The sequence below is a fragment of the Cervus elaphus genome, chromosome 4 (assembly GCF_910594005.1).
Source record: "Cervus elaphus chromosome 4, mCerEla1.1, whole genome shotgun sequence".
Lineage (NCBI taxonomy): Eukaryota > Metazoa > Chordata > Mammalia > Artiodactyla > Cervidae > Cervus > Cervus elaphus.
Window position 1 is genome coordinate 52337369 of NC_057818.1, and position 140043 is coordinate 52477411.

General features: G+C 49.8%; 7 protein-coding genes and 1 long non-coding RNA gene across 12 annotated transcripts in view; 3 read left to right on the forward strand and 5 right to left on the reverse strand.

Moving 5' to 3' along the window:
- The window catches only part of PLAUR (plasminogen activator, urokinase receptor), a 13975-nt gene extending 7699 nt beyond the window's left edge, over nucleotides 1–6276 (reverse strand). Inside the window, exons 1-4 of one of the 4 annotated variants that reach the window (XM_043899364.1) lie at nucleotides 6151–6169; nucleotides 5884–6017; nucleotides 4098–4208; nucleotides 2603–2746 (exon numbers count right to left, since the gene is read on the reverse strand). In XM_043899364.1, coding sequence (XP_043755299.1) covers nucleotides 2603–2746; nucleotides 4098–4208; nucleotides 5884–5932 — 304 coding nt within the window. In that variant the 5' untranslated portion in view covers nucleotides 5933–6017; nucleotides 6151–6169. Of the gene's footprint in view, nucleotides 1–2602; nucleotides 2747–4097; nucleotides 4209–4655; nucleotides 4679–5883; nucleotides 6018–6150 lie in introns of those variants that run through there. The other 3 variants (XM_043899367.1, XM_043899366.1, XM_043899365.1) reach the window with 3 other exon arrangements.
- A 10934-nt stretch (nucleotides 6277–17210) lies between these two features.
- LOC122690917 lies at nucleotides 17211–31502 on the forward strand. Its single transcript, XM_043897882.1, has 9 exons — nucleotides 17211–17303; nucleotides 19202–19303; nucleotides 19612–19758; nucleotides 22174–22317; nucleotides 24958–25098; nucleotides 26928–27053; nucleotides 27698–27862; nucleotides 28104–28250; nucleotides 30892–31502. The coding sequence occupies exons 1-9, from the start codon at nucleotides 17249–17251 to the stop codon at nucleotides 31107–31109; spliced, it is 1245 nt and encodes a 414-aa protein (XP_043753817.1). The 5' UTR covers nucleotides 17211–17248; the 3' UTR covers nucleotides 31110–31502.
- A 20003-nt stretch (nucleotides 31503–51505) lies between these two features.
- Nucleotides 51506–53059, forward strand: IRGC (immunity related GTPase cinema). Its single transcript, XM_043899371.1, has one exon. The coding sequence runs from the start codon at nucleotides 51574–51576 to the stop codon at nucleotides 52969–52971; it is 1398 nt and encodes a 465-aa protein (XP_043755306.1). The 5' UTR covers nucleotides 51506–51573; the 3' UTR covers nucleotides 52972–53059.
- A 2699-nt stretch (nucleotides 53060–55758) lies between these two features.
- Nucleotides 55759–58428, forward strand: LOC122692774 (interferon-inducible GTPase 5-like). Its single transcript, XM_043900603.1, has 3 exons — nucleotides 55759–55787; nucleotides 56135–56781; nucleotides 57767–58428. The coding sequence occupies exons 1-3, from the start codon at nucleotides 55759–55761 to the stop codon at nucleotides 58426–58428; spliced, it is 1338 nt and encodes a 445-aa protein (XP_043756538.1).
- A 2001-nt stretch (nucleotides 58429–60429) lies between these two features.
- Nucleotides 60430–82093, reverse strand: SMG9 (SMG9 nonsense mediated mRNA decay factor). 2 transcript variants are annotated; one of them, XM_043899370.1, is made up of 15 exons: nucleotides 81770–82003; nucleotides 78532–78883; nucleotides 78296–78451; nucleotides 75870–75944; nucleotides 75512–75776; nucleotides 75318–75415; nucleotides 72372–72484; nucleotides 69033–69144; nucleotides 66814–66909; nucleotides 66317–66402; nucleotides 63709–63815; nucleotides 62907–63014; nucleotides 62586–62714; nucleotides 62163–62307; nucleotides 60430–60939 (listed from the first exon to the last, which is right to left on the reverse strand). In XM_043899370.1, the coding sequence occupies exons 3-15, from the start codon at nucleotides 78443–78445 to the stop codon at nucleotides 60861–60863; spliced, it is 1563 nt and encodes a 520-aa protein (XP_043755305.1). In that variant the 5' UTR covers nucleotides 78446–78451; nucleotides 78532–78883; nucleotides 81770–82003; the 3' UTR covers nucleotides 60430–60860. The 2 variants fall into 2 exon arrangements, with proteins under 2 accessions (XP_043755305.1, XP_043755303.1); XM_043899368.1 differs by lacking the exon at nucleotides 78532–78883 and having other exon boundaries at nucleotides 81770–82093.
- Nucleotides 82094–86731: 4638 nt separating this feature from the next.
- Nucleotides 86732–91727, reverse strand: LOC122690933. Its single transcript, XR_006340192.1, has 3 exons — nucleotides 91662–91727; nucleotides 90981–91201; nucleotides 86732–86846 (listed from the first exon to the last, which is right to left on the reverse strand). It is a non-coding gene; the product is annotated as an uncharacterized LOC122690933 (long non-coding RNA).
- A 280-nt stretch (nucleotides 91728–92007) lies between these two features.
- Nucleotides 92008–107629, reverse strand: KCNN4 (potassium calcium-activated channel subfamily N member 4). Its single transcript, XM_043899372.1, has 9 exons — nucleotides 105278–107629; nucleotides 102106–102201; nucleotides 100433–100863; nucleotides 98128–98263; nucleotides 95025–95135; nucleotides 94740–94858; nucleotides 94270–94339; nucleotides 92877–93044; nucleotides 92008–92620 (listed from the first exon to the last, which is right to left on the reverse strand). Exons 1-8 carry the CDS (start codon nucleotides 105434–105436, stop codon nucleotides 92880–92882), a joined length of 1287 nt encoding a protein of 428 aa, XP_043755307.1. The 5' UTR covers nucleotides 105437–107629; the 3' UTR covers nucleotides 92008–92620; nucleotides 92877–92879.
- Nucleotides 107630–118229: 10600 nt separating this feature from the next.
- On the reverse strand, nucleotides 118230–122569 carry LYPD5 (LY6/PLAUR domain containing 5). Its single transcript, XM_043897884.1, has 5 exons — nucleotides 122415–122569; nucleotides 120517–120645; nucleotides 119789–119965; nucleotides 119439–119585; nucleotides 118230–119079 (listed from the first exon to the last, which is right to left on the reverse strand). Exons 1-5 carry the CDS (start codon nucleotides 122500–122502, stop codon nucleotides 118820–118822), a joined length of 801 nt encoding a protein of 266 aa, XP_043753819.1. The 5' UTR covers nucleotides 122503–122569; the 3' UTR covers nucleotides 118230–118819.
- Between the last annotated feature and the right edge of the window lie 17474 nt (nucleotides 122570–140043).

The window sequence follows — 140043 nt, forward strand, 5'->3', positions numbered from 1 at the left end:
CTATGTTCCCCACCACAGTCCAGAAGGCCTTGTATAATGTGACCTTGCCAATTTCATCAGTTCCTCTTGCCCCATCTTGTCCTTCCTCCAGCCATGCTAGTTTCACTCTCTCCTGTTGCTTTTGTATCTGCTGCTCCTTCTGTCTGGAAAAACCCTTTCCACTGTCTTTTTAACAGCCTGACTCCTCCTCCCTCAAGATCCAGCTTCGCTGTTGCTTCCTGTAGGAAACCTCCTTTGGCCTGAGTCATTTATCTCCTCTAGGGTCCTATAGCCCCTACTCATAGTTATCCCAGCTCTGATCACTCTCTGGTCCCCGCGTCCCCCATCTCAGCCCGGATGATTCTGGACTGTGCTTCCCTATTACAGCTCTGACTTCTCTGGTCTCAGTTTCCTGTGTCAGGGTCCTGACACTTTTCTCTGTGCTTCTCTGATCCCAGCTCTGACTGGGGGCAGGGCAGTCACTGTCTGGTGATGGTCTGTCCTGCCCCCTCCCCCACCTCCCCCCCTGCCATATATACAAACACTACTGGACTATGAGCCCCAGAGGGGCAGGGCTCAAGGCTGTCTTGGCCATTGCTACGTCCCCAGCATCACAGAAGAACGGTTGTGTCTGACTCTTCCTGACCCCGTGGGCTGTAACCCACCAGGCTCCTCTGTCCATGGGCTTCTCCAGGCAAGAATACTGGTGTGGGTGGCCATTTCCTTTTCCAGGGGATCTTCCTGACCCAGGGATTGAACCTGGGTCTCCCACATTGCAGGCAGACTCTATCTACTGAGCCACCAGGGAAGATCTCCCAGAAGAACAGGATTTGGTTTAACCAACCATTCTAGTCACCAGAAGCAAGGTAAAATGGCTTTAGAAATTGGGCTGACATAGGTATATCAGTTATTTTTTAGAGGTTTTTTGTTTTTTTTTCCAGCACCTTGAGGCAGGTGGGATCTTAGTTCCCCAACCTTTACTGACTGGGATTGAACCTGCACCATCTGCAGAGGAAACGTGGATTCTTAACCACTGGACCATCAGGGAATTCCCTCAGTTATTAAGTCACTGGATTGACAGCTGCTGCCTAAGCTCCCTGGTGGACCCCTGACCATTCCCAACCTTGTCTTTAGACCCCTTGCCTGCATGCTAAGTTGCTGAGTCAAGTCCAACTCTTTGTGACCTCATGGATTGTAGCCCACCAGGCTCCTGTGTCCATGGGATTCTCCAGGCAAGAAAAATGGGTTGCCATTTCCTCCTCCGGGGAATCTTCCTGATCCAGGGATTGAACCCACGTCCGTTACATCTCTTGCATTGACAGGTGGGTTCTTTACCACTATCGCCACCTGGGAAGCCCATTAAAATCCCTATGTCCCCAAGATCCACTAAAGGGGAAACACCAGGCCCAGTAGGAGGCCTTGAGGGAAATAGGTCCCAACTGGTCAATGTCCTCTGCACTGACCAGTACTGTTAAATATTTTGGTTGTTATCTCTGATTACAAGTGTTCCTGAGACTCAACTGTTAGTGTTTTCCTTTGGCAGATCTAACAGAAAGAGGAAGCCGACATCCTCTCTCTTGTCACTTCCTTGAAAATAAACATCTGATTCAACTCCCACCAACAGATGAAAGTTTGAGGTCAGGATCAGTGAAAATCTAGCAGAATCAGGGCGGATGAAAAACAAGGGAAGAACTCAGTGCAGACACAGGTGCTCTGTTTACTGATGTCATTGTGACTGGACTGGTCTTAACACATTTCCTTTCTCACCAGGGCCAGAAAGAGGAATCTCTGCTTGACCCTGCACCATGGTCTACTCCTTCCTATCCTTCCTCTCCTGTGAGAACTCGGAGGAATTTGAGCCTTTCTAAGTCTTTTTCTTACACTGACAGACCAGAGCCTAAAGTCATGAAACTCTACAAAAAGCCTTGCAAAAGTTTCTTCACATTCTTTTTTTATTGCCCTGCTCAAGGATTGATTCTAGGGAACTTTACCAGCCCATGGCAGCCTGTCTGGCTCCCTCCTCTTTTGACTTCTTTTAAGGACTTTGAGTCACTGGCATCTCTGATCTTTGTATCTTGGTCCCTTGCTAAGATACGAAGCATCTGTCGCCTGAACCATCTCCTGTCCCATGAGAACAATGAGATAGCAAAATGTCAGTGAGGTAACTCACCTACCACCCAAGTGGGTGTATGTATATACAGCTTCTTAAAGGCCGGTGATGCATCTTACAAATGACAACCACACATACACAGACATAGAAGCAGTACGGGATAGGATAGGATGGGATGAGTTTGTACTTGGGAGTGAGGCTGGTGACAGTTTGAGATGAGTTGGGGTTGATTGGAGGATGGGATTAGAGTTAAGTTCAGGAGGAGGATGGGTTTGAGTTGGAGAGTGTTGGGGATAAAATGAAGCTGGGGAAGGGATTGGGGTTGGGGATGGAAATGGAGTCAGGCTGGAGATGTGTTTAGGATAAGGAAAGATTTGAGCTGGGGGATTGGTCCTGGGGTAAGGCATGGAGCTGAGGTTGGGGTGGCCCCAGACTGGGGATAAGACCAGGGTGATGTTGAGGTTGGGATGGGGATGTTTTGGGGTTGGGGATGGCAAGGACTGTCCTACTCACCAGGGTTGGGCTTGTTGCACAAGTCTGACCTGCACACGGCCTCTGAAAGGGTGATGATCTGATTGCCAGTCCGATAGCTCATGGACCTGTTGGTCTTCTCTGGATGGGTACAGCCTTTTTCCACCACATTCACCTCGTTGATGCCTATGAGGAATGTCTCTTTGTCACCCCCAGAGGCTCCCTGGACCCCACCAGCCTCTGACTCTCCTGGTTATAAAGTCACCTGCTCCCAGGACCGAACCCTGCCAGGCCTCTCCTCTTACTTGAGTCCAACTCTGTCTTTTCTAGACTTACCCATCCTCCCCATCAACCTCTTATACCAGAAGCCTACTCTCTCTTAGTGACAACACTATACCTGGGACATTCTGGATCCATCAACTCCTCCTTCCCAGCTTGGAGATCTTAACAGAGAGAGGCTTCTAATAGGAATCTTTAAAGGAAAATGCTTACCAAAAAGTATAAGAGAATGATATAATAAATAATGTGCATTAGTCACAAAACTTTATAGAATATTAGTATTTTGTAATATTTGTTTCAGATTTTTAAAAAGAGAGAAACCAAGTTTAAAAGATAGTTAAAGCCTCCTGCTTACTGCCCTCCTCCAAATCCCATTTCTCTTATTCCCTGTCTGAAGGCAACCACTGATATAGGTAATTCTCACACCTGTGTATGCAGAATATGTTATTGCTTATTTTGATTGTTAAATACTATTTCTAGTAAAAGGTGTCCAACTCTGCAACATACTTTTTTTTTTTCTCTTTTAATCTTACATTTTTGAGATGTATCCAGGTTAATACTTAGAGCCCTGTGTGTGTGTGTGTGTGTGTGTATGAGTCACTCAGTCCTGTCGGACTCTTTGTGACCCCCGTGGACTGTAGCTCGCCAGGCTCCTCTGTCCATGGAATTCTCCAGGTAAGAATACTGGAGTGGGTTGCCATTCCCTTCTCCAGGGGATCTTCCCAACCCAGGGACTGAACTTGGGTCTTCCACATTTCAGGCAGGTTCTTTATCATCTGAGCCACCAGGGAAGTCCCCGACAGCCCTAGTTCCTTCATTTCAGCTGCTGTGGGGTATAATGTGTGATTATACTTTAAGGTTTCTCCTCTGCTGACCCTAACTTCAGTCTTTCCAGTTTTCCGTGTCACAAATATGAGGACTAGGAACATCCTTTTACATGTGTCTCTAGGCAAGTGTGGCCAAGGTTCTTTGGGGTCTCTACATTCCTTGAAGTTTAACTGCTGCTTGTAGGGTATGTTAATCTTTATTTGTATCAGATATTGCCACGTGGCTCTGTTCCATGGATGAACCAAGTTACCTCCCTAAAAGCAGAGCCCGCAGTTCCACAACCTCATCGATCTCAGTACTGTCAGATTCTTAAATGCTTGTCCATCTGATGGGCGTGTTAGGGGCCTCAGTGTCTTTTTTTCATGCGTATTGCCCTGATGACTCGTGAGATAAGGTTTCTAGGTCCCTCCCTTTCCCTGCCCCAGCTCACCTTCCCACACACGCAGGACGGTGGTCCTGCAGAGGTCCTGACCAGGAGCACACTCTTCAACACTGCAGCTCTTCATGTTCTTACACTGTAAGCACCGTAGGCCCCATGAGGCTGGGGGCAGAGGGAGGCGACGGAAAAGAGGTGTTATTGCTCTGAGCCAGGATCCCGCCCCACTCACCCCCTCTACCGCCCCCTACCCCGGCCCCCTTTAAGCCCCAACACCTGGACCGAATCTCCAGGCCTTGTGCACTCAGGTTCAGGCTCCACTTTTGCCCTGCCTGGGTTCCAACCCGCTATGCTATCTTTAGGCCAACGTTTTACTTTTGTCCTTTACCCTATTCCCAGCCCACCCCCCCACCCCCCGCCCACAGGTCCTTCCTAAGTCCAGTCCTCGCTCGCTTTCCCTTTAATTCTAATCGAGGGCCCGGGCCATCCAGAAAGTGAGATTCCCACCCTCTCTGCGGGTGCAGACGTCTAGCCTAGTCCTTTACCCTCCCCTCCCGCCGCCGCGCGCCTGGGCCTATTCCACCTCGCGAGCTCTCCTAGGGGTGTTCTAACCTCACCGACTTCCGCCGATCTTTACGTTCTACCTTCGTCCCTGCAGCTCTCCCCACTAACGCCCACTGGTTCTCCTCGCTGTCCTAACCTCTCCCCAGCTTTCTCCCGCCACGCAGCCGTCCGAGAACTTCCAACTCCTCCCATCAGCCCTGCGGAGATTCTAACCCCACCTACCGGGGCCTCCCCCGAAGCTTTCCCCCGCCCCGCAGCGGCTCTCGAGCTGCTTAAACCCCGCCCACTAGGGGCTCGGGACCTGTCAGCCCCACCCACTGGTTCCGCCCCGAAGTTCTGACCCCGCCCACCACCTCCTCCCGGTTGCTATAGTCCCGCCCTCTGGCTCCCCTGCCGAGGCTCAACCTTGCCCCTCAGACCTCGCTTGTGGTCCCTTGCCCGCTCCAAATTCGGAGTCCCTTAAATTACTCATTCTAGGCCTCCCGCGGTCCAGAAAACCTTCTGGATGTCATTCAACTCCTACCCCCCCGGCCCGCCCTCACAGTTCCAACTCAACTTCCTTTCATTTTTCGACCCGTTTTCCATTTTCCAAAGAAAGGATTTAAGGGGTCCCGTCGGCTAGACTATAGTGAAAGGGAAGGAGCCTCGAAGTACAAGCCCTGTTTCCCTGGCCCCTGTCTCTGCCAGACTCAGCCTGACTCTCTTTAGACCGTGTGTAAAATGAGGCGCTGTCCTCCCGGTCTTACGAAAGTGTGTGTGGCGGGGCGGAGGTGGGAGGGGGAGGGATCTGATACAATGGAGGGGGCTGTAGGATCCGTTTCGGGTCAGAATCCCACTTACAAAGGCTGGCTGTGTGGCCTCGGACAAGTTAGTTAACCTGTCTGTGCTTGTTTCTCTGTAAAAAGGGGTCAAAATAGTTCTGCCCCCCCCCCGCCCCCCGCCAGTCGGAAATTGCCAAGAAGAAACTTAGAAGAGTGACTGGAATAAAGAGCGTATTCACTAGATGATGTCTGTCGTTAAGCTCTTTTGCTCAACAAATATTTCCTGAGCCGCTACTGTGTGCCCGGTTCTGTACCGTTGGCGGTGGGGGTGGGGCCGGGGAGCCGAGAACAGGAGAATTATTTGATTGTGGGGTGGGGACGGGGGACTGAGCCCTCCTCCTCCGAGTCGTCAGATTCTGAGCTCTCTTCCCCTCTCTTCCCCTCTCTTCCCCTCTCCCTTCCCCGCCGTCAGACCCCAGTCCCCAGCCTAGAGGTCCGGGCACCTTTGCCCCTACCTGGAATGTAGGCGTGAACCAACAGCAGTAGCAGCAGCGGCTGGCCCATCTCCGACGGTGGCTCCGGCTCGCGATCTCCCTGCACCTCTCAGTCTGGCCCCCGGAAGGAGACAGTTTTGTGGCCCTGGGGGCTCCTCCCAGAAGTTTGCGAAAGAGCGAGTCAGCCCCAGACGCGTAGGTCATTCCTTCTCCCCGCACCCCCACGTCCCCCGCCTCCCCTACCCACCTTCCCACCCCTCCCGCACCTTCCTCAAAAACTTCCCTTACCAGGGTGTGGCCAGCCGGGGGTACGGGAGCTGACCCTGCTCTGACTCACGTTGGCGGTAGTCACACTGTCCCCGGACTGCCTGGGTGTGAATTCCAATTTTCTCTCAATGCCACATCATCTAGGGGAAGGGACCACACTCTTTAAACTAAAACTCATCCCTTCGGGAAATTTGACTATTAGATATTATAGGGCTTTCCTTAGTCTTGTTAGGAAGGATCGTGGTTATATGGGAAAGCGTCTTTCTCATTTAGAGCTGCAGGCTGAAATATTTGGGGGCGAAATAATACAGTGTCTCCAATTTACTTTAAAACACTTCAACCAAGAAGCAGATATTGCTGTTATGACAATGGTTTTGTGGTTATGCGGGAAACTTGTTCTTGTACTCTACAGATGCTGAAATATTTAGAAACTGAATGTCATTGTTGGATTTGCATTTGCCTTAAAATACTTTAGGAAAAAAAAGAAAGGCAAAACATCATTGTTTAGTTGCTAAGTCGTGTCTGACTCGTTGCAACCCCACAGACTGTAGCCCACCAGGCTCCTCTGTCCATGGGATTTCCCAGGCAAGAATACTGGAGTGGGTTGCCATTTCCTCCTCCAGGGGATCTTCCCAACCCAGGGATTGAACCCGAATCTCTGCACTGGAAGGCAGATTCTTTACCACTGAGTCACAGTTATTTATTTATTTTAATATTTATTTGGCTGCACTGGGTCTTAGTTCTGGCACGCAGCATCTCCGATCGTCTCTGTGGCATGAGAACAGACCGTGGGGGTTCCAGTTTCAGCTAGTCATTAGCTGTGCAACCTTGGGTATTTTACTAAACCTCTGAGATTTTGATGTAGCATGTGGGATCTAATTCCCTGACCAAGGATTGAACCCAGTCTCCCTGAATTGGGAGCATGGAGTTTTAGCTGCTGAAACACCAGGGAAGTCCCCATAATAAGTTTTTAAAAGAGAAAAATAAAATACAAAACATGAAATAGCCTCTCCCTCCCAGTCAGAGCAATTTAATGCAGTAGAATTAAATGCCTGAAATGGTCACTGGCCCACATGGAGTGCCTCAACAACCTCTGTCAACATTTACCAAGGACCTGCTCTCTGCCAGGCACTTTAGAAGCAGTCAGCAGAAAAGTCCCTGCCCTTGTGACAGTAGGGAGTAAATATGTATTACCTGGTCTATCGCCGTCAGACTGTGGTAAGTAAAATGCAGAAAAACAAATCCGGTTGAAGGAGGCGCAAGGGTAAAGTGAGGTGAGGTTGGTTTTAGGCCAGGTAGTCCTGGAGGGCTTTCCTGAGGAGGTGACATTTGAACAGAGGCTGAATGTAGTGAGAATAGCTGTTCAGACAGATGGTCCAGGAAGAGTTCCAGGGAAAGAAAACAGTTAGTACAAAGGCCCTGAGGTGGAAGCGGACCTCATGAGACCTAGAAACAGCAGAGAGGCCAGTGTAATTGGAACAGAATGAAGAAGGACACAGTAGTAGGCTGTGAGTAAGCAGTAACCTCTACCACTGCAATAATGATTAAACTATTGTTATTCTTACTAATGCATCAAAGCCTTAAGGTACTCATTTTAAGATAAGATAAGAAAAGGACTTCCCTTGTGGTCCAGTGGTTAAGAATCTGACTGCTAATGGAGGGGACATGATTTCATTCCCTGGTCCAGGAAGATTCTACATGTTTTGGGGCAACTAAGCCCATGCCCTAGAGATAGAAAAGTGTATATTCTTGCACAGTGCCTGGCACTGTGGTAGAGCTCAATAATAATAATAATAGCAAGTGCTCAATAAAAACCGTCACTGCCATTGTTATCCCTGTTGGGTCCAGATTCTAGACTCTGGTCCTGCGTTTCCTCTCTGTGGGTAGGATAGGACAGGAGGTAGAACTGTCATGTTGACTCATGAAGACAGCAATTGTTGTGCTGACGACAGCAGGATAGTACCAGCTCAACCGATATCCTCATTGCCAAGCTTCAGTCTCCTCACGTGGAAAATTCAGCCCCTCTTGGGGTTGGTGTGAAGACTGAATGAGATATTGATGCAGATGAGGTGGGGAGATAGAAAGTTGGGGTGTTAGCCCAGGTGGCCTTGAGACCCAGTTCAGCTCCCTTGCTCCTGGGGGACCCTGGGCATGTGGCTTCACTCCATGGATCCTTGCTTTTCCCTGCTGTGAAATGGGTCTGGGGTAGGTGGAAGCATCTCTTGGTGAAAAGTAGCTTCAGGTTTGTAGGTTCATGGAGCTGTGTGGTCTGGCGCTGCCACTTCCTGGCCAGATGACCTCATCGCTATGGACTATTTGAAGACAGAGAAATAACTCAGAGCCCTCCCATCCTCCTACCCCAGACTGCTCTAGTTTCCTGAAATCTGTCCATCTGTCTCTCCCTTTCTGTGTCTTTGTCTTTTTTTATTTGGCAGCATATGGGACCATAGTTCCTGGACCTCACCCCTGCAGTGGAAGCACAGAGTCTTAACCACTGGGTGGCCTGGGGGAAGTCCTTCTTTGTCTTTTTCAATATGTCTGTTTTGCTCCTTTCTTTCTTTCCTTTTTTTTTTTTTTAATATTTATTTATTTGGCTACACCAGGTCTTAGCTGCAGCAGGAGAACTCTTAATTGTAGCATGTGGGATCCAGTTCCCTGATCAGGGATTCAACCCGGGCCCCTTGTGTTAGGAGCACGGAGTCTTAGCCACTGGATCACCAGGGAAGTCCCACTCCTTTTCTTCATCTCTCCCTGTCTCTCTGACTCTGTCCTCCATCTCTGTGTCTCTGGCTGTTTCTGCCTCGCTGTCTCTGTCTCTGACTTGTTCTCTCTAAGTGACACACTGCGAGGTCCAGTGACGTGTTATGGGAGGAGGCAGGCAGGAGGCTGGGCCGTGGACAGTTCCAGAAAAAAAAACTGCAGGAATGTCAGCTCCTTCTTCCTCTGAGTCACCTGGGTCTCACCCAGCTCCTACCTGCCTGTAGGGTCCGGGGTGAGGCCCACAGGTTTCGGGGGTTTCCCGGGGCTGGGGAGAGGAAAATCTCCTGCAGGGATATAGAGGGAGAGGGATTGAGAGAGATAGAGATGGACAGAAAAGGAGAGAGAGAGAGCTAGGGGCCAAACACAGCCAGAGTCAGGGGAAATCAGAGAGGGACCCAGAGACTTGACATACACATACTCCTATATTTAAAATATGGCTTCTCGGGTGGCTCAGGGGTAAAGAATCCTCCCGCTGATGCAGGAGACGCCGGTTCAGTCCCTGGGTCGGGAAGATCCCCTGGAGAAGGAAATAGCAACCCACTCCAGTATTCTTGCTTGGGAGATTCCATGGACAGAGGTGCCTGGTGGACTATACAGTCCATGGCCTTTCAAAGGAGTCAGACATGACTTGGTGACTAAACAACAACAATATTTAAAATAGATAACCAACAAGGACTTACTGATAGCACAGGGAACTCTGTTCAGTACTCTGAACATCCCATTCAGATTCCTGAGTGGGAAAAGAAACTGAAAAAGAATAGATATGTGTATCAGCTCAGTTCAGTTCAGTTGCTCAGTCATGTCCGACCCTTTGTGACCCCATGGACTGCAGCAAACCAGGCCTCCCTGTCCATCACCAACTCCAGAAGTTTACTCAAACTCATGTCCATTGAGTGGGTGATGCCATCCAACCATCTCATCCTCTGTCGTCCCCTTCTCCGCCTGCCTTCTATCTTTCCCAGCATCAGGGTCTTTTCAAATGAGTCAGTTCTTTGCATCAGGTGGCCAGAGTAATGAAGCTTCAGCTTCAACATCAGTCCTTCCAAAGAATTTTCAGGACTGATTTCCTTTAGGATGTTCTGGTTGGATCTCCTTGCAGTCCAAGGGACTCTCAAGAGTCTTCTCCAACACCACAGTTCAAAAGCATCAATTCTTTGGCGGTCAGCTTTCTTTATAGTCCAACTCTCATATCCATACATGGCTACTGGAAAAACCATAGCCTTGACCAGACAGACCTCTGTTGGCAAAATAATGTCTCTGCTTTTTAATATGCTATCTAGGTTGGTCATAACTTTTCCTCCAAGGAGTAAGTGTCTTTTAATTTCATGGCTGCAGTCACCATCTGCAGTGATTTTGGAGCCCCCCAAAATAAAGTCTGTCACTGTTTCCCCATCTATTTGCCATGACATGATGGGACCAGATGTGTGTATAGGTATAAGTGAATCACGTTGCTATATCACTAAACATTATATATATATACAACATTATAAATCAACTATAGCCCAATGTAAAATAAACATTTTTTTTAAAGCCAAGATTCCAAAGATTGGCTGCACGACAATGTGAATGTATTTAAGGCTACTGAACAGTACTCTTAACATGATAAATTTTATGTTATATGCATTTTATCAAAATTAAATATTTTTTCCTTGCAAAAGAAGACCGGAGCTGAGAGCCAAGGACAGAGGCAGAGAGAGATTAATGAACAGAGTTAGCTAGAAGGACCCTCTGCTGCCTTCGAAGAGAGAAAAGTAGAGACAGATTGACAGACACTGCCTCTGTGTGTGTGTGTATGTGTGTGTGTGTGTGTGTGTAACCCCCTCAGCCTCTTGTCACTTGACTGAGGACGTGACCCCCTCTGGCCTGGGCTGCTGGTGGAGGTGGGGCTGTAGCTATTATCTCCGCAACTCCAGGAGGCCTGACAGGCAATACTCACGGGCTTTCCCATCCTGGCCTGGCTACCTCCCAGATGGGGGACATCTCCTCTCAGGACATTTCCCTCTACAAAAATGAGGGACCAAAGAGGACCTACCCTTGGCAGCGGCAGAGCGGGGAGACCCTGAAGTCCACACCCCTTTCCCCCCATTTTCCAGATAGAGAAACTGAGGCCCAAAGCAGGAGACTGTAAATGAGGACCACCCCCTCTCGGTTTGACGGGGCGCCGGAGCCACGCCGGGTCTGTTCTGAGTGCTTTATCTATATAACCTGGCGAATCCTCACAATCCTCTGTTTTACAGTTGAGGAAACTGAGGTTGAGAGAGGTGTAGCAGGCTTGATCAGGTGGCCTCAGCCTGAGACGGCCTGGAGCGGGGCTTGGGTTCCCAGCCAGAGCTTGAGGCCAGGTCGCGGCGGTGAGAGCACCAGATCCTAGCCGCTAGACCGGTGGTCAGTGACAAGGGTCCTGGCCCTTTGGCTCTGCAGAAAATAATTTCCACCAAGACGGAAAGTTGTGACTCAAGTCAAGTAATTATTAAGGGGAAAAAGAGTACAGTATGTATGGATAGACATGCAGGTGGACTCAGGGAGAGAGTTCTTGAGTTGCACCTTCGTGCAGTTTGAATTACTTTCATGGGGTATTTCTTCTGGGTTTCCTTTGGCCAATCGTTTTGACTGGCCTGGTTCACAGTCCATATGTGGTGTATCTCAGGATCTTCCCATGTGTGCACACGCATCTCTTAGCCAAGATGAATTCTACCAAAAATGTGTATGGGTAGAGAGCATCTCTTGATGTAACTCCCCTTTGGCCTCCAAGGAGCATTTCTGCGTATGTATGGTCGATCTCCTGACTTTGAGGATGAGAAATATGTGGTCTAGGCAGGGCCTGACCTCCTCTCTTAATTGTCCTGCTATTCTCCTCTTGGAGTTTCAGCCCACAGGGAATGAATCTCCAATCACTTTACCCTGGGCGGGAGGGAGGCACACATCTATCTCTTGCCTTAGGCTGAGCAATGACCTCCCAAGAAAGTCCTAAACTCTGTAATCTGTGATGTTACCTCATGTGAACAAAGGGTCTCTGCAGATGCAATTAAGTCAAGGAGCTTAAGATGGGGACATCCCTTATCCTGAAGATCTGAGTGGGCCCTACGTGTAACCACAAGTGTCAATATAGAGGGGAGGCAGGTGGACATGCGACTACAGACAGAGTGAAGGAAACGGGTCAGAGAAAGATGTTTTGCTGCTGGCTTTGAAGATGGAGGAAGGGGCCACGAGCCAAGGAATGGAAGAGGAGCAGCTCTAGCTACTGAAAAAAGGCAAAGAGATCACTGCATGCCTACAGTTTCTGGAGGGAGTGCCGCCCTGCTAACCCCTGGGTTTGGACCCCTTACGGCTCATTTCAAGGATTTCCCATGTGGTCCAGTGGCTAAGCCTGCGCTCCCAATGCAGGGAGCCCTGTTTCGAACCCTGGTCAGGGAACTAGATCCCGTATGCTGCAACTAAAGATCCTGCATGCCACAACTAAGACCCAGTGCAGTCCATAAATCAAATATATAATATATACATACATATAAATGAATATATAAATGTATAAATACATGTAAAAAAACCTCATTTTAGATTTCCAACCTCCTGTGCTATAAGAGAATACATTCTTTTTGCTTTAAAGCAGTAAGTTGGTGGCAATTTATTATGGCAACAATAGCAAAAGAATACCAGAGGTTATTGGACTTCCCAGGTGGCTCAGTGGGAAAAAATCTGCCTGCAATGCAGGAGACAGAGACGTGGGTTATATCCCCTGGAGGTCGAGAAGATCCCTTGGAGGAGGAAATAGCAACCCACTCTAGTATTCTTGCCTGGAGAATTCCATGGACAAAAGTGACTGGTGGGCTACAGTCTGTGGGGTCCCAAGGAGTGGGGCGTGACTTCGGGACTGGGCAGGCACATATAAGAGGTTAAGTCACCTGCCTGTGATGACTTGTAAGTACAGAGTCAGGATTTGGACCCAAGCGGTCTGGCTCTACGGCTCACGCTCATAACTACCATACTGGGTTTGGGCAACTACCATGCTGTCAAGGGGAGACAAGAACCAGGAGCAGGAAGCCCCCAGCCTATTTCCAGCCCATCCTCCATCAGTCCTCTTTGCCATGCTGCCCTCTGGTTTTATGACATTGGGGTGGCCTGGAGAGAGGATGGCAGCCAGAGGAAAAACATTTGCTGAGTTTGTGCAACAAAAGGTTTTCCTACTTCTAGCTTTTAGCAGCTTACGTTTCCCCACTTAGGTGTAGTAGCAGAAATAATCATTGTGATCTGAGGGTTAATATGGCTAAATAGATTAAAAGCGCCAATCAGGGGTTGAAGGGTGTGCCTATTAAAAAAAAAGAAGAAGAAGCAAACAAAGAAAAAGATATGCTGAAATTCTAACTCCCTGTACTCAGAGTGTGACCTTATTTGGAAACAAGGATGTTGTTGCTGATGTAATGAGTTAAGATGAGGTCAGGGTGGAGCAGAAAAGTAGAAGTGTCAGTTGCTCAGTCGTGTCTGACTCCTTGCCACCTCATGGACTGTTGCCCACCAGGCTCTTCTGTCCATGCGTGGAATTCTCCAGGCAAGAGATACTGGAGTGGGTAGCCATCCCCTTCTCCAGGGGATCTTCTGGACCCAGGGATTGAACCCGGGTCTCCGACATTGCAGGCAGATTCTTTACTGTCTGAGCCACCAGAGAGGACCAGTAGTAGAGGAGGGTGGACCCCTAATCCAATGTGATTGCTGTCTTTATAAGAAGGTGGCCATGTGACAACAGGCACACAGGGAGAAGGCCATGTGATGCTAAAAGCAGAGATTGGAGTTGTAAACTGCCAGCCAAAGACCTCTAGCAAATCACTAGAAGCTGCCAAGAGGCAAAAAAGGATCCCCTGACTGATTGCAGAGAGAGCACAGTCCTGTCAACACCTCAGTTTGGGATTTCCAGACTCTAGATTGCAAGATAATACATTTCTGTCGTTTTAAGTCACACAGTTTGCGGTACTTTGCTGTGGCAGCCACAGGACACGGATATAGCTCCTGTGAATTGACAAAAAATTAGGAAAGGATGGAAGAAGACACACAATGGTGAAACTTCCCTGGTGATCCAATGGTTAAGAATCTGCCTGCCAATGCAGGAGATGCGGGTTCAGTCCCCGGGTTGGGAAGGTCCCCTGGAGGAGGAAATGACAAGCACTCCAGTATTCTTGCCTGGAGAATCCCATGGACAGAGGAGCCTGGCGAGCTACATACAGTCCGTGGGGCTTCAAAAGAGTTGGATGCGACTGAGCACACACAGCATGGTGTCCTTCCACACCACTTTCTCCTACAGATTGGCAAATATAAAACACCTGGATGATACACACAGTTAGGGAGTCTATGGGGCAATGGGCACTCCCCACACCACTGATGGGAGTGTAAATGGGTGGTCATTTTGCAATTACTCTCAAAATTACAAATGTAGAAAATGTTCATGATGTTGCAAAAACTTCACCACTTCCGGGAACGTGGAACTGTGTACGTACATTTTTCACTGCAGCAGTTTGCAATTATTCAGCAAAATGTACAAGAGGTTTGTACCAAACTGTACAAGAGGTATACTTATCTAACAGGAAAAAGAAAGAAGAAACTATGTAATTCAGGTTACCTAATTGTCAGGTGGAAAAATCTAGGGGCAGAAGTGTGTGTGTTATCTACCGTTGTTTGTCTATAAAAGGGGAGTGTGGGTGCCTGCTCAGTTGTGTCCAATTCTTTACACTCCCTGGACTATAGCCCGCCAGGCTCCTTTGTTCGTGGTGCTTTCCAGGCAAGAATACTGGAGTGGGTTGCCATGTCCTCCTCCAAGGCATCTTCCCAACCCAGGGGTTGAACCTGCATCTCCTGCATCGGCAGGAGGATTCTTTACCACTCAGCTATCCAGGAATATTTGCTTGGACATGCATTAGAGAATTGCCCTGAGGTCCCCCCCCTCCAGGTTTTAAATTAAGGGCAGGGAGGCATGGGAAGGACATTTCCCTGCCCTTCACAGTCTTTACTCAGAAAACCTCGTGTCTGTGCAGTCAGCAGCCTGTTTACTCAGCCCCAGTTATCAGCTAACCGTTGAGGAGGCTGGCTGCTAGTTATGAAGCACAGAAGCTGCTCCTTCCTCCACGAACCCCAGGCTCCCTGGGGACTGTTCTCCTTTCTTCCCACTGCTCCTGAACCAAGAGGCTGGGGATCCACCCGGGAAGGAGGTGGCCTCCTCCCCAAACTCGTCTCTGCCACAGCATCCCATTGGGAAGAGACACCGCCCCAGCCCAGCCCCCTGCCTTTCTCTTTAGGACTGGTACCTTTCCAAGGGGGCTCCTTGACTCTACACCCTGACTGAGGGCCCCACCCTGGAGTCTGGAAAGCCTGGCAAGGCCTGTGGAGTGACCTTGGACTGGTCCTTTCTCTCTGCTGGGATCTCTCCTCTGAGCCAAGAGGGGAGGCCAATCCCAACCTTGCCAGACCCACTGCCGATGATGACGATTTTAATGGGGAGATGACGATGAAATGATGATGAGATGATAATGCCACAGAGCATCTATTGTCCTCAGCGTTCTTCTCTGATGCATCAGCTCACGGCAGCCCTGTGACATAAGTCCTCCTAGGTGCGCTCTTTGACAAATAAGAATACTGAGACTCAGGGGGGTGAAGTGTCCAAGATCATCCAGCTTGAGGAGGCAGAACCGGAACTTGAATCCTGGCCTTCTTTTTCCTCAGTGCTCACCCCACCTCGGCATGGGCGCGTGGTTTCCTTGAAGCTTGAGCATCACTAGTATACATCACCCCCATGGGAATGTAGAAAACATAACCTTTCTTGAGGGCCCTGGGTTGATCCCAAGTTAGTGTCACCAGGGCAGTGATTTATCTCTCTTCTTATTGGCTTAGGGACTGGTGGAGCCCTGAGGGTCTAACTTATTTCCTTCCTGGGAAGTGTCAGCCAAGCTGTGGTCTCCTAAGACCTGATATAGATCCTGGGGGGAGGGCACGGGTCCTTGATAGAGGCCCCCGAGGTCAGAACCTGAGCTTGCAGGAGGATGGAGCTGCCCGTTGATCAGTTCTGATTTCAAATCATAAGGATTTCAGAGTTGAAAGAAATGGACCTCAGTGTTCAACACACCGAGGCCCCAAACAAGGGAAGGGGCAGCCCCAGAGTTACTTCTCAAAGGAGAGGCAGGTGGAGACTCAAGGCTGGTGAAGAGACATTCCAAGCATTGGGACTGAAAGGCCCTTTGTGGGTGGTTGAGATGGACCTGATTCCCATTGAGCAGATGTGCAAATCAAGCCTTTCTGCAGAAGTGAGGGCAAGAGAGCAATGTGGGCCTCATCAGGAAGGGGTGGGGCGCCGTCTTCCCTCTCCCCTCTTGGTGGAGCCCAACAGTCAAGTCAGTGGGGCCTGGGTTCAAATCCTGGTTGTGCCAGCATCCTCATTGTGGCCTCGGACAAGGGCCTGGACTGTTCCGAGCTTTAGTTTCCTTCTTTGTAAAATGGGGAAACTCAGGGCTGATTGTAACCATATCAACTGTTAAAATATTGAGATACTTCCAGATTTGGTTGGTAGAAATCTGCTCTTCCAAGACCCTGCTCCCCAACTCGGGGCATGTCTGGGTCCTCCCAGATACCCCCAAGTTCTACTAACTAAAACGGAATCACCAGGTATGTGAAGGGGACCAGAATAGTGCTCTAGTAATGGGGCTGAATTGTTACTGTTGCAGGGCCTGCTCTGTACTGACTGATGGTCAAATATTTTAAAAAGATATTTATTTACTTTTTATTTGGCTGTGTTGGGTCTTAGCTGAGGCATGCGGGCTCAGTTGCTCCTCAGCTTGTGGGATCTTAGTTCCCTGACCAGGGATTGAACCTGTGTCCCCTACACTGAAAGGTAAATTCTTAACCACTGGACCACCAGGGAAATCCCTGATCAAATATTTTGGAATATGCCTCCTAGGGTTAACGATAATGGCTTGTAGGATTATTAGAAGGATCCAGTGAGTTAACATCTCCCATAAAATGACCAGCAAACCTATTAGTAATAATATTAATAACAGCAACATGCCCCCCCCCCCAAAAAAAAGGGGTGGGGAAAAAAAGGACAATAAAGGAAAGAAGAAAACAAAAAACAACAAAAACAGGCCCATTGTCCTTCTTTGGCTTCACTGAATAGCCTCTGGCTTGTCCCCCAGGCCCCTCAGGACTCAGTTTCCCCATCTCCATGCTCTTTAGGCCCCTCCCCCGCTCCCAGGGGCCACCTTGGCAGGTGGGGCTCTATCTGCCCAGCCTATTTGCTCTCCCTCTCCCGGGGCTGACACCCTAGACAAGGCCGTTGAATAAAAGGCCAGGGCACCTTGGTCCTTCTTCCTCTTCTCCAGCCTGGATCATGTTCTGGCTCCTCCCTCCTCTAGTGCTCCTGGGAGCACTGGCAGTCCCAGAAGGTGGGTGCATTGTGTGTGGTTCCTCGGACAGGGAGAGGGTGATGGGAGTCTGAATGCCAGCTTCTTGTATCTTGGCTTTTTGTTCGGCAGAGGTAGCTGGAGGGGGGTGTTTGAGAGCGTAGTTCTGGAGCCAGGCTGCCTGGGCTCAAACCCTGGCACGGCCACTTCTTAGCTCTGTGACCTTGAGCAAGCCACTTAACCTCTCTGTGCCTTGGTTTCCCTATCTGTGAAATGAGGGTGACAACGACTCTGCCTCGAGGGGTTCTTGGGGGCAGGGCATTCACTGAACTAGTGTGTTAGAGGGGAGAGAAAAGTGCAAAATTAAATAACTTGAGACTTCTAGGTTTTCTTTAATTAACAGTAACCTTTTGGTGTTCAACTGTTTTTTTTTTTTTTTTTTTGCAAAAACTCCTTTACTGTACTATATTCCAGAAAACTCCTCCCTTATGTTTTTGGAACAGTCCCTCAGAGCTATCTAAGAGGCTGTATCTTGGGCTTAAGCCCTCAGGAATGCCCCAAATAAAACATAATTCTCAACTTACAAAAATTTTTGTTTGAAGAGATTTTTAAGCACTTAGAACAATATTAGGCCATAAGTGGCCTTGCCTGAAGGTGAGTTATTATTATTATTAATAACTTATTATTTCTTTACCTCACCTGCCTATCTTCCCTCTGGTTATGATTCTGCTACCTTTGGCTCGGGATAGATCTTCCCTTGTGGTTCAGAGGGTAAAGAATCTGCCTGCAACGTGGGAGACCAGGGTTTGATCCCTGAGTCGGAAAGATCCCCTGAAGAAGGAAATGACAACCCAGTTCAGTATTCTTGCCTGGAGAATGGGGTCACAAAGAGTCAGACACAGCTGAGTAACCAACACTTTCACTTTGGCTCAGGGTAGGAATTAAATGGCCAAGACCCAGCCCGGGACCTCACAGTGTGATCTTGGGTTAAGACTCTTAAATCCATCTGGTTTCAGTTTCCTCATCTATAAGTAGACGGTGTGAGTCAAGGTCAGCCATACACCTTTTCAGGGTGTGTGTCTCAGAGCCTTGAGATTTCTTGGAAGAGCCTCAGAGAGACGTCTTGGGGGTTAAGACCTGCTGGACATCCAGGGTGGTCCTCAGCCCAGCCGATGAAGGGAAATGACACTGTTTTTTTAAAAAAGAAAAATGATTTGTTTATTTTTGGCTGGGTCTTTGGTTGCTGCAGGAGACTGGCGGGGGCTACTCTCATAGTGCGGTGTGCGGGCTTCTCATTGCGGTGGCTTCTCTTGGGTGTCACTAGCAGTGTTACCCCACAAGGTCTTGGCGGCATGGGCTCTGGGGTGTGAGGACTTCAGTCGTTGTGGCTCCCCAGCCCTAGAGCACAGGCTCAATAGCTGTGGTACACGGGCTTAGTCGCTCCACGGCATGTGGGATCTTCCCAGACCAGGGATAGAACCCATGTCCCCTGCATTGACAGGTGGATTCTTAACCACTGGACCACAAGGGAAGTCCAGGAAATGACTCTCTTTATCTCTTCAGTTCTGGACTTGGTGGGGGGGTGCGGGGTGGGAAATGTTTGGAGAAAGAGGTCCATGGTGAGAATTGGTAGATTACATGCAGACTGTCCTAAGCTCCACCTTGGAGATGCTGATTTCAGCTCCCAATCTTTGCCCGCAATGTTTCACCCACCTGGAAGGCCATTCACCCACCACCAGGAAGATGTTCCTTGATCTTCTCCCAGGAGCCCTCCCACCACTGTTAGTTCTATTGGAATCACAGAGTGTTAGTCACTGGACCTCCAGGGAAGTCCCTCTTAGCTCTTTTCTTGACCTGTGTGTCTGTGTGTGAGGGTGTGCATTTGTTCTCCTTTCTTCCTTTTCAAATCTCAGGGTATAATCACCCCTCTCTCCCCACAGGGACCGCCAAGATGTGTCCAGTCTGCCCTTTGCTGGGAAAGTGCATGGAGAAAACCTGTCCTCCGGCCCAGGACTCCTGCTTGCTTAGCCAGTTGCAGCTGGGTGGGAAATTGGCTGGCCGGGGTGGGGGGTGGGTAGGGAGGATGGACAAAGTGGGTGGGCAGGGGTTGAAGGAGAGTGGCCTGGACCAGCTCCCCTGGGACTGAAGGTTTCAAACTTCACCTCATAGCTCAGCTAGCTCCGGGCTACTGGGATGGGAGTGGGGAGGTGGGGGTGGGGGTGGTGGTCTCAGCACCATCTGAAGCCCCAGACTAATCTGTGGGGATTGCTGCAGAGGGGGCAGAGGTCCCGGAGGGCTTTGGGGCGGGGGGGGGGTCCTCTAACTTCCCGTCCTCAATTTCTGTCACCAGCAAATGGGACTGTCATCAAGAATGGGTCCTGCGTGGCCCCTGGGGACTGCCAAAAAGATGTCTACTCCTTGACCTATGGTCCCGGCTTGAGTCTCTGGATCCGCACAGCCTGTTGTGAAGACAACTGTAGCAGTGTTACCCCACAAGGTCTGTTGGCCGGGCCCTGGGGGTCACACACCCTGGTGGGGTGTCGTGGGAACTTGGCCTCTGTCTCTGGTGCTGCCTGGCTGATTGGGGCAAGAAGAACCTCGGTTTCCTCATCCAGAAAATGGGTGTGCAATAATTTGTGCAAGAATTGCAGACAGAGCAAAGCTGATACAGATAGGCACTCTATAAATTGTAGCTATACTTATGGAGTTATTGTGTGTGTGTGGGGGGGGGGCTGGTGCTTAACAGAAGCCCCAGACTCTTCTTTCTCCTTAGGAGAGGGGTTGCCCAAAGGCTAGTCAAACAGAACAAGATATGTCATAGTTGGTGATGGGCTCCTGTCTAGGGTCAGGGGAAATGCTCAGTTTGCTGATGCTGACTCTGCACTTGCTCGACCTTGACAGGGAGCATCTCCTCGCTGGCTCCTTCCAAACTTGGCTCTGAACGGTGATAAAGATCACTTTTTGTTGCTTGGCTGTTTTTTCCCAGAGAAGGAGTTTTGAATTTGGCAGGTGTATCAGTGGGGAGACTCCAGACAGCTCCACACTTGGGGCTAGTAGCCATCCTTCTGGACCCCTGGGACTTCCCTCCTCTAAACTGTGCACATCAACCAAATACAACACCCAGGTCTGAGCTGAAATGGGGGTATGCTAGTCAACATATAAATTGCCCGTTAAGAGTATAACTGCATCAAACAAAACTCCTATGTGTAAAGAAAGGTTGTAGAGAGTACTTTAGAATACTTGGAGCAATTGTCTCATTTTTTTCATTCTTTTAAAATTTTTCTTTTAAATTTCAAAATAAGCACATACACATATCCATTCTTTTTCAGATTCTTCTACTGGTAATTTTTATTTTTTTGTTCCTTTAAAAATTTTTAAGTTTCACGTTGGATTTACAATGTTGTGTTAATCTCAGATGAACAGCAAAGTGATTCAGTCATGCACACACATATATCTGTTCTTTTTCAGATTCTTCTACTGGTAATCTTAATTGTAATTTAATTTTTATCTTTTGGTCATGCTACATGGCATATGGAATCTTAATTCCCTGACCAGGGATTGAACCCATGCCCTCTGCATTGGTAGCATGGAGTCTTAACCACTGGACCACCAGAGAAGTCAATATTTTTACTTTATTGCTCTTTAAGATTTTGTTATATTTTTATATTTCATTTTATATTGCAGTATAGTTAATTTACAATGTTGTGTTAGTTTCAGGTGTACTAAAGTAATTGTCTCTTGGTAGGGCTTCCCTGGTGGTTCAGATGGTAAAGAATTCGCCTGCAATGCGGGTGATCTGAGTTCCATCCCTGGGTTGGGAAGACCCCCTGGAGGAGGACATGGCTACCCACTCCAGTATTCTTGCCTGGAGAATCCCCATGGACAGAGCAGCCTGGCGGGCTACAGTCCATGGGGTCTCAAAGGGCCAGATACAACTGGCCTTTGAAGTGACTTAGCATACACACATGCAAGATGCTCATAGCTGTCTGTAGAAATAAACTGTGAGCCATACATGAGGGAATGAAAGCTTTTCTAGTAGCCACATTCAAAAGTAGGAAGAAGCAGGTGAAATTAATTTTAAGAATAGATCTTTGGGTACCATATCCAAGCTATTATTTCAATATGGTGATAATCACTATAAAATTATTAATGAGATACTTTTACTTTCTTTTCCCAAACTAAACCTCTGAAATCTAGGGTGTGTTTTATACTCAGAGCACATCCCAAAGGGAACCACCCACAGTTTAAGTATTTAATAACCACGTGTAGAGAGAAGCCATCTATTAATCAGCACAGTTCTCTACTTTTCTGTATCTGCCAATGTTTCGGTATAAACCCATGTTAAAACAATCTGTGGCTGTTTTTGACTAAGGAAAAAAAAATATGCTTAAATAGCTTCCTCTTGAATGTTCCATATCTCTAAGAAAGCTCTGAACACTAATCAGATGGTGGAGAACCTGGAATTAACCAGATGGTGGTGAACTACTCTTTTGTAAAACACCACAACATTTTAAAACCTAAAATAACAGGATCACCTTTTCATCACATTTGGAATTTGGGGTCTTAGAGGGAGGGCTTTTGTCTGTGTGGCCAATATCTTGAAAACAGGGCCTGGCACACAGTAGGTGCCCAAGACATGTTTGTGGAATGAATGAAAGAACCCTTTGACTTCAGCCTGAAGGTTTGCTTAGGACAAATGAACAGCACGGGGCCAACTCCACCTTTGATTCCGTTCACTGCTCCTTGGAATAAATCTTCAAGGACCAGAAGGTGGTGTCTCAGACCAGACTGGTCTCACTTTGGAGGAAGATTGTGGTGGGTGGAAGCAGCAAGAACAGAGGGTGGGAAAAGAGGGATAAAAGGGGGGTCTCCCTCAGCCCCATCTCACTCTCATTACAACCACTCCCACCAGAAGCAAGACCCAAAGCCCAGCCCAACGGGGTGCAGTGTCACTACTGTTCCAGGAATGAGTCGGCCCCGTGTGACTCCCTTTCGGTCATGAACTGCACTGGAAACCAGACTGTGTGTTTCACCCTCAATGGGACATGGCATGGAGGTAAGGGTTCCCTTCAGGAGGTCAGTTGCATGGCCGGCCTTCACACTATCTGCACAAATCAGGGTTGAGGTTCATTTGCATGTGTGTTCTGGTTATTTATTGCTACTTAAATGTCTCTCACCTGTAGTGCCTTAAAAACCACAACAATCATTTTATTAACTCTTACGGTTTCTGTAGGTTGGGAATTCAGGAAAAGCTCATCTGGAAAGTTCTGGTCTCTCATACAGATGCAGTTAGAGGGTTGCTGGAGCTGACACTGAAGGGCAACTAGGGGCTTAATGAGCATCTCATACGTGTAGAATCTGGGCCTTTCCATGTGTTCTCTCCACATTGGTTACATTGGCTTTCTTACAGCATGGCTGCCTTTATATAGTGGCTGGAGCTCCAATACATTGATTCATGCAGCAAACAAGGCAGTAGTTGGAGGACTTGGCCCACCTCTCTCTCTGTGTAATCGCAAAGCTTCTCTGTGTGGCTTCTCTTCATTGGGCTTCCTCACATCATGGCTGCCGCATCTTTACACGGCAGCTGAAGAGTTCAAGAGCAAGTATTCTGGCAAACAGGGGGGCAGCTGCATGGCCTTTTATCACCTAGCCTTGGAATTCACACCCTGTCATGTCTTCTATGTTTTATTGATCGAAATCATCACAAAAGACCATCTGGTTTCATTGGAGGGAAGGTATAGACCCTCACCTGTTGGTCTTAAAGAATTTGCACATGTAGTTTTATTTTATTTTTTAAGTTTTAAAAAAATAAGTTTATTATTATTAAGCCTTAGATATGCATGCTAAGTCGCTTTAGTCGTGTTTGACTCTTTGCGACCCTATGGACTGTGTAGCCCACCAAGCTCCTCTGTCCATGGGATTCTCCAAGCAAGAATACTGGAGTGGGTTGCCATTTCCTACCCCAGGGAAGATTTTTTTTTTTAATGTGGACCATTTTTTTTAAGTCTTTATTGACTTTGTTACAATATTTCTTCTGTTTTATGTTTTGATCTTTTGGCTATGAGGCATGTGGAATCTTAGCTCCTGGACTGGAGATTGAAACGGCATCCTCTGAGTTGGAAGGTGGAGTCTTAACCAACGGACTGCCAGGGAAGTCCCTGCAGATATATTTTTAAATCATCATGTGTTTGCAAATGGTTGGAGCAGAGGGTTTTTGAACAAAAGGCTTGGAACACAACCACACTGATCACAGACTTGATTACCTGTGAAGAGTCAAAGAGAGAACTGGTCTGGGCTTCTGCTCCTAGCAGTCTGGTGGACTAGATTCTCTGCAGGGTCTTTCTGTCACAAGCAGTGGCATGCTCGGAGGGTGGGCGTGAGAGGAACAAGAATGGTAGGAGTGGTCTACTCTGGTGGAGAGAGGTATTTATCACCACCACCATTTAGAAATGCTGGTGTATGATGACAATAAAAAGCAGACTGACTTTCAGTTGATTTTATTGTTTTTAACTGCTCCGCAGGCAATACACTCTAATTTTTTAGCCTGCTTCCAGGATGAATTGCTCCCACCACCCACCCCCCTTGGTATGCCACTGTTTACAGATGAACTAGACGCTGTACAAAAGTTTCCCCATGATTCTGGGAGCTTGAGGGAAATTTCCAAGGGTCCCCAAAGGAAACTAAAATGTGAGCAGAAATCAGAAGGAGATCAGTGAGTGAACATGTAAGGCAAAGTGGCCCTGAGAGCAAATACTTATAACAGCCTGCTTTAAGGGACTTCCTTGGTGGTCCTATGTTTAAGACCTCACCTTCCAGTGCAGGAGGTGTGGGTTCGATCCCTGGTTGGGGAACTAAGATCCCACATGCTTCTCAGTGTGGGCAAAAAAAAGAAAAAAGCCTGCTCTAAGTGACTAGATCTTGGGTCCACAGCATGGTTGGAGAGCTGACTCTTTAACCCCTATGTAAGTCAGGGATCTTGGAAGGAAGCTGAAATGATCCCAGGTTGGTAAAACCCCCGGCTCTCAATATTTTGTTGTTCAGTCACTAAAGTCCTGTCTGACTCGTTGCGGCCCCATGGACTGCAGCACGCCAGGCTTCCCTGTCCTTCACTATCTCCCAGAGTTTGCTCAAACTCATGTCCATTGAGTTGATGATGCCATCCAACCATCTCATCCCCTGTCTCCCTCTTCTCCTCCTGCCCTCAATCTTTCCCAGCGTCAAGGTCTTTTCCAGTGAGTTAGCTGATCTGACTTATCTGACAAAGTATAGGCCATGTGATCTCAGTATAAGCAAAGGCAAATCCTCTCCAGGGAAAAGCTCCCAGGACTCCCACAGATTGACATCAACCCCATGTGAGCTCCCAATCCAGAGCCCATGAAACACACAAGGAAAGAAGCCACCATGAGTGATAGCAGCGACAACAAACAACGGATATAGGTCCACAAGGAACTCAGCTATTACAATTAGCAGCCACAGAACATAGTGTAGTTATATATGACATATATGAAGGAATAAAGTTAGAATCCTGCAAATGAGTGGGCATCAAGAGGTTGTAAGAAATTACGAGATAGATTTGAAAATGAATCATACAGAACAATCAAGAGAGCTGGAAACTTTCACACAGAGGAAGACAGACATCAAGTTGGGAAGGCTCAAGCTCTGAGTCTCCCCCGCCAGTTTTACCTTGTTTCTACAGGGACCCCCGAAATCTGGAAAGGCTGTGCTACACCAGAGATCTGCCACCTGCAAGCGAACACCACCCTGGGCCCGGAAGCGTCTGGATTTCATCTCATCACCAAGCCCGAATGCAGCAGTGTGACTCCTACCACCCAGCCAGGTGCTTTGAACCCTGACTTCCTGAGACCCTACCCTCTTCGCCCTCTCTAGGTCCCTAATGCCCTTCCTGATCTTACGTGTTCCCAAGTATCCCCTCTCCCTACCATCAAGCTCCCAGAGAATGCAATTACTCATATGTGCGCGGGTGTGCGCTCACACACACCACCACACAGATGCACACAGACGCACTCACACTTCCTGACACCTGGATGCAGCAGATCTCATTGGCACACACAGACCATCTACACTTACATCCCAGCACCCAAAACACGCCTGCAGAGGAGCACGGACTTCAAAACGAGAACATCCTGTTGTGTAAATGAAATTCGAGATCTAAACTCAGTTTAGAAGAAATCTGGTGGTCTTTTCATTTTCTTCACTTCCTGGCTTGTGAAAGAAGACAGATTTGCCAACAGTCTTCTTTTGGCTTACCAAAGAACATTGACAATACTTTCTGTCTTCTAGAAAAGAGAGATGCTAATTTAAATAGTATTTACCAGGCCAACAGTTTGTGTTTTGTTTTTGTTTTTTTGTAAAATATTTATTTAATTTATTTGGCTGTGCCAGGTCTTAGTTGCAGCATGCAGGATCTTTAGTTGCAGCATGTAGGGTCTACATGCTGAACAGGGATGAAATCCTGGGCCCCCGGGATTGGGGGAGTGGAGTCTAAAAGCTACTGGACCACCAGCGAAGTCCCAGCAACAGGTTTTTAAGTGACAACTGAACAGAATTATAGACATTTCAGAGGAGCAAAGGTAATTTGCAAATCTGGATTCAGTGTCCCCTCAGTCCTGGCGGCATAGAAAATGCTCTTGTTAGAATCTGCACAGCGGATAGTCCTGTGATAAAGAAGACAGGTTTGCCGTATTTACAGGCAAAGCAGGAACAGTCTTACCTTTACTGTCTCCGATTACCAGCTGTTAGGCAGTTTACTTTTCAAAACTAAGCAGAGGATTAAATGAATGATGACAATGAAGGAAAAAAACGGTAGACTTGAGAGCTAAAATTTACAACTGCGGAAAGGGGAAGAGGGCAAACTAGGATTACTGACCACCGGAAGATGGGACATGGAATTTTTGTGGCTACAGTCCTTGTGGGTATATGACACATCTGTGCAGGGACACGGTTGTCAGATCCAAACACATGGACTGGGAAAGAGACCGGCACAAACACAAATATTAACACACAAAAGTACAAAATGTACACACACACTGAAACACTAAGCCAACATACACATCTGTGTACCAACATGTATATCCAAGCACCCTAAACCTTGCTGGAAACACAGACTCCCTAGACCAGCCTCCTACCCAGACACATGGGCTTCCCAGGAGGCTCAGTGGTAAAGAATCCGCCCGACAATGCAGGAGACACGGGTCCGATTCCTCAGTGGGGAAGATCCCCTGGAGAAGGAAATGGCAACCCACTCCTGTATTCTTGACTGGGAAATCCCATGGACAGAGGAGCCTGGTGGGCTACAGTCAGGCATGACTTAGCAACTAAACAAAAACAGCAACCTAGACACGTAAACACAGATATGCACATAGACACCCACACACAGAGGGGCTCACGAAAGCAGACACACAACCATTCCTACCCTTCTTCAGACAATTCGAGAACACATAGAGTGCAGCATATGCATGTATAGCCACATGACCACATGTGCACAGAGAAACAGGCCTGGATGCTCATACACACAAACTGCATCATCACAGAAGTGCATCCACACAGCACCGTCACAAGCATATAGCTATGTGCCCAGAAACTAACACACACACACACACACACACACACACATCCTCCAGCCAGCTCATCTTCCTCTCTCCTCAGGTCCCTACCCGGCCCACACCAAGGCTAAGGTCACCATGTGTTTCACCTGCTCAGACCTCCACCATTGCAACCCTCTCCCTTGCACTGAAGACAGGAACCACTGCCTTCAGACGGTGGGCATCACAGGTGAGCGCCCCTGGGACGGGATGGGGGAGGACAGGCAGAAGTGGGACATAAGACATCCGAGACCTCTCCTCGCCCTCCTGTGTTTGCTGCTTCAACTCCAGCCATGGTAACCCTTTCCTGGCTGTGAAGGACGGAGGTTGGTTGCAACAGAGGATGGGAGTTTAAAACCTGATGCTGCAAGTGTCATAGTTATTCTTGAATAGCAAAGCAGCTAAAAATATAGAAGCTTCACCGGGCACAAGAAGACAAATACTGTATAATTCCATTTACATGAGGTATCTAGAGTGGTCAAAATCATGGAAAAAGAAAGCAGAATGGTGACAGACTAAATTCTGCAAAATGAAAAATTCTAGAGGTGTATTACCCGACAATGTAATATAATGAACACTATTGAACTGCATGCTTAAAACTGGCCAAGAAGGTTAATTTTGTATTATGTATATATTTTTTACCACTATGATAAAAAAAAAAAAACGAACTTCATGACTTAACAGTGATTTGGGGGATTCCCTGGCGGCCCAGTGATCTGGACTCAGCACGTTCACAGCAGAGGGTGCCAGTGAAGTTGTAGGTTCAGTCCCTGGTGGGGGAATGAAGACGGCTCGTATTTGCTTCTCATGAACCTACCCTCCATATCCTTCCAGTCCTAGGGGCAACTAACTCTGTCGCTTGGAGAAACGGCTCCTGCGTGGCCTCCAGGGATTGCACGCCTGACAACTCCATCTCTGCCTTGACCTACAGCATCGGTTTTGGCTTCTGGGTCAACACCACCTGTTGCCAAGGCAACTGCCAAGAGCCCAGTCCTCTTGGTGCGCTGCCACCAGAACGTGGTCAGACGGGAGGCCAAGGAGGTGGTGGGGCGACTTTGGAGACTGAGGAGGGTGGGCACTCAATCCCCATTACCAGTCAGCGTGCCCTAAGCCACCTTGACTGCAGCTCCCTGGGAGAGCCCATTGAGGTCATCCCCCTGTAGTAGAGCCTATGAGCACACGAAGGACCCTGGGAGGTCCTGAGAGTCCTCGCGGCTGACCATCGCTCTCCCCTCTACAGCTGCCCTGCCAGCCTCAGGCACCCGGAGTAAGTTCCTGTGTCCTACATGTCCTGGGGGCCACTCGGGGCCCTGCAGACCTGCCTTCTACATGCAGTGTCCCAGCAGGGAGACCGAGTGTATCCACATTACCCTGGTGTCCGAAGTAGGTAAGATGTGTGTATGTGTGCGTGCACGTGTGAACGAGTGAGTCTGACACCCTGGTTTTGGATACAGGCATGCCTGGGTTTGGGGGACCCAGTTCCATCATTGACCCTGTGTGGCCCAAGCCCCTTCACCTCTTTTAGCCTCATTTTTCTCTTCTGATAAATGGGGATGCTAGAAGCATACCTCACAGGGTTTGATGAGGGTGAAATGAGTTCATGAGAGAGGTGATGGAGTAGAAGGCGGAAAGCAGGACTCTTGGGCCAGGCAGCTTGAGTTCAAATCCTAGCCCTTATGAACTGGGTGACCCTGGGCAGGGGACTTTCTTTGTCTGTGCCTTAATTTCCCCATCTGAGAAAGAGGCTAGTCAAGGTCTCTTATCTGTTATGAATATTAAATAAGATAATCCATGAAGCTTCTAGATGTGTGCTGTCCAAAAGAAATACAATATCCACATATGCAAATTAAAATTTTTTACTAGTCTTCTGAAAAAGGTAAAAGGTGAAGTTCATTGACTAATATCTTTTCCTCTGGCTTCTTTTTTTAACTTTAAGTTGATTTATTTTTTAATTGAAGGGTAATTGCTTTACAGAATTGTGTTGGTTTCCACCAAACAAATAATATATTTTTAACCCAATTTACCCAACAGTTATCATTTCAACATGCAAATGACATAAGAAATGATGAATGAGATATCTTTTATTCATTTTTTTCCTACTAAGTCTTTGAAATCTCATGTGGGTTTTACATTCATAGCCCATCCCAGTTCAAACCAACCACATGGCAGGAGCTCAACAGCCACGTACAGCTAGTGGCTACTGTACTGAATAGCATAATTCTAGAACGCAGTAAGGGCTATGTATGGCATGTCAGCAAATCTAAGGTGATGGGAAGACAGGAAGACAGTTGTCTTCCAAAGTGTTAAAAACTATATGTATGTATGTGTATGTACTCAGAGGTAAGGAATCTGCCGGCTAAGGCAGGAGACTCGGGTTCCATCCCTGGGTTGGGAAGATTCCCTGGAGATGGAAATGGCAACCTGCTCGAGTGTTCTTGCCCGGGAAATCCTATGGACAGAGGAGCCTGGTGGGCTCCAGTCCATGGGGTCGCAAAGAGTAGAACACAACTGAGTGACTAAACAATGTGTGTGTGTGTGTGTGTTGGGGAATAGGGATTTGCATTTTGGAATTGATGACATTCAGTGTTAGTGGTTATCATTGTTATACGTGAATAAGGCTCAGGTGGACTAAATAGCTCTTTAATCAATCACTGTCCAGGGAAGGGATGAACTGGGGAAGTTGATTTTTTGTGCACAATGGGGTAAGTGTGTGGGTGTTTCCGGAGGAGGGGTGATACCGTCAGTGGGCAGGAAGGCTGGGTATGTTTGTGTGGATTGTGCTCTGGTCTCTTGGGCTTCATATGGGCTGTGATTGAGATGTGTGTGTGTGTGTGTATGTGTACATGTGTGGGTGGGTGTGCATGATGGTGGGTGTGGGACCATGACTCACAAACATGGCTCATTGAGGAAGTGTACTCCAGTTCAGGGCAAGATGACATAAACTCAGACTGTGCTGTGAGGCTTACATTTCTTTTTAACTTTTGCATTATGGAGAAATTCAAAGGCAAATATGAGTAAACAGTTTAATAAGCCCCGTGGACCTTTCACCCAACTGTGATCATTACGCACTTGTGGCCGATCCTGTTTCGTCTCTACCCAGGCCCCATATTATTCTGAATACACGCAGATATCCTATTACTCAACCATAAGCATTTCCATATATGGCTAAAAGATAAGGACCTAAAAATAACACCAACAGTTGTTAAGTATTTTTCTGTTGGTGTGTACCTGCTGCTCAGTCAAGTCCAACTCTGTGCAACCCTATGGACTACAGTCTGCCAGGCTCCTCTGTCCATGGGATTCTCCAGGCAAGAATACTGGAGTGCGTTGCCATTTCCTCCTCCAGGGGATCCTCCCCACCCAGGTATCCAATCCACGTCTCTTACCTCTACCTGCCTTGACACGGGGTTTGTTTACCACTAGCGCTACCTGGGAAGCCAGACTATTTCACTTTCGAATTTCTCACCAAGTCCTTAATAAACTGGTTACTCTGGTATATTTGCATTTTTATATAAATATATCACATTCTGTCATATTATATCATATAGGGCTGTGAGGAGCACAGGAAATAATTGGGAAACTGGTTGGAGGGATGTGTGAAGCCAAGTGGCCTCCAGGTGTCATAATATTTATTAATATTGAATACAAGTGAAAGAACACCTGTAACATATGAGTAAGATACAAAGAATAAGGAAAGGAAAACCCGTGACCAGTTCCAAATCAAGAATCAGAACACTGCTGGTAAGTTTTCCAGGAGGACACGGATGGACTTGAGGGCGGGCCATTCCGCCAACTTGAGGTTGGCGCGCTCTGGGTTCCCCTTTCCACGTGACAAAGTCTTTTAGGAAGGCGACCCCGCGGGGCTGGAGGGAGTTTCCGGGCAATCTGTTGGATTGGAGGAACTCCGGGGGGGGCGGGGGCGGGGGAGGACAGCGATGCGCTGCTGGTACCAGAGGTGACGTGCGTGCGCCAGGCGCGCGCTCGGTGGGAGCATCCTCACGTCCCCGTCCCCACCCTCGTCTCCGCAGGCGGCCGGAACCTGAGCGTGCGCGGCTGCGGCACCCGCGACCTGTGCCAGGCAGAGGGTTTCCCGGCGCTCCCCGGCCACCGGCTGGCCGGCCCGCCCGTCTGCAACGCCCTCCAACGCGCCATCCTGGACCCCAAGTGCCACTCGGGCGCGGCGCTTGGCCTCCGCCTCGCCCTGCCGGTGCTGACCGTCGCGCTGGGCGCCGCGACCCTCTCCTGAGCCACCCCACCTGCACCCCGGGCCCCCTCCCCGGAGCCTCCTTGCTTGTTCCGCCAGATGGTGCCCTGGCGCCCCTCTACTAGGGCGTTTCTAGGGGTTTCGAAGCTTCTGGTGAGAAAGTAAAAAAAAAGCGGGGGTGAGCCTCCTCCCTCAGACTAAGAGATTCCCCAAAGCTAGTCCTCTTTCTTCACGCTGGGACCCCAAAAGCTGTGCTTCTTCCCTCGGACTAGGGCTTCCTCAAATCTGGTCCTCTTTCCTCACCAAGGGCCTCAAAGGCTATGCCTCCTTCCTCAGACTAGGCTGTTTTCCTCCTCAGATGAGAGATGCTTCCATGGTTACACATTCTCCTTCGGATTGGGGGGTCCAAAGAGTAAATAAACATCCTTCCTCAAACTAGGAGGTTCCCAATACCAGGCTACTCCCTCAGACTGTATCTCTTCTCAAGAACATTAGGAAACAGCTCCTCCTTCTCTCTCCCTCTTCAGGGTCTAGCAAAGTCCTGGCAGCGAACCTGGGGCTTGAGGACAAAATACAAGCCCTCCTCAGGCTTTCAGAGCAGCCCATTCCACCCCCACCACGGGCCCTCTTCAGTGCCGGCACAGTCTCTCCTCTGTGTTGTTTGCTGTTTAGTTGCTAAGTTGTGTCCAGTTCTTTCCGACCCCATGGACTTCAGCATACCAGGCTCCCCTGTCTTGTTTGTTGTTTAGTTGCTAAGTTGTGTCCAGTTCTTTGCGACCCCATGGACTTCAGCACACCAGGCTCCCCTGTCCTCCATCATCTCCCAGAGTTTGCTCAAATTCCTTCCAATAAACATTCAGAGTTGATTTCCTTTAGGATTGACTGGTTTGATCCTAGCTGTCACCAAATCTGAATGAATCGCATTGCACAATGCCTAGTGGTTTGGATCTGGTTTTGCTGACATTGCAGCCTCAAGCGGGGCCCCTGATGTGGTCTGTCTCTGCTGGGGATTCAGATGGCAAGGTCTGGGAGCCAGGGTGAGCCTGAGATCAAAGGCTCAATGTGGAGTGAGCATCATTTCAGAGCAAGCTTTGGATCCAAAGGATGTAGCAGAGAGGTATAATAAAATCGAGGAGCTCACCAGAGGCAGAATGCCAGGAACATTTGCTTGCAGCTGAAAGTAATAGAAAATCCAACGAGAAGAACTGAAACGATTCATTTAACAAAAATGTATTGATCACAATACTATACATCAAGCACAGCTGTAGACACGGGGGACACTGAGTAAACAAAATCTCCTGCTCTCAGGAAGTTTATGTTTTTATGGGAGAGGAAGATAATGAACCTCTTATTTGGGTTTCCCTGGTGGCTCAGATGGTAAAGAATCCGCCTGCAATACAGGAGACCTGGGTTCAATCCCTGGGTTGGGAAGATCCCCTGGAGAAGAAAATCTCAACCCACTCCAGTATTCTTGCCTGAAAAATCCCATGGACACAGGATCCTGGTGGTCTACAGTCCATGGGGTTGCAAAGAGTCGGATATGACTGAGTGGCTAACACTTCGCTTCATGATATTCCAGATTGTAATGAGTACTCTGGAGAACACAGTTTGGGAAGAGAAGTGGGGATGCTGCCAAAGGGGTGCACTTTCTAAAAAATTGCATTTATATTTTATATTTATTATTTGTTTGGCCGTGCAGGGTCTTAGTGGTGCATACAGGATCTTCAGTCTTCTTTGGGACACGCAGGTTCTTTTTGTTGCGGCATATGAACTCATAGTTGCAGTATGCGGAATCTAGTTCCCCGACTAGGGAACCCAGGCCCCCTGCATTGGGAGCTCGGAGTCTTAGCCACTGAACCACCAGGGAAGTTCTGGGGTACACTTTTATGCAGGGAGGATTTAGAGTGTCATCTGAATAGACCTGAAAGGGGCTGACAGAGAGGGCCATGCAGATGTCTGGAGAGCAAGTGGGAGGCATTCCAGATAGAAGGAACGGCAAAAACAAAGGCATTGGAGTAGGAACAGTTGTGGTTCAGTTGCCAAGTTGTGTCCGACTCTGCAACCCCATGGACTGCAGCACGCCAGGCCCCCCTGTCCCTCACCATCTCCCAGAGTTTGCCCAAGTTCATGTCCATTAAATCTGTGATGCCATCCAACCATCTCATCCTCTGTCACCCTCTTCTTCTCCTGCCCCCAGTCTTTCTCAGCATCAGGGTGTTTTTCCAGTGAGTCAGCTGTTTACATCAGGTAGCCAAAGTAATGGAGCTTCAGCTTCAGCATCAGTCCTTCCAATGAGTTCAGGGTTGATTTCCTTTAGGACTGACCAGTTTGATCTCCTTGATGTCCAGGGGATTCTCAAGAGCAGTAAGGAATACCTAATATAATACAGCATAACAGAAAGAATGGAGATGGAGATACCCAAGGGTCATTAATTCAGCAGTTCCTAGAAGTCACTGAGAACCTACCTTGCTGCCCTGCTGTCCTCAGCATGTTGGCGTTTCCACAATGGTGGCCAGAGCTCCATCATCATGCCCTCTATAACCACATCCAAAGCTGGAAGAGGGGGCTTCCCATCTCTGTCTTGTCAGAAACCCCATCATCAAGCAGACTCTGTCATGTTCTATCAGCCGATTGTGGCAAGGTGATGGATTATCTCGACTGACTTTGCCTAATCAAGATTCAAGGGCTTCCCAGGTGGTTCAGTGATAAAAGAATCCTCCTGCCAACACAGGAGACCTGGGTTCGATCCCTGGGTTGGGAAGATCCCCTAAAGAAGGAAATGGCAACCCACTCCAGTATTCTTGCCTGGGAAATGCCACGGACAGAGGAATCTGGCGGGCTATAGTCCATGGGGTCACAAAGCTGGACATGACTTAGTGCTTGAATGACAACAATCTCTAAATTGACAGAGGCAAATAAATGATTGAAAGAATATAAAAAGTCATCTGAAGGCTCTTCACCCCCTTCACCCCACTGCACTCATTTCCTCTTTCCCTCTGGCTCCTACCCCGTCTCCTTCATACCCTCCTCTTCCTTATTCTAACCCTCTCACTGAATTTCCCCTTTTCTCTGGCTCTCTAGCTGCCACTTCCTGTCTTGACACATAGTTTCTCCTAGAGTTGACAAGGCTCTGGGATTTCCTGGTAAATGCTACATTATACCCTTAAACAGCTAAGGGGAAACAAAAATTAAAAATTACTAAGAAAACCTTGCCAAATTCGGGTAAATATTGGAGCTACACTATCCACTTTAAATCCCACATAGAACCTGTAGACAGGATCCTTAAAAAATCTGGCAGGAGCCAACAAAAGGTGAAAATTCTTACCCAAATCAGCTCTCCCTCATCTCCATCTGTAGTGGCCAGTTGAGAGAAGAATATAAAATTTCACGTAGTCTCTTCCAGACCCAGACTTCTTCCTCTCCCAGAGATAACCACTGTCTTTCTTTCTTTCCTTTTTTTTTTTTTGCCATAGAACACGTGGGAATCTGCCTGCAATGCAGGAGAGCCCAGTTGGATTCCTGGAGAATCCCCTGGAGAAGGAAATGGCAACCCACTCTAGTATTCTTGCCTGGAGAATTCCAAGGACAGAGGAGCCTGGCGGGCTACAGTCTGCGGGGTTGAAAGAGTCAGACACGACTTAGTGACTAAACCACCACCACCAGGTGGGATTCAGGGCTCCCCTGGTGGCTCAGACCGTAAAGAATCTGCCTCCATGCAGGAGACTTGGTTTCAATCCCTGGATCGGGAAGGTCCCCTGGAGGAGAAAATGGCAACCCACTCCGGTATTTGTGCCTGGGAAAGCCCATGGCCAGAGGAGCCTGGTGGGCTACAGTCCATGGGGTCACAAAGAGTCGGACACGACTGAGCGACTGAACTGAACTTAACTGAACCAGGGATTGAACCCACACCCTCTTGCGGTGAAAGCACAGATTCTTTTATTATTGTTATTATTAATTGGTTTATTTTTGGCTGTGCGCAATCTTTATTGCTGCTCACGGGCTTTCTCTAGTTGCGGTGCTCGGGCTTCTCATTGCAGTGGCTTCTCTTGTTGCAGAGCACAGACTCCAGAGCACCAGGGCTTCAGTAGTGGTGGTGCACAGGCTTAGCTGCTCTGTGGCATGTGGAATCTTCCCGTACCAGAGATCGAACCTGGGTCCCCTGCATTGGCAGGTGGATTCTTATCCACCGCACCACCTGGGAAGTCCTTGATATAAATTTTCTTTAAGGCCCTTTCTTTTAAGCTAAAATCTACCTGGGTGGTAGAGGAGAGCAATAGCCATCTGAGAAGATAAGCTGAACTTGTTCCAACTGTCCTTTTATAACTCGTGTGTTTTGTATTATTGTACCTGATTCATGGCAGAAATTTTAAAATGAAACTATTAAGGTCTCTGTATCTGTCTCTGCTTATGTGTGTCAATAAATGTGTTATAGATGTGTGGTATTTTTTACCTTTGGATGGCATTACAAAAATTAATGTGTAAAAGAATTCTATTGAATTGGCTTAAAGAAAATAAAGTGCTTGCATAAATTAACTAGTCATAAAACTTTAAGAAATACAGTAGAACATCACCAAAATGCTTTTCAGATTCATGTGATATGGGAAAATATTCAGTATTAGAACTACTTTGTTTGTTGGTTCGATTAAAACAGACATCTCTTAGAATTACAAACATGGAGTGTAATGCAAACATACAACTTTTATTCTACTTGGGTTTGTTAGTCAAATAAGTTCAGGCTACAAAATTTGTAAGAAAAGTAAGTTGGTTTGAAGAAATTTTCACAAATAATCTAAATAGTTGTTGTTGCTGTTTAGTCGCTAGGTCATGTCCAACTCTCTTGCCACCCCATGGACTGTAGCCTGCCGGGCTTCTCTGTCCATGGGATTTCCCAAGCAAGAATACTGGTGGGTTGCCATTCCCTCCTCCAAAATTAAATAGATGCAAGTAGAATAAAAAGTTTTAAGGGGAATTTTACAAATAGTTCCCCCATATCTTTTGGTAACATGGAAACCTTAGTTTTGCTAAGTTCAGTTAAATAATGAGATAAGCTGAAATCATTGAATATCCAGATCATTTCCAAATAAGATAAAACACTGAAACACTAAATATTGAGCATAGGTTTATCATATGGGGCTTCCTTTAGACATTTGGGCTTATTGGTAAATATGGTTGATGCCACATTGAGAAAATGTTCCATGAGAAAAGATGTTTCTGGAAGTTATAAAAAGTATATCTAAATTTGCCAAGCCACAGAATGCTAATTAGAAAAGAAAGTTCATAATTCTTTACTCTTTTTATAGTCACTAAAAGTTGAGGTTTCTAAGGGTTTTTTGAAAGTCGCTCAGTTGTGTCCAACTCTTTGCAACCCCATGGACTATACAGTCCATGGAATTCACCAGGCCAGAATACTGGAGTGGGTAGCCTTTCCTTTCTCCAGGGGATCTTCCCAAGCCAGGGATCGAACCCAGGTCTCCCCCATTGCAGGTGGATTCTTTATCAGCTGAGCCACAAAGGAAGCCCTGCTAAGGGTTAAGAATTCTAATTAATATATGCAGTTAAAGCTACTGGAAATGATAAGGGAAATAACTCAGTATGCAAGAAAAGTAAGATATGGGTTTGTTGTTATTGTTAGAAAGGGTATGAAAAGACTTCCCTAGTGGCCCAGTGGTTAAGAATCCACCTGCCAATGCAGGGGACACGGGTTCCATCCCTGGTCTGGGAAGAAAGATCCCACACGCTGAGGAGCAACCAGGCCTGTGAACCACAACTAGCACCCCAGAGCCTGTGCTCTGCAACAAGAGAAGCCACTGCAAAAAGCCTGAGCACTGCAACTACAGAGTAGCTCCCGTTCTCCACAACTAGAGAAAGCCCGTGTGCGGCAACGAAGACTCAGTGCAGCCAAGAAAATAAATAAAATAAAAAAGTGTACCAGCTATGGAGATGCATTTTGTTGAGGGAAATGAAAGGGATTTTGTCTTAAAATAAAGCTGGTTATTTTGGGAAGGGAAAGAAATGAAAATGAACTCAGGAATCTGAAGATTTGTGGAAAAGGAATCTCAGAGAGAAATCTTACGGTGTGATCAAGCTGGATAAGATTGAAAAAAAATTGTTATAAAAGTTTTTTTTTTAAAAATAAGCATTAATATCAATAGTGTACTTATGTGTAAAATTGGAACTTAACTTTCTTTCATCTGCTAAAATGACAGCTTCTTGGAGTATGGGTCTGCTTCTGAGAGGGGCTTGTTAAAGGTCTCCCTTTTTAAAAAAAATTTTTAATTGGAGGATAATCACTTTACAATGTTGTGTTGGTTTTTGCTGTACAAAAATGTGAATCAATTTCCCTTACTTTTTAAGTAATATGCCTAGAAAGCAAAGATTCTGTGTTTTATTAAAATTATCTCCTGGGCTTCATGTCATCTTAATCAGATCTTTGATTACTTAGGAAAACAGAGACTCCTCAATAGTTAAAGAGCTAAGTCTTTCTCAGAACTATGAAACCGTCTACATTTACCTTAGAAATCTTTTTATTACTTTGGTAAAGTAGATAATTATCATTTCATGATAGTCTATGATCCAATTTAGTAAAGTGTCCAAAATCTTTTGATATTTTTGCCAAACTTCCCCCAAGCCAAATTCTAAAGAAAATCTTTTTGATCTAAAGTAACTTTGGGGATTTCCAGAGGGCCTCTGGAACATTGCAAAAAATTTGTTCTCTTTATTAAAAACAGAATTTTAAACTAACTAGGCTTCTTTGGTATGTTAAATGACATGAGAAGAAATGTCAAGTAAGTGATGATAAATGTTCTTTAGTTATATTGCATTGGTGAATATTATTAATATGTGCTCTAGAAACTGTATAAAATCCTAACATTCTGATATGTTCTGGCATAATGTTTTCAGTTGTAATTCTAGTTACTGTCTTAAAATGTGTGTCATAGAAACAACGGCATTTTCTTGTCAATTGCATTGTACTAAATTTTCATCAGATATCTAGCCATTGCTATTTTTAAGCCTTTTGTCATTTATAGACAGTTACTCTTTTATTCTGATGCTTTCATAAAAGCATTCCTGTGGAAGTACTTCATATTCAAAGAGATTAAAGGAAAGGGCTTTTCACAAGTACAGGTTTCTGATAACTTGAAGATCATCAAACTGAACTAGGTAAGAATTTCCAGAACTAATGGAAAAACTGGATTCAAGAAGAACAAGTATTAATCACATAGGATCTAATGAACTGAAAGGATTATAATTTTTATATCACTTTTCATTTGAAACCATACTATTTCTTAGTGTTTGTTTTTTCAAGTTTAAGGAAACCTTTTGTCTTCAGCTGGGCTTCCCAGGTGGTAAAGAACCCACCTGCCAAGGCAGGAGAATCAGGAGATGTGGGTTTGATCCCTAGGTCGGGAAGATCTCCTGGAGGAGGGCTTGGCAACCCATTCCAGTATTCTTGCCTGGCAAAAATCCCATGGAGAGGAGCCTGGCAGGCTATAGTCCATGGGGGTCACAAAGAGTCAGACACAACTGAGAGACTAACATATACATTTTTGTCTTAAGCTATCATGACTTATAGCAATTTGGCAAAGTATACCTTTGTTAACAAAAATGAAATATTTACTTTCTCTTTCTACTTGATCTCTCCAAAATTTGGAAATCCTTGCACATTATTCTTGTGGCAATATAGTTAGCTATTTACATAAGTTCAATAAAAATCAGTCCTCCTTGACACTTCCTTGGTGGTCCAGTGGTTAAGACTCTGTGCTTTCACTGCAGAAGGCATGAGTTCGATCCCTTGTTGGGAAACTAAAATCCCACATACCATGCAGCAACCCACTCCCCTCCCACCCAAAAAAAGAATTATTCTCCTAGTAACAGGATAATTAGAAACACTGGCTGTATTACCAGGATGTTGATTGGAATATTGTAGTCGAGAGAGATATGCACAGGCTTAAATATGACCAGACAGCTTTAAGGAGTGACTTTAACTTTGGTATGACTTCCTGGCCTTGGGAGTTCTTTTTAAGCATTTAATCTGAGACTACTTATAAAAATTTCCAACAAAGCAGTCTTAAAAAGAGCTTGTTAATATATGGTCATTCACTGCTCTTGCTATATTTATGCCAACAATTGGGCAACATTTCATACAAATAGATTTATTTTGACTGTGTGTGGGTTTTTGGGTCTTGTTTGTTTGCATGTGTGTGTCTTGTGAGATCTTAGTTCCCCATCCAGGGATTGAACCCGGGGCCCCAGCAGTGAAAGAGCTTAGTCCTAACCACTGGAACACCAGGGAATTCCCTGTGTATCTTTGATAAAAATGAGGGCAACTGTAGAGAGAGAAATTATGTTTGCACCTTTGTATATATTCTAATCTTGTCAACAGTCTCTGAGGTTTTATTATATACCTATAAACTGAACTGGATCTTGGAAATTCTTCTGCGTGTGTACGTGTGTGTGTGGTCAGCATCTTTGCAACCCCATGCACTGTGGCCCACCAGGCTCTTCTGTCTATGGGATCCTCCAGGCAAGAATACTGGAGTGGGTTGCCATGCCCTCCTCCAGGGAATCTTCAGAACCCAAGGATCAAACCCTTATCTCTTGCATCTCCTGCATTGGCAGGCAGGTTCCTTACCACTGTGCTACCTGGGAAGCCCCTGAATTCTGCTAGTTTCCACAGATATCTGGCTATTAATCCCAAACTAAAGTTTCAATCAGTAGGAACAAAGGGTCCACTGCCCTTGGATCTCCTTGGAAGGGACTACACCAGGTCTTCCTCATTACCTGGACGGCAGCCAAACTCCAGGCACTGGAAACTTGCACACACATTTCGAAGCTGAAATGGCCCTGCCTGGCATCTGATCCTGTGAAAATGCTAGAGACCTCCGAATCAAATTGACTGGGAAGAGATGTAGCTGACACTGCGGTGGACTGCTTCCTCCTTCAAGATGCCAGATAAAGACTTTGTCCTTAAGCTAAACATAAAACACTTTCTTTCTTCTTGCCTTTCTTTCCTTTATTCTGTCACGGGTCTGGAAAGATAATCCATCATCCATTTCTCCCAGGCCATCGCTAAGGGGGCTATAACCTTTCAGTGTGTGCCGGATTTGTCATCCAAAACTCTGATCTGGTGAAGCAAGTCAGAAAGAGGAAAACAAATATCCTATAATCATGCATATATGTGGAATATAGAAAAATGGGAGAGACGAACTTACTTGCAGGGCAGGAATAGAGATGCAGACGGAGAGATGAACCTAGAAGGAAAAGGGGAGGGTGGATGAATTGGGGGAGGAGGACTGACGTATACATACTATCACATGAAAAACAGATAGCGAGTGGGAAGCTGCGGCATAGCCCAAGGAGCCCAGCCTGGGGCTCTGTGATGACCTAGAGGGGTGGGAAGGAGGCTCAAGGGGAAGGGAATGTATGTTTACTTATAGCTGAATGACTGTTGTGCAGCAGAAACCAACATAACATTGTGACGCATTGGTGATGGAAGGCAAAGTCCTAACCACTGGACTGCCGGGAAGTCCCTTTGGGTTACCCATCCTTCCTGGGAGGGAGGATTAACTAAAATAAAGCCCGAGGAGAGCCAAGCATGACCTGCCCCCATCCCTGCCCATTAGCAGAAGGTTCCAGAATGTCCTTCACCTTCAGATATCTATCTCACTTCACCCCTGGGGTAGTGACATTCTTCTAAAGTCTTCATAGAAAAATCATGTCAAAAGTTCAATTTGCAGTCAGGAGACATAATCAAAGAGAGAGTCCAGCGCAGTGGTTAAGAGTATGGACTCTGATACCAGTCTGTCTAGGCTGGAAGTCCAGCTTAGCCAGTTACTAGTTTTGTCACATTGGGCGAGCACTTAGACCTCAGTTTTTCCATTGGTGAAATGGGGTGATCATGCTTCCTACTCAAGAGTTGAGGTGAGGGTTGAAAGAGTTGATATGTATACAGAAATCAGAAAAGCACATGTGGAAAGAGTTTCTTGTAAGTAACCAAGAGCATTTACTATTATTACTTGGGAGGGAGAACGCCCTTTGGGACACACAGCCAAGTTACATGTTTGGCTCTAAAAATCTCTTTCTCAGGCTTCCCTGGCGATCTAGTGGTTAAGAATCCACTCACCAGTGCAGCGGACACGGGTTCCATTCCTGGTCTGGGAAGATCGCACATGCCACAGAGTAAGTAAGCCCATGCCCCACAGCTACTGAAGCCACGGCAATGAGAAGCCCACACACCACAACGAGGAGTGTGGTGTGCACACCACACCGCTTGCTGCAACTAGAGGAAGCGGGCCCGAAGCAGCAAAGACCCAGCATAGCCAAAAAATTAAATAAAATAGATAAAGCTTTAAAAAAGAACACACACTGTTTATTGGTGGTTGGATAGCATCACCGACTCAATGGACATAAACTTGGGCAAAACTCCAGGAGGTAGTGAGGGGCAGGGAGGCCTGGCGTGCTGCAGCCCGTGGGGTCGCAAAGAGTCGGACATGACTTAGCAACTAAACAAGAACAACAACATACACTATTTAAAAAAATAAAGCCCCTTTCTTTCTGCTCCCCAACATGGCCTGTCTGGAGGACGCCTGCGCTGATGTGTGGGTGCAGAGTTACCTGGGGTGACAGGGAGGGGATGAGGAAGGAAGGAAGTGTTTCTGTGCGATCAGAGGCCCCCAGGGATGAGGCCAGGATATGATCCACCTGGGCTGAGCTGGAGCCCATGGCAGGTGATCAGGAACTGCTCATAGAAGGAAAACAGTCATTGAATGACTCCAACCCTGGAGTCTGCAGGAAGAGAAAGGGACTTTGGGGGCGGGGTGGGGCTGACCTAGGCAGAAGCTTGAATTTTATTGTTCAGGTCTTTTCATTGTCAAGTCTTTTAATTTTCCACTTTTCTGTAAGGGCATATATGTGGGTCCATGATTCAAGGTAAAATTTTTACTATTAATTAGTTAAAGCTTACATAAGCAAACAAAAATTTTTAAATAATTAAAAAAATAAACACAAAACAAAATCAACCCTCAAAAACAAATAAAGAAATGGGTAGAGTTTCTCATGGCTCAGCTAAAAGGCAGAAAGCATTAACAAAGCAGTTGAAAGCTCCTGTGGCCCTTTCCCTGGCCGCTTGCCTTTCCTGTCTCCTCGCCTGAGATAAATTCTGCCCCAAACACGATAGTGGCAATTTTGCTACCTATGTCCCTGCTTTGAATTTTCTGAACCAAGCCTTTTCCCTTTGCATTTTCTCTTTCCTCCCCAGAGACTCTCCCCAGGGAAGCTCATCCCAGGAATCTCATGTTAACAATCTCAGATATCTCTTCCTGTTTTCATTTCCCAAACTCAGACAATCCTATACAGACATTCTGTTGGTCGAAGCAATTTACAAGGTCAGCTCAGATTCCGGAGAGGACAAAGACTCCCCCTCTTGTGGGGAAGAGTGGCGTGTGTCTAAGGAGATGGAGAGACGGTCAGCAGTCACAGTTGCAGGCGATCCACCAACCCCTCAATCCACCCCTTACACTTGCTGCTTGTTCTTCTCTTTTCTTATTGCTATTGGACACTATCTTGCTTTTGTTTATTATCTATATCTTTCCAAAAATATAAGCTCCATGAGCACAAAGGTCATCTGTGTCTTATTCACCTGTGTGTCAGTACCCAGAACTCTGTCTAGATCCAGAAGACAGACAATACCTATCTGAATGAATGAATGAATCCTCGGGGGCTAGCTTCAGGTTTCCCCAGGATGACGGCAAATGGAGAGAAGGTAGGGGCTTCCCTGGTAGCTCAGTGGTAAAGAATCCGCCTGCCAGTGCAGGAGACATGGGTTTGATCCCTGATTCGAGAAGATCCCACATGACCTCTGAGCAACTGAGGCCGTGTGCCGCAGTTACTGAACCTGGGCTCATAAGCCGGGGAGCCGCAATTACTGATCCCCAGTGTGCTGCAACCACTGAAGCCCCAGCAGCCTAGAGCTTGTGCTCCCCAACAGAGAAGCCACCCCAGTGAGACCCATCAACCAACAACAGCCTTGGCCCACAGTCAGCATCTATTGCACAAACTTCCTCCCTGCAGGAAGTACCATCTGCGTCATCGCTGTGTTCCTGGGCTAGCAGATGCAGAGCAACACTCAGGAAGCACCTTCATCGATTCTAAGATGCACCCCTCATCCCCCGCCCCCGCCCTGCATTTTAGTAATTCTGAGATCAGGAAGAGTCATAGCATATGACACCTTACAGCCAGGCAGTCATTGTGACGCAGTTGTCATTGTCTGGGTGTGAACATGGAGATTTCCCCCCCGTGGTTATCATTATTTTATCGGTAGAGCATTTTTAAAAATTTATTTTCTTCCTGAAGTATAGTTGATTTACAATGCTGTGTTAATTTCTACTATATAACAAAGTGATTCAGTTTACACATATGCATGCTTCCTTGGTGGCTCAGTGATAAAGAATCTGCCTGCAATACAGGAGACCCGGGTTTGATCCCTGGGTTGGGAAGATTCCCTGGGGAAGGAACGGCAACTCCACTCCAGTATTCTTGCCTGGAGAATTCATGGACAGAGGAGCCTGGCGGGCTACAGTCTGTGGGGTTGAAAAGAGTTGGACACGACTGAGTGCCTCACACACACACACACACACACATTTTTTTTTAAATATTCCTTTCTAGTATGAGGTATCACAGGATACTGAATATAGTTTCCTGTGCTACCCAGCAGGACTTTGCTGTTTATCCATTCTACATATAATAACTTACATCTGCTGATTCCAGACTGCCACTCCATCCCTCTCCCATCTGCCCCCCCTGGGCAACCATAAGTCTTCTCTATGTCCATGAGTAGGTTTCTGTTTCATAAATAAGCTCATTTGTGTCATATTTTACTACTTTTAAAAATTTTATTTATTTTTTTATGGCTGTGCTGAGTCTTCACTGGACTTCCCTGGTGGCTCAGATGGTAAAGAATCCGCCTGCAATGCGGGAGACCTGGTTTCGATCCCTGGGTTGGGAAGATCCCCTGGAGAAAGGAATGGCAACCCACTCCAGTATTCTTGCCTGGAGAGTTCCACGGAGACTGGAGGGCTACAGTTCACGGGGTCACAAAGAATTGGACACGAATGTGTGGCTAACACTTTCACTGCATCTTCACTGTTGCACGCGGGCTTTCTCTAGTTGTGGCGAGTGGGGGCTACTCTCTAGTTGCAGTGAGCAGGCTTCTCATTGAGGTGGCTTCTCTTATTGCAGAGCACAGGTTCTAGGGTACATGGGCTCAGTTTAGTTGTGGCTGTGTCATATTTTAGATTCCACATATAAGTGATAACATATGTCTTTCTCTTTTTGACTTACTTCACTTAGTATGATAATCATCAGTTGCATCCATGTTGCTGCCAATGGCACCATTTCATTCTTTTTTATGGCTGAGTAGTATTCCATTGTATATATGTACCACATCTTCTTTATCCATAATTGAGCTGCTTTTAATAGCCTCATGGCTGTGCCTGTTGGCATGGAGGACAGAACATGTGTTGTGTGAGAAAGTGTGGACATCCACTGCTTGGAGCAGAAGTGACTCCACAGAGTCAGAGTCTGTGACTCAACTTAGCTGAGTCAGGCTCAGGTTAGCTAACTTATTTCTCATGTATTTTCCTAGTTAGATGCACACACGGATAGTATAAGATACAAACCTATATTTTCTAAGTAAGTCTACCAAGAGCTCTTGCAGTAAGTGTAAAATAAACATTTAATTTTATTTTCTGTTTTTTGGCCACCTGATGTGCTATTCGGGATCTAAGTTCCCCAACAGGGATCAAACCCATGCCCCCTCCAGTGGAAGTGCCATGTCTTAACCACCGGATCACCAGGGAATTTCCTAAACATTTTAAGTAGTAGGGAAATACATCATAATTTTACTGACAGCACTTTTTAAATTTTGTTAATGGGATAGAAAATGGTGCATCTGACAACCCTGGCACCTTAGATTGGATGAGCTGGGGAACCCACAGGAGAGGATGAACTGGTGTGTTTGTCTCTATCTTTCTCTCTATTCCAGTCTCAGCTCCTGGGTGTTGTGTCTATCTTGGGATGACAGGTGGGAGAACAGAATTTTAGCCTGGGCTAAATGAGTTATTCCACCTGACAGGCTTCACACACACCTTGTTGTTTAGTTGCTAAGTCGTGTCTGACTTTCTGCAACCCCATGGACTGTAGCCCACCAGGCTCCTCTGTCCATGGGATTTCCCAGCAAGCATACTGGAGTGGGTTGCCATTTCCTTCTCCAGGGGATCTTCCTGACCCTAGGATTGAACCTGCGTCTCCTGCATTGGCAGCCAGATTTTTTACCACTGAGCCACCAGGGAAGTCCATGCACGCCTGGTATATCATAAACGTCCCGTAAGTGAACATTTGGCTTCAGCATGTGAGCACAATAGCTCCCCCACCAACCGGGGAGGTCTGTAGGAGCAGGGATGTGTGAGTCACATCTTGGGACCAGCACAGGAACTGGTGAGATCTACACAGATGTTTGTGGGTTGACCACACAGCTGAGTCAGTTACAAGACACATGAGCGGTCTCTCTCAACTCAGGATCTTTGCCTAGGTTACTTAGGGCTGGGATGCAACCTCCTAGCAGACCATCTGGCTCACTCCTATTCATCCTTCAGATCTCGGCTCAGGAGCCTGTTCCTCCAGGAAGCCCTTCTTGACTGCTGAGCTAGTTCAGGTGGTCCCTTGGTGCTCCCACAGTCCTCTGGGCTCCCCTCCCCATCCCAGCCTGGCCCACTCCGAGTCATCACCGCCTGGGGATGCATCTGACTCCCCCACTGCATTGGCTTCCGTGGTGGCTCAGACGGTACAGAATCCACTGGCAATATAGGAGACCCGGGTACAATCCCTGGGTTGGGGAGGTCCCCTGGAGGAAGAAATGGCAACCCACTCCAGTATGCTTGCATGGAGAATTCCATGGACAGAAGCACCCGACTGGCTACAGTCCATGGGATCGCAGAGTCGGACACAGCTGAGCAACTAACACTCTAACTGCACTATGAATCAGTCCTGTGGGAACAGAGCCAGGGGCAGGGGGCGGGGGTGGGCAGTGTTGCTCTTTGCTGTGTTCCCAGCATCTAGCCCAGGACAGGGCCTTGGAGAGGTGCTGAGTGTTTGATGAATGAAGACAGAAGAGGAGGTTTGGCGGACAGGCACGGGCGCAGCCTCCCATGGGCTAGCACTCTCGGGAGCTGGGAGAAGCGCCCCTGGCAGTGTGCCAGCCTGCATTAGATGCATTTTCGCAGGCGTCTTGCGTCCTGGTCTTGGTCCAGAGTTACCCTCGGCCGTGACCACCCGCTTCCTTTCCTCCAACCGGGAGCTCCCAAGGGCAGAGCCTGATGTATCTACTTCGGGGACCCCGGCTCGTGGCTGCTCACACAGCTTAGGAGCTGGAGCAGAATGAATGGACGTGGAGGGTTTCGGGGGCTGCCGTCTGAATATGCTGTCTGCGAGTGTGACTGCGCCTCCTCTGGTCTGCTAGTCTGTGCGTGCCTGCATATGTGTGGCTTTCGAGGCTGTTGGAAGTCTGCCTGCTTTGGACTTGTCTGTGATGACTCTGTTCTTGAGGCACTGTGTCTTTCCTTTCCCTCTTGGGCCGGGCTTTGGGTCTGGATTTGCGGGGAGAAAACTTAGTTCATGTGTTCGCTGTCTGGGAACGTCTGAGAATCTTTTTCCACCTCTTGGTTTTTCTGTTTCTGTCCGTCAGTGAGGATGTGGATGGGTTTGTGTGCTGACCTGCATTTCTCTGTCGCCTGTGGTTTAAGAACTGAGTGTAGTCAGCAGATTACCCTTTTCCCATTCTCGATGTGGTCTTGAATTAGTCTCTTCCCTTTCTTTTTTTTTTTGGAAGTCCCCTCTCTTTCCTTTCTGGGCCTCCACATCTTCCTCAGCTGTTCTTTGGGAGGGTTCTCTCCAGAATTGAGCTTCAGATTGTCAGCAAAACCCTTTGAGTAGCCTGGGCCTCTGGCTGTGTGTGTGCTAAGTTGCTCAGTCATGTCCGACTCTTTGCAACCCCATGGACTGTAGTCTGCCAGGCTCCTTTGTCCATGGGATTTCCCGGGCAAGAATACTGGAGTGGATTGCCATGCCCTCCTCCAGGGAATCTTCCTGACCCAGGGATTGAACCTGCATCTCTTAGGTCTCCTGCATTGGCAGGCGGGTTCTTTACCCCTAGCACCACCTTGGAAGCAGGAGCCTCTGGGTGGTGGGGGCCTCTGGCTAGATCCCAGGAAATGGGAGTGAGGGTGGGACACATGGCCTGGGCAAAGAGGAGGTTGGGAGGACAGCCAGGGTGGAGACTGTCATAAACGATTCCCTGACCATAGACTGGAGGGGCGGCTTGGAAGGGGCAGAGATGGGGGCTGGAATTGAGGAGAGCCAGAGTTATCCCCCAGGAGGCTGGGTTCTTGTGTCCTGGTCTCTAGCCCTTCAGCTTCTTCCCTGTGTGCATCTGGGTCCACGCCTTGCTTCCCATCTCTGTGGCTCTGCATTTTTTTGTTCTGTCTGTAACTTGTGCCTCTGAGAGTATCTTTGGTGGTTTTCTGACTCAGTCTCTCATCCCTGTCTTCCCACCTGACTCTCCCTCTGTTTCCTCCTTAGGGAGTCTCTTTTCCATCCCAACTCTTTCTCTTTTTTAAAATTTATTTTAAATTGGAGGATAATCGCTTTACAATGTTGTACATTGTACAGTGTTGTACATGTCTACTGTACAATAATGTGACTCAGCTACAAGTGAACATATATCCTTCCCTTCTTGAGCCTCCCTCCCACCACCCCCCGCAACTTTCCTTTCTCATTCACATCTCTCCCTGCTTCCATCTCCCTCTTTGTCATACTAAAAGATGCCATTTTATTTTTTAAAACTTATTTTTAGTTTTCGGCCATGCCATGCAGCATGCAAGATCTTACTTCCCCGACTGGGACTCGAACCCATGACCTCTGTGTGGGGACCTTGGAGTCTTAACCGCCGGACAACCAGGGAAGCCCCCTCAATGCCATTTTAAATGGTTGCAAGGAAGCAGGAGATGGACACAGGAGAATGGGGAAAGTGTTACAGAAGAGTCGGCACCTGAGCTGGGATTTGAAGGACGGGCTGAGGGTACACTGTTGTTCATGCTGTTCAGCCGCTCAGTCCTGTCTGATTCTTTGAGACCACATGGACTGCAGCACTGCAGACTTCCCCGTCCTTCACTATCTCCCGGAGTTTGCTCAAGTTCATGTCCATTGAATTAGTGATGCTATCTAGCCATCTCATCCTCTGCCACCCTCTTCTCTTTTTGCCTTTAGTCTTTCCCAGCATCAGAGGATGTTGAAATGCTAGGGAAGGAGGAAGGCCTGTCAGGGAGCCTGGAAACCAGATACTGAATTGGGGTGTGGGCGCTGCCCACTGCCCCACGGACCACCAGTCCCAGCCAGGACCAGGCTAAATCGCACGGGGCTCTCCCCAGCACGTCCTTCCAACTCAGCCAGCGCTGGCTGAGCTTAATCACCACTCACAGAGCCTACACCACCCTTGGTGAGGTGGGAGAACAGGTAGACAGTGCAAAGAAGGGAGAGCAAATGACTTGTTTGGGAAACTGAGTCCCGGGATGGAGGAGAAATAGAGGGTGGGATAGTGAGCAGAGCCAGATTCTCAGATGCCAGAGCCGGGATTTTGTGCTGGGGGTGATGGAGACCACGGGCGGGTTGTGAACAAGTCTTGGTGTCAGAAAGCTCTCTCTGGGTGGGGGGTGAGGGGGGCTAAGGGCCCCACAGCAACCCAGTGGTGGCCCCATGAGCAGCTGGGGGTGGGAGGCCGGGACCCCGCCCCCTGACATCACCCTCACATTATTGCACCAGGGCTGACTGACCAATAAGCTGTGGTTTGCTATTATAATGGGTCCTAGCAACAGGCCCTGATCCTGTGCTAACAGGAGAGGAGGCCCCACCAGCGGGGAGAGTGAAGGGGAGAGGGAGAGCCTGCAGGGCAGGTGAGTCCCCCGGAAGGCAGCTCCCCGTGTCCAATCCCAGGCCCCTTGGTCCACCCCAGTGGCCACTGGCCCGTCTGCCCCTTGCACTGAGACCTGTCCAAGGATTCCCCTTCTCCTCTCCCCAGGCCACGCTCTGAGATGGGTTAGGGGTCGGGACGCAGGAGGGACTGGGTAGAGCCCCAGGGTGAAATGCCCCCACCTGGGATGGGCGATCAGACCTGGTTGGAACAATGGAACAAGGACCATCTTCCTGCAGAAGGTTGGGTGAGGATGGGGCCAGGCGCGGCTGAGGAGAGACAGGGGAGGTAAAGACACGTGACTGAAGGGAGAGCAGCTCTTCAGAAGGGCCTGGGTTTGAGCTGTGACTGTGCCTCTGAGTGGGGACATCTCTAGTCTGAACCTCAATCCCTCTCCATCTGACGGGGACACCGATCCCTGACCTGAGCATCTCTCCCAGGGTTCTCTGAAGAGTCTTAAGTCAATGAGGAAGTGTATTTTAGAGGCGATGGACAAGGAGAGTGTGTGACCCCGGGAAGAGGGAGGGCCAGGGAAGCTCCCAGGTGAGGAGGACGGATCTCAGAAGAGACCACCAAGGCTCCTGGAGGTGGGAGGGGACTTGGCCTAGCCAGCCCTGCTTGGCTGTGTGTTTAAGGAGACGCCCAGGGTGGGGGTGTGGCTGAACCCAAGAATATCTTCCAAGGTGACCTAGAGACAGACAGGTGAGGGGGCTCATGATGGTCACAGAAGCCCTGCGACGTGGCAAGGTTATCTTCCACCATGCAGGTGCCACAGCAGAGGCGCAGAGAGCGCAGGGATGTCACACAGCCAGGAATATTACTGATGATGATAACGATGATGCTGATAGCACAGACCACCTGCTCTGGGTCAGGCACTATTTTTTTTTTTCCAGAGAAGTTTATATTTGGGCCTTAAGCTTTTGAAAATAAAGTTTAAAGACATAGCATATGAATACCCCTGTAATACACATGAAATATTCTATCAGACCCTAAAAATTAAACTTTCTCATAGTCAACAACATAGTGATTGGGTGATTTCATTAGATAAGTGGGCTATAGCATTTTAATTATCATTTTACGTCTATCTAGGTGTAGCTGAAATTCACAATGCACATCAAAGTAAAATTATATCACAGCTCAATGCCATACTAAATGTACTTCGCCTCTGAGGTGAAATTCACAATGGGTTCTGCTGGACAGATACTGGGTCGGGCACTATTTTAAGTGCTTTTTCTGGATGAACTCATTTCATTCTCAAAAGCTCTAGGAGGTGGTCTGCTATAAGGATTGCAGATGGCTTTGATCTGTAAGATGAGGAAAGTGAGGCAGCGGTCAGGAACTTGCCCCCAGTCTCTCAGCTGGTATGTGGTAGGGCCCACCCGGATGGAATCCCAGGCAGTGCGGCTCCAGGGTCTGGGTCCCCTTGGCCATCACTTCTTGCTGCTTCTAATCACCGAAGAGGCAGCAGCGGGAGATCCACCGCCCTCTTTGCCTGGGCCCAGGAGCTGAGCTAAAGCCCCTTCCGCTGCAGGCCTGGCTACATACACAAATTGCAGGACCCAGTCCAAAATGAAAACGCAGCACCCTTGCTTCGAATGTTTAGAATTTTAGTCAATGTCAGAAGAGCGTTAAGGCAAGAGCTGGGGTTTTTTTGTTTTCATTTTTTGTTTGTTTGTTTTTTTTCATTTATTTTTATTAGTTGGAGGCTAATTACTTCATAACATTGCAGTGGGTTTTGTCATACATTGACATGAATCAGCCATGGAGTTACATGTATTCCCCATCCCGATCCCCCCTCCCACCTCCCTTTTTGTTTTCATTTTAAAAATTTATTTATTTATCTAGCTGTGTGTCGGGTCAATTGGGCTCTCTAGTGGTGGCACGCAGCCTTAGTTGCCCAGCAGCATGTGGGATCTTAGTTTCCCAACCAGGGATCGAACCCCATCCCCTGCATTGCAAGGTGGATTCTTAACCACTGGACCACCAGGGAAGTCCCAGAAGAGCTGGGCCTTTTAATGTGGGGCCCCATGTGATGGCATGGGTCGTCTCAAGCTGTCCATAAAATGGTGGGAGTTCCTAGGGTTATCCCGAAGACTCCTCAGTGCCTTGGGAGGCAGGTCAGTCATTACACTGATGATGCAAGGAATCAAACAGGCTCAGAGAGGTGCTTCGTTCTGCCCCAGGTCACACAGGTTAGTGGCAGAAATGGGATGGGAACCTGGGGCCACCAGACTCCAAAGCCCCCTCCCTACTTCCTGTCTAAAAGGTATTCCAGTTTTTGTTTTTGGTTTTTTTTTTTTAAAGGAGAGGGCTGTGGGGCTCCAGAGAGACTTCCTTCATAGCCCTGGGGTGTCTCTCCCTGCCCCACGCCAAGTTCCAGGAGGCCTGAGCGGCTCCCTTCTGCTCTCTCCCCTGCAGACACTGAGGACCACGCATCTGTCCGTGACTCTCCCCCACCCCCCCGCACCCTCTGACCCGCCAGTCACTATGGCTACTTCGAAGTTGCCAGCGGTGTCCGGGGAGGAGACCACCATCCTCATGGCCAAGGAAGAGCTGGAGGCCCTGCGCACCGCCTTCGAGTCGGGCGACATCTCCCAGGCCGCTTCCCGCCTCCGGGAGCTGCTGGCCTCCTCGGACTGCACCCGGCTGGAGGTGGGCGTCACAGGCGAATCGGGGGCCGGCAAGTCGTCCCTCATCAACGCCCTTCGCGGCCTGGGCGCCGAGGACCCCGACGCGGCCCTCACCGGCGTGGTGGAGACCACAATAGAGCCTTCGCCCTACCCGCACCCGCAGTTTCCAGACGTGACCCTGTGGGACCTGCCAGGGGCTGGCTCTCCCGGCTGCTCGGCCGACAAGTACCTGAAGCAGGTGGACTTCGGCCGCTACGATTTCTTCCTGCTCGTCTCGCCCCGCCGCTGCGGCGCGGTGGAGAGCCGCCTGGCCTCCGAGATCCTGCGCCAGGGCAAGAAGTTCTATTTCGTGCGCACCAAGGTGGACGAGGACCTGGCGGCCACGCGCATGCAGCGGCCCTCGGGCTTCAGCGAGGGGGCGGTCCTGCACGAGATCCGTGAGCACTGCGCAGAGCGGCTGCGCGGGGCCGGCGTCCACGACCCGCGCGTCTTCCTGGTGTCCAACCTCTCACCCGCGCGCTACGACTTCCCGCTGCTCATGTCCACCTGGGAGCACGATCTGCCCGCTCACCGGCGCCACGCCGGCCTGCTGTCGCTGCCGGACATCTCTCTGGAGGCCCTGCAGAAGAAGAAGGACATGCTCCAGGAGCAGGTGCTCAAGACGGCCCTGGTGTCCGGGGTCATCCAGGCCCTGCCCGTGCCCGGGCTGGCGGCCGCCTACGACGACGCGCTGCTCATCCGCTCGCTGCGCGGCTACCACCGCAGCTTCGGCCTGGACGACGACTCGCTGGCCAAGCTGGCCGAGCAGGTGGGCAAACAGGCGGGGGACCTGCGCTCCGTCATCCGCTCCCCGCTGGCCAACGAGGTCTCCCCCGAGACGGTCCTGCGGCTCTACTCCCAGTCGTCCGATGGTGCCATGAGGGTGGCCCGGGCCTTTGAGAAGGGTATTCCCGTGTTCGGGACGCTGGTGGCCGGCGGCATCAGCTTCGGAACCGTCTACACCATGCTTCAGGGCTGCCTCAACGAGATGGCCGAGGATGCCCAGCGCGTCCGCATCAAGGCCCTGGAGGAGGAGGAGGAGGACCCTCAGCCCGATGTCAGCCTGGAGGCGGCTGGTGACAACGGTGTGGAGAAGCGGGGGTCCGGGGAGGGGAGCATGGAGGAAGCCCCGCTCTCGACCCGCCGGAAGCTTGGCCTCCTCCTTAAGTACATTCTGGACAGCTGGAAGAAGCGAGACTTGTCTGAAGACAAATGAAAGTGCAGCCCTTACCCACTGCCTCACCCACAAACCAAGCCTTTTGAAAACCCACCGAACACTCAAAAAAGGCCTAATGTGGTGAAAATGCGATGCAGTTGCTGAGTGGGGACGGGGTGGGGCAGGCGGAGGGAGGCAGGGAGGGAGGCCCAAGGCCAAGTCCCTAACCGGGGATAGGAATTGATGTTGGGAGGCAGAGGTTCATGGTGTGGATGGGGGTGGGGCAGGACTCTTTTAAAAAAAAAAAAAGCCTCTCTCCCCCTGATCCCCAAGTGGAGGGGGGGTGTTGGGGGTAACAGGACAGCCTGGCCGGGAGCCAAGCCAGGAGCCCACTGTCAACATAGGTGGGTGGCTGAATGGGCCCTGGGGCCTGCAGTCTCTGTCCCTTTCTGCGAACTCCAAAGGCCTCTGGTGGGGGAGGGGCAGCCAGTGGGTACCTGGGCTGGGCACAATAGTGCCTAGCAACCAACTGGGTGAAACAGATGCCAGGGAGAGGGGACATCCTGAGCCAGCCCTGCTGCCTGTGAGTGATGGGGGGTGGGGAGCAGGGAGGGGGCGGCCAGGTGGCCACTGGACTGGCCTCTGTGCAGACCTGGGGAAACAGAATGGAGTGGAGGTGGTGAGAGGGTGGGCGGGCACTTCTATGAGCATCCACGGAGAAAGGAGGCGGGGACGGCACCGGCCCCCTGGAACAGGTCTCATTTCAGAAAGATGGCCGGTGTGTCTGCACGTGGATGCATGCGGGAATGAGCTTGCTGGTGTGTCTGATTGGGAGGGATCTTGGTAAGCCTTGGTGATTTGGATGCTGTGGGTGGGTCTAAGATTGCGAGTGATTGGCTGAGACTGGGGTTCCAGGTCTGTGTGTGCCTAGCTGCGTGGCTGGGCATGAATTTTGGGGATGGTGCTATAAGGTCGTGGGTCTGACAGGGTGCCTGTTGGGATTTCTGGAGCTGCACGAGGCTTTGGGTGCAGAAGACACAGGGTGTATAACACAATGAGGTGACCCTGGGACCTCAACTGCTTGGCACAGCCCCTCGCTCTGTGCTGGGCTCTCCAGCTGGATGCAGAAGTGAATCTGACACCCTTATCTGCTCAAACCCAAACTCACATGCTAAGTTGAGGGTCACACATGTTTAAAAAGGAATCACCAGGATGGGGCACTTGGGCAGGACAGGGGTTGCCCCAAGAGCATCCGTGGACTGAGACAAGGGTCCAGGGAAGGGTGGGATTTGAGGAATTCACAGGGTGGTTCTGGTGCAGTGGAGATGGCCTCACTAACACTCCCTGAGTTTTTCCAGGACCTGATGATAGTTCTAGCCACGTTGTACATATGTGTGTGTGCGCGTGCGTGCTCAGTCATATATGATGCTTTGCGACCCCATGGACTGCAGCCCGCCAGCCTCCTCTGTTCATGAAGTTTTCCAGACAAGAATACTGGAGCGGGTTGCCATTTCCTACTCCAGGGGATCTTCCTGACTTAGGGATCGAACCCACATCTCCTGCGTCTCCTGCATTAGCAGGCAGATTCTTTACCACTGTGCCACCTGGGAAGCTCCTCTAGCCCCATCTAGGGGCCTCAAATTACCCCTGACACTGGGAAATGGACTAAGAGGGTCCACTTTTACCTGGGGTGTTAAAATTTCTTTGCTGAAGAACTCTGTGCTTTGCAAAAAGATTCCTGTCTTCCCAGGCCTCCCATTGGCTCTGCGAGGACTATTTGGGGTTCACATGGACCTTTCTGCACCAAAGAGGGTACAAAGGATCATGGTAGGGATATTCCAGACCCCCAGGGGGAAATCCCCATGGTAGGGATTTCTCAGATGCATGAGAAAGGTGGTCTCTCTCAAATCCATTCTCGAAAGGCACAGCCCACATCCTTATATCTGTGGACCCTCGGATTCACTGGCCCCAAGTGGCTGAGATGGAAAGGTTGGGCATGCTCTCAGTATAATGGGCCTGAGGTTAAAAGAGACAGCCTGGGTGACCACTGTCCCCTGCTTCCAACCAGTGGCCTCATTCTGTCCTGTCCCTTCTGCCTCTATCTCTCCCTTCCCCATCTCCACCCCCAGCCCCTGTTCCAGCTCTTGGCCCCGCCCACCCAGGTCCTGCCCCCGCCCCCCCTTGTCTCCCAGGCCCCAGTCTCCTGCACTGTTAAGGTCATGGAGGGCTCTTTGGAAAAAATTACTGGCTTCACCATGAGACTTGTGGGATCTTAGTTCCCCGGCCAGGGATCAAACCTGGGCCCTTGGCAGTGGAAGCGTGGTGTCCTAACCACTGGACCGCCAAGGAATTCCCAGGAGGGCTCTTGCTAACGTCCCCAGTGGGCCTCTTCCTTCCCTGCTCAGAACCCTCCCACGGCTACCTACAGATAACGATCAAGTGCAGCCGGATGCTCCCCGCCCTTCCCAAGCTGGCCTCTGCCTGAACCTCGTCAGCAGTAAGACCCCGAGTCTTCCTAAAACAGTAGGGCTTGGACAGTTCTGAGGAGTCATCTTTCCATTCCACAGGTGAGGAAACTGGCACCCCCCACCCTTCACAGAGGGGAAAATAAAAGCCCCGGCGGGGCTGTGACTTGGCTGGTGTCACTCCTGCAAACCCCTGGCACAGCTGGGACCAGACACAGTCACACAATCCCAGGATGTGAGCTGGCTGCCCCGTCCATCATACGGACTTGACAAAATCGTGAATGTGGTTAGAACAGTGGCTGGCCCCGAGTAAACCTCAAATAAACCCTAGTTATGACTACCAGTGATGGAGGTTCCAGCTCTTAATCCTGGTGCCGGGCGCATGGTAAAACCCCTGCCCCCTTCCTCAAAGTTAAGACTTTGAATTCTAGGGCCAGAAGACTTTAGCCCCATTCTCAGTTTTCCCACGCATTAGCTGGAGGACCTTGGGCCTCATTTATTTTCTCAATGCTAAATGTGGATAACAAGGGAGGGAAACTTCTTCTCCGGCTGGTTTGAGGATTTGTGGGTACTTCAGGAGAAGCTGGTGGTGATGAGTAAATGTGAACTAAAATAAAGCGCTTAGCACCAGACCTGGCATCTTGTAACACCCTCAGCGCTATTACTGGTGATGCCACAAATACTCTGGGCAAGCTGAGGGATGTAGAGAAGATAGGGCAACTCAGAGTGAAAACACTCCCTTCCCTTCCCTGTCCAAGGTCATCAAGTCCTGAAGACAGAGAACTAGGGGTCAGGCAGCCCATGGCCAGAGAGGTCTTCCAATCATGCCTCAGCCAGTGCAAGATCCTGGAGCTCTCAAAGGACACCAGGGCCCTGAAGGAGGCCTTTGAGGCGGGGGACCTGCCAGCAGTCGCCGCCAAGTTACAATCTACGCTTCATTCTCTGGAGAACGTCCGGCTGGACATCGGTGTCACCGGGGGGATGGGCTCAGGCAAGTCCACCTTCGTCAACGCCATCCGGGGGCTGGGGGACGAGGACCCCAACTCAGCCCGCACGGGCGTGGTGGAAATGACCGTGGACCCCACACCATACCCACATCCCAAGTACCCCAATGTCGTCTTCTGGGACCTGCCGGGTGTCGGCACCCCCGCCTTCCGGGCTGACAAATACTTCCAGCGGGTACAGCTCTTCCGGTATGACTTCTTCCTCATCATTACCTCCGAGAGCTTCACCACCGACCTCACCGAGCTGGCTCGCGAGATCCTGCGATGGGGCAAGCGCTTCTACTACATTCGCTCCAAGGTGGACGTGGACATCACAGCCTCCCGCAGCCGCCGCCCCAGCTCCTTCTCAGAGGAGAGGGTGCTCAACCAGATCCGGGACGACTGTGTGCAGCGGCTGGAGGGTGAGGAGCAGGCTCTGGGGGGCTGGGTTATTTATTTTGGACGCATTATGCGGCTTGCAGGATCTTAGTTCCCCGACCAGGGATTGAACCCAGGCCCTTGCAGTGAAAGTGCTGAGTCCTAACCACTAGACTGCCTGGAAATTCCTATCTTATTTTTAATTATTTTATTTATTCATTGATTGGGGGGGCTGGATTCTTGAGGGATGACCCCGCTTCCCCTGCATCTTCCCCCTGAGGCCCAAGGTGGGGTAAGGCCGCCCAAGTTATGCAGCCCCTGCTGGTGAAATGCCGCCTACAGCTGCCATTTCAATCACAGATGACAGAGACCAGTCACTTGCATTAAAGAAAAGAAAGGGTGTGTGCATGCTAAGTCGCTCAGTCGAGTCTGACTCTTTGCGACCCCATGGACTGTAGCTTGCCAGGCTCCTCTGTCCATACATTTCCCAGGCAAGAGTCCTGGCGTGGGTTGCCATGCCCTCCTCCAGGAGATCTTCCCAACCCAGGGATCGAACCCTCAGTCTCTTACATCTCCCACAGTGGCAGGCGGGTTCTTCACCACTAGCGCCACCTGGGAAGTCCCACTGGCCAGTGCAAATGCAATGCACCCACGCCCATGTTGACACATCTCTGGGGCGGGGGGCCAGGGGGCTCCCCAGAGGCCAGGCACCATGCTCACAGCTCATTAAACATCCCTAGGAGGAAGGTACACCCATGCTCTTGTTTTACAGATAAGTACATGGAAGCCCAGAGAGGTGTGGTAACTAGCCTGAGGCCACACAGGGTGTAGGGAGGGAGGCTGGGATCTGAACTCAAGCAGCCTGGCTCCAGGGCTGATGCTCTTAAGCCACGAGCTGTGTAGACGCAGCTTGCCACCCCCCATCCCTCCCCCCCCCCCCCCCCCCCCCCGCCCACTCACGGGCAGCTGTCAGGACACCTGAGTCTGCTCAGTGGGGAAACTCACCCAAGGTGCCCTTGTCCCCTGCAGCACAGGGACTCAGGGACCCCGAGGTCTTCCTGCTGTCCATGTTCGACCTGGGCAAGTATGACTTCCGCCTGCTGGAGGAGTCGATGGTGAGGGACCTTGAGAGTCAAAAGCGGCATGCGTTCCTGGTGGCCCTGCCCAACGTCTCCAAGCCCACACTGGAGCGGAAGGCGGCCTCGCTGAGGCAGCACATCTGGCTGGTGGCCACGGTGGCCTGCGGGGCCAACCCAAGGCCCGTGCCAGGCCTGCCGGAGGTGGCGTGTGACCTATACATGCTCACCCGGGCCCTGGAGGGTTACCGCCACAGCTTCGGCCTGGACGGGGGATCCCTGGTCAGGCTGGCGGAGCAGACGGGCCAGCCCTTGCACAAGATCCTGCAGGCGCTACAGGGCCCGAAGACCAAGGTCACCGAGGCGCTGGTGGCGGAGCTGCTGGGTCAGGCCTCTGGGGACGCCTCGGCCTTCAGCCAGAAGCTCCTCAACGTGCCCATCCTGGGCTCCCTGGCCTCCTGCAGCCTGTCCTTCGCCACCGTCTACTGGATGCTCCGCACCTCCCTGGACGTGGCTGTCAGTGATGCCCAGAGCGTGCTGGTTCAGGCCTCCCTCAACAGCCCCGACCGCAGGCTCCCGGATGGATCGGATCAGTGGTCCCAGCCCGGCGCCTAGGCCAGCCAGAGGTGGCAGCGAGGGGCTGGGAGCCTGCAGGCTCTGCCTGTGCCCAGGCTGGGGGGTGTTGGGGGAGGGGAAGGAAGAAACTCCAGCTCCAACTGTCCTGGACTGAGCTGTGTGCTGTCTCATGCTTTTGCGCCCTGGGTCTTGTGCCCTGTCTGACCATGGCCCCCACTTTCCCTCTTCCAATGAACCCTGCATCAACCAGCAGTCCCCTGGGAATCACGGGGAGGGGACAGACACGGGCATGCTAAGTTGTGACAAGGCAGGGAAAAAGCCAGTTGCCTGGCAGGGGAGGGCAGTCAGGAGGGTGTCCACCACGCAGGTCGGGGGGGCGGGATGAGACAAAAGATTCAGAAGCATTTCTGTAAGAGGGCAGTGAACAGTTCAGTAATCTTGGGGGTCACAAAGGGAGGTCCCGCCTAAGGTCTTGGGCAGTGTGTGGCAATGCCAGAGCCTGCCCTGGGCCTCGTACCCCTTAGACTTCCGGCTAAACCTGCTGTGAGTCTGCGTCTTCCAGCCAGACTTGCTGAGTCTGCAGACTCCCCACTTTCGGCCAGACCTGCTCTGAGGCCAGAGGTTTGCTTTCTTCCCTGTCCCCGCACCTTCTTCAGGCTTCCCAGGTGGCTCAGACGGTAAAGAATCTGCCTGCAATGCAGGAGATCTGGGTCTGATCCCTGGGTTGGTGGGGGGTGGGGAAGATTCCCTGAAGAAGGAAGGGCATGGCAATCCACTCCAGTATTCTTGCCTGGAGAATTCCATGGACAGAGGAGCCTGGCAGGCTACAGTCCATGGGGCCACAGAGAGTCAGACAAGACTGCAACTATCGCTTCAATTCACCCTCTTCAGTTGTACCTTTTTCTCCAAAGACCAGTCCCCCTGGGGTTGCCATGACCTGCACACCAGGACTGTATACAGGATATGCCCAAGGGCAAGAAGCCAGGGAGACCAAAGTGCCATGGGGGGTGGATTGGGCAGACCAACTCAAGCTGCTTAGACCGGAACCAAGTGCTACTGAAGGGTGGAGCGGCATTGCTGGAGGGTCAGGACTAGTATGGGATTAGGGTGTGGTGACCAGACCAATTCCGAGTATTTTGGGAAACACTGAACTAGGATGGTGTACTGTATTTTACTGAGTCGGGGAGGGCAGGTACTATAATGAATTGATTGGTGTATTTAATTGAGGGTTAGGTTCTGGATTTGAAGGGAGGGGGCCATTTTTCAAAGAGTAGATATATATATATACACACACATACATATACATATATATATATATATATAGGGGAAGCCATCATGTCTAAAGGTTAATAACGTATAAGTATTTGACAAGGGCAGCACCTGTTTTGACTAAGGGGAAGGGCAGTTGGCCCTCTGTACTGGAGGGTTCTACATGTTCGGATTCAATCACCCCTGAATTGAAAATAGTGGGGGGAAAAAAAAAACCCGGAAAGTTAAAAAAGCAAAACTGACTTTACCAAGTGCTGGCAACTATTTATATACAATTTACCTTGTATTTACATTTATTAGCATTGGTACTGGATTAGCTGTTTTAAGCAGTCTAGATGACTTAGGTAGATGGGAGGACATAAGCACATGCTATGCTATCTAACCTAAGCGACTTGAGCAGCCACGATTTGGGGATCTTCGGGGTCCTGAAACCAATCCCTTGTGGACACTGAGTGACTCTGTATGGTATTTAACTAGGGACCTGTCCTACTTTTTAACGTACTGAATTAGGCACTGCGTTTAGCTAGGCCGTATCACCAAAGGCAGGCACCATCTTCAAGAGAACAGATGAAACGCGAGGGCCCTGCACGTTCTCCATGACACACACAGACGGGAGGCTGTACTTGCTGACAACTCTGACCTACAGTGGACGTGTCCCCACAGGAAGTTCAATGGAAGGCCATGGCTCCCCTGCCCCCAAGGGGTGGAACCAGAAATTTCAGGGCTTCCCAGGACCGCACGCTGGGGAGGAAGAGGAGCACGAGAACAGACTTGCGTGACTGTGTTTATTCCAACCACCAGACGCTCCGATGAAGAGCTCCCCAGAGCCGCCTCACCTTCCAGGCAGGAGCCTGGAGTCAGGGCAGAGGGACCTGCTGCTCTGGTCCCTGCAGAGGGAAGCTGGCTTGGAGCGGGGCTTCCTGGTGACCACGCAGGCTCCTCCCACCGCCTGGCCCTGGGGGCTGAGGATGGACTGCCCCGCCCAGCTACAGGGCTGGATCTCAGTCGCCCCCTGAACAACGCTCCCTGGAGGGTAGGGGCCTGGCCCTGGACCCCTCGTGTCTCTGGACGAGGAAGTCGCGGTCCCTCGTCCATCAGGCCTGCTGCCCTTCTCCACCCTGTGGGGGGAGAATGTGGGAGCCCGTCACCACCCACCGGGGGCCCGGAAGGGGGTTTTCTGTGTGACATTCCTCCCCTTGGCCTCAGGCCAGCAGGCGGCTGTACTCTGCCAGGGCGGAGGACTTCTTCACCCCGTCCCAGATCCGGGCGGCATAGTGGAACCTGTGAGGGGAGGTCGAGAGTCAGTGCTGCCCTGGCTGCAGGCCCTGCATGACCGACCCCATCGCCTGGGATGTGGGGAATGTGAGGTGGCCCAAGCTCCTCACCTCCCCAGGGGAAAGCGAGGCTGAAGTCCACAAGCCCCCAGCTGTGAGCCCAAACTGCTTCCCACTCCCCTCAGTGCTGGCCTTGGTGGGTATGGGTCTATCTCTTCAGCCCCCCCGAGTCTTGTGATGATCAGAAACGTCTTTTGTTGTCATTAGTCTCTAAGTTGTGTCCGACTCTTGTGACCCCATGGACTAGACTGGCAGGCTCCTCTGTCCATGGGATTTCCCAGGCAAGAATCCTGGAGTGGGTTGCCGTTTCCTTCTCCAGGGGAGCTTCCTGGCCCAGGGACTGAGCCTGAGTCTCCTGCATTGGCAGGTGTGTGCTTTCCCACCGAGCCACCAGGGAAGCCCCTCAGGAACGTCCAGCAGCAGCGTAACCCTACCACCGCCCCAGTTCTCTCCTCCCTGCTGGGTCCTGCTTCACACCAACAAGAGGGGCAGACCTCCAATCCCCCAGGCCCTGCACCCTGAGTGGCGTCCTGCTGTGTCCGCACTCCCTGCCCCTTCTGCCCACAGCCGACTGGACAGAACTGGGGAGGCCAAGCTAAAGCTACTTCTCAAGTTCTTGTTTCTCTTGGAAACGAGGCAGTCCTAGATCTGTGGGCTCTGGACATAGAAAGTCACGTAGAGTCAAGGCTGGGGAGGTGGTGCAGGGCTCTGTGAGGGCAGATGGAGAAAGCCCGAGGGCAGAGGTGGGAAAGTGGCGGGGACGATGGGACCCGCGAGCCACGGGAGCTGGAGAACGCAGCTCCCGTGGTTCCTGACGGCTTTCTGCTTTCCTCTCCGGTGCTGCTATGCTTTCTGCACTGAGGGTCTTACAATCAATCCTCGAACCTGACCAGGCACACTGGTCCTACTCCTTGCAGTCAAGTGACACCTAATTACAGATATGTGACCTCACTACACAACACTTCCTTTCTTTGAGCCTAACCCTCCCCACTAGCAAAACGGGTAACGAGACCTACATACTACCGGCTCATAAGGATTCAAAATCACAGGGAACAGCAACAAGATGGGGGGATCAACGTTCCAGGACAGGTGCTGAGGTGTGGAGAGATCCCTGAGACCCTCGACATGGGGCCCCTCACACGGACCCCTCCCTCTGCCGAGCACGCTTACCAGTTCTTCTCGGTGAGGATTGTGTGCGACAGCTGCGGCCGGGCCATGGACATCACCTGGCTCCGAAGCTTGCTCACCAAGGACTGGAAGCTGGGGTGGCCTCGGTACCCAGGGAGCAGGGAGAAGAGGGGGCTGGAACCAGGTCCTGGAAAATTAGAGGTTAGGAGGGGAGGAGGGAGCCTGCCAAGAGAGGGCTGGCCTCCCCATCAACAGCGTCCTGGCCTCCCAGGAGCACCTTTGAGTTCAGCCTCAGTGCAGGTCCCCCCATTCTTCTACGACTTGGAAACACACTCCCAAGAAAGGGTCTGAGCAACTCATGGACAGGCCTATGTCTCTGCTCAGACCAGGAAGAGTCTCTCTCACCCTCAAACCAGGACAGGCCATGTCACCCCATGGCCCGATCCCCTCGAGGGGGAACCCTACCTGCGCGAGGCGGGGTTTCACTCTCTGTCTCGCTGTCCATGAAGGGCATCAGGAACAGATTGACCTCAGAGTCCAGGAAGTCAGGCGGGAGCCCAGGGAAGACATTGCACTGCAACATGGACAGAGTACCTGGCGGAGAGAACCATGAGAGGCTGCAGGCACCAGGGCTAGGGGGCGGGGAGGGAGGTCTGTGCTGGGTGGTCAGGTTGAGGTCAGGGGACCATGTCTGACCTCCCTCCTAAGTCTGGGGGCGGGGCCATGGGACTGGATTGGGAGCTAGGGGGCCACAGGCCAGCTTGGGAGCAGCCGGGAGACCCTCACCCTTGTACCGCAGGTGGGAGTGGGCCATGAGCTGGTCGATCATCAGGTGCATCTGCCGTAGCTTGCGGGGACAGAAGTCCTCCCGGCGAGCTTTGTTCTGTAGGAAGACTTGGGGCGGGGGTTGTTGGTGGGGGAGGTGGAGCCTGTGAGGCAGTTGGTACTGCTCCACGCAGACTCCCCTCCTCACTCCAAAGACCCGCCCTGACCCAGAGTTCAGATCACGGGTAAGTATCAAGGGTAAGTATCAACCAGGCCCCTATGCTGGTTGATGCTGGGGACCCAGAAAAATGAGTTAGATCTGGCTTCTGCACTCAGGAAGGCCCCAGTCTGATGGAAAAGATGAAGAGTAGGTGGGCATGTGATCAGGACTGAGCCGGAAAGACCAGGGGCCAGGCCAGGAGGAAGAATGGGCAAGAGCCTGTCTGGGGCGTCATAAATGAGCCAGATCTTTGCAGGAGAGCAGGGCAGGGACAGAGTGGGCCAAGGACATGTGTGCAGGGGCCCCAGGCAGGACGGCCAGGGTGCAGGGCGCCACTTGGGCCAACTTGACACTTACTCCCTGAGACCCAGGCCAGGGATCCAGATATGGGAAGACTAAGGTCCTGCCCCCGTGAGGTTCCCATTCTGATTGAGGAGCCGAAGTTGGCCTTGGGGGCCGTGCCCTTGATGCCTGAGGGGGCCTTCAGAGGCAGTGGCAGACAATCCTGATGCCTCCTCACGGCTCTCGAGGGTGCTCCCCTTCCCCAGCGCCCCCTTCCGAGCGCGCTCCGGGTTTCCGCCCCTCACCCCCACCTCCGCTCACCCAGGTGGGGGTAGTACTCGGCGCCTTCGTCGGAGCCTGACGAGCTGCTGGACTCGTGGCTGGGAGATGGGGTGGAGGGTTTCACCATCTCTGCTGTCTGGAGGAACCTGGGGGTTTGGGTGAGAGGTTGGCGCTCCAGCACCAGCCCCACTGTATCCCACTGTCTGGGGAAGGAGGGGGCTCCCTTTGCGGATCTGATTAAAGTGAGAGCCACGGTGGGAAAAAGCACCACACAGACATCATGTTCCTCACACAATTTTAGGGAATCCAGAGACAACCCTTAGACACCAATTCATGGACCTATATCAACATGCTATGTATTTTTTAACGAATTCATGCCATCCAGAAGAAGACTTTATTTTTAGAGTTTTGGACTCACAGCAAAATTGAGTGGAAAGTACAGAGATTTCCCATAGATTGCCTGCCCCACCCCTTGATGACCCTCCACTGTCACCCAAAGCCCATGATTTACATGTGGGTTCACTCCTGCTGTTTGTCTGTTCTGTGGGTTTTGACAAAAAAATAAATAAATAAAATCATGTGAGCACACCACAGAGTATCACACTGAGTAGTTTCGCGGGCCCTAAATTGTCTCTGCTCCCCTCTCCCCTCCCAATCCTGGCAGCCACTGATGTTTTCACTGGTCTCCATAGTTTGCCTTTTTCAGAATGTCACAGAGTTGGAATCGTACAGTATGAAGCCTTTTCAAACTGGCTTCTTTCACTTAATTATATGCATTTGAAGCTTCTGCATGTCTTTCATGGCATGACAGTGCATCTCTTTTCAACACTAAATAATGTGGTTAGACAGCATCACTGACTCAAGGGACACGAATTTGAGCAAACTCCAGGAGACAGTGGAGGACAGAGGAGCTTGGTGCGGTGCAGTCTGTGGGGTCGCAGAGAGTCAGACACGACTGAGCGGCTGAACAACATGTGAATGTGCTACAACTTACGGATCCATTTATCTACTGAACGGCATCCTGGCTGCCCCCAGTTTTGGCAATTAGGAATAAAGCCGTGCAGGTTTTTGCATCAATAGAAGTTCTCAGTTTATACAATTTTAAAGGAAATTTTCCCAAACATACGTCAATAAAAGTAAATAAAATAAACCCATTACCTGAGATAAGAGATAATGGGGTCTGATTAACTCTGGCTATTCTCCTCATGCAGACATACGCAAATATGTTGCTCACAATTTCCAGTGATTCACTCACTCTGGGAAGCCCACCTTGAAGACACTGACTTAAAACTGAGGCTCTGCGTGGGCCAGGTCAGCCCACAACGCACCCCCTACCCCACCAAGAATGTGAACTTCCCAGGGCAGCCTGTGTTATCTGTTCAAGCACATCTGTATCCCCAGGGCAAAGGACAGCGACTGGCCTAAACAACGTCCAATACACTTGTTCCCTGAACGAACCAACAGACAATGGTGGGAGGAGGGGATGTTTCCAAATGAAGCCACTTAGATCTGGTCATGTCAGCTAGCTCTCCCAACAAGTTGTTTTTTTACTGTTGGCCAGACCCTCAGCCTATCTCCAGCCCCAGAGTTGTTAGCACACACATTAAGCTCCTACTTGTCAACATCTTACTATATACCAGGTACTGTGCTGAACGCTTTACATTCTTTAACTCACTTCATCGCCGGACACCGTTTGCTTACAAGGAACTGTGGAAAAAGCAACCACCGCCTAACAAGGACGAGGATTCAAACCCAGGGCTGCCTGACTCTGGGGACATCTGCTGCCTTCAGCTTGGCTCTCCCTCCCTGTGAGCTCCCGTTCCTTCCATCTGTCTGTCTGGGCCTTGAGCCCAGGGCTGCTGGCCAACCCACAGCTACCTCCTGGGACCTACGGATGGGAGCCAGTCCTATCCGGGGGCATTTCTGGAACCTCCAGCTGCTTTAGGCAGCACTCCTGCCAGATCCTGGCTCCTTCCCTTCCCAGCCCAGCAGGGTACTTCGGGGACAGCACCCGTGCCTGGAGGAGATGAACCACGAGGCTCGAAGAACCAGACGTGCCAGCTCCTCAGCACGCTGTTCATTCAACAAACTAGGGTTAAACGTCCACCTTGTGCCAGGCAATGTGCGAGGCACTGGGACTTACATTCTAATGAGGGAGAAGGACCATAAAGAAGGCTTTGTCATCGATGCAAAGAAGCACACGGCAGGGTCACAGGAGACTCAGTAGGTCAGGGGAGGCCTCGGGTCGACCTCAAGGACATGGTGGGGGGGGCTGGCACCCGAGGAGAGTGTTTCTGGCCGAGGGATGAGGAGTGCAGAGGTTCAAGGTAGCAGGAGGAACAGCTATGGGGCCACGATACCCTTGATGGAAGAAGTGAGGGACGTGGTGGGAAAGGTCAACACAGTGACCGGGACCACATCACACTTGGACCTTGTAAACCACGCAGGGGAAGGACTTCAGATTTTACTGGGAGTGACAAGCGCAGTCTACGTGTGTGCACTGAAAGAGAAGTCAGTGGCAGTGACGCTCTCTGGCTTGTATTTTCAAAGGGCCCCCTTGGCTGCTGTGTGGGAGTGGTTAGAGCTGGGCAGATCGCTGAGTCTGGGGGCCCGTCCTTCAGCTGGATCACCCCCCACAGTTCCTCACCTGTACAGACTGAGGTCCGTGAACCAGTCCTGGACGACTATCACCACGTGGCAGACCGTGAAGAGGAAGGCGGCGATCTGGAGTGACTGAGGGGGACAGGAAGGGACAACAGAGTTGAAGGTCCCCAGGGTCCAGAATGGGGTCCCTGATCTCAGGACTCAGCTGAGGGGGCCACAGGAAAAGGGCCTCTGAGCCTATAAGCACCTACTGTGCGCCCAGAAGCACCTACTTTGTGTCCAGACTGCACTGGTACTTCCCTTCCAGGCTGTCCCTAGGTCGAGCCAGATGGCAATGATCAGCCCCTGGTCATACAGGCGGATCTGGAGGCTCAAGGTGGGGGGGGTTACTTTTCTGAGGGGCAGAGTCAGACCTGGCTCTTGGTGCCATCCTCTCCCACCAGCTCTCGGGGTACCCAGGGCTCTTTGCAAATAGAACTGGCCAACCCATACCCATGAGCTCTCTGCCCCGGGTCTCCAGGCCTGGCTTGGTCCCCTCACCTGCATCTCAACGTAGGTGTGGGGCAGGTTGTACTCTGGAGGCAGCTTGCGGTCATTGTTGATGAGGTGGTCCAAGATGGAGGGGCTCAGGATGGGCTGGGGTAGGAAGAGAGAGGATTGTCAGGGTGGTAGTAGGGATCCCAGGAGACACAGTCACCCAGGTTCCACTTGGTGATGGCAAGTACACCATCTCTCAGGACAAAGTAAGTTTGGAAACACAGGCAGCTTCCTTCTAATTAGTACAGAGCTAATCAGCGAGAGGAGGTGAAAGAAAAAAGTCTCAAAGCAGGTTCCCTTTCCCCAGCTCTTGCAAATCCCCACTGCTCTCAAGTGTCGCCTGCCCTAGAAGAATGCTTCCAGGGCTAATAAATCTAACATCTACATGAATGAGTCATGTCCCTACAACACCCTTGTTTTGTTGTTTCAAATGCCTTCAAAATTTCACTAAGATAATTACTTAGGTCAAATAACCATGATTAATGTGAAGACTGGTGAGGATTTTAAAAGCGGCATCAGTGGGTATGCAAAAATTAGCGGTGAGCTCATCACCTCTTCTTAAAGGAACATTCCATTTAGAAAAACAAGAGCCTAAATCAGCGGCTGGGCTATCTATTTCTTATTGCACTTGGTGGAATCCTTCAAGAAAGAGGTTTTCCCAAGGGCTCACTTTCTAAAACTTAACTCAAACACCACAGTGTTTGGATCTTAACTTCTGTTCTGCTCCATGGAGGTCCTGGCCCCACCCACAGCCATTTCACTGTGTCTCTGAGTGCTGGTGGTCCTAGCACACAGGTCTCACCCCATATTTGTGCAAGGTTTCCCACTCTCCCGTCATCCATGTGTACGGCGGCCAGAACTCTGTTCCAGTAACATCCCTTGAGCACCAGCTGTGGGCCAGGCCTCTCCCTGAGGAGCTGCAGGCAGTTGGGGAGCGAGTATAGTACACGAGAACCAGACTGTGGTCAGTCACAAGCAGGGCTGGGACGGCCACATGGGCACCAGGGGGCGCTCAGAGGCGGCGGCTCCTGGGAGGAGGCACTTGCCCCCGAGGAGTCTTCAGGGAGAAGGCAGTGGCCAGGGAACAGAGCAGGGGGAGAGAGTGTGTTCTCATGGTGCCAGTCCTGACGGCCAACAGGACTGAGAACCCATTTCCTGCCAGGCCCTGACAGGACTTCCCTTGCGTTCACTCACTGACGCCTCACAGAAACCCCCTGAAGGAGGTAATGCTGTTTATCCTGCTTCAGAAAACTAAGGAATGGCAATGTTAAGCAACTTGGCTGATGTCGCGCAGCTCGGGAGAGAGCTCGTGGTGCGGCGGAGGGAGGCCAGCCACACGGGCCCTGGATGCCAGGCTGAGGAACGGGGAACCCGGAGGAGCTGAGGAAAGCTGCCGGGCATCACAGGACAGGCCGGCTCCCGTGACACTCAGGTGCCTGAAGTTTTCCCACGTGCTGGCTCCTGGGCCCAGCACGCTGCCTGGACTGGTCCACTGACTCCCTGAAACCCTCCTATGAAGCTGGAAACAACTATCAACCCCATTCACAGATGAACAAACTGAGGTGTCTGGGGGAGGTTAAAACTTAAAGTCACCCAACTGGTAAGAATTAAAGGTCAGATCTGGCTTCAGACTGACTCCAGGGCCCCCACTTTTAACCAAGAGGCTACAGCAGAGGTCTCCAACCCCCGGGGGAACCAGGCCACAGAGCCGGAGGTGAGCGGTAGGCAACTGAATGAAGCTTCATCTGTCTTTACGGCCGCTTTCTGCTATGAGCATTACCGCCTGAGCTCCACCTTCTGTCAGATCAGCAGCAGCATAAACTCTCATAGGAGCGCAAATCCTACTGTGAACCTCACATGCGAGGGTCTAGGTTGTGAGCTCCTTATGAGAAATCATCCTCAAACCATTCCCCCGACCACCCAGTCTGTGGAAAAATTGTCTTCCACGAAACTGATCCCCAATGCCAAAAAGGCTGGGGAGCACTGAGTTACAAGATTCTTTAGGCGCCTCTGCACACAACGGATGGGAGGGGAGAGGGATGAAATCTGACAAGAAGAGACTAAGGGCCAAGAAGAGACATAACTTGCCCAAAGGCACAAGCATGTCCACGGCTTGGCCGGAGCCACGGGGAACCCAAGCAAAGTTGTGGCTTAGACACTTTCAGGGAAGGAGCTTAACATGGCATGCTGCGGGATGGGATGGGGTGGGTGGGGGCCGGCACCTGTGTGTCCAGGAAAACAATCCGCTCTTGGGTAATAAAGAAGTCGATGCCACTGGTCTGGTTGCCCCCTCGCTCCTTCATTTCGGCACTCTGGGCCCGGAAAACATACGCCCTGCGGAGGAGCAGGTGGGGTCATGAAGAGGTCAGGTTCTCAGCCTCTGCTGCCTCCAGAGTGAGGCCGTGAGTGCCTGTGGGACTTGATTCCCCACCCGCCTGCAAAGCGTTCCATCCGTGGCCCTGCTGTCTGGGTGCTACGTTTTATATCATGTGACTTCACCCCAACCCATGAGTAGACCTGTGAGTTCTCAACAAAATTACTAGACTGAGGTGTTTAAGAGCAGGGACTCTCCCAGGCTGCCTGGATTCAAACCCGAGCTCTGCCTCTTGCTGGCTGTGGCTTTGGGCAAGTTCCTTAATCTTTCTTCTCCGTTTCCTCGTCTATAAAACGGGGACAGTAGTCTCAACCTCTCAGGGTGACTGTGAGGTTAACATACGTAAGCCCTTAGAAGAGTGGCTGACACACGGCGATATAAAATTGCCAGCTCTTCATTACCAAGTGTGCCTGCCATACGCCAGGCACCGTACACACAGACCTGAAAACTCTCCACCCCTCAGGGAGAGGATGTGGGTGTCTCGGTGCCTAGTTCCTGCCCTGACTGGAATGCTTTCCCTGCTCCCCTCCTCCAAGTCTGCTTGCTCTCAAATGTCTCCCGGACCACCCAATTTAAAATGGTAACCTGGCTCCAACGCCACAGCCCTATAACCCTTCCCCGTTCAGTTACCATCTAACGTGCTTGTTTACCATCCCCTCCATTAAAATGCAAGCTCCAAAAATAATAATAATAATAATAATAATAAAATAAAATGCAAGCTCCACAAGGACAGGGATTTCTGCCAGTTTTTGTTTATTGCTGTAGTCCCAATGGGGAGAACAGGGCCTGGCCCATGGAAAGTGCCTAGTAAATACTGATTGAATTGAAGTGAAGCAGGGAGACCAGTTAAGAGACTCCCGGCCTCCTCCAGGGAAGGTGGCAGTGGCCTGGGCCAGGACATGGGTGTGGAGGAGGAGAGGAGCAAATGAATTCTCAAGGTTCTGACTCTGTGAGACCCCATGGACTATAGCCTGCCAGCCTCCTCTGTCCATGGGATTCTCCAGGCAAGAATACTGGAATGGGTTGCCATTTCCTTCTCCAGGGGATCGTTCCGACCCAGGGATCAAACCTGGGTTTCCTGCATTGCAGGCAGATTCTTTACCGTCTAAGCCACCTGGGAAGCCTAATCTCAAGATAATTAGGGGTAAAACTTATGAGATCTGGACTTCTTTTGTGATCCACTGGTGAGACTCTGCCCTTCCAATGCAGGGGGCACAATCACTGGTTGGGGAATGAAGATTCCACATGTGTGGTGTGACAAAAAAAAAAATCCCAAACAAAAAAATGTAAGTATCTCCAAAAGATACACAACACCCTAATCCTCACTGCCGCGTTGTTTACAATAGCATAAGACCTCAAAAAGATACACATACCCCAATATTCATTGCAGCACTGTTCACAAAAGCCTAAGACACAGAAACAACCTAAATGACCGCCAACAGAGAGACGGATAAAGAAGACACTGTGCATATATACAATGGAATATCACTCAGCCACAAGAGAGTGAAATGACGCCATTTGCAGCAACATGGACGGACATAGAGAGTGTCACACTGACTGAAGGCAGTCAGACAGAGAAGCAGAAACACTGCGTGGCAGTCTTTAAATGTAGCATCGAAAAGCCAATGATACACATGAACTCACAAACAGAAAGAGACTCACAGACTTAGAAAACGAACTGATGCTTGCAGGGGGAAGGGACAGTTAGGGCGTTTGGGGTTAGCATGTACACACTGCTATACTTGTAACAGGCGATCAACAAGGACCTACTGTACAGCACGCAGAGCCCTGCTCGGTGTTGTGCGGCAGCCCACACTGCACGGGAGGGGGGTTTGGGGAGAATGAATACATGTGCATGCACGGCTGAGTCTCTTTGCTGTTCACCTAAAACTAACAACATTGTTAATTGGCTATACCCCAATACAAAATAAAAAATTTTAAAAAACCTTATGAGACCTGATGACCGAAGTTGGTAACAATGTCTACCACACCACAGGCTGAGCTGCCTCAGAAAGACATGTCAGGCTGATAGGAGTCTAGCTGAGGACTCTGAGCCAAGAGTTGGGGGTGGAAGCTGAGATGGAAGGAATGCCAGCCAAGAGAGCTGCAGCTGTGCCAGATCGGAGCTGACGTGGTGAGCGAGAGGAGCAGGATGGAGCCCGCCGGGAGGCAGAGCACCCGCAGCTCTGGGTCTGGGGATGTATGTTCTCACCACAGGGAAACTTAACCCGTTCTGGGGTTCCCTCGGGCCCCTTTGAGATCTGCTGGGAACTATGGAGCCTTTCCCTAGAAGAAAAGCCTGGCTGTAGATGTGTGTAAAATCCTACATACACCATTGGAGGGTTCATGGACCCCTGAGGCCCATCCATGGAGTCCACAGCAAAATCATTGGTTTCATAAAAAACCAGACCCCCATTTTTTCAAAGAAATCCCCAATGGCCACTACTTCTGCTCACCCCATCTTGATTCTTCCTGAATTTAGACTGTCTATATCCCCTACTCTGTTCCTGATGATCCCTGCCTTTCTTTCTTCCTTGCCCTCAGTTTGGAGCCCTATTTCCTAAACTCCCCCCTCCCCCACATCCTCTCCCATGACTCCATCCCCTACTCCACCTTGACAACCACACCCCACCCTCCCTAACAAGGCAGGAAAGAGGTTAGTCTAGAAGCCACACCCTTCTTCCGGGTCTCTTCCCTCACTCTTGATTTCCAGGCCAAAACAGCCACATCCTGGGAGCATTTGCCCTGTGCCAGGTTCATGTTAAAGTTTGCCTTCCCAATCTTGTCTCACCCTCCGAAAATTTACTTGACAGATGAGGAAGTGAGACACCAAGAGGTGAAGGTGCTTGCCCGAGGTCAGCCAGCCAGCGCAGGGCTCAGACCAAGGTGGACCTAAATCCAGACTTAATGAATGGGCCATCCCCGTTCCTGGCTGGCCCTGCACCATTTTCTGGAGGAAGGCAGGGAGGGAGGGAGGGAGGGAGGAACAGGACTGGTTTCCTTGGAGCTGCATGCGAGTGTGGTCCAGCTCGTCATCATCCTCCTCTGACACAGACACTGAGGTTAAGGGAGGGGAAGTAACTTCCAAAAGTCCTTTACTGATGCCACTTGCAACACCCCGGCTGATAAAGGTGGGTGTCCACCTCCCCCACAGCCTTCCACACCCCTACCCAATTCCCCCCCTCACCTCTGGTCCTCCTCCGGAGTGTTGGCTGACAACAACGACATGACCATGGACTTGCCCGTCCCCTGCAGGCCCAGGACACCAACCACCAGGACATCGGTCTGATCCAACAGGTACTGTGGGAAGATGACGGAATGCAACCCTCATAAATCTGCCCATTGCTTACGTGGGAGATGGGGGCCCTACAGACTTCCGTGACTCCCCACTGCCTTGTCAGATATAAAAGAAAAGTGTTTATGGCCCCAAATCCCCTCATCGGGCACAGAAACTCTATGTGTGGTGGTAGTGGAGGGACACATGGAATGTTCCTGCTGCAAAGAACAGCATTTGTGAGAGCTCCAAAGTAGACAAGAGCCTGTCTGGTCGAGAAGCTAACAGGAAGTCAGTGTGGCTGGAGCACAGTGGAAAAGGGGCACCTGACTTTGGGGATGGGAAGGGAGAGGCTCAGGAGCAAAAGGACAGGTGGAAGACAGAACTGGGTAACTGCAGGCCACTGGAGTGACACCTGGGAAACCCTGGGCTTCAGGAAAGCTGGGAAAACTGGCAAAGCATGAGAAAGGGAGCAGCAAGCAGGAAGGGGAGCCGGGCGGATCCTGGCTCTTGTCTGTGGGATTTAAGAGTCCTGTGGAGACACTGAAGCAACCTAGATGCCCAACAGCAGACGAATGGATAAAGCAGCTGTGGTACATATACACTATGGAATATTACTCAGCCACTAAAAAGAATTCATTTGAATCAGTTCTAATGAGATGGATGAAACTGGAGCCCATTATACAGAGTGAAGTAAGCCAGAAAGATAAAGACCAATACAGTATACTAACACATATATATGGAATTTAAAAAGATGGTAACGATAACCCTATATGCAAAACAGAAAAAGAGACACAGATGTACAGAACAGACTTTTAGACTCTGTGGGAGAAGGCAAGGGTGGGATGTTCTGAGAGAATAGCATTGAAACAAGTATACTATCAAAGGTGAAACATCACCAGCCCAGGTTGGATGCATGAGACAAGTGCTCAGGGCTGGTGCACTGGGAAGACCCAGAGGGATGGGATGAAGAGGGAGGCGGGAACGGGGATCGGGATGGGGAACACATGTAAATCCATGGCTGACTCATGTCAATGTATGGCAAAAACCACTACAATATTGTAAAGTAATTAGCCTCCAACTAATAGAAATAAATGGAAAAATAAAAAAAAGATTAACAAGTTAAAAAAAAAAGAGTCCTGTGGAGTCTGGAGACCTTTGACTCTGGGCTGCCAGCAATGCTGACTTTCAACACCAGGGGGTGTGAGAGACACTCCTCAAGGAAGACAGTCATGCCCTCCATGTGGCTATTGCACCGCAGAATCACCTGGAGAGCTCTAAAAAAAATATATATATAATCTTGGGCCAAACCCTGGACCCATCAAAGAAGAATATCAAAGGCTAGCATTATTCAATATGGTAGATGCTGACCACATGTGACCACTTAAGTTTAATTAAAATGAAACAAAACTACAAATTTAGTCCTTCAGTTATGTGAGCCATATTTGGGGATTTGTGGGTAAGCGCTCAATAGCAGGGCCTGGACAGTAATCTTTTTTTTTTTTTTTCCCATGCCGCAGTTGATATCAACATGAGAGTGGACCCAAAAAGGCAGCAGGGGCCAGGGAACAGATGGCCTGGCACGCTGTCCTACTCAGGCCAAGCTGGGAAGGAGAGGGGGCTCACCTGGGAGAATCTGAGCAGAGAAGTGATGTGTCAGGTCACGGGGGAAACACATCAGAAGAAGGGAAATAAAGGCTGGGACACTGAAGTAGGTATGACGACCAGGAGTGTGAGGTGTGAACTGGGGGGGGGCTCCTGGGATGCAGCGGGGAACCTCGGAGGGTTGACGCTCAACCCAGTTCCCACTGGTCCAGCACCGGGCTCGACCAACCAGGAGAAGGACTGATGCAGGCCCTGGAGGCTGCCCTGCTGTGGGATTGGGGAGGAGGGACCAGGGACTCTGTGGTGCTAGCGGAGCCCTCTTGGCCAACCAGTATCAAAGTATTTCAGTAACTGAACCACCAGCACAGCTGAGCCATTGAGATTCCGCCCAGCTAGGTGAAAACTCTCTCATCCCTTCCCTCTCACCGCTGCGTGGACGTGTTCAGTTGTTTCTGACTCTTTATGACCCCAACAAAGGTCCGTCTAGTCAAGGCTATCGTTTTTCCAGTGGTCATGTATGGATGTGAGAGTTGGACTGTGAAGAAAGCTGAGCACTGAAGAACTGATGCTTTTGAACTGCGATGTTGGAGAAGACTCTTGAGAGTCCCTTGGATTGCAAGGAGATCCAACCAGTCCATCCTAAAGGAGATCAGTCCTGGGTGTTCATTGGAAGGACTGATGTTGAAGCTGATACTCCAGTACTTTGGCCACCTGATGTGAAGAGCTGACTCACTGGAAAAGACCCTGATGCTGGAAAAGATTGAGGGCAGGAGGAGAAGAGGACGACAGAGGATGAGATGGTTGGGTGGCATCATTGACTCGATGGACATGGGTTTGGGTGGACTCCGGGAGTTGGTGACGGACAGGGAGGCCTGGCGTGCTGAGATTCATGGTGTTGCAAAGAGTCGGACACGACTGAGCGACTGAACTGAACTGAATGACCCCATGGAGTGTAGCCTGCCAGACTCCTCTTTCCCTGGAATTTTCCAGGCAAGAATACTGGATTGGATTGCCATTTCCTTCTCCAGGGGATCTTCCCGACCCAGGGATGGAACCTGAGTCTTCTGTCTCCTGCATTGGCTGGCAGGTTCTTCACCAGCTGAGCCACTGGGGAACCCCTCTCACTGCTGCCACTGCCCAAAAGCCATTGAGGCTGGTGTTGCCTGCCAAGAGGGTGAAAGTGGAGGGCACCGGGGAGGGGAGGGTGGAACCCAGAGAAGCTCGAGCAGGGAGAGTTGCCCAGCCCCCCAGTACCTCAATGGCACTGTCGCACCAATTCATCTGGTCATCCACCAACTTGATGCTGTGCTTCATGCGCTCTGGGGGCAGCAGTTTGGCCTGGCCCACGACAGCTGCAGGCGAGAGAAAGCAGGAGACAGAGGACATGCTGAGGTTCTGTGAGAGGGGGTGTCGGCTCCCAACCAGATCCCAGCCGGCCCCCAACTCACGGTCCATGGCTGCTGGGGCGGCAGTGCCCATGCCCCGGTTCTGGATCTGGTACACAGGCTGTGTGGGCCTCTGCCCCTCCTTCTCCCCCTTGGGTGGCACGGGGGCTGCCGGGGGCGGTGGGGCAGTGCCCTCGGGGGTTGAGGCACTCGTTGTGGCCGCCGGCCCTTTCCCCTCCTCCCGGGGCTTCATGAGCACAATGGGCTTCTCCAGAGGGGCCGGGGCAGGCGGGGCAGCAGGGGCTGCTGGAGGCAGGGGCTGCTTTGACTGCGGGAGCGAGAAGGTGCTGGTCAGTGGGAGAGATCCTTGCCCTGGCTACTCCCAGCCTCCCCTTCCAACGAAAGAGTCTGCCCTGCTCACCCGCTCTGCTGGAGGTTTTGAGAGGATGATGGGGGTTTTCTGCATGACCGCCGTACTGGTCTCTTCGCTGCCATCCTGTGGTGAGGGAGGGCAGTTACTCAGGAATGACGCCCTGGACACTCCGTGAAGTGCCAAGTGCCACTCTAAATGCCTTCAGACATGAACCCCTCCTATCCTAGATAGCGCTGTCAGAGAGGTACCTTGAGCCCCAAGTATCGAATGAAGTAACTGAGATCCAGAGAGGTTAACTGGCTCGCCCAAGGTCACACAGCCATTAAGTGGCAGAGCCAAGTCCCAGTCTGGATCTGGCTCCAGAACCACGCTGCCAGATGCTCTGCTGGACGAGCCTGGGTGGGAGGAGCTGGGCCTCAGGAGAGGGAACTGCGTTCAACTTGGCCCTGGCTTTTGTTGGTTGTATGGACTTGGACCAGGAACCACCCTCACTTAGGCCTGTGTGCTCATCTGGCGAATGGGGACAGGAATTCCTTCCTCACAGGACTGTTAAGAGGCTGAGAGTAGACAGGACTCCCCAGCCATCCACGTGGCATCAGGCACGCGGCAGGAGCAAGCTGCCTAGAGCTGCTATCTGATAGCTGTGCAGTCCCCTTCTCCCCAGACCCGCGAGCTGACTCCCACGCCTTGCCCTCTTCCGGCCTCTGACTCACCCCTAATCCGTCTAAGAAAGGGGAGAGACCTGGGTTAGAGTCCTGTTCCTTCTTGGCTGCCCTGAGTAACCTCGGGAGTGTCTAGACCCCTCACTGGGTCTGTTTCTTCACCCACATACTGAGGACACATTTAAAGCCTGCTCACTCACTGGCCTACGACAGACAAACCAAAGGATACCAAGTGCTTTGGAAAGAACAGGTGAGGGGGATGTCCCTGGGGGACCAGTGGTTAAGAATCTGCCTTCCAATGCAGGGAACGTAGGTTTGATCCGTGGTCGGCAACTAAACCCAAATGCTGCAACTATGGAGCCCTTGGGCTTTCAAGACTGCACGCCACAAGGAAAGATCCCGTATGTTGCAACTAAGACCTGATGCAGCCAAGTAATTAAATAAACAAACAAATAAATGAATATTAAAATAAAAAAGAGGCGAGGGTGGAGAGATGATGATGGATTGGAGATATAGTCAGGAGGCACCTTGTACAGCAACTGGTGCAGGGAGGGTGGGGGTGGGGAGTGTCCAGGATGAGGCCTGATGGGCTGTCAGTGATCCTGAGAGGAAGAGAAATGGCAGGAAGACACTGGGGTCAGCGGGAGATGTGGAGACTGTGAGGAGTCCACTGGCCAGTTAGCAGGCTGCCGGGGCCAAGCAGCGAAGTCAGAGTCACAGACCAGAGATCTGGGAGTTGCCTGTTCAAGGACTGAAGCTGAAAGTGCAGGAAGATGGTAACGCTCCCCAGAAGGATGCATGTAGAAGGGAGACTGTTGTTCTCACTTATGCTGAGACCCAAGGGAAGGAGCAAGAGCCAAGCTCACTGTGAAGAAATTTCCTTCGTATCTACCATTTTATGGCTCAAAAACTGTCCCAACTGTTACCTTCTTCCACCTCCCCACAAACAGCCCTCAGAGGTGGACAGGGCGCTGGAGAAAGAACCCGGGGGTGTGGGTTCTGGCAATGAGAGGAGCAGGGTGGGATGGGGCCCAGGCCGAAGTTCCCAAGTCCTGATTCCCAGGACAGGACAGTCTCTAGAGTGGGCACGAAGGTGCTATGCCCTAGGCTCTCTTGGATTTGGGTTCGAGTCCTGGCCCCAAAGGTTATTGACCTGTGACTTTGGGGGTGTCCCTTCCCCTCTGAGACTCATTTCCTCCTTAGAGACAATCAGGTCAAATGTAGGCTCCACTTCACAGGGCAGCTGCAGAAGTTCAGGAAGAACCACGGACGGAAAGCACTCTGCACAGCGCCAGCACACGGCTCAGCGAACACAAACGGCCGCTGTGATTACACAACCCTGCAAGACAGGAGCTCTGGCACCTCTCAGCTCCAACTCCAACGCCAATCTCCCTCAGTGAGATCCAAAGTGCTTCCCAAGGCCAAGCAGGTCCCACAGGGCCTGGCCCCAGTGACCTCTGACCTCATCTTCTATGGCTTTCCCTTTTTCATCCATGCAGCCACTGGTGCCCCCAGGCTCCTCTTTGAACACACCAGATAAAGGCCTCAGGGCGTTCACACTGGTTGTTTTCCTGTTTTCAAGGCTCTTCACTCAGACTCTGTCAGGGCTTGTCCTCTCACCTCAGGTCTCTGCTCACGAGTCAGCTCTTCAAAGATGCTTCCTCTGACCACTTCATCTAAGACATCCCTTTATCATTCTCTGAGGACCGTTTGTCTTGTCCACAGATACCTCCCTGGCACACGGCAGGCGCTCAATAAACCTTTGTGGAATGAATGGACGCATGAATGCCGCCCTTGGACCCAGACACTCACCCGTCTCTCTCTTTCCCAGGGTGCAATGTAGTCCCTCTCCCGACCTCCGGGCCCGGAGAGATTCTGGGGGCCGCCAGGGCCCGGCTCTTTCCAGCGCCGCCGCCTCTCTATCCCATAGAGTCCCGGTTGACTGTGCCCAGACTCAGACATGGTCACCTGTGGGGAGAATGAGGTTGCGGGGAGAATGAGGTTGACTCCAGGGTGAAGAGAGTCTCTCCTCACTCTATCTGGCTTACCCTGGACTATAAGAAAGCACATCCTTTCAAGAGAGCTCTATGGCTGCGGCAGGGACCGTCAGTGGGCTCCAATATCCATTCTTCACCTCTTTCAAAGAAATAAAACCCACAGTTCTGAGCTGGGTACATGGTTATCCAGGATACACTTCTCAGGCTGGTCTACAGTTAGCTGTGGCCATGTGACTAAGTTCTTTCTGGTCAACAGTATGACACTAGAAGTGTGTTTTGGCAGCATTGGGAAACTTTTCTTCACAGATGCTGGCACACGCCTTTTATCCCCTTCTCCTCCTAGCTGAAAGGAATGTGGGTGTGGAGGCTGGAGCTCAAGCAGCTATTTTGTCCTGTGAGGCAACTGAATGGAAAGAAGGCACGACAGAACAAAACACGAGGTTTGGAGATTCCCTATTAACCTTAAATTGAATATTAACCTTAAATTGGCTATCTCTGGATGCAGAGACAAATAATATCCCCTTCTTTCTCTTGTAGCCAAAACTATTCCCAACTACGAATCACTTTGCTCAGCATAAATAATAACACATAGCAGCAGGGTCACATAAAAATGGGATATTGTTGTTGTTTAGTTGCTCAGTTGTGCTGGACTCTTCTGTGACTCCATGGACTGTAGCCCACCAGGCTCCTTCATCCTTGGGATTTCCCAGGCAGGAATACTGGAGTGGATTACCATTTAATTCTCCAGGGGATCTTCCTGACCCAGAGATTGAATCCTCATCTCCTGCATTGGAGGCAGGTTCTTTACCACTATGGCACCAGGGAAGCCCCCAAAATGGGACATACTCTTTCTGAAAGTGTAGCAAATCCTATTCAAACATATTTGTAACATGACTCCCAGTTTGACAGCTACTCTTCTGATAAGCCAATAGTGGCATGTGTTTGGGGGGTGTGGGGGCTCCATTTTCATCTGGTGTCCCTCTTTCAGTGTGTTTACCTTCCATTTCTGATGGTCTGCCATCCCTCAAACTCCAAGCTCTCACCAGGGTTTAATCTAAGACATAAAATATATGGTTACCTCCATGAGCCACTCTCTACCCCTGGTGGCTCACATGGTAAAGCGTCTGCCTGCAATGCAGGAGACCTGCGTTCGATCCCTGGGTTGGGAAGATCCCCTCGAGAAGGAGATGGCAACCCACTCCAGTACTCTTGCCTGGAAAATCCCACGGACGGAGGAGCCTGGTAGGCTATGGTCCATGGGGTCGAAAGAGTCAGACATGACTGAGCGACTTCACTTTCTTTCTTTTATCGGTCCCTAGGGAGTTTATCCAGCTGTTTACACCTCATTCCAGGGAAATCTGAGTATGTCTCTTGGCAGGACTATGAGGCAAACTGCTATAGCTCACAGGGCCACAGGTGGTCTGTCTTATGTTTTGGGGAATAGTTTTATTGAAATACAGCCACATCTATCAACTTATAAACTGTCTACGGCTGGCTTCTTGATACAATGGCAGAGCAGTCGAGAGAGACTGCTGAGTCTAAAATAACTACCCTCTGGACCTTTATAGAAAAAGTATGCTGACCTTTGCTTAGCTCTTAGGTGCCTTCGAATCATTCTATGAATCGCTCCACCTCCTACCCCATTACACAGTGACATTAAGAGGTCCCTGTGTGAGACACTTTCGCTAGAACGGAAATAACTGTTTACTGGATGCAGGAGTAATTTTGCTAGCTAGTAATTTTGTCTAGCTCCTCTCCCACTGCTTTACATGACCTCTTCCCCAGCCACAAACTAGGTGGAAGACTGCATTCTGAGACAAAGGAGGGCAAGGCCAGTTTAAAGATGCTTATGGAAACTGATTCAGCACTTAAATGACTGTTTACAGTCATGGAGAGTCCCCTCTGAAATTGGGACTCCTCCCTCCTGTGCAATTAAGGGTCTGTTTACACTTTATCCTGGAGACCTTCCCAGCACTTAAGTGTCTTGTTTTCTTGTCTCAACGGGGGTTCTGCCTGAGCAGCAAGGTGTCTGTTTACAAATCCATAAGGACCCTCTTCCCATGCATGTTCTCTTGGGAACTTACACAGTATTTGAGTGGATTCTACAGCCCTGATGGGGAGTTCCCCAGAATTTAAGAGTTCACCTACAAGCATTTTGGGGACTCGCAACATTGTCTCTAGGCTCCTCTGGGGACTCTGCTGCTAAGTTGCTTCAGTCGTGTCTGACTCTGTGCGACCCCATAGACGGCAGCCCACCAGGTTCCCCCGCCCCTGGGATTCTCCAGGCAAGAACACTGGAGTGGGTTGCCATTTCCTTCTCCAATGCATGAAAGTGAAAAGTGAAAGTGAAATCGCTCAGTCCTGTGGGACTCTTCCAGACCCCATGGACTGCAGCCTACCAGGCTCCTCTGTCCATGGGATTTTCCAGGCAAGAGTACGGGAGTGGGGTGCCATTGCCTTCTCCGCTGGGGACTCTACCACCCCAGAAAAGTATAAAGGCAGTCTAGTGCTTATTTACAGGACTCTTAAGGCGACCTCCCAGAAATTAAGAGCCTAATTAAATGAAGGCTCTTTGGGGAGCTTCCTCAGTACTTAGGCATCTCTTAACACGCCCCTTTTGGGGGATCTCCCAGAATCAAAGTGTCTATATGCAAGTTGTCTGGGGAGTCTCTCAATTCCTAACCCCGCATTTATGGTACAAAGCACCACCCCCATCCCAGCACTTGAGTCTATTCACACTTTTTCTAAAAGACTCTCTAACAATTACATATATATGTACAGTCTTTTATATGGGGGCTCCCCTGGAACTTGAGTATAGAATGTTTTACTCAGGGGACGTCCTCATAATTATGAATCTGTTTAGAAGCCACCCACGGGAGAACCCCAGAACTTAAATTTCTATTTACACAGTGTCTGTTGTCATTTGGAAGGCAAAAGTCGAGGATCCGTTTGTAGGCCCTCTACGAGTGTCCCCAGGACTTAAGTTTCTCTTTGCACGTTATTAAAGGGATTTCGCAGTACTCGGCCGCTAGTTTACAGGCCCTCACTATTAATGGCCCCCCAGAACTGAAACTGCTATATACATATCATCTGTCTCCTCTCCACCGAACTCCCGCCAACCCAGCATTTGATGGGTCGCTTTACTGAGTACTGAGTTTACTGAGTTTCACACAGCCGTCCGGCGTCGGAGCAACCAGTTAGCGGTCGAGGAAGGGGCGGGCCCCGAAACACGCCCCACGCCCCGCCCCCGTAGGGGCGCTCGCCTCGAGCGGACACGCGGGCCTCTTACCTAAGGCGGCTGCTGATTGGTTCCTGGGGTGCAGCGGGCTCTCCGAGATGGGGTAGGGTAGGGGTGAGCAGGGTGCACCAGAAGCCACCGGCCTGTAAATGGAGTCTGGGGGCCCAGGAGCGTCGCAGGAGAGAATTAGGAGAACCGGTACCGGCCAACCCAGGACAGGTCAGGGCATCCCGGAAGCAGCACCGAAGGAAGGCCAGCCGGAGGGAGGAACAGCTGGATGAAATATCGCGAGGCCAAACTGAAATCAGGTCTCGCGGGCTGCCGACCCTACGCATGCGCCGCGGGCTGGGCGCGCGAGAATCGAGCGTGAGCGCCAGACTGAGCATGCGTCGATGGAGGTGGTTGGCCTCAACAGGCTCGCGGATTCTGCTTTAGTGCGCGTGCGCGTCGCAGGGAGCATGCGTAGGCTTGCGGAGACGTTGGGGCTGCGTGGGGGTGGCGCTAGAGACTTTAGGTTCGAGTCGTTCCTCAGTAGTGTCGGCGAGACGCTGTGAGCTGAGACAGCAAGGGAGAATTTAAGTGTCCTGGACTGACTAAGTGTTGAGAACATAGGAGTGAATCAGACCTGGCACATACGCTGGAAGGGATCCCGGCCTGTGGAAAGAGACAGTTGGGAAATCAAATCACTTAGGAAAGGGCGCGGTTCTTGAAGGGCGGGCAAGGATATTCCAGGCGAGGGAACCTGGGGAGAAAGGTCCAGCCAGGCTGGCTTGGACTCCTGGAGTTCCACTGGGGAGGAGGCAGCAGACATGGGCAGGTCAGATCCTGAGGGATTCGAAACGCGGACTGGTGAGAAAAAGACCATCGTATTAAACCCTTCGCGAGCCACGGTGGAGGAGGAATAGTGCTAAAGGTCGAAAATTAAAACGCCTGCCTGCGGAGCCCAGTGCGCGCCAAAAATGAATGCCAGGCAGAGCGCGGTCTGCAGAGGGCGCGTGCGCAGTCAGTCCAAAGGGCTCCGCGACTTAGCTGGAGCAGATGGTTATCCATGAGAACGATAGATGCTTCAAGAGAAGAAAGAAGTGTATGTGTATTCATAGCTACGTAGATGAGTGGGGGATTTACCCCTTTTCAGGCAAAAATTCTATTTGGACAGGGAATACATGTACTTTTTTACAAAATTCGAGCAGCCCGTGGGGTACACGAGAAAAGTCTTTATCCACGCTGGTTCCCATATTCCATTCCTAGAGCTCCACTTCCCAGTGTCCTTCTGAAGCTACTGTTACACAAAAGCATTGGAGCTGAGAACTTGAGCCTGGCCAAGTTCTTTAACCCTTTCTGCCTTTTCGTCCATTTCTACAGTGGAGGACTTCCCTGGCGGTCCAGTGGTTAAGACTCCATGCTTCCAGTGCAGGGGGCACGGGGGTGGATCCCTGCTTCAGAAACAAAGGTCCTGCATCCCGCTTTGCAAGGCCAAAGAAGGAAAAAGGGAGTGATGGATCACCACTTCCCTGGTGGTCCAGTAGCTAAGTCTCTGCACTCCTAATGCAAGGGGCTTGGATTCCATCCCTGGTCAGGGAACTAGAACCCACATGCCTCAACCAAGAGTTCATGTGCCCCAACTAAAGTTTCCAAATGGCCCAATAAAGAGCAAAGATCCAGAGTGCCACGACTAAGACCCAGTACAGCCAAATAACTAAAAGGTACAATAGAGATGGACTTTCCTGGTGGCACAGTGAATAAGAATCCACCTACCAATGCAGGAGACACAGGTTTGATCCTTGGGTTGGGAAGATCCCAATGGAGTAGGAAATGGCAACACACTCTAGTAAGCTTACCTGGGGAAAATCCTATGGACGGAAGAGCCTGGCAGGCTACATTGCATGGTGTTCCAAAGAGTGAGACACACCTGAGGGGCTGAGCACTCATGTACAGTGGCACTGTGTTATTATTTTGTGGTTTACAATTACAGTGATAGTGACTGAGTCTGAACTGCTCCCCTCCCCTCCAGGCCTCATCCCTGCTGCCATATTCTCAGCACAGGTGGCAGGTGGAATTATTTCTCCAGGCTGTTACAGTCTGGGTGAAAACAACCATCACACAGACTGAGTTGAGAGTCCTGTTGTTTATGGATTTTCCAGAAGACTGTGGGTGTTTGGCAGAGATACACCTGACAGGACACCTTTGTGTTATGTCTGTCAGTATCCCTTTTTAGCATCTTCATCTGTTAGGTTGCATCTGTTTTTATTACCTGAATTTCTCAACCCCAGAGGAGCCTCCATGCCAGTTTCACCTCTGGGAAACCCTTAGAGGTGGAAATTTGAGTTAAAGGAAAAGGAGAGGCTTGGCATTGTACCGTGGGCCCACTGTATACTACATTCTGGTTTATATTCATCACTGTAAACACCTCCCCTCCTCATTTAACAGATGCAGAATATGAGTCTGAAAAGAAGGGCCTTCCTGAAGCTCCTGTAGCCAAGAGGCATCAAGGCCTGGATTCAAACCACAGCCTGTCTCATTCTAGGGTGAGCCCACATTTTTTTGCAGGAAATGGGCAGCCTGCCTAATTATGAGTCACAGTTGAGCACCCAGAGAGCTGCCTTTGGTATTAGTAGGATGGTATGCAGTCGTGTGCATGTGCAGGATTTAACCATTTGCCTATTGATAAGCATTCAGGTTCTTTCTGAACTTTTGCTATTACCAACATTCATCACAATGAATATTGTTGTACATCAGATTGCATGTAGGTGATAGTATTATCAATGGAGTACCTCATTTGAAGTAGAATTGCTGGGTCAAAGAGTACATGCACTGGGAATTTTAAAAGCCCTTTGCCAAATGATCTGTTCATTTCTCAAGGCACTTCTCTGTTGGTTTCATTCATTTGTTTATATCTATTGAATGAATTATAGAACTCTAGTCATCTGCCAGACATGGTGTAAAGTGGAAATCCTGTAGTGCAGGGGTCTCCAACCTCTGGAATCTAATGCTTGATGATCTGAGCTGGAGCTCATGTAATAATAATAGAAATCAAGTGCACAATGAATGTAACACGCTTGAATCATTCCCAAACCACTCCACCTTGTCTGTGGAAAAACTGTCTTCCACGAAACTGGTTTCTGGTGCCAAAAAGGTTGGGGACCACTGCTTTAGTGATAGGACAGAGCACCTGCCCTCCTGGAACAGATCTTTACATGGGGTGGATGATGTCAGGTAAAAGATGCTTGGAAGGAAAAATCAGGATAAGGGAATTGAGAGTGACAGAGGTCACAGAGAGTGACAGGTGGTCAAGGAAGGCTCCTCTGAGAAGGTGACATTTGAGCAGAGGCCTGAAAGATGGTAAGGGGATGAACCATAGGAAGATACTGAAAAACAGATTAAAGATCCCAAAGTGAGAACGGACCTGGTTGTTCAAGGATTATCAAGTTGACCAGAGTGGCTGAAGCATAGTGAAATAGGGATAGGATTATTTAGGGATACAGCTGTAGAGAGGGCCAAGTTACATGAGGCCTTGTAGGCCATAGGTAAAGGCTTTTGAATTTACTTCTAAGTGAAACAGGAAGCCTTTGGAGGGCTGTAAGCAAGGACCAGCATGTTGTGATGTACGTTTTCTTAAGACTTTTACATTTCTGAACTATGAGACTGTTATGTACATGCAAAAAAGTTAAAGCAGTGCTGGTTGCTGTGAGGAGAGTGGGCTGCAGCTGGGCGGCAGTGGTAGCAGGAGATGAGGAAGCTACTGTCCCTTCCCTGGGCGAGAGAGGATGATGACTCAGGAGGAGGGTTGTGTGAGAGGAAGCATGAATCAGGGATGACTTAAAAGTCATCCTGAAGGTTTGGGCCTGACCCACTGGGTGAAAAGTGATGCTTTTTGAAGATGGGAACGAGCAGACTTGATGGGAAATTGAAAAGCTTTGAGCTGCTTACCTTTGAGGTGCATGTGGGTCCAAGTAAGTGGTCACAGTAGAGAGAAGCCAGCGTTTGTAGATACAGAATTTTTTTACTGACTTTTCATTGTGGAGTTTTAAAAACACACACAAAAGTTTTTCTGGTATGAAGAACTCCTCTAAACCCACCACCCAGTATGGCCAGTCATCCCATTTTACTTATCTTTATTTCTTCTGTTTTCTTCTTTCTAATTTTATAAGTACACTTTCTCTTGGAGTTTCTGTTTTATTTTTTAAGCTTTTAAGCAGACTCTCAGATGTCCTGTCATTTTATCAATAACTATACAAGTATGCTAAATTTTGGAGCTGTTAATATATAGATGGCATTTAAAGCCTGGGGATTTGTTGAAACCATCCAGACTGAGGGAGTAGATTGATCAGAGACTGGGCCCTGGGCCTCCCACACTAGGAATCAGAGAAAGGACCACTGTCATAGAGAAGGACCAGGAACATCAGGAGAGGTGATAACCTAGGGCCAAGGGAAAGAGGAGTTCCTAAAAGCTGGTGATCCACTGGGGAGCAGAGATGACAGAGCAGTAGCTGGAGGTAGACGTGGGTCCACCGGGCAGAAAACATGGCTGTCTTGTCCCCCAGTCTTGTTGCAGGAGAATTGTCTGGAAGAGAATGGCCATGTCACAGGCCTCAGATGAGTCCCTGGGAGGGGCCACCAAGTGAGGGTCCTTGGCTTCACACAGAAAAGAATTCAAGAGTGAGCCATAGTGTAAAGTGAAAGTAAGTTTATTTAGAGGGAGACACATTCGGTAGGCAGAAAGGCGACCATCTCAGAAAGCAAGAGTGGCCAGTGGTTGTGGGGGTGGTTAGTTTTTATGGGCTGGATAGTTTCATAAGCTAACAACTGGGAGTATTATTCCAACTATTTTGGGGTAGCAGCGAGAATTTCCAGGAATTGGGCCACCACCCACTTTTTGGCCTTCTATGGTCAGCTTCAGAACTGTCATGGCATGTGTGGTATATCACTTAGCATATGCTGGTATATTACAATGAGTGTATAATGAGGCTTAGAGTCTAGGGAAGTTGTATCTTCTGTCATCTTGGGCCTGGTGGGCCTAGTTCAGTCGTATCATCAAGATGTGCATCATTCTTTCAAAGCTTGGGTCCTGTTCCCTTCCCTTCTGTCTTAGTCTCTGTTGTGGAAACTTCTCAATACTGTAATAGAGAATCTATAAGAAAAAGTTGATATTGTCTCAGTGTAACTTAAATGTGGCCAAGTGCAGAAAAGGGTCAGTGGATTTTTACAAATATATATATGCCCATGTAACCACTAACCAAGTCAAGATAGAGAACATTTCCGAAACCCCAGAGATTTCTATTGGACTGTTTTCCTGTCAGCTCCCCCACTCCAGAAACAGCCTCTGATCTGATTCCAGTCATTACAGATGAGTTGTAGCTGCTCTTGAACTTGACAGAAATGAAACTTGATAGAAATCTGACAGCCGGTCTTCTGTGTTGCCTGCCTTCTTTAGCTCTTTGGTCTGTGAGAGTTTTCCCCGCTGTTGAATGTATCAGGAGCTTGTTCTGTAAGAACTAGAACTTTGAAAGGATTTCTACCTACAGGTTGTTTTACAATATAGAAAATAGACTCAAGTTGAATTCCAGTTGTTTTGCAGTGTGGTGAATACATGGTGGGCTTTAAGGATAGTGGAGGATGTAAAGTGCTTAAAGTTCTGGGGGGCCGGTTTTAAGATGGGCGGAAAGACAGCATGTTTGTGTGCTGCTGGGAGGGGCAGTGAAACCATGCCACTCAAATTGGAACTTGAACCCACGGGCCAGGACTCACACCTGGCCAAACCCAGACTGGAACTCGAACCCACGGTCTTTTAATTGAGATCACACACCTGGCCTCAGCACTTAGTGAAGCTCAGGTTCTTGATGTCCCCTTGCAGGAAGAATTCAGTGAGAGACAAAGTGTCAGGTAAGAAATGGATTTATCTAGAGAGAGACACACCCCACAGACAGACTGTGGGCCGTCTCAGAAGGCAACAGGCCCTGGAAATTTGGGGTTGTGAGTTTTTTATGGACTGGGTAATTTCGTAGGCTAAGTGAGTGGGAGGATTAGGCCAACTATTTCTAGGAAGGAGCAGGGATTGCCAGGAATTGCACCACAGCCCACTTTTCGACCTTTTATCATTGGCCCTGAAACTGTCATGGAGCTGGTGGGTGTGTCATTTAGCTAATGTATTACAATGAGCGCATAATGAGACTCCGGTCTACTGGAAGTCAAATCTTCAGCCATCTTGGATCTGGTTGGTTCTAGTTTGTCATGTCCTATGGCAGTGTCCTTCTTTTAAAGGTTGCCCCCTGCCCCTTCCCTTCTATTTCAATAGTAGGGAAAATGGATGAGGGAAGAAACTTAGGACTCTGGTCCTTGAGGAAGTGAGAAAGGGTGCAGCCAGGGTACACCCTTGGCTGGACTTGAAGAAGGGCCAGTTCATTCTGGTAGAAGAAAGAAAAGACATTGCTTCCAAGTTGTAAAAACACTCTCCTGGTTTTTACATGTTAGCAGCTGTCTCACACAGCAGAAAAGCTATAAACAAGTCTTTAGTCTGCAGTCTGGCATTGATGTAGATGATATGGCTTCCTTCATGGGCCCTCATAAAGAACTGGAAAAATACTGGTGATATTTGTTCTACGTGGATGGGGAAAAGGGGACAGGAGAGTCCAGGAGAGATGACCAGTTTCGACAGTCCTTGGGAAGGAAGGGGAGCCCTGTGGCTGGAGCAGCTGTGATACTGGGTTTATAATAAATATGGATTTGGTCTTTATCCTGGAGTTTGGCACAGAGCTCCTAAAACCTTTGGACCTTCCAGTGAGGAGAGTAATAAGGGTGTCTTATGTAATGAGGTGGCTTTGGAAAGCACCTCGGTAAGGATAGGGGCTGAGTGCCAGGGACCCCAATGGGGTAATCAGAGGTTTAGAACTTTCAGATCTACAGGAAGGGGAGAGGGGTTACAGTTGGATTAGTCACCAAAGTTCAATGATTTAATCAGTCGCGGCTATGTAATGAAGCCTCCGTAATAACCCCCAAAGGACAGGGCTTGGAGAGCTTCCAGGTTGGTGAACACTTGGAGATTTGGGGAGAGCAGTGTCCAGAGAGGGCATGGAAACTCCCTGCCCCTTCCCCATCCCTTGCCCTGTACCTCTCTTCCATCTGGCTGTTCCCCAATTACATCTTTTTATAATAAACCTATAATCTAGTAAATAAAATGTGTCTCTGAGTTCTGTGAGTCACTCTTTGAACCCAAGGAAGGGACTGTTGGATCTGTAACCAGTTGGTCAGACACATAGGTGACAATCTGGACTTGGAATTGGCATCTGAAGCGGTAGGGGTGGGGGGCAGTCTTGTAGGACCCAACTCTTAACCTGTGGAATCTGATGCTGGTTCCGGGTAGACAGTGTCAGGACTGAGTTGAATTGTGCTGTCTTGAGAATTGCTTGGCGGTGGGGGTGGGAACCAAACCACAACACTGGAATTGGGTGCAGAATCATTATCTTCTGTGACAGGGAGGGGATAGGGAGGCTGGAGGAGGGATGGGGCCACAGCCTGAAGAGCCCCCCAGGTGAGGCCTGTGGGTGTATTAACACCATTCTGTAGGGAAAAAGGACGCACCCCTGGCTGATACCTGGAAGCAGGTACACATCAGAGTTCCAGGTTTCTTTTCAAAGTTCACATCTGGGCAAAAGAAAATCAAGATGGGAAGGGAGAGAGTTTTTAGGGTCATGGAAACTTCAAGCTTGAGCTGAGTGGTGTTTGCTCGGGTGAATGCATTTGTAAAAAAATCTATTGAGGCTGCATTTAAACTTTCTGTCATTTATGTAAAATAAATCTCAATGAAAGAAAAAATGAATGGGGACTTCCCTGGGGGTCCAGTGGTTGAGAATCTGCGCTTCCATTGCTGAGCATGGGTTCCATCCCTGGTGGGGGGACTAGGATCCCACATGCTGCAGGGCTAGGCCTAGGAGCTGCACTTTGACAGAAATACAGGTGGTAACCATGGCAGGGTTTTGAACAAGGGAAGGGCCTAGTCGTGTCTTGGGTGGTGGCCCCAACCCCTGACTGGCTCTCGAACCCCAGTAATCCCCCAGCCCTTTCTGGACCCACTTTCCCCCACCCTGTCCTCTTACAGGCATGGAGGCAAAACTGAAGTAGGAGGGGGAAGTTGCCAAAATCACCGTGGAGTCAAGTCCCTGGGGAGCAGAGCCCTCTGACTCATGCCTGCAGCCCCCACCCCGGTGCAGGGCGTTGAGGAAGTGGTGATGGTTTGAGGGGGTGAGCAAAGACTGCTAGAAGCGGGGAGCGTCGGGACCCGTGCCCCACAGTTAGTGGTGGCAGGGTGGCGGGGGCAGATCCGAGAATTCAGAACAGCAGTGTTCTCCCATGCTCTTAGTGCCTTAGGCAAAAAGTCCCTTCTCACCAGTTCCTACCTTGTCCCAGGAGAAACAAGTGGTAGAAGGGGTGGCGCTTCCGGCCACCCGGGCAGTCAGTGTGTCCGCTCAGAGATAACTCACTGAGGCCTAGCATATGCAGGCCCTCGACATTGAAGACACAATATAGACAGCAAAAATGAAAGTAGGGTATAATGACCCCTAAATGAATGAGCCGACTGGCTAAGTGCTGGGCCTTCAGAACCAGGCCATCTGGGTCAAATCCCAGCTTCGCCATCTCCTTGCTGCGGGTTCGGGCAGGGTTCGTAATCCCTATGCCTCGGATTCCTCATCTGTATAATGGGACCAGTAATACCACCTTGCTTCCCTCTGTAGAGATTTTGTGAGATCATTTATATGAAGGACTTAATGTGGGACTTTGCACGATAAATATTACTGTGATAGAGACAGGTTCACAGGGGGGCTGTGGGAGCTTCAGAGAGGGCTTCCTGGAGGAGGCGACATTTAAGCTGGGGCCTAAAGGAGTTGGAAGGAGTTTCCCCAGTGAAGTCAAGTAGAACTAGGAAAGGATGGTCCCAGTAGGGGATCTGGCAGCACTGAAGAGAGCTTACTGCAGGGGAGGGTGTTGGAAGTGCTCCTGTTTCCTCTGCCCCCCAGGTGGGCTGGCGTCCAGAGGAAGGGGCAGTGGGTGGTGCAGGCCCGAGTTTAGCTCTGGGGGCTGAGGGGTGGGGCTGGCTGCGGGCTTGCAGGGAAATCCAAAGATAGCTCAGCAGAGAAGGATGACTCGCAGCCCGGGCTTCCCCACAAGTCAAGGGAAGCGGGGATGAATCAGCCTTCTCAAAGTGGAATACAGCGGCTGTGGGAAGTAAGACCCAGGTTCAGGGTCCAAGGCTGTTCTGTCTCTGACTCACCTCAAGCCAGGCTGAGAGGGAGGGCTCAGTCTCAGGATGCGCTGGGTGTGAAGCCAGACCCTTGAGGCCTTCCTCCTCTCGAAACTTCAGTCTCTGTATTTGTACAGTGGAGTGGGGTGGGGCGGGCAGCGGTGGTGGTGACTTACAACGCGGGAGCGCAGAGCCGGGCATACAGGAGGACCTCCATAAGCCCAGCCCCCTTCCCATTTCCTGGCCAAGTCCTAGCAGATACGAGAAATGAGTACAGGGGATGGTTTGGGGTTCCCGTTACTGTCCTGATGGATGAGGTGTCATCTGGGTTCTGGTGGGCTATGAGTAGAGAGGAGCAGAGGGAAGTAGAAAAAAGAAAAAGGGCAGCCCTATATTGATTGTGTCTGAAAATCAATAGCACTGACAAAAATGATTAAGTTATCTCTCATGAATTCTTACTAAATGCCCAACCCTCTGTGCCCCTCCCTGTTTTAATCTTCACAGCAGTCCCGTGGGAAGGTGACCCCATGTCACAGGTGAAGTGAAATGTTCAGAGGTGAAGCCACTTGCCCAAAGTCACACCCCCAGTGGAGGGCAGAGCCAGGGTTTGAATTCAGCCAATCTGTCTGAATTCAAAGCCCTTGCTCTTAGCCTAAGATCTGGGCTGGGGCAGGGGTAGAGACAGTGTTGAGGACTCCCCAGCCTACAGACCTGGGAGGATACTTCTCGGAGGCCTCTTTTATAGTTGCAGAAGCTGGTTCAGGTGGGCTTCCTCGGCGGCTCAGATGGTAAAGAATCCGCCTGTAATGCAGGAGACTCAGGTTTGATCCCTGGGTCGGGAAGATCCCCGGGAGGAGAGCATGGCCATCCACTCCAGTATTCTTGCCTAGAGAATCCCCATGGACAGAGAAACCTGGCGGGCTACAGTCCATGGGGTCGCAGTCAAACACTCCTGTAGCTACTGAGCACGCAAGCAGGTTCAGAGAGGGTAAGGGCCTTCCACTGGCTGACCTGACTGTTTGGAGTGTGGATGTGCTTAGAAAGAAACAGCAACTTCTCCTGGCTTTGTTTAACCTTTATTGCAAAGTATAAGAGCAGAGACTGGTGGGCTGCACCCCGGCCCCTCCCACCTTCTCCCACCAGGTAATTCTCTGCAGCTCTGGAGAAACAGTGTCCTCCTCGCTCTCCCGCCAGGGGGCGCTGCTTCCTGCCTCGTCCCTGCCTCGGGCCTGGTTCCTTCAGCTCTGCCGGCCAGCAGGTCACTGAGGCAGCCCAGGATCCTGGACTCTGGGCCCCCGTGCCCCTCCTCCTGCTCCTCTTCCTCCTCCTCTGGGACCCAGGAGTCCCGGCCCCCAAGCACCTCCACGTCCAACTGAAAGCTGGTGGCCATCTACAGCAGCAGAGTGAGGATGTTTTTGTTGAGAGTATGTGCGGCAGGGGTGACCGTTTTCCCATTTGGGGCCTTGGTGGGGGGTGGGCCACGGCCTCCCTCCTTAATCCAGCATCCCCTCCAGCATCCATCAGCATCCGCCATCCAAGGTGGGGCCCCCAGCAGTCCTCACACTTGGGGGGCGGGGGGCTTTATATGTGCGGCTGGGTCAGGAGTAGCAGAGAGAATGTCCTTGACCTCAATCCTGGGGAAGGGTAGCCTGGTTCTTCCCGGATGGGTCCTGGGGAGACGAACAGAGAGTTGGATAGAAAGGCAGGCCAGACAAGAGGGAGAGACAGAGACCGAGCAAAGAAAGCGGGCGGGGGGCGGTCCAGCCCCAAACCTGGTGTCCCTCCCTGCAGGCAGAGCCAGAGCAGAAGAGATCGGGTGGCCTCAACTCCAGCCCCCCCGTCCCCCTCCCCCTGAGCCACATGGGGTGCTGGCCACAGGCACCCTTCCTCCAGGAGTTTCTCCTGCCCAAGTCCCAGCCCCCTCACCAGCTACGTGGCCTCTTGGCTTGGTTCTGGAAGCTGCCGCGGCCCCAGGGCAGCACTGAGCAGCTCGGTCAGGGTGTCTAGCCTCCCTGCTAGCGCGTCGATCTGCTTCTCCAAGGCCTGGTGGGAGCTGCTCAGACGGAGCTGCAGGTCACACAGGATCATGTGCATCTGGGCAGAGAGAGGTCAGAGGGATCAGGGGGCTGGGAGACTCCCGCCCTGCCCCGTGGAGTGAGGCAGCAGAACCAGCATTTCCTAAGTCCTTACGGGCCCAGGAGATTATCCTCAATAATAACAGTTACTATTTATCGACCACTTGCCACCGCCCAGTGACTGGGCCATGTGATCCTCATATGCAGTTTAAAATCCTCCTAAAAGCATGGGAATGGGAATCCTGTTTCCATTTTTAACAGCTGATGAAACAGGCCTGGAGCAGATAAATTGACATGCCCAAGGCAGGGCCCAGATCAGGGTGACCTGAGAAAGTAGTAGGTGCTCACTTAAATCATTGTGGCCTTGATGGCCACCTGACTTCAAAACCCACAGAGCCCTTTCTCTGCCTCCTCAAACTAGGATTCACAGCTTTATCCTTCAGGGCGTGGGAGCTTTCTATGAAAACTTGACTTCCGTGTTCTGGGCCAGGTGGATAATCTTAGAAATCAAGACCTGCCAATTCCGGCAGATCTAGGCCACTGCCATGCAGTTTAGGGGCCCGGCACCTGCGGCTGTGTTTACCATGGCATTGGGGCCCAGGGCCACTGTTTGAATTGTCACGGACTAATGAGAAAAAAGCAAAGGCTACTGGATAAGCAAGAAGAGCTGCTAACCAACCCAGTGGGGTGCGACGTCACTGATCCTGAGCACTTCAGAATCAAGGAGACCCAGCAGAAGGAGGGTAAGCGGAGTCACCCCTTGACCAGGCAAGCCTGCCCAGCGCTCCTGGCCACCTTCCTCCCCTTCACAACAGCAGCACAGATTGAGTTTTCCCGGAACAATGTCACTTGTCTGTGTGTCGGGGCTGTTAATTCACATTTTATTGCTTTGCCCTTTGTGTTTGAACTTCGTTTGTCAATTTGCTTAGGTTTTATGGTTGTGTAAGAGTCATAGTTAAAAGGAATTTTGTATCTATCCACATGTAGGGAACTTGACAATAGAAATAATTTCACATCAAACACTGGAGTTCTTTGCACAAGTTCCTTAAGTTTCAAAGGAAGCTGCACCTTTCATGAGAAGTTCTATTGCATCATTCACTTATTCATTTGTTTGTTCCTTCAACCACAAGAACTTTCTTGAGTCCCCATGTGTGCCAGCGTGCCCGATTCCAGGCCCAGAGCCCCTTACCAGCCACCCCCTACCTCCCTCTTCTCCTAGACCCCCTCTCACGGGATCCCAGTACCTTGGAGATGTCCACCATAGAGTTCACTTGCTCCCGGAGCTTTCTGTGTTTCAGCCGCACCTGGCGGAACCTGGGGGTTAAAAAGAACGGCGGGGGATGGGGGTCAGAGCAGCCCTAGCTCAGGGGTGGGAGGAGGGGAGGAGAGACTCACAAAGATAGAGTATAGTGAGGAAAAGTCGCAGGAGAACTGAAGGGGTGGGAAAGGCTGCACCCGTGAGCCCACCTCCCACATAGAGACCCAGGTATCCAGACCCACAGACACTCTGAGACATGCAAACAAAACCATCACACACGCAGAGGCACTGTGATGTCCAGGTGGGCATCTGTTTAGTGGGACCACACGCGGGCATCCTGACCTGGGTAAGCGTTCATACTCAGACACGGACACACACACACACACTCACAGCCTGCAGAGAGGAGCGGACTCAGACAGGCCTGCACACAGCGTGTGCACACACAGAGGTCCTCACCTGTTGATGGCAGCCAGCAGCCTGCGCTGGTGCTTGCGGGCAGCTCCAGACTCCTTCCTGCGCGTATGTTTGTACAATAGCCAGGACTCCTGCAGCACCCGGGCAGCCGACTCCCTCATCTGGGTGTGGGGGGGCACGGTGTCAGGGGAGATGGACCCCCCGCCCCAGGGCTCTGGGAGGAGGGGCTGGGGGCTTGGACTCCTGGGTCTGAGGGAGGAGGGGCTGCGGGCCTGGAATCCTGGGTGTGAGAGAGGGTGTGATCTGGGTGCTGGAGGCCCCCCTCACCTCTTTGGCATACTGAATATCCATCATGAAGTTGTGCACGTGCTTTTCCGCCTTATTAAACTCCAGTTTCCGGGCCACCACGGCCACCAGCAGGGCTGTGCAGCAGACCCCCTGTGGGCACAGCGGGTGTTAGGACACAGGGGCCCTGGGGCTCTGAGGGCCAGCCGTGGGCCACCAGCTCTCTCTCTCTCCTTGAAGCCCCCCAACAGCCGCAGCTGGTAGGCACCACCCCGCTAGTTGACCGACAAGCAAACCCGCTGGGAGAGAACCAGGGTCCCAGAGCTCCCAGAGGTGGAGCTGAGATCAAAATCACACATCTGAGTGCAACTCCTGGGTGTGGTATTACTGGAGTGGTATTTACCCACTCCCTGGGTGGTATTTACACCTTCACCATGTCCTCTTTTGTTAAGGGTGTGATTGGAGAGGGGGAGAAGGGCTGGTTCTGGGTGATGGGCAGACCTCAGGCCCTTGCAGGACCCCTGCCTCCCCATGCTCCAGTCGGCCATCAGGTCACCAAGGGTGTTCTTCCCCCTCCTCCCCACCTCTACAGACGCTGCCCAGCTCTGGCCACATTTTCTCCTTCCTGGACAATTTCTAGCCTCCCCTTCACCCCACCCTGAGCCCAGGGAAATCACCCCACCCTGCCCCAGCTGTGACCCTGACCCCCTCACCCTAATCTCCTTCTGGGCTAACACTGCCCCAGACTTCTTAGCCCCAGCTCTCAGGGCCTGCTAAGGCCACTCTTTCTTCTCTGCCCAGCCTCCCTCTCAGGCAATTCATCCCTCACCTGCCTGAGCACCTTGTTCCAAACCCCTACTCTCATCCCTTCCTTCTCGAGGCCTCTGATCCCTCAAGGCCCCATCAAATCCCGACTGCCCTGTACCACTTGCTCACTGTCCCTGGAGTTAGAATGAATCGTCTGAAGTCTGTCCCCATCCCATTATGTTTCAGCTCTTGACCCTTGGAACAATTTATTAGCTACAGGGACTGCTTGGGTTCCAAGCCCAGCTTGGAGCAAGTCATCTAATCTCACAGTGCCTGAGCTTCTTATCTGTGAAATGTGCACGCCCTCACAGAATTACTCCAGGGATTCCGTCAGTTAGCGCCTTGAGAGCAGAGCCTGGCACAGAGTATGGACCCAATAAAAGTTAGCCGTTATTATTTCATTGCACCCTGGAATCTCTCGGCCGGGAGTGGGCTGTGAACGCTAGTGCAAGTCTAGTGCAAAACTCACCATGAGAGAACCTTCTCTCAGGTTCTCCCTTTGTCAAATGAGGGAGGAGGCCCCAGGCAGCCCTTAGGGCCCCTGACCCTTTGGGAGTGTGTCCCTGGCTGGATCCATGCCCCTCTTTCCTAGTCATAGAGACCCACCACTGTGTGTGTGTGTGTGTGTGTGTGTGAGAGCTGCATTTCCCTGCCACCCCATGCATCACCTGCGGACCCAGGACTCGGGGGTTCAGCATGTCCTTCCTGGGACAAATCAAGGCTGGGGGCTGTTGGCTTGAATTCCTGAGCTTGAGGGGAGCCAGATCTCATAGGGAGGTGGAGGCCAAGGCATTGGGTGCTGGGTCTATGAAGGGAAGGGGGTGGGTGTCTAGGTTCAGAGGGAGGCCGACTCTGGGGAAGAGGCTTGGGTCTAGGGCTTAGGGAGCCCTCTGTCTCATCCTTGAGGGCACAGGAGCCAGGGCAGCAGACAGCCACATGCCCGGAACCAGCTGCAATAACAGCTTCCCCATCGCCACCCCGATCCATTTCCCGAGCATTTCCTGTGCTCAAGACCCATTGTGTGCTGTGCTGTGCATGCTCCGTCGCGTCAGTCATGTCTGACTCTTTGCAACCTGTCAGGCTCCTCTGTCCATGGGATTCTTCAGGCAAGAATACTGGAGTGGGTTGCCATGCCCTTCTCCCGGGGATCTTCCTGACCCAGGGATAGAACCGGTGTCTGTGTCTCCTGCATTGCAGGCAGATTCTTTACCCACTGAGCCACCTGGGAAGCCCTTTTGAGACCCTTTACATGGTTTAATTCATTTAGTCTTCTCAGGAGCTCCTTGAGCAGTACACTGGTATCATCAACCCCGTTTTCTAGACGAGGAAACTGAGGCCCAGAAAGATTATATGGCTGACTCCCAGCTAGGAAGTGGCAGAAACAGAATTTGAACTCGAGCAGCCCAAGCCCACAGGCATGCTCCTGATATCCATATGCAATAGCCTTAATGGAGACTGGGAGACTGGATCCCTGGGTCCTGAAGGAACCTGGAGCTGGGAAACCAGGTACCCTGAGTCCTGGATGATTGAGAGGGTAAACAGGGGAGAGAGCAAGATCCTGAGCCTTGGGGGAACTCAGGGCTGGATTCCTGAATTCTGGGAGGAAAAAGAGAAAAGGGGCTGGGAGGTTCCTGAGGAGGATGAGGTCTGGGGTGGTAGGTTCCAGAGAGGGCTAGGACTTTAGGGGATGGATTCCTGGGATTTTCAAAGGAAACAGGGCTGGTGTCTGTGTTCTGAGCAAAGATCCGTGTAGTCAGAGCTATGGTTTTTCCAGCAGTCATGTACAGATGTGAGAGCTGGATCATTAAGAAGGCTGAGTGCCGAAGAATTGATGCTTTTGAACTGTGGTGCTGGAGAAGACTCAAGAGTCCCCTTGGACAGCAAGATCAAGCAAGCCAGTCAATCCTAAAGGAAATCAACTCTGAATATACATTGGAAGGACTCTTGTTGAAGCTGAAGCTCCAATACTTTGATCACCGGATGGGAAGAGCCAACTCATTGGAAAAGACCCTGATGCTAGGAGAGACTGTAGGCAATAGGAAAAGGGGACAGCAGAGGATGAGATGGTCAGATAGCATCACCAACTCAATGGATATGAATTTGAGCAAACTCTGGGAGACAGAAGAGCCTGGCATGCTACAGTCCATGGGATTGCAAAGACTTGGACACGACTTAGCATCTGAACAACAAAAACAACATGGCCAGGGAATGAGGCAGTGGGGGTCCAAACACCCAAGTTTCTTGGGGTGTCCCTGAGTGCCTTAGTTGGCTCCATGGTTTCCTGGAGCCCGAGGATGAGCAGTGTGAAATACAGGAGTCCCTGAGTGGATGTACTCACCATGACACCAGTGCAGAGGCAGACAATCTTGCCCCACATGGTACCTGGCACAACATCGCCATAGCCAATGGTCAGGAATGTGATGGGGATCAGCCACAGTGTGTCCGAAAGGTGCCCGGTGGCATTAACAGCCTGCCTACAGGGGAAGAGAGGGTTAGTTCTGGGGTTCCTGTGGTGTTTGATGCCCTCTTTCTTAGCACACACCCACACTCAAAAAAAAGCACTCAAAGCTTGCCTGGCTTTGGTAAGCCTGCCTGGCCTCCTCTTTGCTGTGTGACCTAGACAAGATGCTCAACCACTGTGGGCTGTGGGCTTTGAACCTGGATCCTGTCAATTCCAAAGCCCATTTGGTTTCAGCTAGGCTACCAGGGCTGCTGCATTTAATGTGGTTGAAGGGTTGAAAGGGGGAAGAAACCTAGTCTGAAGTTCACTTGTCAGTCCCTGGCAGGGGACTGCCTCCACCCAGAGAAAGGGTGGGTTTTCTGATTTCCACAAAGATTCTATATGGTCTAGAGGTGGCTCTATCAGGACTAAAAAGGTGGAACTCTAAAAAGGCTTGGGCGGGGGGACTCTCTTCTTTCCTCACACTTCATGGAAGGGGATATTTAGGTCCAGTCATAGAAATGACTGAAAACCAGGATGTGTCTAACTCTGACCCATAGTTAGGCCAGAGAAAAGAAAGCATCATTCATCAGGGTCCCAGACACCTCAAAACCACTAAGTTAGTGTCCGGAAGTGGGGATTGAATCTGTACAGTTAAGCCCCACCCCCTTCATCCCAAAGCACATTCAAGTTTGTGGACTTCTGCCTCTCAGTGGCTCAGAGAGGAGAGATCTCAGGGCAGATGGTCCCATTCTCCACCTCCCCTCAAGAATCCTTTGCCCGATGTACTAAACTAGAGGTTCTCAAACTTGAGCCAGCATCAGAATCAACTGTTAAAAACAGATTGCTGGGTCCCACCCATCAGTGTCTTGGATTCCATAGATACGGGTGGAGTCTGTGAATTTGGATTTGCAACCAGTTCCCAGGAGATAGACAGCATATTAAAAAGCAGAGACATTACTTTGCCAGCAAAGGTCCGTCTAGTTAAAGCTATGGTTTTTCCAGTAGTCATGTATGGATGTGAGAGTTGGACTATAAAGAAGGCTGAGTGCCAAAGAATTGATGCTTTGAACTGTGGTGTTGGAGAAGACTCTTGAGAGTCCCTTGGACTGCAAGGAGATCCAACCAGTCCATCCTAAAGAAATCAGTCCTGAATATTCATCAGAAGGACTGATGCTGAAGCTCCAATATTTTGGCCACCTGATGCAAAGAACTGACTCATTGGAAAAGACCCTGATGCTGGGAAAGACTGAAGGCAGGAGGAGAAGGGGACAATAGAGGATGAGATGGTTGGATGGCATTATCGACTCAATGGACATGAGTTTGAGTCAACTCCAGGAGCTGGTGATGGACAGGGAGGCCTGGCATGCTTGAGTCCATGGGGTTGCAAAGAGTCAGACACAACTGAGCAATTGAACTGAACTGAATTCAGGAGATGCTGCTGGTCCCAGAACCACTGGCTAAGATTACCCCCAATTTCTTTTATCTGTAAGATAAATGGGGCTTCCCTGGTGGCTCAGTGGTAAAGACTCCATCTGCTAATGCAGGAGACGTGGGTTAGATTTCTGGATTGGGAAGATCCCTGGAGAAGGAAATGGCAACTACTCTAGTATTCTTGCCTGGGAAATCCCAGGGACAGAGGAGGCTGGCAGGCTGCAGGCCATGGGGTCGAAAAGAGTCGGACAGGACTTGGTGACTAAACAACAACGAAGCTAAGTGGAGGCCCTGATGGGGTACAGTTTCAGCATCAGGCCGGAGTCCAGCAGGCAGCTGGGAATTTCTTCCAGGGCAGCCCCGGGGTAGTTAGGAGCACCTACCAGTGCATCTGTGCTAATTTGGAAAAGCAGAATGTCTCCTTCCTCCAAAGTAGGCGCAACCCTTGGCTAGGCCCCAGGGCCTGCATTATACCTGGACACCAGAGGCAGGAGAGATTTGAGGCAGGAAGGGCGGGGCTTCCTAGGGTATATGTGTGTTGGGGGGTGGCAGTCGGGGGGGACTGGAGGCCGCAGGTGGACGAAAGGCTTTGGGGCTGGTCTGTCAGTTCTTCCCACCCGGCCGCAGAAGAGTGTGGACAGATAGCTTTCTCCACTGCTTGGGCCCGGGGAGCCCCAATCTGCACCACCGTGCAGGGCAAGCATGGTTGTAAGCGGCTCCTCCAGAGGCTCCAGGTACCCTCCATCCCCACTCGCCCTGGCATCCTCACCTCTCGGCTACCGACAGCACCCAGGCGGTGGTGAGCCAGAGGCCAAGCGTGAGGCAGAGCAGCAGGCGGCCGGGGTGCGTGTTCATGTACAGCTTGGCCACGAACCAGTGGCGGAAGCGGACCTGGTTGAGCGCGCCGATGCTGCGGTAGGAGGCGTTGAGCAGGACGCCGCTGCGCAGGAGCAGGGCGCGGGGCACGAGGTACAGGCGCAGCAGCATGGCCAGCGACAGCAGCGCCTCCCCCTGGTCCAGGAAGCTGGGCCAGGACTGCGTGGCCGCCGTCTTCAGGAACCCGGAGCTCAGCACGCACGGCGGGCCCGGCACCGGCGGCGGGTGCAACCCGCACACCACCAGCTCCAGCACGATCTGCGCCACCTGCCGCCCGGTCAGCGCCACGCGCCAGTCCCGGAGCCCGTTGTCCGTCATGAACAGCTGCGGGGACGGGGGCGGACGGAGAAGGAGGGAGTCACGCGAAGGTCAGGTGCCGGCTCCCCAGCCTGCGTGGGGAGATAAGGGGGGCGCGCCCGCGGGGCCGCAGAGGGAGGCAGATAGAGCAGGGCCTGGGGCCGGGGAGGGTGGGGAAGGGACACGGCAGGACCCGAGGAAGACAACTCTCCGCCTTCTCTCCCGTGTCCCGTGCAGCCTACTTCCAGAACCTCCAGCCCAGGAACACTTATTGAGTGCCTACTGTGTGCGTGACGTTGAGATATGTTGAGGATGTGGGTGAACAAGACAAAAACGCCTTCCTCCCTGGAGCCTACATTCCACATCCATGGAACCAGGCCTTAGTCCCGTCTCTGGGGGCCCAGTAGTGTAACTGGCATCATTCCATTACAATGACAAGAGCCAACCTGTGCGGGGCACCTGGGGGGTGCCAGGCATCGCGCTATCCTCTTTGTGTGTTGTGACTCCTGGAATGCTCACAAGACAATTGAAGGTATTCTTACCCCCATTTTATAGATGTGGAAACTGAGGCCCAGGGCGCTCAGGGGCAGCTGGGCTATGAAATCAGGCCGCTTAACTACTTGAATGCCTGCTATGAATGATAAGGTGTACTTCTGCCTCTGCAGCCTCTGCAAAGGGCATACCACACTTGGCCAATAACCCTCATCTTATACTTCAAGGTGGTGGGCGAAGGGAACAGGATCTGGGGGTGTGGAAGATGGGAGGAGAGGGGAAGGGGTGGGGAGCCCAGTGTGGATTGAGACATGCAATGGCAGGGGGGGATGTGGGTGGGATGCAGGGTGCCTGGATCTGGGGGTCATTGGCACAGAGGTGGGGAGCTCAGGCATGCCGAAGGACTTCGGGCACATAACTAGGATCTGAGTTGTTGGGACCGGAACAGGTGGGGGCCCAAGGGTTGAAGAAGGGAGATCTGGGAAGCTGGGCCTGGTGTGAGGCAGCCTGGAGCTAGAGAGGACAGGGAGGCCTGGGGCGGGAACTCTCAGCACCTACAGGTGAGTCAGATGGCAGCAGGTGGAGGAAGGTCAGGGCTGCTCCGGGAGGCTCTGTCTGTTGTCCACGGTTCATCCCCTCGGGGTAGATAAGGGTGTGGATGCATCTCAGGGTGGAGGAAGCTCATTACTCAGCCCAGCAGGCCGGAAAGTGTGAGCTGACAGGGCGTGGTGGGGGCTGAGGGGAGCCAGAAGGGGCTGGGGGCGGGGCCTGCCCTACCTGGACCTCTTTGGCGTGAAAGGCCACGATAAGGGACAGGAGCAGGAACGTGGAAATGCTGATCATGCATTTAACCAGGAACAGATAGAGCGCCCACTGTGGGGAGGGAGAGAGAAAGGGGTGAGATCCCAGGTCTCCACCTGCTGTGTCCCCTCTACCCTCCTCCCAAACTGCCATCCCTTCTCCCTTGCCAATGATTCCTAGCCTCCTAACCCCACCCCCAGTCCAGCCGTCTCCTGATGCCTCCAGATCTGGGGAAGCCTCAAAACTGTCATCGGGTCCCCAAGAAGAGCACCCTCTTTCTTCCTAAGGGGACAGCCCTGGCCAAGATGCAGGGTTCACCCTCCTCCTCAGCCTCTCCTAAGACCACACCCCTGAGAGAAGAGTTCAAAACACACACTCCTTCCTAACTGCCGCATACGTACCAGTCCCCATCAAAAATAGTTCTCAGTTGGTGGAGGGGTGTCTAGAAACAGACATTTATCCTCTAAAGAGTGTCCCTCCTCTTCCCTTCCTCCCCAGCTGGTCTCTGCCCTAGAAACAACTTCAAGTCTCCCCCTACCCCAGCAACCCAATTCCTAAGGAGCCTAGAAACCATCACTCAATCCCCAAGGAATGAATGACACCTTCCCCTGCCCCCATTCAGGAGCTGGGTCCCTGAGACCCCCAGCCCCAGCTCTGAGAAAGGCCTCCAGTCCTGCCCTGCATGTCCCTTCCCCCCCACCGCCTCCTGCCCTCTCTCCTGGCTCCAAGCCCAGGGCAGATCTGGCCGGAAGCACATGGTCTCCAGAAACCACGGGAAGTTTTTTTTTTCCCTCTCTTTGTGCGTCTATACCTCGCAGGAATCTAGAATTCTTAAGGGAGAGATTTAGAGGGGAATGGGACCGCTGGATTCCCTAGGAAGGGCCGGGAGGGGGTGCCTGCCTGGAAGGTGGTGTCGGGGGAAAGGGCCACCTGGGCACCCGCATTGAGTTCAGCACCTGTTTCTTCTAGAACGCTGCCAGCTCTCCCCGCCGGCCCGGGCCCCACCTCTGTGCCGGGGAAAAGGGCCAGTTTCCTGCCCCGGGGGGGCCTGCCCCCCCAACCCTCCCCGAACAATGGTACTGTTGTCCCTAGCCCTCCCCCACCCCCTCATCCTTCTATGGCTCCCCAATTCCCTGTCCGTTTCTTTAGTTTGTCTCAACCTGCACCCCACCTGACCTAGCCCTCTGCCAGCTCTGTCGTCCACTTCTCTGGTGGTCCTCTCTGCTTTGCAATTCCTTTTGCCCTGAATCCTGCACCCCCTTCTCTGTCTGTAGCACTCTTGTCTCTTACTGCATCTTTGCCTTGGTCTCTGTCTTCGTCTCTCTGTAAATCTCTGCCTCTATGTGTTTGTGTGAGTCACTTCAGTCGTGTCCGACTCTTTGCGACTCTCTGGACTGTAGCCTGCCAGGCTCCTCTGTCCAGGGGATTCTCCAGGCAAGAATACTGGAGTGGATCGCCACCAGGGGATCTTCCCAGCCCAGGGATCAAAACAGCATCTCTTATGTCTCCTGCACTGGCAGGCGGGTTCTTTACCACTAGCACCACCTGGTAGCCTCTCTGTACCCCTCACCATCCTCCCTCTCCCGCCCGGCTGCATCCCTCACGCGCCCCTGTCTCAGTGGGGTCTGGCCCTGGCCTCTCCTCCAGCCCCTCCCTGCTACCAGCAGGTGTCTGGATCCCTGAAGAATGAATTCATTAGATTGTGATGGATTGTGATGGAGGTGGGGAGGGGACATGGGAATTGTCTAGGCGGTCATAGAAAGGGGGCTGAGGAGGACCCTTCGGGTCATCTATTTCAACCCTCACCCCCAGTTGCCGGTTGAGGAAACGGGCCCAGAGAGCTGCAGCAGATGCCAGAGTTGCCCTGCTGGAGGTGGCACCCTGGTGGGCGATGGAGGGAAGCAGGGGGAGGTGAGAGGGCAGAGGGACTGGGTGGTGAAGGAAAGACCCCCAACCCATTGCATCTGCCCCCTTAGCCTCAGCTCCCCTGCTGGGCGCGGTGCTGAAGCCTGGGAGCGGCGGGTCAGCCTGGCCATGCTTCCTGTTGGCCTGGGCTTCGGCGGCCCCACCCCCTCAGTGCCCGCTGCCCTCACCCGGCCAGAGGAAGCCAGCCTGCCCCAACCCTCTGTGGGGCTCCTGGGCCCTTCAAAGCTGCCTGCCTCTCCCAAAGCCAAGCCTGAGCCTTGTCCCTGGGAATGCCCCCACCTCAACCCTCAAATCCAGGGCCCCCCAACAAGCCCAGTTCTACACCCCTTGCCCCAGACAGATCTGCAGCCCCTCCTTTCCTGTTGAGCAATTCTGTCCGGTCCTCCAGCTGCCAGTTCTGACCCATGGCCTTCATCTGCCCCCATCACAGCCCGGACCCAGGCTGGAATGTGCTGGAAGCCTGCTCAAACCTGTCCCGGCCCCACCTGTTCTTTTCTTCCCCACTCACACTATCCTCGAAGTCAGCCCCTCTTCCCCTACACATGCTCTAAGGCGCCCTCCCCTTCAAACCCAGGAGCCCAGGCCCCCAGCCTCTCCTCCCTGGGACCCAGGAGTCCAGCCTACGAGAAAACCTCTCCCTTATTTCTCAGACTAAATAGATTCCGAGGAAGCTGAGCTTCTCGATAATGGGGATGGAATTGGCGAGGGGGGGTGCTTCTTCCACCCCCACCACCCCCACAGCGCCCCCAACCTCAGCCAGTTTTTTCCGTCTCTGCCCTTTGCCTCTGAGATACTGGGCAAACATTCGAGTTCAGATAAGGACTAAGGAGCCTCCGCCTACTGGAAGAAGTCAGCCTTTCTCCTAACCCTCCCTTCACTGAACCTGGGGCTACCCCTCCCCTAATCTGCTCGTGGGAGACTCCAGTATCTGACCAGCCACCCCTTGGACCTCCAACTGTCTGACTGCAGTATCTTCAAATTGACACCCTGTGACCCCTCTTCCCTTCCTTTTGCAGAGGGGGCCCCCTACCATTTCCCTCCCTGCGTCCCAGGAGTCTAGCACTCAACCTCCTCCACTCAGACACAGGGGTCCCCGGCCCGACCTCCCTCTGACCCTGGAGTCTCAGCCCCCAGCTCCTCCTCTTCCCTCAGACCCAGGAGTCCTGGCCCCCAGCCCCTCCTCCTTCAAGACTAGAAGTCTCTGCCTCTACCCTCCACTCACCGGGCACCCCCCGAACCACAGCATCTCCGCGTGCAGGACCATGAGTCCAATGCCAGTTCCTGCCAGTGCCAGCGTCCAGCCGGCCAGACTCTTCTCCTGCTCCAGCAGGCGCTTTCGCCGCCGCAGGGCCCCCAGGCCCGGCACCAGCTCCCCGCCCATGGCTCCCGGGGTCTTGGGGCCCAGCCAGCTTCCTGCCCAGGGTCCCCCACCTCGCAGCACGCAAAGGGCAGCCACAGTGGCTTGAGGTCCCTGGCCTGCTCTGCTCCCTCGCTCTGGGCTTGTGCTTTGAGGTACAGCAGAGTCTGTGCCCTCTGGGAGGTGGTGACTGCTGGGCAGGGCGGGGAGGTGCTGAGGAGGCCCCCGGGCAGAGGGGAGGCTCCCCAGCCCCCCTTCTCAGACTAAGGAGGGGCGGGGGTGTGTCTTAGGGCAGAGCAAGGAAGAGGCGTGCGTCCACGTGGATTAAGACACACTCACACACCAACACACAATGGGCTTTGTCACACACAACGGTCTGCAGCGTATAATACACACCTACACTGGGCCACACCCGGACACCACGCAACACGCAGTGATTACACCCTGAAACATGGCATGGCCAGAGACGGAACCTAACACCCATGGGCACACAATGCTACTGACACCGAGTGACTCACAACTCCCGACAAGCTCGGAAACCCACAGCCACACCCAGACACCACACACACACATGGTGTGACACACGCCGGCACTTAGCGAGCAGGCAGGACCCCGTGGCGCACAGGGCCACCCAAATATTGTCCACACACAAGCACAGACATCACAATCAAAATTGGCACAACACTGTCTGACACCAACAGCCACACCCAGACACAGCACACGGGGTGGTGCCTGTCCATAGCTACACAAACACGACCTATACAAGTGTTCCACAAACACCCAATCTGTATTGACTTAGCAATCCCCAAGTGCCACGCACAGCATATCTGTGTGAACAAGGCACTCAGCCATCACACACCCGTGAAACAGTACCCAATACATGCAGACACACGGCACTTAGGGACACACCCATGGCAGTCACCACTCACCTAGCACAGAAACACACGGTGACGAACATCATGGCATGTGGTGACTCCAGCATATACGCTCATAGAATGATTCACGACACACACGGATTCACCTCAACACACAACAGAACCCAAGTACACATTGCCATTCAAATATACAGCCGGAGAGCAGTACGGATGGATGCGTTAGGAAAGGACCTACAGGCACAGTGACACACACAGAAACCCAGCTGGCAGCTGCCCCCTACAAGACAGCCTCATCTATCTTGATGCATCACACAGGACACAACAGAATGGTACCCGGGGGAGGGAGGCCGGGCACACAGGCTACATAGGCCCTGATGCCCAAGAGCCACGTCCATGGAATAGAACACCTACCATTGCCTCAGACTGACAGATACCACATACCACACCCGCACATCGCCCATACACCCAACACCAGTGGCCGCACAAACACCACACATACAGAGTAATCCACAAAGACACTGATAGAGTACTGCCCGGCACAGACACCGTGACCCATGGACCGGCGGACGTGGCCGACTGACACATCCGTCACCTAGGCCGGTAACAACACCCACACAGCACCAGGGGGACACCCTCTGGTACAGTGTAACACACAGCCACACAGTCACAACACTCTGAGTGTGGGTCCCCGGGCTTTGTTCTTGGCAGGGAAAGACAGGCCTGCAACATGCATTTACACCTTGAAGAAGAGCAGTGTCACATCACTGAGACACACAAAACCTATAAACAGACACAACACCTGCGCTGACACAGAATAGCAAATGCAACGCAGGGTGACGCGTGATGACTCCCAGAGTGACAGCCACATGGCGTGTATCACGTGGCCACAGGCAGCAGCACAGAAGTCACGCACGGGTCTCTACTGTATACAGCTGGACACAGATCAAAAGCCTCCCGCAGCAACGCACGAGGACTCGCTGGCGGGGTGACACAAAACCCCTCTCCAGGCGTGGCCCGTGGACCCCTGGACACCACTCCGGGTGGGGAGGAGGGACTCACAGGGACCCCTCTCCCTTCCCCGGAGTCACATGTCAAGCAGGAACACGGACCCGCCAGCCACAGGGCGATGAGACGCACACAGACATGCCTGGCATCACACCAACGCAACCCACACAGACACGCCCAGAGACACCGAACCACACACACAGACACGCCCGGCGACAGAAACACAACCTAGGCTGGGGCCCTGCCCCATGCCGCGCGGGTGATTCCCACTCAGGACGCGAGGCTGAGACGCGGCGGGACGGTGATGGAGACGCACGCGCGAGCCGGCGCGGAGGAGACGCTGCCGCCTCTGGGCGATCACAAGACTGCAGCCCCCCATCTCTCCTCTCCTCCCTCTCGGCTTCCCCGGGGCCTCTCCTCTGGCTCCTCTTGTCTCTCCCACTCTGGAAGCCTCTGGGTTCGTCTTTATCTCCGTCTCCGGCTGTCTTTCTCGCCTCTGTTTTCCTCTGTTTTTTAAGCCCCTCTGTCTCTTCCGGTTCTCTTTCTCGGAGTACCTCTGACTGTGCATTTGTGTGGTTCCGTTTCTCTCTCTCTCTCTGCTTCTTTGTGTCTCTGTGTCTCTCAGCATCTCTGTCTCTGCATCCCACTGCTTTTTAAAACTTTCACGAAGTATAGTTGATTTACAATGATTCTGGTGTACAGCAAGTAATTCAGTTATATGTGTGTGTGTGTGTAAATGTATATTTTCTTTCAGATTCTTTTCCATGATAGGTTATTATAAGATACTGAATGTAGTTCCCTATGATATACAGGAGGTCCTTTTTGTTTCTGTATTTCACATAGAGTAGTGGGTATCCGTTAATCCCAAATTCCCAATTTATCCCACCCCCTTTTGCCTGCAATGCGGAAGACCCAGGTTCGATCCCTGGGTTGGGAAGATCCCCTGGAGAAGGAAATGGCGCCCCACTCCAGTATTCTTGCCTGGAGAATCCCATGGACAGAGGAGCCTGGTAGGCTACATTCAGTCCATGGGGTGGCAAAGAGTCGGAGCAACTTCACTTTCCTTTTACCTTGGTAACCATAAGTTTGTTTTCTGTGTCTCCGACTCTATATCTGTTTTGTAAGTAAGTTTATTTGTACCATTTTTTTTAAGACTCCATATATAGGAGATATCCGATGATCCCCCTGCTTTTCTATTTCACTCTCTCTCCCTATCCTCGTCTTTCTGCTTCCATGCCCCTCTTCCGTGTTCTCACTATCTGTATCTCTGTCTTCCGGTCTCTGTCTCTCTTTTTCTTTTCTGGTTGTGCCACGTGACTTGCTGGATATTAGTTCCCCGACCAGGGATTGAACCAGGTCCTCAACAGGGAAAGCGCAGAGTCCTAACCACTGAACCTCCAGAGAATCCTCACCCTGACTCCTGGTCTCTATCTCTTGCTCTCTGACTCATCCTCTCTCTGTCTCTAGAGCTCTGTGTCTCTGGACCTCTCTAAGCTCATCTCTGCCTCAGTTTCCCTCTCCTCTGCAGGGACACAGCTGGGGACAGCCTTGCCTCCCCCACCTGCCCCCCCCCATGCCCCGTTCCACCCCAGCCTCGCTTCGGGGCCAAAGGCCAGGGACACCCAGACTGCGGCTGCCTGAGAACGGAGACCCCTAGCCCCAGGCCCGCCACTGTCTCCGTATACCCATGCAGGCAACTGGGAAACATTGAGAGAAGGGAGACAATAAGGGGGACCTCGAATGTTGGAGACAGAGAGACTGACAGACAGACAGACAGACAGAGAAGGAACAGAGGGGAGGGGATGGTGGGAGAGACGGGGGAGGGAAGTTTTTTTTTTTTTTAACAAACTCAAAGAGATGGAGACAGAAGAGACCCAAAGGTGAGGAGAAAGCAGCAGTCAGAATCAAAGACTTGGAAGTTGGAGCAGAGGGGAGTTTTGCCTCCAAAGAGACTAAAACCAAAAGAGAAAAGTGGCGAGAAGGCAGGCGGGGGAGATGCCAGGGTGGGCGGTGAGGTCCAGTGGCAAGGGCACCTGCCTCCACAGGGAAGTTCCGGGCTGGGGGGGCCAGCTGCTAGGACACGCGGCTCCAGAGCCAGCCCCCTGCAGCCCAGAGAGGGGGTTGGTGACTCAGGGCCAGCGCTTCCTGGGACTCAGCCTGGTTCTCAAGCCTGGAGCGGGGAGTGCAGGGGGAGAGCGGTCTCTGAAAAGAGAGGGAGGGGGAGCACCAGAGAGGTCTCTGCCGGGAGGAGGGGGTGGGGCAGCGGCCTGGGACTTTGAGGGGAGGAGGGGCTGGGGGTCTGGACCCCTGGGTCTGAGGGAAGAGGGGGCTGGGGGCCTGGATCCCACAGCGCTGGTCCGGGAAGACTAGAATTTATTGGCAAATCCTTAGGACTTTCACTTGGCCTCCTCCCAGCTGCCCCACCTTCATCCCAGCCCCATCTCCGGGCCTGGAAAGGACCCACATGCCTTGGGGCCCGGCCGGAAGGGGCCGAGACAAAGAGGTGTTTAACTCGGCAGGGTGGCGGAGCGGGTGAAGAGGTTGTCTCAGCCGGAAAGGTCACTCGTCGCCCAGGGTTCGTGCAGGGAAAGGCGGGGCTCAGCCCCGGGGGAAGTCATCCTGCAAGTCTGAGGCCTGTGGCGTCAAATCCTCCAACCGCTGTCTTCTGGATTTACACTTTAGGAGGCTTCAGGGCCTTGGGATCCTGCCACCTGGTGGTATTTGGGGGGAACTGCAGGCTCTCAATTTCTCCAGTCTCAGTTCAGTTCAGTCACTCAGTCGTGTCTGACTCTCTGCGACCCCGTGGACTGCAGCACGCCAGGCCTCCCTGTCCATCAGCAACTCCCAGAGTTTACCCAAACTCATTTCCAGTATAATGTTCATCTGTTGGGCTTCCCCGGTGGCTCAGACGGTAAAGGAAAAAGAAAGTGTTAGTTGCTTAGTCGTGTCCGACTCTTGGTAATCCCATGCGCTGTAGCCCGCCAGGTTCCTCTATCCATGGAATTCTCCTGGCAAGAATACTGGAGTGGGTAGCCATGCCCTTCTCCAGAGGATCGTCCAGGGATGGAACCTGGGTCTCCTGCATTGCAGGCGGATTCTCAGCCACCAAGGAAAGAACCTGCCTGCAATGCAGGAGATGAGATTTCGATCCTTGGGTCAGGAAGATCCCCTGGGGAAGGAAATGGCAACCCACCCCACTCTTGCCTAGGACATCCCACGGACAGAGGAGCCTGGCGGGCTAGAGTCCATGGGGTCGCAAAAGAGTCAGACACGACTTACTGACTAAACAATCCATCTATTGAGTACCTACTGAGTGTCAGATACTGCTGTAAGCATTCAGGGCACAGTAATAACAACACAGACAAAATCGCTGCCCCATGGAGCTTCCTGGCTGAGGGAGGGAGACCCTGTGGTTCTGTCCATCTCTCTCTTGCTTTTGCTTTGTCTCTGTGAATCTGCTTCTCTCTCTCTGTACTCACTGGCTTTGCTTCTGAGTTTCTGTCTCCTGGTCTTTGTCTCCAAATGCATGCCTCTCTGTTTTTATTCTATCCTTTGTACTTCTGTGTTCCCTACCAATTAAAAATAATTTGTTTTATTAAGTCATATATACGTATATATAAAGAACCCGCCTGCAATGCAGCAGACCAGGGTTCGATCTCTTGGTCAGAAAGATCCACTGGAGAAGGAAGTGGCAACCCACTCCAGTATTCTTGCCTGGGAAATCCCATGGACAGAGGAGCCTGGCTGGCTAGAGTCCATGAGGTCGCAAAGAATTGGACACAACTTAACAACTAAACCATCAGTCTCACAATCTGGGTGTCTTGAGACTTTGGGTCAGTTGGGTTAAGCCTTGACACAGCCACAGTTACTTTTTTGGGTGGAACATAATAACACAACACACATACAGCCTGGTTTAGAGACAGACCCAAGTTCATCTCCAGCTCTGCGTCCCTAGCTCTGTGTGCTGTGAGACCTGTAAAATTAGGAAGATAATACCCACAAGGTTGCTTGAGGATTAGGTGCAGTGCCCCATGGCTCAGTGGTAAAGAGTTTCCCTACAAGTGCAAGAGATAGATGCAGGTTTGATCCCTGGGTTGGGAAGATCCCCTGGAGGAGGAAATGGCAACCCACTACAGTATTCTTGCCTGGGAAATGTATGGACAGAGGAGCCTAGCAGGCTATAGTCCATGGGGTCACAAAGAGTCAGACACAACTGAGCGACTAAGCGCATACACACACACACAGAGGACCTGGCGTATGTTAAGCCTTTGTGGCACTTTGTCTCCCAAGCTGGCTCTGGTAATTCCTCCTCCTTTGTGCTGGCATGTGGCTTCTCCCTCCAACAGGTAGACTCTGCGTCCTTTCTCCTTCCATCTGGCTGGCTTGTGACTTGCTTTGACTCATAGAAATGTAGCAGAAATTACCCTGGGCCAGCTCTAGGTCCAGTTCTTAAAAGAACTAGAAGCTAGAACTCTAAGACTCCATGCTATAAGGAAGCCCAAGCTTGTCACATGGAGAGGCCGTGCAGAGGAGAAATAAAGTACCCTGGCCACAAGCCCCCGTCCAGCCCCATCTGTTGCAGCTGCATGCGTAAACTCCAGAGAAATCAGCAGAAATGCCTCCTCAACCCCCAGAATCATGAGAAGTAACTTTTTGTTTTATGGCACTAAATGTTACTGCTCTCTCAATTCATTCCACCCCCTTCTTTCCCCCACTGTGTCCACAAGTATGTCTGCATCTTCATTGCTGCCCTGCAGATTCACAGATAGGCTCATCAGTACCATCTTTCTAGAGGGAGCGAACATATGGCTGATTCATGTGGATATATGGCAGAAACCAACACTAAAACAATTATCCTCCAATTAAAAATAAATAAAATTTTAAAATAGAAGATACAATAACAAAAATACAATGAATTATCAAAAAGAAGACACTAAATTTTGAAGTGGTTCATTATACAATAAACAATAAATATTACACTTTTCTGTTCACTTTTCTGTTTGAAGTTTTTCATAATAAAACATATGTATATATGACTATGCTGTGGGCAGTGCTTAGTCACTCAGTCATGTGACGCTCACTGTTTGCAACCCCATGGACTGTAGCCTGCCAGGCTTCTCTGTTCATGGGGATTCTCTAGGCAGAGATACTGGAATGGGTTGCCATGCCCTCCTCCAGGGGATCTTCCCAACCCAGGGTCCGAACCCAGGTCTCCCACATTGCAGGCAGATTCTTTATCGTCTGAGCCACAAGGGAAGCCCAGTATAGGTAATACAATACAAGAATACAAGAATAGGTAATACAATAGATAATAGAAATTGCACTTTATAAATTACAGCTAGTGTTATTTTACTTCTCTCTCTTTTTAAATTTATTTTTGTTTTTTTGGCAACACTGTGCAACATATGGGATCTTAGTCCCCCAATCAAGGATCTATCCTGTGCCCCCTGCATTGGAAATGCAGAGTCTTAACCACTGGACCACCAGGGAAGTCCTTCATTTCTTTTTGCCTCTGAGTCTTTTTCTCACTCTTTCAGTCTCTGCTTGTCTTTCCTGTTTTCCTGTCTCTCTCTATCTTTTTCTCTCTGTATGTCCATTCCTAACTTATCTATCTTACTAAAAACCCCTCTGGCCGCTTTCCCTTTCACTTACTTTGCTCCAATCCATTGACCTTCTTGCTGATCCTCAAACATGCCATGCTCTTTCCTGCCTCAACATCTTGGTGCTTACTTTTTCTCTGCCTGAATGCTTTTACCTTCAGTCTCCTCTTGGATCATTTCTTTACTTCATCCAGCTATCTGTTTAATATCGTCTCTTCCTTGACCACTTCTTCAGAAATGGCCCTTGGACTTCCCTGGTGGTGCAGTGGTTAAGATTCTGTGCTTCCACTGCAAGCGTTGTGGGTTTGATTCCTGATCGGGTAAGTTCAGCATGCTGTCCAGTACAACCTAAAAAAAAAAGATCCACTTCCCTTTGGGACTTACCATGTGGTCCGGTGATTAAGACTCCAAGCTTCAGATGCAAGGGGCATGGGCAGGGAACTAAGATTCCACAGTGCCTCCTCCCCGCCACAAAAATACCAGAAAACAAAATACAACCCAGAAATGGTTCTCTCCTGCCCCATAAATAACTCTATATCACACCTCATTGCTATGTCTTTATCGTGGTCCTTAGGATTACTAAATGATCCTGTTTTCTTCTCTTCCTAATTGTTCAGGACGGGGATTTTGCCATCCCCAACATTTACAACAGTGGTGGGCACAGGAGATGCTCTGTGGAGATTGGTGGAAGGAATGCTCTTATGCAATACTACTGATTGGCTCTCCTTTGACTCTGCTCTGTCACCCTGTTCCACACTGTCCTGGAAGTGGGAAGGATGTCATTTCCTCATTGCCCTGTCCTTTGTCCCACTTATTAGTTGAGTTGCTGTCTGTGGTTCTGAGACCCAATGTGTGGATCTGTCCTTGGTGCTGACCTAGGCTCCCACTCGCATTAACCTGGGGAGGGCAAGGGACTCATAGGAGAAGGGTGATCGATGTGAGCAGGATCCAGACCATGTGGACCATTGGGAGGAGGCAAGCATCTGAGTTCTGAAGTGCCTGGGTCACTGGACTCAAATGGTAGTTGTTCTATCCATCTATCTGTTCATGTGTACACACACACAGACATGTATATTATTATGGAAAACTTCAAACAAACAGAAGTGAACAGAAGAGTATAATAAGCCTCCACGTACCCGTCTGACAAATACCAACTCATGGTTAATTGCATTTCATCAGTGCCTCCACCCATTTCCTCACTTCCTATATTATTTTCATGCAAATCCCAGACATGAGATCATTTAATTATATGTCATACTTTTAGTTTTGTTTCCTTTTGTGGAGGTATGGCTTACACACTGGAAAGGTCACGCATCTTAACCATCCAGATTGATGCAGTTCTGCCTGTGTGTAGACACGTGTGACTGTCACCTCAAGCAAGTCATACAGAAACTTCATTATCTCAAGAGGTTCTCCTGTCCCCTCTCCCAACTGATGCACCAGAGATAGCCAGTATCCTGACCTGTGTCACCAAAGATTAAAGAGCCACAATGTGGGAGTCTTAGGCCCTAGGTTTGACTTTACTGTTGTCATTAGTATTTTTTTAATGCAGTATACCATACGTGCATAAAGTGCATATAGTATAGAGATATATATTGGACAAATAGGGGCTTCCTTGGTAGCTCATCTGGCAAAGAATCCACCTGCAATGCAGGCAACCCTGGTTTGATTCCTGGGTTGGGAAGACCCTCTGGAGAAGGGATAGGCTACCCATTCCAGTATTCTTGGGCTTCCCTGGTGACTCAGATACTTCATGTAAAGAATCTACATGCAATGCCAGAGACCTGGGTTCGAGCTCTGGGTTGGAAAGATCCCCTGGAGGAGGGCATGTCTACCTACTCCAGTATTCTTGCCTGGAGAATCCCATAGACAGAGGAGCCTGGCGGACTACAGTCCATGGGGTCGGAAAGAGCCAGACACGACTGAGCGACTAAGCACATTGGAAAAATTACATTCATGGGGGAGGTGGGCGGGGGGGGGTCTCAGGATGTCAGGGACACATGTGTACCTGTGGCCAATTCATGACCATCACAATATTGTAATTATCCTCCAATTAAAATAAATTCATTGAAAAAAATTATATTTGTGGACCCCCATGAAATCACCACACACAGAATGCCACCACTCCCCAGAATCTTTCTGTGGGCTTTTAAAATTTTTAAACATTTTTATTTACTTATTTATTATTTTTGGCCACAATGAATCTTTGTTGCTGTGCGTGGACTTTCTCTAGTTGCAGCCAGCTGAGGTTACTCTCTAGTTTTGGTGCACAAGCCTCTCATTGCAGTGGCTTCTCCTGTTGCAGAGCGTGGGCTTCAAGCATGAAGGCTTCAGTAGTTGTGGCATGAGGGCTCTAGAGCACGGGCTTGGTAAATAGTGGTGCATGAGTTTAGTTGCTCTGCCACATATGGGATCTTCCTGGACCAGGGATTGAACCAAGTCCCCTGCATTGGCAGGTGGATTCTGAACCACTGAGCCACCAGGGAAATCTCACATAGGCAGATTTCTTTTGCAGGGAAGCCTTACCTCTGCTTTTGATGCCTTTGAACTGATTGAATCAGGCCCAGCCAGATGATCTTAGGGTAATCTACTGAACTTAAAGTCAACTGAACACCGACTTTCAGTTCAGTTCAGTTCAGTTGCTCAGTCGTGTCCGACTCTTTGTGACCCCATGAATCGCAGCACGCCAGGCCTCCCTATCCATCACCAACTCCCGGAGTTGACTCAAACTCACGTCCATCGAGTCGGTGATGCCATCCAGCCATCTCATCCTCTGTCGTCCCCTTCTCCTCCTGCCCCCAATCCCTCCCAGCATCAGGGTCTTTCCCAATGAGTCAACTCTTGCATGAGCTGGCCAAGGTATTTTACTTTAATCACATCTAAAAAATACCTCCCAGGCAGCACTGAGATTAGCATTTGAATGAGTACCTGGTACTGTAGCCTAGCCTAGCCACGTCCACATCAGACTGACCAGCCCAGGTTTAAACCACATTTGTAATAAAATTCCAATTCTACAACCCCCACGAGAAAAGTCATTACCTTGAAGGTAGGGATGTTTGCCTGTTTTGTTCACTGCTGTATGTCCAGCAATGAGAATGGTGCCTGGCACACAGTTCAGTTCAGTTCAGTTGCTCAGTCGTATCTGACTCTTTGTGACCTCGTGGACTACAGCACCCCAGGCTTCCTTGTCTTTCTTTATCTCTCAGAGTTTGCTCAAATTCATGTCCATTGAGTGGATGATGCCATCCAACCATCTCATCCTCTGTCACCCCCTTCTCCTCCTGCCCTCAATGTTTCCCAGCATTGGGGTATTTTCCAGTGAGTCACTATTCACATCAGGTGGCGCACAGAAGGTGCTCAGTAAAGGAGATGAATGAATAGATAATGACAATCAACTTCCCTGCCTAAGTCAGGAGGTACAGGCATTGAGAGCCCTTCTCCCCATGACCTCACAGGAGTGTAGGAGTGTTTCTGAGATGCCCTCCTCCCCACAAGGCTGCCTGTTGGGGTGAAGCTGAAGATATGAGGATACATTCTTGCTGCATCACTTACTCTGAAAATTACTGTCATTGTGCCTTGGGCAAGTTCTCTGCAAAATGGGCATGCGGCTCCCTTTTTTTGCTTCCTCATTGGGTCACTGGGAGGATTCAGTTTGTGGGGAAATGATGTGAATGGACTTTGTAAAACCTGTGTGCAAACAGATGTGCTGGGGGGTTCCATTTCTATGAAGTTCACGATCTTGTGTAAATGTCCCACACACCCTGAGTCCCTTGCTACCTCCAGATCTTTGTCCAGGTTATCTCCTCCACCTAGAATGCCCTTCCTCCTACTTCTCTTTGCCAGTTCCTCTTTATCTTTTGGGCTTCCCAGGTGGCTCAGTAGTAAAGAATCCTCCTGCAATGCAGGAGACGTGGGTTAGATCCCTGGGTCAGGAAGAACCCCTGGAGAAGAAAGTGGAAACCCACTCCAGTATTCTTGCCTGGGAAATCCCATGGACAGAAGAGCCTGGCAGGCTCCAGTCCATGGGATCCCAGCATCAGACACGACTGAGCTCGCACGCTTTATCCTTTAAGAGTTTGCCTAAGGTTTACTTCCTTCAGGATATCTTCCCTAATCCCCATAAGTTAGAGAGTTTTGCCTGGTTCAGCTTTGCTTCAAGTGTTTTTCTTTCTTTTTTTTTTTAAATTTAAATTTTGATTTTTTTCATCGGAGTAAAATTGCTTTACAATGCTGTGTTGGTTTCTGCTGTTTAACAGAGTGAATCAGCCATATGTATACACATATCCCTTCCCTCTGGAGCCTCCCTCCCACCGCATCTCCCACCCCAGCCCTCTAAGTCATCACGGAGTACCAAGCTAAACTCCCTGTGCTATACGGTAGCTTCCCACTAGCCATCTGTTTTACACATGGACACTACTTAATGTTACTGTCTCAGTTCGTCCCACCCTCCCCTTCCCTGCCCTGTGTCCACAAGTCCATTCTCTACATCTGAGTCTCTATTCCTGCCCTGAAAACAGGTTCATCAGTATCATTTTTCTACATTCCATGTATATGTGTTAATATACGATTTTTAATATATGTGTTAATATACGATTTTTTTTTCCTCTTTCTGATTTACTTCACTTTGACTGGTAGACTCTAGGTTCATTCGTGCTAAGTCGCTTCCATTGTGTCTGACTCTTTGAGACCCTAAGGCTCAAAGCCCGCCAGTCTCCTCTGTCCATGGGATTCTCCAGGCAAGAATACTGGAGCAGGTTGCCAAGCCCTCCTCCAGGGGATCTTCCCTACGCAGGGATCGAACCTGTGTCTCTTAGGTCTCCTGAATTGGCAGCCTGGTTCTTTACCACTAGCGCCACCTGGGAAGCCCAAATCCACATCACTACAAATGATGTAGGAACAAAATCACCCAATTTTGTTCCTTTTTATGACTGAGTGATAAAGATGTGCCACATCTTCTTTATCCATTCATCTGTTCATGAACATTTAGGTTGCTTCCACATCTTGGCTACTGTAAATAGCGCTGCAGTGAACACTGGGATACAGATCTTTTTCAGGTATGGTTTCCTCAGGGTATATGCCCAGTAGTGGGATTACTGGGTCTCAAGTGTTTTTCTATCAATTTAATCAACATCCATGTGTTTGTGAGGCAGAGTTGCCTAGTGGTTCACAGGGCTTGGAGTCACGCTTCCCACTCATGAGATACATGAGGTCAATCAAGTGCCTTTGCAAGTATCACATCTTCTGGTCTGTGACATGAGGACCATAACAGTGGGTGACAGTTTTGTCCCTGGTACTCAATGTTCATCTTATTAAATTCTGACCACAACCACTGTGAAGTAGGTCTTGTCATTATCATAGGCTTTATTTTCATCTCTACCCAACAGGTGAGGAAACATAGTCTCAGCGAGGTTAAGTAACCACCCAAGGTCACCCACAGGCTAAATGGTAGAGGTGGGATTGGACCCATGCAGCCTGGCTTCAGGGTCTGGGCTCCTAATGTCTCGGATATGCTGGTTATACTGCCTTTCAAGTCTCCCATGATGATACTAATAAAGAGATCATTGTAGCTCCCTGCTGGAGCTGGTTAGGTTCTGGGAGAGCCTCAGACCAGGAAACCCACAACCAGGAAATGGGCTGTGGGGAGGCTGGGCCTGTTTAGTGCTCAGCATGGATCAGGTTTGCTCTTTATGTGGGATGTGGCCATTTCTCCCCACCCTGGAGTGCTGGGGGCCTTGCCCAGTTTCTTCCAGGCCTGCTGACCAGGTGAGGGCTAGGCATCAGTAGGGAAGCAGGAGGGAGGGAGGGAGGGAGAGAGAGAGACAGATGTGCAACTCTGATTTTCCACATTCCAGGGAGTGAAGCAATGAGAAGGGGGTGTGTGTGCCCTGCCCCCAGCATCCCACTCAGGAAGAGGCTGGAAGGACTGACTAGGAGGAGAGCCCGAGGGGTCCTCCCAGAGCGCCACCCAGCAGGGAGACCGTGAGGAGCAGGACCGTGACAGGGGGCACCCGGGGGGCGGCAGTGTCCGAGGCGCTGGTGAAGGACTGGGTCAGGGCGCCCCTGTTGCACAGGTCCCCCTCACAGCAGGAGCCCTGCAGGTCGATGTTTGTCCAGGGGCTGGTGGTGCCCTTGATGGTGCAGGAGGGCCGTTGGCAGGTTCGGACATACACGGGGGCTGAGAAATTGCCTGGGAGAGGGGTGGTGAGGAGGGGTCAGGACCGAGGGAGGCAGCCACACCTGAAGCTCCACCTCAGAGGCCAAGGCCATGACTGGGTCCTCGGACTTCCTTCCAGTCCCTTCCTTAGACCAGGGCCATGCCTCCTCCTCAGGCCAGGGCCATGCCTCCTCCCTCAGACCAGGGCCATGCCTCCTGCCTCAGACCAGGGCATGCCTCCTGCCTCAGACCAGGGCATGCCTCCTGCCTCAGACCAGGGCATGCCTCCTCCCTCAGACCAGGGCCATGCCTCCTTCTTTAGACCAGGGCCATGTCTCAGTCAGTCCTGCCCTGCCTCCACGCCCCTTGCTCAGGCCGTCCCAGCCGCTCACCAAGGGTCATTCGTCCATTGCCCTGGAAGCAGACGCTCTGGTCCTGGTGACACTGGACCCGCCGGGACTTCTCCGGGCTGCAGTCCTCTGGGTGGATCCCCACGCAGGCGTAGCATTCGGTGCCGCTGAGTGTCGGCGGGTTGGGCGCTGCCAAGAAAGCGTGGAGGCACACTCAGGTCACCGTCCGCCGTCCGGACGTGGGGCGTGCGCACTGCGCCAGGGCGCCCACCTTGCTCGACTCGAAGGCTGGAAGGCCAGAGCGCCGGGAGGAGGAGCCCAGCGGAGGCCACGCCCCCCGAACTCCGGGGGGCCCCGCCCCGCCCCACGCCCAGCCCCGCCCTCTCGCCTACCGGGGCTCAGATTGGGGAGCGAGTCGTGGGTCTGGAGGTTCACGTTGCACAAGTCGGTGGCACAGCGGCGCACCACCGAGTAGTCAGGCGGCAGCGACTTGTCATCCGACAGCATCTGGCCCGTAAGCGGGCCTCTCCAGCAGCCTTTCTGCACCATGGTCACGGAGGAGCGGTACCCTGGGGGCGAGGGGATGGAGTCTGGGGCGCTGCCTCTTCTCCAACCCGCCCTCCTCTCCGCACCCATTCCTCTCCATCTAGCCTCAAGTCTCTCCCTCCTCGGTCTCCTCTCCTCCTCCACTCTCCTTTCAACATGGCTTCTCTTCTCCCTGCTGCCCTGCCCTTCTCTGCCTCTCTCGCTTCCCTCTCAAACTCCGATTTCCCTACATCCCTCCCCCGCCGCGCCCCCCGGCCCCCGTCCCCCATCCCAAGCTCTTTTCTCCTCCTTTTCTCTCTCTCCGGTCCGCTCTTCTGTCGCCCCCTTCTGGTTCCACACGGTCTCCTCCTCCCACCTCCCACCCCCTCATCCCCTCTTTCTTTCTCTCCCGCTTCCTCCTCCCTCCACTTCCCCATCTCTATCGCCGTCTTTCCTCTCCTCACCTACCCAGTTCCTCCCCATCCTTTGTCTCCTACTCCATCCCCCCTTTCCCACCCCCACCTGGCTGATGTTTCACCCCCGTCCCCGCGCCCCGTACCCGCCCCTTTCTTATTCTGCGTTTCCTGCCCCTCACCAGTGTTCAGGGACAAGACAGCCTCAGAGCATCCCTGCGGGCAGGAGACATTGCTGAAGTTCACATGACTGAGGTCAAAGGGCCCGAAGTAGATGTGTTGGAAGCTGTAGCATTGCCGGGCCTGGGACCCTGGGGAGAGGAGCAGGGGTACGGTGAGAGGAACAGGCCCGCGATGAGCCTGTGCCAGGCACTTGGGGCTCCGCCCTAAAGATGACAGCCAGGCCCTTCTGCTCTGAGAGGTGACAGGCCTTGTTGCCTTCAGAGAAGCAGGGTCTGCTGGTGTGGCTGCCCATGACTGTGCCTGACTCTTGGCAAGGGTATTGGCCTCTGCACCTGCCAGTCTCATTTTTCCCCCCAGGCTGTTCCAAATTTCCACCCTCTTCCAGGAAGCCCTCTGAGATTTTGATAAAGGAGGAAGCAATTCACTCCTGCTCTGCCTTCCCCTCTCACAACAAAACGCACAATATCCAGTAGCACTGAAAGGCCACTGATGGAAAACAAACATTCGAGTACAAGCCCAGGGATGTGCAATCTCATGCTACAAATACACACACACAGGCAGCCCCTGTGATACCTGGTCAAACACTGAAACACTGATGTAAACACAAAATAACAAAATTTTCACCGGTTCATGCCAATCTCAGAAATATACGCAGAGTACCCTGTATGCGTTCATGTAGAGTTATACATTCACACACAAAACAAATACCACCCAGACCCTCCAATAGAAACTCCCTAAACCAAGGTATCTCATACATACAAAATTCAGACTCTCAGACAGAAATATGTGTGGGTAGAGAAACAGTCACAACACACACACCCAGGATCACCAGAAGTCATACCCAGAGAAAGACAAATACAGACCCAAGAATCACAAATAAAATCAGAACCTACAATTAGGCAAAGATAGAGATACACCAGAAAAGAGACTTACAAAATCAGACAACTTAAAATCATATTCAAATACAAGATTCATAGAGACACATAACAGATACACAGAGAGACAGACACACATCATAATACCCAAACACACATACACAGAGAGAAATACAGGCCTACTTGTCATAGAGATGCACAAAGAGAAGCAGAGATGCAAAATTATACTCACATCTCTTTTACAAAGAAAGTGAGGATCAGAGATGAACAGACCCATGAAAGCATTTGTTCAAATACCCAGACACCAAAACCTGCTATAGATACACACACACAAGCACAGAGACCCGCAGCACATGCTGACACATGGACACGCACAGAAATCGAACGCTCTTCTTCCTGTGATGAGCGCACGCACACACACACACATAAAGTTGTGTGCAGGCGTAACCTCCTTCCCACCTCTCAAATTTCCTGCCTTTGTAGCCACTTCAATCCTGATATGACTGTGTCCCTGTAGGGGAAGAGGTTGCCTGAGTGAAGGTTTCCTGCCAGCTCTAGAAGGAGCCCCCATGCCTCCCCTGAAGTACCTTTGAATGAATGGGGACATGGGTGAAGAGGATGAGAAAGGCTGGAGTAGTGAACCAGAGATAGTGGAGGAAGTGAGTGATGTGGGAAGACCAGAGGAGGGGAAGAGAAGTGAGAGGACACAGTCTCTCTGACCAAGACCCAGGAGTCCCAGAGCCTCCTCCCTCAGACCCAGGAGTCCAGATCCCCAGAGCCTCCTCCCTCAGACCCAGGAGTCCAGACCCCCAGAGCCTCCTCCCTCAGACCCAGGAGTCCAGACCCCCAGAGCCTCCTCCCTCAGACCCAGGAGCCTGGACCCCCAGTCCCTCCTCCCTCAGACCCAGGAGTCAGGGCCCCCAGTTCACTTTTCCCTGAGTCCCTGGAATCTGGCGCCCACTCTCTCTGCTCCCTCAGACCCAGAAGAGGCCTGCTTCCACCCACCCAACTGCCCTTCTTACCACTGGGCTCAGAAGTCTGGACATCTGTCAGGCAGAGGACAGGCCCAAAGAGGCACAGCAGGATGACTCTGGCAACTCCCACTGCCATGTTGTGGACCTGAGTGGAGGCTCGGAGGACAGCTCCTCCTGCTCTGACTTCTGCCTGGCTGGTTCTCCAAGCCAAGCCTCAGGCGTCCTGGCTACCCAGGCAGGTTGGCATTTCTCCACCCCCGCCCTCCCCCGCCTGGGTTGGTCTCCTCCTAGATAATCATGATGGGGGCCTGGACCCTGGGTCTGGGGGAGGAGGGGTTGGGGGCCTGGATCCTGGGTCTGAGGGAGGAGGGGCTGGGGCCTGAACACTGGGTCTGGGGGAAGCGGGGCTGGGGGCCTGGATCCCGGGTCTGGGGGAGGAGGGGCTGGGGCCTTGTAACCCTTCATTGTGGGGGGACTTGTGTTTTGGGGGCTGTCTACCCCGTTCCCCCAGCACTGTGTTCTAGTCTGAGGTGGGCACACGTGGCCTCTGACTTCTCTTCCTTCACCCTGACACATGCCACCTGTAAGGGACCATGACTCCAGACCCAGAGAAGCAAACATCACCTCCTCCCTGAAGCCTTCCCTGACCTGCACCCCTGCCCCAACAATCATCCCCCCACCCTCAGCCTCAAGCACCTCCCTGTCTCCCAGCCTTGGTCACTCTGGGTTAGGCTGATGTCTGCCTCCTCCATCAGGCTGTGAATTCCTCAGGGGTCTCAGGGGATGTTTGTGATGATGTAGGAATGAGTGAATCAAAGACCTGACAAACAAAATGACAGGGAGATAGAGCCACCCAGAGAGGCAGTTACTCATGGGATGCAGAAAAACAGACACACCCGGTGTGGACAGATCCAAATCTAGACAGACAAATCAACCCAGACCTGATGAACCGGACATGCCCACAGAAGGTATTCAATAGATTTTTATTAGGTTGTTTTAAATATTTGATTTATTTGGCAGTGTTGGATCTTAGTTGCATCACGTGGGATCTTTGCTTGTGGCAAACAGACTCTCTAGTCATGGCACAACTGCTCTGTGGGATGTGGGATCTTAGTTCCTGGCCAGGGATCGAACCCATGTCCCCTGAATTGCAAGTTGGATTCTTTTTTTTTTTTCCCCCTAATTTGGCTGTGCTGGGTCTCAGTTGTGGCACACAGGATCTTTAATGGCTGCATATGGGATCTAATTCCCTGACCAGGGATCGAACCCAGGCCCTCTGCATTGGGAGAGTGGAGTCTTAGTCAGTGGACCACCGGGGAAGTCCCTAGATTGTTAAGTGAATGAATTTAAAAACACTGGAGGGCACAGACACAGGCAGATGATTGGAGACAAACACTTTTGCCCAAGCATGGGGACACACCCATGTGGACGCTCAGACATTGGGCAGATGGGGACTTCCAGATGGGCAGTGGGGCCTGTGACAGAGACCCCAGGTCCTCACTGCCTCACCTTGCTTTTCGCTGCTTGAAGGCACTGCTTGCTGGGGTCATACCCACTCACTGTGCCCTACGGCGTGGGCACCGGGCACATGCAGAGACCTAGGGAGAACACAGATGGATGGGCAGAGGCAGTGACCAGGAGAGCCTTACTGGTTTCCTGAGCTTGACGAAACTCAACACGGGGTTTCTTCCTGACTACAGGAAACCCCAGCCTCCCTTTTCTTAGAGCATTTAATTTAGAAAACTTGTCATTGCCGATTCTTTCCCTGTCCCTTTGAAACGTAGGTAGATCTTCTCCCAGCTTCTTGCCAGTTTCACAGCCCAGGAACATCTTTCTCAGGGACCTGGGAGCCATCCCTTCGAAATGTCATCATTAGGGAAGATAGTACCCCTGTCCCCCAGGCTCTGTGTATGGCGGGGCAGGAGCCAAATTAGCAAACACAGATGCCTAATCACAGCAAAGAACATTCGCAAACACAGGAGTAAGTCATTGTGCTGGAACCATCCCTTGGACCAACCTCCCCTCTGTCTCCAGCACTTTCCCACTAGTTTTTCCAGTGCTAAAAACCCCTCCCTCGTTTCATTTCAGTGGAACTGCGTTCAGTCTCTCTGCATTGGGAACACAGAGTCTTAGCCACTGGACCACCAGGGAAGTCCCTGCCAGTTTTTATATTCTGCATAAATGTTCTTCACATATATTATCAGAACTGTGGAGTTTTCTTCTGGGACTTTAGGCACAGCCTTACCCAAAGCTGAATTGTGTATATTGTGTGCCAATATTTTCTCTTATTTTTACATAGACTCTGCTACATCGATATTTCTTTTTCAGATCAGACCTTAAGTTTTTTAAACAGTTCAGTAGTGTTAAACATATTTACATTGTTGTGCAACCAATCTCTAGACCCTTTTTATCCTGCAAAACTGAAAATTCAGACTCATTAAACAGCATCTTCTCTTACTCTCTCTTCTCTTACTCTCTCCTCCCAAACCCAAATGGCATCCGCCATTTAACTTTGTGTTTCTATGAATCTGACTACTCTGTATGAGTGAAATCAAACAGTGTTTATCTTGTTATGACTGGCTTATTTCACATAGTTCTCAAGGTTCATCCATGTTGTAGCATGTGTCAGAATTTCCTTTCTTTTTAAGGATGAGTAACAGCCCGTTGTATTTATCTATTTCATTTTGTTTATTCACTCATCCGTTGATGTGCACATAGATTGCTTCCGCTTATTGGCTGTTGTGAATGCAGCTGCAATGAATATGGGTGTACAAACATCTGTTGGGGAGCTTGCTTTCAATTCTTTGGTATTTATACTAAATCCAATCCTAACTTTGAATATTGCAAACTCTTGTGGATTGTTCCCCTCACTTTCTTGTTTTCAAATATGTGATCCAGGCTGTCTGTCAATTTCTGTGTGACTCCTTGAAAGGCAAGTGACCAAAACTGTGGGACTCTACAGCTGTGGAAGGGAAGCCAAGGGGGCAGGACTGGGCAGAGGGAGAAGCTGGGCTGTGGTTCAGCCCCACAAAGGGCTCAGTCCCCCTTGGGGAAGCTCTAGTGTGTGGGTCTTAGCAGGTGAGAGAAGCAAGTCCTTCATCCCTAAAAGATCTTAGTGATAAATCACAGCAAATACCATCCTCTATTCATTCTCTTTTTAGTATATTTTTTCCGTGTCCAGAGCTTGAAATAAAGATGAATTTTAAGAATCTTTGAGATGAAATAAACTCACCTGAATCTGATCTTTTATTCCTCAGTGGGAAGGATTTGGTGAAACAACGTTTCTGTCTTTTGGAAGTTAAACGTCCTTATCTTAATTAATTAAATGACATTATTTTAATTAATTAAACTAATTAACTTAGCTGTGTTGGGTCTTAGCTGCAGCATGCAGGATCATTGCTGTATCATTCAGGATCTTTCCTTACAGCACACAGGCTCTCTAGTTGTGGCTTGAGGGCTCAGTAGTTGCTGCGAGTGGGCTTAGTTGCTCTGAGGCCTGTAGGATCTTAGTTCCCAGGCTAGGGATCGAACCATCATCCCCAGCATTGCAAGGTGAATTTACCAGGGAAGTTCCAACGTTCTTACTTAAAGCAAATAATTTTTAAGAATTTTAATTTGTGTTTAATATCCAAATATTCAAATTTCTAGAGTTTAGATTTGAGTCTAATATTCAGATTACATGGCTAGGTCCTTGGGTTGAATTAAATATGCAAAAAAAGTTAGATGAAAGGATTCTTCGTTTTCCTCCTCTTCCAGTTATTTCTTGAAATTTTTCCTTCATAGTTTAAATGGAGGTAGAAGATAAATTCAGATCAATCATTAATGAATCTGGATTCATCTATGTTCACCTGAAATAACACCTGGGACATTCGCTCCCACCCACCACCTTATTTTTCACAAAAATGTATTCAGTGATCCAATTAGTTTTATAAGAGCTTTCCATGTTTTGGCCCTGATTATTATTATTATTTTTTTTGAATTTTCAGGACTTTAGTTCCCTGACCAGTTTGAACCTGGGCCTACAGCAGTGAAAGCGCCGAGTCTTAACCACTGGACTGTCAAGGAATTCCCTGTTTTTCCTTCTTGATAGATGTCAGATAGGATTAATTTTTTTTTAATTTTAACACCTTAAAATAATACATACATAACAAGTAATTCATTCTTAGAATAGTTTTTATGCTGATGAAATTTCTAAAGCAATAATTAATAACTACTGTAATAATATAGTTAACAGACTATTGTGTAATACTCTCTCGTTTCCACCCACCTACATTCTTTGTGGATTACTAACACCCTAATCAGATGTTAGTTATTATATAGTGATTTAGGCGAAGTGAAAGGACATATGAATTTAAATGTGGAATTCAGTATTTCTAGTCTGGTATAGTAAATAATTAGCAGAAAATATGAACTGCAATATGAAACACTGAATGCGGCCGAAGCACAGATACCAACAGGGATTTTTTAAAAAGATGCTTTGTGTGTGTGTGTGTGTGTGTGTGTGTATGTTGTGCTCAGTCATGTCTGACTCCTAACAACCCCATGGGCTGCAGCCCACCAGGCTTCTTTGTCCATGGGATTTCCCAGGCAAGAATACTGGAGTGGGTTGCCATTTCCTACTCCAGTGGATCTTTCTGACCCAGGGATTGAACCTGTGTCTCCTGCGTTGAAGGTGGATTCTTTACCCCTGAGCCACTGGGGAAGACGGATTTATGGTTACTTTTGTAACCATAATTTACTTAGGTAAATAGATTACCTACTACTCTTGAACCAGTAAAAGCAAGTGGCAGATATCATTTTGCTTAACTTCTAAATATAAATCCTGGAGTAGGCAATGGATCTTTTCCCGAGTATGACTCTCTCCCTCCTTCTCTGCAGGCTATTTTTTTAAATTGAAGTATCATTGATTCACAATGTTTTGTTAGTTTCAGTTTTTTTAGCAAAATTATTCTGTTATACAAACACATACATATCCTGATTTGTATTCTTTTCCACTATAGGTTATTACAAGATACTGAATATAGTTCCTTGTGCTATGCAGTAGGTCCTTGTTGTTTATCTATTTTATGCATATTAGTGTGTATCTTTTCATCCCAAACCCCTGCTTTTTTCTCTTTTCCCTTTGGTAACCATAAGTTTTTTTCTATGTGAGTCTATTTCTGTTTTGTAAATCAGTTCATTTGTATCTTTTTTTATATTCCATATATGTGCTATCATAAGATATCTGTCTTTCTCTGTCTGACTTAACTACTCTTAGTATGATCATCTCTAGGTCCATCTGTGTTGTTGCAAATGGCGTTATTTCATTCTTTCTTATGTTTAAGATTACATTGTGTATATATATAAATATATATATATACACCCCACATATTCTTTTTTAAAACATAAAAAAAAACTTTTTATTTTATATTGGAATTTATCCAGTTAACAATGTTGTGATACTTTCAAATGTGCAGCAAAGCGACTCAGCCATACATATTCATTCATCCATTCTCCCCCAAGCTCCCCTCCCATCCAGGCTGCCACATAATATTGAGCAAAGTTCCCTGTGCTATGCAGTCAGTCCTTGTCAGTTATCAATTTTATTGTTATTATTTTTAAAATATTTATTTGGCTGCATTAGATCTTAGTTACAGCATGTGGGACTTTTAGTTGTGGCATGTGGGATCTAGTTCCCAGACCAGGGATCGAATCTGGGCCCCCTGAATGGGGACTGCGGAGTCTTAGCCACCGGACCATCAAGAAAGTCCCTTGGTTATCCATTTTAAATATAGCAGTGTGTACATGTCAATCCTAAATTCCCTGACTATCCCTTCCTCCTGCCCTTCCCCCCTGGTAATCATAAGTTTGTTCTCTAAGTCTGTGAGCCCAGTTCTGTTTTGTAAATAAGTTCATTTTATACCGCATCTTCTTTATTCATCTGTTGGACACTTAAGTTCTGCGGGCTCTTTTTAAAGAGCTAAATGATTTGAAACTCGGTCATTCATCTCCCATTCACACAATAACTGCAACAATAATGAAGGGCCAATGAAGAGAAATATTCACTACCATGAACTTTTGCCCACAACGAAGTTACAGGTTTGAGCCACAACATCCATTAAAACCCTTTGGAGAATCTATTTTATTTGTGTGATCAAGATAAAAGTACAACCAGACAGGCCCAGATGCCTTGAGGCAAGAGGTGCCCAGTGCAGGCATGAGGTCAGGCATGAGGTCAGGCACTGCTGTGGGTTGTGCCCATGTGGAATTGTCCAGAATTCATGCAGGGACGGTTGCCACAGCAGGGAATCAAGAGAAACAAGTTTCCAAAGGCTCCAGGCACAGGTGAGGCTGAGAGGCTATGAATGAAGTAGCACCTAAGACCTGTCTGAACACTCCCCTAATTAAACTCTTCTACACAATTATCTGAGCCTGGTGATGATTAGAGTTTACATCCTAAACCACTGACACTATTATCATTAGTGATTAATTGACTATTACAAGTTTCTATTTGTTCTTGTCAATTCTTTAAGTTGTGTCTTTCTAGGAATTTGTTGTCATCTGTTACCTTTCTTCTCCCCCTTTTTAAAAAATTATTTATTTGGCTAAACCAGGTCTTAGTTCCCACATATGGGATCTTGTTCCCTCATCAGTGATCAAACACAGCCCCCCTGCATTGGGAGCATGGAGTGTTAGCCACTGTAACACCTGGGAAGTCCCTTCCTCCCTTCCTTCCAGTTTTTTCTACTTAATTCATGCTTCATTAATTCATTTGCTTTGCTCCAATTTCTGTTACTCATTCTGGTATTCTGTTTCGAACTTATGTACTCAGTAAATTTAATACCTAATTTTCTTGGTGTTCTACTTATGTTGTTTGTTGTTTTTGCTACTGTAATGCATAGTGGCTTGTTTCCTTACATTAAATTTGGGGTTATCTGTAAAAGCTCTTCAAAGTATGAATGGAGGTTACAATCCTCCAGAGAATTTCCTTGATGATTTTTTCCAAACACCCTGTGTTTGGAGTGTTTTCCAAACACTCCAAGCCCAGGATCAATTTTATACTAATTTCTCAGCCTGACTTTCCCAGAACATGCTAGCAATATAAATCAAGGCACTAACAAAATATTAAGAGAGGTACACAATAATTTGGAGTTCCCTGGTGTCTCAGACAGTAAAGAATCTGCTGCCTGCAAAGCAGGAGACACAGGTTTGATCCCTGGGTTGGGAGGATCCCCTGGAGAAGGAAATGGCAATCCACTCCAGTATTCTTGCCTGGGGAATTCCATGGACAGAGGAACCTGGCGGGCTACAGTCCATCAGGTTGCAAAGAGTCAAATACAGCTGATTGGCTAACACGTTCACTTACACAGCAACTTACAAAAAGGATCTTATATCATCCCCTTGCTTGGCTTATTCCAAAAATGGAAGGTTGGTTTAACATTTAAAAAATCAATGTATGCTATCATGTTATCAAAATAAAGAAGAAAAATTTTATGGTCATATTAGTAGACACAGAAAAGACATCTGATTAAAAAAAATCAACAGAAAATTATAATAATAATTATGAAGATTTTTTAGCAAACTAATAATTGAAATGAACTTATTTCTTTGGATTAAAAGTGTGCGGTTTTTAAAAAGAAAGTTAGAGCAAACATCATACTAAATAACCCACCCAACAAACAACCCACTCAGCAAACATACACAATGCCCATCACACACAGTCAGAGATATATGCTGACATGTCACATGCATAGATGGTCATACATACACACATAACACAGAATCACAGAGATACACCACAGACCTGTCACCCACCACACAACAGTCACACCCTGTCATGCTGCACACAAACACACACACACTTTCACCACAGTCACAGATTCATCCCAATCCTGTCATCCTGTCTTCTCTCTGGCACACACACATGGCCTTGTCACACGGTCACAGAAAAACACTCCAGCTCCATCATAAGCAACAGATAAGCTCATACAAAGCTTATGAATGTTGGCTTAAAACTCAACATTCAAAAAACTAAGATTATGGCATCCAGTCCCATCACTTCATGGCAAATAGAGGGGATAACAATGGAAACAGTGACCGACTTTATTTTCTTGGGCTCCAAAATCACTGCAGATGGTGACTGCAGCCATGAAATTAAAAGACACTTCCTCCTTGGAAGAAAAGCGATGACCAACCTAGACAGTGTATTAAAAAGCAGAGATGTTGCTGACAAAGGTCCATCTAGTCAAAGCTATGGTTTTTCCAGTAGTCATGTATGGATGTGAGAGTTGGATCATAAAGAAAGCTGAGTGCCAAAGAATTGATACTTTTGAACTGTGATGTGGGAGAAGACTCTTGAGAGCCCCTTGGACTGCAAGGAGATCCAACCAGTCCATCCTAAAGGAAATCAGTCTTGAATATTCATTGGAAGGACTGATGCTGAAGCTGAAGATCCAATACTTTGGTCACCTGATGTGAATAACTGACTCATTAGAAAACACCCAGATGCTGAGAAAGAGTGAAGGCAGGAGGAGAAGGGGATGACAGAGGATGAGATGGTTGGATGGCATCACCAACTTGACAGACATGAGTTTGAGCAGACTCCGGGAGCTGGTGAAGGACAGGGAAGCCTGGCATGCCACAGTCCGTGGGGTTGCAAAGAGTCGGACACAACTGAGCGACTGAACTTAATTGAAGCTCATAGAATGTATTTTACGTGCAGCTACAAAAACAAACTGGCCACTTCCTAGGCACAGATGCCTGCTAACACACACCCACACACCCAATTCCATCTGTCACAGGACATCTCAGCCCTGTTGTGTGCACAGTCATGCAAATACAATATCCCCTTTCATACAATGTGACACACTTTTGGCCCTAACACGCTCACAATGTTCACACACAGCTCTTACACCATACCTGTCCCTCACCGTCACAGAAGGACGCTCCGACCCTGTCCCATACTTGACACTGCACCACACGCAGCCAGGAAACACCCTCACCTGTTTTGACCACCCCTCCCTTCGTGTCTGTCACACCATCACCTCCCTCGCAGCTCGCGTTCACCTGGACAGCTACCCTCTTCTCACCCCCACCGCGGGCTGGGGTCCGAGTTCGCAAAGTCCTGCCTTTCACGCCCTACATTGATTTCTCTTTCCACTACACCGGCTCGCAACCGGAGCCCAAGAACCACAAGAACGCTCAAAGGGGACTTTGGAGACCGCCTGTCATTCGCGCCCTGTGACTTGTGGCAAATGTAGTCCAGAGCCGGGAAAGCAGAAAACAACCGAAGCCCAAAGGCCCTGGGGCATCCTCGCCGCGGAGTCTTCTGGGAGTTGTAGTCGGGGCTCATAGTGCGCAGGCGCCGGATCTGGCCATCCTTGGTCTTGGGTGCCAAGCGTGAGCGTTCCAAAGCCAGCAGGTGCTGGCGATGTGAGGGCCTGTGCACCTTTGCACTCCGGAAGGCCCAGTGTAGGCTGACGGTCTCTTCAGGTTCGCCAGCTCCTGGAGCCCCAGCAGGAGTGTGTGTGTTTGACTGTGTTGCTGTGACAGGCGAGGGACAGATTGAATGGCTGTGGATGGGTGTGGCGGTGTTCTGGAGCTCCTTCCTACAGTCAGATCCTCAGAAAAATTGAAACGTGTTAACACAACCATTGATCTGGAGTGCCTCGGCCTGCAGCGGTTTGAAGCAAGGCTTCGGTTCCTGGCCAGAGATCGAGGTCCAGTCCAGAAGGTGAGAGCACTGAATCCCAGCCACCATAGACTAATGGTCACTGACAAGGTCCTCACCCTTGAGCTTTGCAGAAAAAGAATTCTCACAATGATGGAAAGTGGTGTAACAAAGTATTTACTAGGATAAAAAAAAGTACAATATATATGGATAGACGCATGGGCAGACTCAGTTGCTGAGTCACACCTTCGTGGAAGTTTGAATTACTTCTGTGGAGCATTTCTTCTGGTTTTCCTTGGCTAACCGTTTTGATTTGTCTGGTTCAGAGTCCATATTTGGTATATCTCAGGATCCTCCCCTCTGTGCATCTCTTAGCCAAGATGGATTCCAGCAAAGAGGCCTTTGGGTAGTTAGCATCACTTAGCATCATTTCCCTTTTGATTGCCTAGAAACCTTTCTGTGCATGTGTAGTTGGGGCGGTCTCCTGACCGCCCAAGGGAATGAGAAGTATGTGGTATCTTATCTTCTATCTGGGCAGGGCCCAGCCTCCTCTCTCAATTATCCTGCCATTCTTGTTTTGAAATATCTACCCTAGGGAGGCCTGTCTACCTCCTGCCTCACCATTACAGTAGACCCTCAATATCTGCTGGGGACTCACTGTGGATGGCACTGGGGATGCTGAAGTCCGTTTTATAAAATGGCATAGTATTTGCATGTGGCCTATGCATATCCTTCCCTACACATTGTCATCTGTGGATTACTTGTATTTTAGATAATATTTATCTAATAACTAATGACACAGTTTTGATCCCTAGGTTGAGAAGATCCTCTGGAGAAGGAAATGGCAGCCCACTTCAGTATTCTTGCCTGGAAAATCCTGTGGACAGAGGAGCCTGGCTGGCTACAATCCATGGGGTTGAAAAAGTCTGACATGACTTAGTGACCACATAACAACAACAAAGCAAATCCAAGTTTTGCATTTTGGGACTTTCTGAAATTAAAAATATTTTTTTGATTAATGCTTGGTTAAATCCATGAATGCTAAACTTATGATATGGAGGGCTGATTATATTTAAAAGTTACATAGACTTGAAATATATTTAGAAAACTATATTTAGAAATATATTTAGAAAACTATTTAGAACTCTATTTAGAAAAATATATTTAGAAATATATTTAGAAAACTAGGTAATAAATACCCAACACAACATTTCCTAACTATTATCTATGCTCTTGAGATTATGTCTGTTGTGTCTGTAGGGTGGAAATAACTGTATCATGGTGTTGACTGGACATCTCTTTCCAACTCCACCTTCCGTGATACCACATTGGTAGCTAGAAATTGGCCATTACAGGACACTTAACACCATGGGAATTGGTAATTACTACAAATGAGGACTTGATGTATTGTTTTGTTGGTCCGGGGATGTGGGAGCTTCCCAGAGTCCTACCTCCTCCACCTGCAACGTCCTTCTAGTGCCCTCTTTTGGTTAAGCTTACCATTGCAAGCTGAGGCAATTATTTAATAATGGGAACAAATGACTTAGCATGTCTTCACTTGTTGGTGTTTACCTGCTAAGTCGTGTCTCACTCTCTGCAACTCTATGGACTGCAGCACGCCAGGCTCCTCTGTCCTCCACTATTTCCCAGAGTTTGCTCAAATTCATGTCCTTGAGTTGGTGATGCTATCTAACCTTCTCATCCTCTGCCATTCTCTTCTCCTTTTGCCCTCAATCTTTCCCAGCAACAAGGTCTTTTCCAATGAGTCGGCTCTTCGTATAAGATGGCCAAAGTACGCAGGCACCCGACCGACCGGCGTGGGCGGGGACTGGGGCGGGGGACGCGGAGGGCAGAAGGCGCAGGCACCCGACTGGCACGGGCGGAAACTGAGACTGGGATCGCGCAGGGGAGAAGGCGCGCCGCACCCGGGGAGAGTGCGCCCGTCAAGCTCCTGGCTGCCTAAGCTGCTCGGACGGGGAAGGCACAGAGAGCAGGCGCAGCTCTTTGTTCTGCGCTTTTGTGGAACACCCGAGGGCTGGAACCGCGGGCAGGGCAGGGCACGCTCCATATAGAGCAGCCAGGAGCCTAAGCAGCGTAGATGGGGGAAAACAGCACCAGCCACTCCCCGCAGCGCGACGGAACTAGCAGCCTGAATAAGAGACCACCTCTGCCCGCCTCTGTCAGGGCGGAAATTAGGCATTGAAGAGACCGGCAAACAGAAGCCAGATAAACAAAGGGAACCGCTTCAGAAGGGACCGGTGCAACAGATTAAAATCCCTGTAGGTAACACCGACTACACCGGAAGGGGCCTGTAGAGATCGAGAAGTGTAAGCTGGAACGAGGAGCTATCTGAAACTGAACCAAACCCACACTGACCACAACAGCTCCAGAGAAATTCCTAGATATATTTTTACTTTTTTTTTTTTAAATAAAAAAAAAATATATTTTTTTTCTTTTTTCTCTTTTATTTTCTTTTAAAATTCTCTATTACTCCCCCATTACTCCTTAACTTTAATTTTCATAGATTTTTATGATTTTTTTAATTAGGAAAAAAATTTTTTTTCTTTCTTGTTTTTTTTTTCTTTTTCTCTTCTATTTTCTATTTTTCTTTTTCTCTTATTTCCTTTTAAAGTCTTCTATTACTCCTCTACTACTCCTTAATTTTCATTTTCATTACACTATAATCTTACAAAAAAAAAAAAAAGAGAGAGAAGCCCTATTTTTAAGCCGAACTTCATATATATTTCTAAAATTTGTGTGTGTGTGTGTGTGTTTTGGTTTTTGTTTTTAATATAGCATTTTTAAGAGTCTAACCTCTACTCTAGATTTTTAATCTTTGTTTTTCAGTATATGATATAAATGGTGGACATTTAGGAATCCAATATTCAGTTCCCATTTTTATTAAGGAGTGTGTTGATTATTCTCTCCCAATCTTGACTCTCCATTTTCTACCTCAGAACACCTCTATTTCCTCCTTTCCCCTTCTCTTCCCAATCCAATTCTGTGAATCTTTGTGGGTGTCTGGGCTACGGAGAACACTCTGGGAACAGACAACTGCATAGATCTGTCTCTCTCCTCTTGAGTCCCCCTTTTTCTCCTCCTGCTCATCTCCATCTCCCTCCTCTCTCTCCTCTTCTTCATGTAACTCTGTGAACCTCTCTGGGTGTCCCTCACGGGGGAGAATCTTTCGCCATTAACCTAGAAGTTGTATTATCAGTGCTGTATAGTAGGAGAAGTCTTGAGACTACTGGAAGAATAAAACTGAGATCCAGAGGCAGGAGACTTAAGCCCCAAACCTGAGAACACCAGAAAACTCCTGACTACATGGAACTTTAAGTAACAAGAGACCATCCAAAAGCCTCCATACCTACACTGAAACCAACCACCACCCAAGAGCCAATAAGTTTTAGAGCAAGACATACCACGCAAATTCTCCAGCAATGCAGGAACGCCAACATACAGGCTGCCTAAGGTCACACCTAACACATAGACACATCTCAAAACTCATTATTGGGCACTCCATTGCACTCCAGAGAGAAGAAATCAAGTTCCATGCACCAGAACACCGACGCAAGCTTCCCTAACCAGGAAATCTTGACAAGCCAATCGTCCAACCCCACCCACTGGGTAAAACCTCCACAATAAAAAGGAATCACAGACCTCCAGAATACAGAAAGCCCACTCCAGACACAGCAATCTAAACAAGATGAAAAAGCAGAGAAATACCCAACAGGTAAAGGAACATGAAAAATGCCCACCAAGTCAAACAAAAGAGGAGGAGATAGGGAATCTACCTGAAAAAGAATTTAGAATAATGATAATAAAAATGATCCAAAATCTTGAAAACCAAATGGAGTTACAGATAAATAGCCTGGAGACAAAGATTGAAAAGATGCAAGAAATGTTTAATAAAGACCTAGAAGAAATAAAAAAGAGTCAATTAAAAATGAATAATGCAATAAATGAGATCAAAAACACTCTGGAGGGAACCAAGAGTAGAATAACGGAGGCAGAAGATAGGATAAGTGAGGTAGAAGATAAAATGGTGGAAATAAATGAAGCAGAGAGGAAAAAAGAAAAAAGAATCAAAAGAAATGAGGACAACCTCAGGGACCTCTGGGACAATGTGAAACGCCCCAACATTCGAATCATAGGAGTCCCAGAAGAAGAAGACAAAAAGAAAGGCCATGAGAAAAAACTCGAGGAGATAATAGCTGAAAACTTCCCTAAAATGGGGAAGGAAATAGCCACCCAAGTCCAAGAAACCCAGAGAGTCCCAAACAGGATAAACCCAAGGCGAAACACCCCAAGACACATATTAATCAAATTAACAAAGATCAAACACAAAGAACAAATACTAAAAGCTGCAAGGGAGAAACAACAAATAACACACAAAGGGATTCCCATAAGGATAACAGCTGATCTATCAATAGAAACCCTCCAGACCAGAAGGGAATGGCAGGACATACTTAAGGTAATGAAAGAGAATAACCTACAACCTAGATTACTGCACCCAGCAAGGATCTCATTCAGATATGAAGGAGAATTCAACAGCTTTACAGACAAGCAAAAGCTGAGAGAATTCAGCACCACCAAACCAGTTCTTCAACAAATGCTAAAGGATCTTCTCTAGACAGGAAATGCAGAAAGGTTGTATAAACGTGAACCCAAAACAACAAAGTAAATGGCAACGGGACCACACCTATCAATAATTACCTTAAATGTAAATGGGTTGAATGCCCCAACCAAAAGACAAAGATTGGCTGAATGGATACAAAAACAAGACCCCTATATATGCTGTCTACAAGAGACCCACCTCAAAACAAGAGACACATACAGACTAAAAGTGAAGGGCTGGAAAAAAATATTTCACACAAATGGAGACCAAAAGAAAGCATGAGTCACAATACTCATATCAGATAAAATAGACTTTGAAATAAAGCATGTGAAAAGAGACAAAGAAGGACACTACATGATGATCAAAGGATCAATCCAAGAAGAGGATATAACAATTATAAATATATATGCACCCAACATAGGAGCACCACAATATGTATGGCAAACGCTAACGAGTATGAAAGAGGAAATTAATAGTAACACAATAATAGTGGGAGACTTTAATACCCCACTCACAACTATGGATAGATCAACTAAACAGAAAATTAACAAGGAAACACAAACCTTAAATGACACAATGGACCAGCTAGATCTAATTGATATCTATAGGACATTTCACCCCAAAACAATCAACTTCACCTTTTTCTCAAGTGCACACGGAACCTTCTCCAGAATAGATCACATCCTGGGCCATAAATCTGGTCTTGGAAAATTCAAAAAAATTGAAATCATTCCAATCATCTTTTCTGACCACAGTGCAGTAAGATTAGATCTCAAATACAGGAAAAAAATTGTTAAAAATTCAAACATATGGAGGCTAAATAACACGCTTCTGAATAACCAACAAATCACAGGAGAAATCGAAAAAGAAATCAAAATATGCATAGAAATGAATGAAAATGAAAACACAACAACCCAAAACCTATGGGACACTGTAAAAGCAGTGCTAAGGGGAAGGTTCATAGCATTACAGGCTTACCTCAAGAAACAAGAAAAAAGCCAAATAAATAACCTAACTCTACACCTAAAGCAATTAGAGAAGGAAGAAATGAAGAACCCCAGGGTTAGCAGAAGGAAAGAAATCTTAAAAATTAGGGCAGAAATAAATGCAAAAGAAACTAAAGAGACCATAGCAAAAATCAACAAAGCTAAAAGCTGGTTTTTTGAAAAAATAAACAAAATTGACAAACCATTAGCAAGACTCATTAAGAAACAGAGAGAAGAACCAAATTAACAAGATTAGAAATGAAAATGGAGAGATCACAACAGACAACACTGAAATACAAAGGATCATAAGAGACTACTACCAGCAGCTCTATGCCAATAAAATGGACAACTTGGATGAAATGGACAAATTCTTAGAAAAGTATAACTTTCCAAAACTGAACCAGGAAGAAATAGAAGATCTTAACAGAGCCATCACAAGCAAGGAAATCGAAACTGTAATCAGAAATCTTCCAGCAAACAAAAGCCCAGGACCAGATGGCTTCACAGCTGAATTCTACCAAAAATTTAGAGAAGAGCTAACACCTATCTTACTCAAACTCTTCCAGAAAATTGCAGAAGAAGGTAAACTTCCAAACTCATTCTATGAGGCCACCATCACCCTAATTCCAAAACCAGACAAAGATGCCACACACAAAAAAAGAAAACTACAGGCCAATATCACTGATGAACATAGATGCAAAAATCCTTAACAAAATTCTAGCAAACAGAATCCAACAACATATTAAAAAAATCATACACCATGACCAAGTGGGCTTTATCCCAGGAATGCAAGGATTCTTTAACATCTGCAAATCAATCAATGTAATACACCAGATTAACAAATTGAAAGATAAAAACCATATGACTATCTCAATAGATGCAGAGAAAGCCTTTGACAAAATTCAACACTCATTTATGATTAAAACTCTCCAGAAAGCAGGAATAGAAAGAACATACCTCAACATAATAAAAGCTATATATGACAAACCCACAGCAAGCATCACCCTCAATGGTGAAAAATTGAAAGCATTTCCCCTGAAATCAGGAACAAGACAAGGGTGCCCACTCTCACCACTACTATTCAACATAGTGTTGGAAGTTTTGGCCACAGCAATCAGAGCAGAAAAAGAAGTAAAAGGAATCCAGATAGGGAAAGAAGAAGTGAAACTCTCACTGTTTGCAGATGACATGATCCTCTACATAGAAAACCCTAAAGACTCTACCAGAAAATTACTAGAGCTAATCAATGAATATAGTAAAGTTGCAGGATATAAAATTAACACACAGAAATCCCTTGCATTCCTATACACTAACAATGAAAAAACAGAAAGAGAAATTAAGGAAACAATACCATTCACCATTGCAACAAAAAGAATAAAATACTTAGGAGTGTATCTACCTAAAGAAACAAAAGACCTATACATAGAAAACTATAAAACACTGATGAAAGAAATCAAAGAGGACACAAACAGATGGAGAAACATACCGTGTTCATGGATTGGAAGAATCAATATTGTCAAAATGGCTATTCTACCCAAAGCAATCTATAGATTGAATGCAATCCCTATCAAGCTACCAACGATATTTTTCAGAGGATTAGAACACATAATTTCACAATTTGTATGGAAATACAAAAAACCTCAAATAGCCAAAGTAATCTTGAGAAAGAAGAATGGAACTGGAGGAATCAACCTGCCTGACTTCAGACTCTACTACAAAGCCACAGTCATCAAGACAGTATGGTGCTGGCACAAAGACAGAAATATAGATCAATGGAACAGAATAGAAAGCCCAGAGATAAATCCATGAACCTATGGACACCTTATCTTTGACAAAGGAGGCAAGGATATACAATGGAAAAAAGACAACCTCTTTAACAAGTGGTGCTGGGAGAACTGGTCAACCACTTGTAAAAGAATGAAACTAGAACACTTTCTAACACCATACACAAAAATAAACTCAAAATGGATTAAAGATGTAAATGTAAGACCAGAAACTATAAAACTCCTAGAGGAGAACATAGGCAAAACACTCTCCGACATGAATCACAGCAGGATCCTCTATGACCCACCTCCCAGAATATTGGAAATAAAAGCAAAAATAAACAAATGGGACCTAATTAAACTTAAAAGCTTTTGCACAACAAAGGGAACTATAAGCAAGGTGAAAAGACAGCCCTCAGATTGGGAGAAAATAATAGCAAATGAAGCAACAGACAAAGGATTAATCTAAAAAATATACAAGCAACACCTGCAGCTCAATTCCAGAAAAATAAATGACCCAATCAAAAAATGGGCCAAAGAACTAAACAGACATTTCTCCAAAGAAGACATACAGATGGCTAACAAACACATGAAAAGATGCTCAACATCACTCATTATCAGAGAAATGCAAATCAAAACCACAATGAGGTACCATTACATG

Coding starts and splice junctions, on each gene's coding strand:
- LYPD5 (XM_043897884.1), bottom strand. CDS start 122,502: ATGGCAGTGGGAGTTGCCAGAGTCATCCTGCTGTGCCTCTTTGGGCCT. Junction 119,586..119,788: donor GCTCCCCAATCTGAGCCCCG/GTAGGCGAGAGG, acceptor CTTTCTTGGCAG/CGCCCAACCCGCCGACACTC. Junction 119,080..119,438: donor CAATGGACGAATGACCCTTG/GTGAGCGGCTGG, acceptor CCCCTCTCCCAG/GCAATTTCTCAGCCCCCGTG.
- LOC122692774 (XM_043900603.1), top strand. CDS start 55,759: ATGGTAAAACCCCTGCCCCCTTCCTCAAA. Junction 55,788..56,134: donor CCCCTGCCCCCTTCCTCAAA/GTTAAGACTTTG, acceptor TCCCTGTCCAAG/GTCATCAAGTCCTGAAGACA. Junction 56,782..57,766: donor CTGTGTGCAGCGGCTGGAGG/GTGAGGAGCAGG, acceptor TGTCCCCTGCAG/CACAGGGACTCAGGGACCCC.
- KCNN4 (XM_043899372.1), bottom strand. CDS start 105,436: ATGGGCGGGGAGCTGGTGCCGGGCCTGGGGGCCCTGCGGCGGCGAAAG. Junction 102,202..105,277: donor TGTGGTTCGGGGGGTGCCCG/GTGAGTGGAGGG, acceptor CCCTCCCCACAG/TGGGCGCTCTATCTGTTCCT. Junction 98,264..100,432: donor GTGCTGTCGGTAGCCGAGAG/GTGAGGATGCCA, acceptor CTTCCCCTGTAG/GCAGGCTGTTAATGCCACCG.
- LOC122690917 (XM_043897882.1), top strand. CDS start 17,249: ATGTTCTGGCTCCTCCCTCCTCTAGTGCTCCTGGGAGCACTGGCAGTC. Junction 27,863..28,103: donor CCAAGAGCCCAGTCCTCTTG/GTGCGCTGCCAC, acceptor TCCCCTCTACAG/CTGCCCTGCCAGCCTCAGGC. Junction 28,251..30,891: donor TACCCTGGTGTCCGAAGTAG/GTAAGATGTGTG, acceptor TCGTCTCCGCAG/GCGGCCGGAACCTGAGCGTG.
- IRGC (XM_043899371.1), top strand. CDS start 51,574: ATGGCTACTTCGAAGTTGCCAGCGGTGTCCGGGGAGGAGACCACCATC.
- SMG9 (XM_043899368.1), bottom strand. CDS start 78,445: ATGTCTGAGTCTGGGCACAGTCAACCGGGACTCTATGGGATAGAGAGG. Junction 75,945..78,295: donor CCTGGGAAAGAGAGAGACGG/GTGAGTGTCTGG, acceptor CCCTCACCACAG/GATGGCAGCGAAGAGACCAG. Junction 62,715..62,906: donor CTCCCACCTGCGGTACAAGG/GTGAGGGTCTCC, acceptor TCTCTCCGCCAG/GTACTCTGTCCATGTTGCAG.